Genomic DNA, 144,179 nt, shown 5'->3' on the forward strand with positions numbered 1-144,179 from the left:
GATTTGTACAAGGAAGAATGGTGCCTCGCCTCATGTTCCCAGATAAAGGGTGCAGTCATGAATGTGTCTTCTTCTAATGCTTGTTCCATGCTCACGAGGCCTGGACAAGGACAATTAGAAGCCGTTTGTTGAAATAATAGCAGATATATACACTACCCCATATCTGTCTGCACATTGATTGGGCCTGATAATACACAAAGTGGGCCCGCTCTCCCAGGTGCAGGCCGGCATGGGGAGGATTTATTAGAGGGAACGTGGGAGCTTGGGGTTGGCGCTCTCCCACTGCCCCAGTGACATCTGCGCTGCTGTCTGGTTCCTCTACAGGAAGAGAGAGTCACAGCAGGCTGTTCCTGCATCAACTCCCTTTTCACTCAATCCTACCTGCAGCCTAGGTCTGAAGTCAGGACTAACCTTAAATGAGGTATATATTCACCTCTGACTTGTCCTGTAGTGGAATCTGCCTTGTGACACTGCATCATGTTATTTGGGCTATCTTAGCAACTTTCATGGGTTTTTGGTGGATGGATGCCACGCGGGCCGCAGATTCATTTTACACCATAACCTATTACTTAAAAAAACACTAGAATGATCTATAAAGGGCACGTAAAGTGCCAGTTCTGGTTTAAATAAAGCCACTGACTTAGGGATGTTTACTACAAAGCCCTGTGTAGTTAATAACTGAATTGAAGCTGGGAACATACTACTGGTGTAATACAAATGTCTTATCCAGGGATGCCTTCATCCACTCCTTTTCTCCTTAATTGTTCATTGCACTTGCACTATCTGAAATGTCATCAGACTGATTATGATAGTTATTCTTCACATTCTTAATTGTTTCAAGAACCTGCAGGAATGTAACTGTATTCCTCCCATGCTCCCTGCCCCCTTGAAGCGCTTTGAAACACATTGTGCATAGGCGCTATACAAATAAACAATCAATCAATCACTCTATTAGCGGTATGCATTTCCTTCACTGAAGTCCTGCTGAAAACCAGCAATGGCAAATGTTTGCTTGTCTATATGTATTGGGCATTTGCCAGGCACTTCTATTAAATGTTCAGGTACTTGCACCATTTTGCAGCTGCTACCATCAGTGGATTAGATATGGTCTGGCCAATCCATGCAGGCAATATAGGGGGGTATTAGCATATCTTATAGGTCATAGCCAAAGGGGGTGGTGGGATGACTTTTGTAACTTATGTATGGAAATGTGTAGTTTTCCACTATATAATCTGTAACTTCTTGGGGCGTGACAAGCTTGTGTCATTTTGGTTCTATGGGACCTTCTGAGACCTTTGTGTGCAATAAACCTTGTTTTCACTTGCACATTGGTGCAATAGTTATTTGGACTTATTTTCTTTTTGTTATTTATTGAACATTTGTATGGCACCTATACACAAATGTTTCGAGGCGCCACAAGACAAATGGGGGGGGTAGAACAACACAAACGGTTATAATGGTCTTGTGACAATCCTACTGTGCAAGTGCTTGAGAAGCTGGTAATTGCAGGGGGCGAGAGAGTAGAGGGAGAAGTTCAGGAGTAGGGTGTCCCCAGAGAGCGGGGCAGGGAAGTGCTAGGTGGGCCAAGGTGGCAAGAACCAGGGGAAAAAGGCGGAAAGGGAGTATGAGTGCAGTAGGCAGGGAGGACCAAGTTGAGCTAATCCAGGAAAGGAAGCCTGAGGGCAAGTGCTGGCAAATGATGCAGGGGGACTGGTGGGGGTTGGTCTGGCCCCTGTATGACTCTGGAGGGACCAGTCCCCAGCCGCAAAGGCAGAGAGAGAGAGTTAGCACGGAAGGGGAGAGATGGAAGAAAGAGGAGAAAAGGAAAGTCCAGAAAGCTGTTCCAGGGGGAGGAGCCAGCCGAGCAAAAGGATCTACCTCCTACTCTCTGCTTGGAGAAACATTTGACCTGCCGAGAGGTGGAGACAAAGGGCCAAAGGACTCTGGCCGGAATGTATTTAGGAAGGGAAAGCTGGATGTAAAGGGGTGCCAGGCCCCATGCAGCATTCTGGGTGATGTAGAGGGTCTTGTATTTGATCCTTGCGGTCACCGGGAGCCAGTGGAGAGATGTTAGGGCTGGAGAGATGCAGTCCCTGGACTTAAAGCCAAGGGTTAGTCTTGAAGTCCTATTGTGGATTAGTTGGAGGGGGTGAAGGGAGGAAAGAGGCAGATTGAAGAAGAGGTTTTTGCAGTAGTCAGTCGCCTAGCCTAGAGAGAACCAGGGCTCTAGAGACGTTGAGCTTTGGGGAAGGTGGGGAAAGCTAGAATGCCCCTGATTATTTGTATTAAACAGACTTTGGGTCACGTCTTTCTTTACAAGTTTGTTGACCCCAAAGTGATCCCAGACTTTCCATGAGGGGTGACTTGCAGATGTTTACATGTGCCTTGTCAGGGACTTCTCATCGGAGGTACTTAGGAGAACGCATAGATGTAAGTGTACCTTTGTGGGAGAAAACAACCAGGAGAGTGTGTGTGTGGAGTGAGTTAATTGTGAGAGTGTGGAGTGTAAAAGACCATATGGTGATCTATTGTTTTTTTTTTATATTGAGGTGGCGAGAGGGCTCTCCTCCACTGAGAGAAAAGGTGATGCCATGGTAGTATAGTGTGATTAAAAGAGAAGAGAGAGAAAACAGGATCTCCCCCATTGCAGAGGAAAGGCAGCATGGCAAGTATAGTAGAGGTGCAGTATTTGAAGGACCTCGGCAAAAGGGAGTGTGAGGAGGGGAAATTCCCACGTAGGCAAGGGGACAGAGGAAGGGTCTACACCACTGAGTAAATAAGTGTGATTTCGTTGTGTAAGTCCATTATATGGATGACCTGGGATCGCTTTGCCCAGTACACAGGGGTGTTCAGAGATACATTCCCTCATCTCGGAGAGGAGGCTTTGAAGGGTCGAAACCATTGTGTATTTAATTGTGTTTTATTTAATTGTGGTTTATGGTGTTTAGGGAATTGTTATAGTGTGGAGTGGTGGTTGAGTTATGTGAAGAGAGGTATGGTGTAATAAGTGCATGATGTGTAGGTTGAGAAGAAAAGTGGAGAGGGAATGGCGTTGTGGGCAGTATTGGGAGGGCGGAGTAGATCAGCAGCATTGGATTGGTGTTTAGGAAGCAAAAGGTTATTATGAGTGTGTAACTAGAAGTAACCATGAGTACCATCACCCCCTCGACTACATATGTACCGCACTTCTGCAGTATTAAGAAAAGATAGTTAAGTACCATCACTGACACAAAGGGAGGGATGTATAAACCTTGTTCTGAAGAAGGATCGTATAACAAGTACGTGTTGGGCCATATATACACATATTTAGACACAAAGTATAAGGGGAGAAAGTTGAGGAGCAGGCAGAGCCTTCTGGAGCTGTGGAGGTTGTTTGAGGACTTTGAAGATGTCCCTGATCAGCCTAAGGGATGAAAAACTGTAACCCCAGCACCCTGTGTTACTCCTGCTCCTTTTGTAACACCTGCACCCTGCAATGCCCAGGCGAATTCCCCCAGCTCCGCCACCCAATGCAAGCAGCTGCAGGGTATACTATTCCCAAGTATTTGTCCCCTGAAGCCCCATGACAGAGAGCCCCCGCCACCTATGAAAACATCACGCAGCACTCATTAGTGAATGAGAGGCATAACCCATTAGTCATGTAAGTCGAGAGCAGGGCATGGAGTGACTTAGGGGTCTCATTCCAAGTATGGAGGTCTGGAAATAAGGGTGCCAGTAGCAACGTACCAACACCCTTTCTGGACCACCATGCTACGAGAATGCTGGGTGGGGCATGGATCCCCAGGTTTTCAGGTCCCTACCGGCATGCCTCTCACTGAAGCACCGGCACTGTTATTAACAGTGCCGGTGCTTCAGTATCCCCATTCCCATTGTCACCCATCTCGTACTGAGGCCCCTAGACTTAAAAGCATCGCTTCGAAGGGTAGAGGCAGAGCTTGCGCCAGTAGCGCTGGGACAGGAACAAGGGCGAAGAGTGCCAATTGGTACAAATAAATGGAGAGCAGGTGATATTTTATTTTGAATTTACAGTACAGCGATTAGGGACATACAGGTTGAGATAAAGGATGATGGCCACAATGATGAGAGGCCTCAAGCTGGGCCACAGCCTGCTGATAGTTTAGATTATGAGACCAGTAAATCAGACACAGACACAGGAGTAGCAGAGGAGGAGGAACGGGGAACAGATGAGGAGAAGGGGGAAGAGATACCACCCAAGGTAACACCAAGAGTAGAGAGTTTATGGGATCCAAGACTCAGAGCATGACCATGTTGCATGGTGATGATAAAAGGGAAGAGAGGGGGAGAACATTATCAGCCATACCGACAGGCACATGACTCCGTTGGTATATTAAGGCCGCAGATGAGCACAATACATTCCGTGGCCACACATGGATAGAAACAATTTGATGAAGGCACTGCCGTGGCTCACAGTAGGAGTAGGCAATTGGATATATGCACTTGAAAAGCAGACAGCAGGTATTACAATAGAAGTGGGAATATGAAAATCGGTTTGCTGCATTATTAGGAGACCAAGCAGACGATATTTGGAGGAAAGCAGATTTCCCAGGGGTATACATGGTTGATGATAATCTTGATAGGGAACATTTTAATGATGGTCGGGCAAAAGTATGGGCTGCCTTACAGGCAGCTTATCCCAACACATCGGATATAACTTTGATTATGCCACGCACTACAAAAGAATATAAAGACCATGTATAATATATAAACCAATTTCAGGAGATATGAAGGGCTGAGACCGGGCAACCATGGGACAAAAGCAGAGGAATATTCTACCATATGCTAAAGAACAGACTCCCAAAGGATGTACAGAAAGATTTGGACAAAGTGGTGGGGATCGAGGCTAAGGGATAGGCAGTGATTCAGGCAATTATAGTACACCATTGTAGGCGATGCCAGGAGAACGAGAAGGAGGTGGTGGATAATGCACAGCAGGCTGAAGCTAAATTAGAATAAAATAGCAAAGTTGAGTATAGAAGGAGCAGTCATTACGAGCTCGCCTGTAGGGCAGGTGGACACGAGAATGGCACTGTAGTGGAAAGAAGAACACTACAGTTATCCAAATAACAGAGGTTATCAGGGAGGCTGTTAACAAGGGAGATGGGGATTTCAAGGAGGATGAGGAAGCAGAAGAGGAGGATTTGGAGTTATGGGGCTGAGATTTGGAGGGCCGGTACCATGTTGGTCATATGGGAAAATGGGCCTCTTTGTGCAGGTAAATAGAAGTAGACAAGCATACTCGTATGATCCCTGTGCCTAACCCAGCAAACCAGTGGTCCCAATTACATATCACCAGCCTTTGGGAATAATGCCCCTGAGAACCCCGTATGGCCCAGACCCCGCGCAGGTGACCCAGCAGGAGCAACAGCAACAGTATCAGAATTGTCCCTGGACCTACTATGAAAGCAACCTCGTCTGTTGCTCCCCTATCTCCTTACTGTTGCCCCCTTCCCTCCAGCACTATCTGAAACATTGTCAGGCCTAGTACGATAGTCACTTGTTTTGTTCCTCTTCTCCCTTTCTACACCCCTCTCCCTCACCTTTTGTTTTCCTCCAGCTCTACCAGAAATGTTGTCAGGTCTAGTATGGTAGTCGCCTATCTGTTTCCATTTCCTTCCCACTCTCCCCATCCCTTCCTTATCTATGTTTTAGCACTTGCACTATCTGAAATGTCGTCAGGCCGAGTACGATAGTTAATTTCACATCCTTACTGTTCATGGCCTGTAGGAATGTCGTAGTATTTTCCCTTGTTCACTTCCTTGTCTTGAAGTGCTTTGAAACACATATAGGCGCTATATAAATAAACTATCATATCATATCATATCAGTATCAGGCATCATCACCACAACAAATGCAACCCCCCATGCCAAATGCTGCACCAGTAAATGCACACCAGCAAACACAATATTCAGTACCCCAGCTATGGGACAGAAATGCAATACCGCATAGCACAGTGATGCACCATATAGGGGCGGGTGTGGTGGGCAGCAACCCCTTCCTATTCCCAGGTTCAAACACCTATCCAGATTAGGACAGCTTACAGAGAGCCCTAACATGCCCAGTCATGTCAGTCACTGTTGACCCGGAAGAGGAACTACTGGTAGGTGTGAATATAGGTAACAAATCATTTGTTTTTATGGTTGATGCAGTGCAACAAAATCATGCATGGGGCGGGGTGCGTCCCCTTATCAGGAAAAGTAATGGACATGCAGGGGATGTCTGGGGCAATAAAATCGGTTCTGTTCAAAGAAGATGTACTCATCAAGGTAGGTACTCAAGAGGTATTAGCTCTGCTCTTGTTTCAACAGAAACACCAGTGAACTTGCTAGTCATGGACCTGCTAAGCAAGCTAAATAGTATGATTTCATTCACATAAGAAGAGGTAGAATGTTCCATGCCAGGAATTTGTTATGCTAGGGTTCTGGCAGTAACACAAGCTTTGTATAGCAACAAAGCTACATGATGAATACCCTTGCACGCAGATTTGTTCATGTATGGAGCAACAGTGTTGTTAAGTTGGGTGCCTGGCATCAGACGCAAGCCAAGGAGAGTTACGTTTGAATTTTTGTTCAGGCCAGCAGTTTCCCAAGACCATGCTCCAGGTACCGTTATCACTCTAGACATTAAAGCAGTGATGATTGGAAATGACAAGGTAGTGTTAATAGGAACTGCCTGAGGGAGATGAGTGGCGTAAAATTTTGTGTATTGATCCAACCCAGCCATTGAGATTGGTGTCAGATGGACAGCTGTTTGAAGATGTTGACAACGATGGTGAGATGATATTTGAGATTTGCATTCCATGTCAAATAATGATTCAGCATAGAAATGTATCTTACCCTATACATATCGCTAAGGCAATGCCCGCATATTTGTAAGAAGATATGTCAAGGGTACACAACACTTAATGGGGTGACAATCGCCATGATGTAGGGCACTTGAAGCGTATAGAAGTCCATATCAAGTTAAAGGAGGGCACAGTATTATCCGGATTGTGACAGAAGCCATTAGCTAGAGAAGAAGATAAGGGAATACATGAGACAATTGTGACATTATGGCAGTAGGGCATCATAGTACCTTCAGAGTCCAGTGTAACACAGTGATATATCCTCTCAAAAAACAAAAGGGTCAAGTTGGAGGATGATACAGGATTTATGTCCATTGAATAATATTGTCGAAGCTGAGTTTTCGATTGTACCGAATCCTGCCACAATCTTTTGCAATATACCCACTGAGACCACACATTTCACTGTCATTGACTTGAAAAAAGCATTCTCCTCCATTCCATTGCACCCTGATTCCCAATACCTCACTGCGTTCATTTACGGCGGATAACGATTCTAACACACCAGACCTCATCAGTGGTACTGTGAGTCCGCCAACATTTTCAACAACGTACTCAACATGGATTTGGGTAACTTTCACATACAGAGCATTGTGATTCAGTATGTAGATTATCTACTAATGTGCAGCACAACAGATGAAGTGTGTAGAGCTGATTCAGTGACACTGCTAACACTGCTTGCAAACAAAGGATACAAAGTGCATAACGATAACATACAATATTGTCAGAAGGAGGTAGTGTATTTGGGACAGATCATATCATCCTCAGGAAAACGAATAACATCAGAGAGAGCAGCTGCAGTACAAAACACACCACCGGCAAACATAGTTAAGGAAATGCAACAGTTTTTGGGCTTGTGCAACTATTGTAGGGCATGGAATTTCTACTATGCAAGCTATTCAAAGCCTCTGCTGCAGGGGCTCAAGGAAGCACAGAAAAGCAAAATAACACTCATGTGGCAGGGAAAATGATTACATGTTTCCAGGAACCCACAAAATGCCAAAAGTAATGCACCAGTAATAGCAACCCCCGATTACACAAAGGAATTTTATTTGTTTTCACATTTCATTGGTCAGGTCATGACTGCCGTGTTGACTCAGCACACATCCATGGGACACAAGCCCTTGGCATATTACAGTGGGATATTAGATTCAGTGATGCAGAGTCAATTTCCTTGTGAACAGGCACTGGCCGCTGCAGCCTTCGTGTTTGAAAGTTCCTCCACAATAACTATGGGATGCTCCATAATGTAAAGGAGCATCAGAGGCACTCTTAGCAGCTACCCCGATTACCAGCAAGAGGGTACTTGGGCCCCAAGAAAATCCCTGCCACAAGAACGGAAGACTCAACCACAGGGCAAAGTTTATATTTGTTTATATTTGTTTTTTTGAGTGCAATGGCCGCTGCAATGCCTGGGGGGGGGGGGGGGTGGAGCGGCTGTGTCACAGTGACCCATGCCGATTGCTCCTTACTTGAACGGCTCATCACTTGATCACCTGGCTGCTGCAAAGCTCGTGTAGCGGAGCAGCACGCCTGGCTGCCGTTGGCTTGGCAGTTAGTGGGAGCAGTGGCTTCTCCCTCTTCTTCCGTCTTCACTTTTCTTTATTCGCATTCCTGCTTCACTGGGGGTACACTCCAAAAGATCCTCGTCACCAATGTTAAGTTGCAATGATCCACGCTGTCATGAAAGCTTAGTTATCTTTTTTAAGATATAAAGTATGAATAAAGACCCCCAGCAATGCCAGCACAGCACTACCTGGGACAGCTATCTACAACTGCCTACAATAGAACTTCAACAGAAAGTAAACAAGTACATCATAAACAGTATACATCATATTTAGAACAGTAACACTGCTGATGACCTATTAACATTCCATCCATCAGCAGCATTGGCTTGCAAGCCACATTATAACACATCTCCCTCTGTTCATTTAGACAAAGCATCCACAACTCAAGCACACTCAACACACTCGTCTACACATTTGGCAGACCACATAAACTCACACCCTTTCCTCAACAATTTTCTCAATTCCACTATTTTACTGGCATAATTACACACACATTTCTGATAGAATTCTGTCATTCCGAGAAACGACCTCAATTGTACTTTATCCTCTGGTGATCTGACCTCCTTTATGGCATTAAATAGGCTCTCCTTCGGTCTTACACCATCTGCGGATACCTCGTGACCCAAATATTCCACCTTGGTGACACCAAACTCACACTTCTCCTCTCTCAACACAATGCCATTCTTCTCAATGATGCGCAACACTTTTTCTAATCTTTCATCGTGCTCCTCTTCTGTCCCCCCACACACCAACACAACATCCTGAAAACAAAATATTCCAGTCTTTCCCCCTATCCATGACTTTTTGAAATACCGCTGACACAAGTCCAAAAGGCATTCGTCTAAATTGAAACACCCCTTTATGTGTAATGAACACCTCAGCTCTCAAGACCTCTCTTCCAATTCCACCTGGTGGTACGCTGACACCATATCTAGTTTGGAAAATTCTCTTTCTCTTCACACTCTTGCTAGCATTTCTCCCATGTTGGGGAGTGGATGGCAGCACACTCAACACACCCGGCCCTCACCCTCTTCTAACAACCGCTATTCTATCCTTACTCCACACCGAAACTCCTACCACACGGACAGCACCACGCTTCACTGCCACAACCCTCGCGAGGTCCGAGTATAACGCCCTCACCCTCTTCTAACAACCGCTATTCTATCCTTACTCCACACCGAAACTCCTACCACACGGACAGCACCACGCTTCACTGCCACAACCCTCGCGAGGTCCGAGTATAACGACTCCCCTTTCTCTTTATTACCCCCCTTCTTTATTCTCACCATGTCCCCACAGTCAACCCTCAATTCTTTATTCCCTTCTCTTACATTCTCACGGGCAACCCACTCACCTTTTTTTTCTTCAAATCTCTTCTCACAGCTTCCACCACAAAGTCACTTTCTCTGTGCCTGCCCAACCATGGCGGGCTAACTACAGTGTTGGGCTTTCAACCTCTCATCAGCTCAAATGGACTGATACCCGTAGTAGTGTGCGGGGACATTTGCAATGCAAACAATCTATCCTGTATTGCCACCTTTTTGTCACACCCTTTTTCCACCGCCAAGCATATGCTTTCCATAATACATCTATTTATTATTTCGACACACCCATTAGATTCTGGGTGATACAGAGACGTCTTTTTATGTTTCACACCACACTTCTTAAAATATTTCTCAAAACATCCACCTGTAAATTGGAGACCGTTGTCTGTCAAAATGCTTTCTGGAATTCCCTCCCTAGAAAACACTTCCTGAATCACCCTCACCATAACTTCACCTGAGATCTCCCTCACAATACTAAACTCACACCACTGAGAAAACAAATCGATAATGACCACCACAAATTTTCCTCTTCCATACACTAAATCCACTGCACCAAGAATATCCATAGCCAACGCCTTCCATACGCCCGCAGGCACACCAACTTCTACTATGGGTTGTTTTCTCGCTTCTTCCCCCTTTCCTGTCTTGCTGCACACTTGAAATTCTAATAACCTCCTTTCAACATCTCTGTCAAAACCTGGCCACCAGTAGTCATTTCGCAAAACACCCTTAGTTTTGTTAATTCCTATGTGTCCTCCGTGGGCTAAATCTATAACCCTATTTAGTATCGATGGTGGCACCACAGCACGCTCCCATCTGAATATAACACCATCCACCACACTCAGCTCATTACTCACTTCCCAAAACTGCTTTACCTCCTGACCAACATCTGCCTTTCGTGGCCAAGTGACTGATTCCACATACGCTTTAACTAATTCCAAACTTGAGTTCTTGCTAACCTCTTCTAACCACTCCTCTTTTGTCATGATTCCATCTGTGTTCACAAACACCATTTCCATGGATTCACATTTCGTATCAATGTTATTCTTCACCCTCAATCTGGATAGACTATCAGCAAGGATATTTTCCTTGCCCGTAACCACCTCAACCTCAAAACAATGACACTGCATCCTCGTGATCCATCCAGCTATCCTCCTCGACACCTTGCCCATTCCTTTGTTCTCCAATATTTCCTTCAAAGGTTTGTGATCAGTACATAGTACAAAATGTGTGCCCCACACAAAATTTCTAAACTTTTCCATAGCCCAATAACATGCCAGACCTCCTTCTCCAAAACCGAATAGCGGATATCAGCACCCCTCAAACCCTAGAATGCATGGGCAATCACACTCTCTACACCCTCATCATCCGCCTGGGACAAGACAGCACCAAGGCCCCTTTCCGAAGCTTCTACAGTGATCCTGCTCTGCCGTCTTGTGTCAAAATGCCCAAGAGGTTGGGCCAAATCTATCTCATTCTTCAAATTCTCAAACATTTGGCAGACCTCCTCCCAGGACATGTGAGCGATGCTGCAAAATGGGTGCTGCTTGCGCACCGGAAGCATAAGCGTTCCTCTCTATTCCCTTTTTCACTCTTTTTGTCGGACCACTTTCACGTCACTGTTACTGCAGGGTGCATGCTTCTCCTTATCTTTCATTTTTCTTCTGTTTTTAGGTTCACTCACATTTAATTCCTTGACAGTTTTGCTATACATCCCAAAGAGTGTTCTACTCAACGGGAATGTTCAACACTTCGTCTAAGGTTGGCTTATCCTTAAGCCACAGCTCTTCTCGTATTCGGTCCGAACTACAGTGCGTCATAAATTGGTCCCTCAAATGTTCATCATAAGAACCCTGAAACTTGCAAGATGATGCTAACTGGCGAAGAACAGTCACATACTCTTCTACAGACTCTCCCGGCTCCTGAGTTCTCATTCGGAACATATATCGCTCCAGAATGGTGCTTGTACTGGGATTAAAGTGGGCATCCAACTTTGCAAAAGCACTTTCTATTTCATTCAAGGCATCACCCTCTCCTTCACTAACAATTGCCAGAAACATTTTGAAAATTCTCTGTCCTTCATATCCCAAGTGATGCATTAAAAGAGCAAGATTCCTATCATTGGAGAAGGAATTTCCACCTGCTGCTTTCAGGTAATGTAAAAATCCCTTTTTCCACTGTGCCCACTTAATTTTTATCTGGACAGCCATGAACATTGGTGGCCCATTCACATTTGACATAGCCATTTTGACAGTTCAATAAGCTGGTTTCTCCTTTAATATTCCTCAGAGAGTTGTATCTCTTCTGTTCAAATCACTTTCACGTCTTTTTCTTTTTGCTATCCTCACTTTCTCCTTCGCTCCCACACTTCTCAGCACTCTTCTTCTACACTCATACTCCCTTGTTCCTCCATCCGCACTCTCCCTTCCTTTCTCCGGTTCTTCCTCAATGCTGCCAGAGTGCAATCCTGGACTCAATATTGTACTGTGGGCTCTAGGTGGCAGCGTAGTACTCATTGTTTAGAACTCCTTAAATAGAGCTTCTAATTGATGCCTGCCCCTTCATTAATACGAATCTTGACTGCACCGCTATATACGGTATACGTTAATGCGTGGCTACACCGTGTATTACGGTTTGCTGTGGGCAGCGTTGGATGCGGTGTAGCTCTCTGCGCTCGTACGGATTTCGGTTTGCTGAAGAGGGGGAGAGGAGTGCGTGCACTGTATGGAGCACACGATGGGGAGGACGCGGGTGAATAAGTAAGTTACCTTTCAATGTCAGCTGCTTCAACGCCGGAGAGGCAGAGCGGTTTTCTCGCCCCAAGAAGTGCTGGGTGCTCGCGACTTGGTCGGCTGGGTGCAACATTCCTTTTGTTTATATTTGTTTTTTTGAGTGCAATGGCCGCTGCAATGCCTGGGGGGGTGGAGCGGCTGTGTCACAGTGACCCATGCCGATTGCTCCTTACTTGAACGGCTCATCACTTGATCACCTGGCTGCTGCAAAGCTTGTGTAGCGGAGCAGCACGCCTGGCTGCCGTGGGCTTGGCAGTTAGTGGGAGCAGTGGCTTCTCCCTCTTCTTCCGTCTTCACTTTTCTTTATTCGCATTCCTGCTTCACTGGGGGTACACTGCGAAAGATCCTCGTCGCCAATGTTAAGGTGCAATGATCCACGCTGTCATGAAAGCTTAGTTATATTTATTAAAATATAAAGTATGCATAAAGACCCCCAGCAATGCCAGCACAGCACTACCTGGGACAGCTATCTACAACTGAGTACAATAGAATTTAAACAGAAAGTAAACAAGTACATCATAAACAGTGTACATCATATTTAGAACAGTAACACTGCTGATGACCTATTAACATTCCATCCATCAGCAGCATTGGCTTGCAAGCCACAATATAACAATTATCAAACAAAGTGACAGGGATCATACTAGAACAGCACAGCAGTCCACAGGTTAACGTCCTCTAAACCTAGTTACACCGTTTTAAGGGCCAGAGATGTCATAGAACAAGTAACATCCCCAAAAGATCTATCAGGTATGGGTATTGCTTTACTTTACTTTACATTATTATATTTGTATAGCGCACAATGGACCCATAGGTGTGATGGCACATAACATAACAAACATAATACAAACAACAGGTAACATAAAACATAAAGCATAATAAAAGTACGACTTAAACCAGTATAGACCCACTAGGTGACTAGAAAAGCAAACCCATATTATGACCATGACTAAAGATAAAGCTAGCATATGGCATGATATTTTCCGCTAGAAGAATACTTTAAGAATTAAACTACAGTTTGTGTCCCCTCTTGGGAAGTAGTTGCACCGATCGATATAGCGGGGGAGCGAGCTAAGCCCGCACCCTACTATAACACAATCACTGTTTGGCATGGAACACCAATCGCTCAGATCAATACGACTAATAACTTTTAAATCCGAGAGTCTAACAGCACCTGGTCCTGTGTGTTGGCGCAGCCATGTTAGGACTTTGTTTCTTAATGTTTCTCTAGTCTCTTTAGCAATGGTTTTCGGAATGTTGGTGATAACAAGATTGCGATGATCCATGACAAACACATGAATGCTGGGGTCCTTAATACAAGGCATTCAGAGTTTATTTAAGTACACATTCCGCTTGACAGCTTGCTTGGGAGAAGGATTACTTTCAAGACCTCGTGTTTCACGGTATATATCTTGATTATGGTCCAATACTGGTGTTACCGTGGATATATCCACGATTAACTCCTTGACAGCAATTCTTGGATGGTTGGTTTCGCCCTTAGTGCTCAGCGGTGTCACGGCAACTGCTTGCGGGGGGCCATTGATGGAGTTAGCTTTAGATGCTTGATCATGGCTTGCTACTAATAAGTTGGCTTGACTGCCGCAATCCGATTTGTTTAGTTGTTTCATCTCGGCTGTGGGGGATTGTGTGCCGGTTTGTGTAGCCTTGCTGACTTTATGGGGACATATGGCCGCTAAAGACTCATTTAGGGTAGCCACGATGGCACAGAGATTCTGTAAATTATGACACTGCTGGAGTTCTGTTAGAATACTTTCTTTAAGATGCACAAACTGCCTAGTGGTAGCGTCATCTGCTTGGGTGGGTGGGCTCTCAAGTCCCTTTGCTAGAATAGGGTGTGAGGGTGTCATAGGGCCATAGTCACTCCTAGCAAAGTTCTTAATCACTCCCAGAAGGGTAGTCAGAGCTGGTGAGAAAGCTGTCCCAGTAGGGTGTCTTGGGCCCTTGCCAGATAAACGTTCTGGTGTGGATGGTACATCATTTTCAGAAGTGGGGGGCAGACCGGGCAGAATCCGATTGAAGTTCCTGCTGGGAGAGTTATGTGCTTTCAAATCCTTACCCATGAAGGTGGTATCTTCATGCACCCCCTGTCTCCTACATGTGTTTAAGGCTAGGACCTCAGAAACACGGTCAGTTTAGGAAAACTATATATGTAATACATAGGGTTTTGTCTGGTTATTGGATCGCCATATCTGGTGGCTCCTCCTAGGACCACCTCCAAATGTTACAATTACCAAGTTGCATATTAACAGAGAAATTATTGGCAACTGCAACAAAGTGTGCTTTAACGTGAAAGGTAGCTAAGGATTGGACAGAATGGGTCTTCTCAGCCTTGGGGCCTTGGACAGCTATCAGCCTGAGTGAACCTATTCAAGGCAATGGAATGATCACAAAGGTGCTTTGTGATCCCAATAAATTACCATTTCGATTGCCTAAGCCCAGAGAGAGTACATCTAGATTTTGACCTGTGTAGCAATTGTATCTTTCCACCTCTGATTGGATGTGAACTGCTTCCCTCCATCTGCCTCGAATGAATAGGGACTGTCTTAGGTTTCCAGGTCACGTGTGCATGGACCACGAAATGGAGCTGTCCTGCTTGAAATCTGCGCTGGAAGCCCTGTCTGAATGCCTTTAGCTGAATCAGGCTGTCAGCCTCTCCATGTATTTGAAGTGCATCTTGCCTTCCCCATTCACTTAAATGCACCCATGGCTTCCATCTTTGTTCGTATGGCCGTCCATGTTAGTCGTAATTAAGCATGTGCAAGCTGATTGAGCATATTACTGGCTTCTTGTTTCCACTTAGCAAAGGATGTACATGCATGTGTGTGTGCTCGTCCTCTATCTGCATGAGTCATAAACATTTGTTTTGTGTCTAGCAGCAATAAACTATAGTGTCTTCATAGCTTCATGTATGGGTGCATATATGCTTCCTGTCTAAATGCACCTACATCGGGATGTCAGTAGTGACATCAGAAGCTTTTCGAGGTAATAGTCAGTCAACTTATTCGATCAATATCCCCTCCATATTGTTAGTAGGATACAGTTTGAATGGCTGTCTGAGCGAATAGCATTTCTCACCTCTGCAATACATCGATGATGGTGAGGAAGGGCCAAGGAGTGATGTAAATCTCTAATTTCTCTGCCTTGGGGCTGCGAATCGGGTACAGGCTGTGATGCTGGAAATGCATTGGAGGTACAGGGTCTCCCTGTCCTTGGCCTGTAGTTCTTTTTCATTTGTGTTCTGTATTGTTTTCTGCCCAGGAGTCCATGTGCGACTCCTGGTAGTGCAGCTCTTCCTGTTTTTGGTTTGGTGTAGTGACCCATGGGATACCCTTATGGCACCCATGGGTGGGGGTGCAACCCTGTTCCCCTAGTGTATGTTTTCGGGCAACTGCGTGTGGCCGACAGAGCAGGGTATGGGCTGGTGGCAGCTCCATGCTGAATCTGACAGGTGCTTTGAGTATCCTCCTTTTTGGGATACCCAGGCCCTGCCATTGGAATCAGTTGATTCCTGATAGGAAACAAGATGGCCCTTGTGGCCTCTTGCTTTCTATTGCCTGTTACCTTGATTTCCCAAAGTCCTGGGAAGCCCTGACTCTGTCCCTTCCACCTGACTGGCTGTTGGGTGGAAGTTCCATATATGGTGTTGTTGTGAAGTCCAGGCCAGACTGGCTGGAGCCTTCCCAGTGACTGTATGTTGTGGGTACACCCTGTGGGTGGGACCTGGGTGAATGGAGTGTGTGACCAATATGCACTTCTTGTTGTGGATGTCTGGTTTCTGGTGTTTGACACAATGAGTGTGTAGAGGAGGTCCCAGATATGACCTGCACCGTTGCCCCCCATTGCGAGTTGCCAGTAAGTGTCATGATGCCTACCCCCGGGCATCCGGATCGAGTCCATCAGCCCTGGGAGCAGGCATCCAGATACTCATTAAAACCCCAACAGCCCCGGCTATAGGCGCCAGGCTCATCATAGAAATCAGTCCTGGCGCCATAGGCGCGAGGCTCATAGACTTTACTTACCTTATGCAGACCATGCTGCAAAGGAGTCCAAGCCAACGTGAGGCCTGGATGGGACTATTTTATTACAGGGACTATTTTTTACTCGGGTGTGGTTCTGGGGAACTTCTTACCTGGGACTACTTGCAGGCTATTTAAACCACGCCCGAACAGCAACCATATACCAAGAGGGGATATCGGAGGTGATTAGTGGGGAGAACGAGAACTGTTGGGGGGCCATCACTAAATTCCACGGGTGGCTAAATCCCTTTCTCCACTTGCAGGAGAATACTTCTACGAGTCCAGCAGACAAGATTAGGCGGGCCAGTCCAGACTATCATCTCTTCACTACGCATCACGTTGGTGGAGACCGCAGCTGTCCGGGTCCGATCGACGCCCCTGTGGGAACCAGGTGAGCGTAACAAAATGCAAAGCCTATCCACAAATCCCCACCTAGGCGTAATGGAGACCTGAGAAACCGACCAACTAGCCCAATTGTTAGGAGAACTTAGGGCAGAAGTGCACTCCGCACGCCAAGAAACTAATGCCCTCAGGAGAGAACTGATTGTGTCAAAGGAGCGCACTGATGACCTTGCCAGACAACTGCTGCAAAACCAAGCCGGGCAAACACCACAACCTGGACTTGGGGGGAATTCAACCCCCGTTTCATCAAGCAGCCCTGTGCAAGTGGTTCTACCAGGGAGCATTCCTTTAGCTCCACCCGAACGCTTTGCTGGGGACCCGAAAAGGTTTGCCGTGTTCTTGAACCAATGCCGCTTGCACTTTTTATGCAGACCAGGAGCTTTTCCAAACGACCAAGCCAAAGTAGCCTTTGTATTGTCATACCTTAGTGGCAGCGCAGCGGATTCGTCAATTCCATTAGTCAACCAGGATGACCCTCTTCTTCGGGATTTTCAGGGTTTTCAATTGAGCATGGAAAGATAATTCGCCAGACATTCACAGGGACAGGCCCTGGAAAACAAACTTCTATCCCTACGACAAGGAAACCAGGACCTGCTAACTTATATCGCAACCTTCAATAGGTTGGTGGTGGAAACCAGATGGCCAGAGGTAAAGCGAATTACATTATTTCATCGTGGACTTCGGGGTGAACTCAAAGATGTTTTGGCCCAAGTTGCGAACCCACCTCAGGATTGCACAGAATATATAGACTTAGTGGTCCAGCTAGACCACCGACTTCAGAATAGAAAAGCTGATCGAGCTAAGTTTGAGAATCGGGTATTGGTTAAACCCAATGTTACTCCCAAAGGAACAGATGCATCAGAACCAATGCAGATCGGGGGGGTAAAGGGACCCTTAACTCAAAAAGAAAGAGAAAGGAGACAACAGATGCAGTTGTGTCTGTACTGTGGGGCCTCAGGACATTTTCTACGGGATTGCCCTATAAAACATCCAAGAAAGTAGTTGGAATTGCTGATAGAAATCAAACAGAGCCTGATTCGGGAAACGACCACACCCGACAAGCGTAGAGGTCCGCTTGCCGAGCTTTAAGAAGGACACTCAGACCTCGCACCTAATCATACCAATGGTCCTTATTGATCCAAGGCAGCTATCACGTATGCACGCAGTTAGGGCATACATTGATAGCGGGGCCGTAGGAAACTATGTGGACCACAAATTGGCTTCTAGGATGAATCTACCTCTCTCCAAAAAGACCACTTCGGATGTTATTACCACAGTTGATGGAACTGAAATTGCCTCTGGGCCTGTAACTCATTCCACCACAGAGATGATACTGTTGGGTCAAGATGGGCATCGAGAGACTATTGTGTTTGACTTAATCAAAGCCCTGCAGTTCCAAGTAATACTGGGGATACCTTGGTTGGAAACACATAATCCTTGTATTGATTGGCGAGAGAAGAGAGTAACCTTTACGGAGTGTGCACACACCTGTTACCCGGAAAAAACCTTGAACACAAGCCTGGCCACAGTCGCTAATCCAGTCATGCATTTACCTCAGGAATATCAAGAATTCCAGGATGTTTTCCAAAAAGAACAGGCAAACACCTTACCACCTCATAGATCATATGATTGTCAAATCAACCTCATACCCGGTGGACAACCTCCATGCAGTAGGTTCTACGCCCTTACGGAACCCGAAAACCGTTACCTACGACAATGCTTGGACCAATTCCTTGCTAATGGCTTCATTCGTCCATCTAAGTCCCCCGCATCTTCAGCTTTATTCTTCGTGCCCAAAAAGGATGGTGACCTCAGAACGTGCATAGACTACCGCGCATTAAACCAGATCATGATGAAGAACCGATATCCATTGCCTCTGATTCCCGAACTACTAGACGAAGTAAAGGATGCTTGCATCTACACTAAATTAGACCTCCGAGGGGCATATCATCTGGTACGTGTAAAGAAGGGCGACGAATGGAAGACCGCTTTTCGCACCAAGTACGGATTATTCGAATATCAGGTGATGCCCTTCGGGTTGTGCAATGCAGCAGCAGCCTTCCAGTTTTTTATGAACGATGTCCTTCGTGAACTCATTGACGTCTGTGTTATCGTATACATGGACGATATTCTAGTGTACTCATCCTCAGAATCAGACCATGTTAAGCACGTTCGCGCAGTCCTTGAGAAACTACGCCAGTACAAGTTATATGCAAAATTGGAAAAATGTGTTTTTCATGCTACAGAAGTTGAATTCCTTGGATTTATCCTGACTCCAAAAGGAGTGCAAATGGACTCTCGAAAGGTGGACGCAATTCTCAAGTTGCTATCACCCAGTCCAGTTAAAGGGGTGCAAAGCATGCTTGGATTTGCTAATTTCTACCGCAGATTTATTCCTGACTTCTCATATGTTGTACACCCCATCACAGCACTTTTGCGAAAAAACAAACGCTTCTTGTGGACTGATGAGGCTGAAAAAGCCTTCCAAGAACTGAAATTGAAATTCACGTCAGCACTGTCTTAAGGCATCCACGCCCGGAGCTGCCATACATAGTTGAAACCGATGCATCCAGTTTAGCCATGGGGGCTGTCCTGTCCCAGAAGGATCCAGAAACCGGTCAACTTCATCCAGTAGCATTTTGGTCCAGAAAATTCTCGGCCCCCGAATTAAACTATGCGGTTACCGATAAAGAGTTGTTAGCCATCAAATCCGCCTTCAAGGCTTGGCAACTTTATCTTATCGGTGCCAGGCATACCATTACTGTAATCACCGATCACAGGAACTTGCAGTATTTAAAAACAGCCAAGTCCCAATCTTCGCGTCAACTTTGATGGGCCTTATTCCTTGCCGAATTCGATTTCGTGATCACTTATCGACCAGGTTGTAAGAATGGTAAGGCAGATGCTTTATCCCGAAGTGGGATGGGAGAAGCATATTCGAACCCGGAACCGGTGCCTATAATTCCTGAACAAAGAATTCTTGGGATAACTACTCTACAGACCTTAGAAGATATTCATTAAAAGATCCAACAACTTTTCGATTTAGCAGCCCTGCAGGACTTGGTTAAAAAGGGCCAAGATTATTCAGTTGTCAATGACCTACCTTACTCTCAAGGGCATCTATTTCTACCACACAAGGAACTACAAGAACAAATCATCTCCAATTACCATGAAGCTCTGATGGAAGGGCACCCAGGTATTGGAAAAACTGAAGCTAAAATTAAAAGACAATTCTGGTGGCCCACCTGGAGAAAAGATGTAAAGTAATTTGTACTGTCTTGTGGCATCTGCGCCCAGAACAAAAGTCAAAAGAAGAAACCAGCTGGTCTTTTACAACCTTTAGATATTCCACCCGCACCATGACACACTTTATCTTTAGACTTTATTGCAGATCTACCGCCATGTAATGGATTCAACACCATTCTAGTTATTGTGGATCTTTTTTCCAAGATGGCCCACTTTATTCCTTTAAAAGGATTACCTTCTGCTTCAATCTTGGCCAAGGAATTTCTCGAAAATATTGTTTGAATACATGGATTTCCTTCAGTATTGATCTCTGACCGAGGTAGTCAGTTCATTTCGCAATTTTGGCAGAAGTGTTGTCAATTGGCACAAATCGACGTAAGGTTATCAACCAGTCACCATCCCAAACCGATGGTCAGACGGAGAGTACCAACCAGACTCTTGAACAATACCTACCTTGGATGCTCCACCAAACCGAAAGTAATTGGAAGGACATTTTATGGATTTCTGAATACGCATGCAATAACTCTGTACATAGAGGAACCGGACAAAGCCCCTTTTATATCATATACGGACATCATCCTCAAACCTCAGAACTCGATTTGCCCCAGCATTTAGAAATGCCGGCAGTAAATCATCTGATTTCTACTATTACACAAGCTTTTAAAGAGCCAACAAAACATTTGAAACAAGCAAAAGAGAAATACAAGAAAAATGCTGATCAATATAGAAGTGAGACCCTACCATATCGAATCGGAGACCAAGTTTGCCTGGCTACAAGACATATACCTCTGAAAGGAACTCAGACTTTTAATCCTAGATATTTGGGACCTTACACCATTAAGGCCATTATCAACCTGGTGGCCGTCAAATTAGAATTACCCTCTAATATGCGGATTCATCCTGTCTTTCATGTTTCACTTCTAAAACCAGTTCAACCCGGGGCAAGATTAACCAAACCACCTGACCCCATCCTAATAGATGGATAACCTGAATTCGAGGTAAAAAACATCCTGGACTCTAAAATCGTTAAATCAAGACTTTTTAATTTAATCGACTGGAAGGGTTACGGACCACAAGAAAGGTCATGGGAACCTAGTGACCACGTTCATGCTCCTCGATTGGTGAAAAAATTCCATCGGGACTTCCCAGACAAGCCAGGGCCAAGGGGAAGAACAACTTTAGGAGGGGCCTTGGGGGGGGAGTGCTGTCATGATGCCTACCCCCGGGCACCCGGATCGAGTCCATCAGCCCCGGGAGCAGGCATCCAGATACTCATTAAAACCCCAACAGCCCCGGCTGGGGGCTGTTTGGATTCAGTCCTCGCGCCTTAGGCACCAGGCTCATCATAGAAATCAGTCCTGGTGCCATAGGCGCCAGGCTCATAGACTTTACTTACCCTATGCAGAACATGCTGCAAATGAGTCCAAGCCAACGTGAGGCCTGGATGGGACTATTTTATTATAGGGACTATTTTTTACTCTGGTGTGGTTCTGGGGAACTTCTTACCTGGGACTACTTTGCGGGCTATTTAAACCACACCCGAACAGCAGCCCATGCTTTGCGTTATTCTGCATCCAGCAGCGTGACGCTCACTGTGTCTGCAAGTCAGCATCCAGTCTTCTGCCACGCCCGCCTCGAATCCAGAGCTCCTAGACAAAAGAAAAAGAAAGGAGAAGAGGTTAGATCACAGACATTATTTGATTCCTTACCTGATTCCGGACCCTGCACATCTCCGAGCCTGGAAAGGACATTATTTCAGCACGCGTCGCTTCGCCAGCAGCAGCGCCGCATTATACTCACCAGTCCCCCGCATCTTTCGACTCGGCGCTACCTCCATCATTTTCTTCGTCGAAACCCAGCACCTGGGGGGAAAACAAAAGGAATAACAAGGTGAGCCGAGAAAACCGACAAAGACAATCTCTTTGCCACCAGAGGCTTACCTGCTTTACCACCGGAGGTATTATCCTTTAATTCGCTGCATCTTCCTATGCCGCACCTATAAAGGGAGAGAAAACAGCAAGTTAAACTCATGCAACTTTTACCGGACAGTGTTTGGTAATACAGACTCTTACCTGAACGCCATCAGCTGCCTCCAGGCAATATTCTTTTGGACCCAGCTGCAACCTAATGAGGGAATGGAACAAGAGTGAACATCGGACCTATTGAACTCTTTGAACTTTATAGACACTGGAGTCAATATTCCTCCGGAACTCCTCCAGTACCTTCAACCCAGTGAAGTAACTGGTATCTACGCGTCCCTGCATGCCATGCAGGATGGAGAGCTCATCATTTAAAAACATAAGGTGAGGTTACCAAGAGGGGATATCGGAGGTGATTAGTGGGGAGAACGAGAACTGTTGGGGGGCCATCACTAAAGTCCACGTGTGGCTAAATCCCTCTCTCCACTTGCAGGAGAATACTTCTACGAGTCCAGCAGACAAGATTAGGCGGGCCAGTCCAGACTGTCATCTCTTCACTACGCATCATGTTGGTGGAGACCGCAGCTGTCCGGGTCCGATCGACGCCCCTGTGGGAACCAGGTGAGCGTAACAGTAAGGTACTCGCCGTGGTACGTGACGTATGAGGAGCAAATGAAACAACAGAGAGCTGCACTGGGACTCTGCCCCTTGTACGTAAGGAGATCAATACTGGTTGAAGCAGCCATAAAGTGACAACCCTGGGCAGTACGATACCCTATCAGACCGCCATACCAGCCACTGATACAAAATGAGGAATACTTGCACACAGTCCACGAGGAGACCCCTAAAGCCTTAATGAAAGACTAATGAAAATAAACCAAGGGCCCGAGCAGCCCCGAGAACAAACAGACTTGTCTACTGAAAGCATGAATGCAAGTACTAGTATTTGCAGGGATAATGATAATGGATGCAGGGGAGAGACACTGTTAAAACGTAAGAGAATGGTGCCATAAGACAAGATGGAATCAACCGCCCTGCTGAATGTGTGTAAATAAGCTTGAAATCCTAGAGGCTAAGAAATGGAAACTGCTTGCAATGCTTAGTAGAAGAGTAGAGCGGCAAGCGCCTGCCATATATCTACCTCAATACTGCACATTATAGACATGCAACTCCATTTTGTGAAAGCAGAAATGTACCCAGGCGACCAAAGGCCTGACAGGCCGAGTTTAGAAACCCAGCAAAGACCAGAGAAGGAGCAGAATTGAAACTCAACAAAGAGAGGTTTCTGCCGGGGAGATCAAGGTCAACCAGAGAAGGGGAGGTGAGCATGAGCTCACGAGACTCCAACTACAGAGTATACCAGCCCGCCGTGAAGGTCAAGATAAGAGAGGCCCATGCAGGTGGCCAAGCGCACACAGAATTAAATGCGCAAAAGGTTGGAAACTGAAGCAGATTCACGGTGTGACCAGACAGACGCAAAGCTGTACCACCGCCTGATGTCATCCAGAACCAGGGGGTGCCATAACTTTTCCTGATAAGAGATTACAGATCTGAGGCCATACCCAGCCAACTAACTGACACACAGCCCAAAAATACTGATTAATGGAAGGGAGGAAGGGTGAATCTTGGGACACTAGGCACCTGGGTGTCTACTCTAAAGCTGCTAATTAAAATGGTGATTTATGTTTAGGGATGCAACTTGCCCAATCACAAGGGACCATGTAATCTAGGGTCCTATAGACATTGTAACCAATGAGACGTCGTTCTTGTAGTGACGTCAATCACGCGTGGTGTAGAGGGAAGGGCGTAGACACCCATGCGATAAGAGTTATCCAATCCACTTGCATTATTTCCATATACAGATATAGCACCTATACTTAAGTTATCTTTCCCAACCAATTGTATTGCATGATGATTTTTTGTAGAAGGCTGTTTGACTAATGTTCGAGGAAGTCGGGGTGAGGCAGGTGTTCGTGATGCTGCTGATTTCCATAAACTGATGTATGTATCATTAAACGGACTTCCCTTTGCCAATATACTGAGTCCTGATAATTGAACCTTGCTGGAGTATGTGAATCCTGCACTCTGTCCTCGCATGGTGCAGCTATCTTGTATTACTAGTTTTCGAGGGTGAGTACTGACCAATGGGCCCGTTAGTAATTTCCTCTCCTCGTCAACACTTGGTAGCGTGAGGATGGTTACGGCCATTGATTAGTGATAATCGATTAATATAGTTATAAGACACCGTTAAACCGATGGCACAAAGTGACTCTGGGCCTTCGGTTACATCACGAGTCCTTTCGCCATTCCGGCTGAGTAAGCTGTGAAGCTCCCCGTGGACAATGATAGTGTAAAACTCCAAAAAATCTGCAGTGGGTCTGAAGGAACCCGCCTTTCCAAGCACAACCCTTTTCATTCCCACGGGCAACGGATCGGACGAAAACCCTAAAAGCAGAAGAGAAAGGGGCGGTGATCCTGAAGCTCCAGAGAGGAAAAGAGGCGATCGGTGAGTGAAACAACGAAAACTCGTTATCCTGGCAAAGGTCTTATAGGCCTTACAGTAAGAAGGGGAAAGGTAACGGAAGGTAGCAGAGAACAAATAAAGCAGCTAGAAGCAGAGAACAACTGTAAACCAGAGGGGCCCTGAAAGTAAAACGTAAAGGATACCGGGAGGGCACCTGAGATTAAAACTGTAAGGAATACTGGGGGCACCTGAGAGAAAAACTGTAAATCAGGGGGGCACCTGAGATTAAAACTGTAAGGAATACCGGGGGGCACCCGAGAGAAAAACTGTAAATCAGGGGGCACCTGAGATTATAACTGTAAGGAATACCGGGGGGGGGCACCCGAGAGAAAACTGTAAAATTCACCTTGTTCCTGCGCTCTAAAGAGTGGTCAGAAGGAACTTGAACCCAGAGCCCACAGAGGGGGGACTTTAGGCTACAATGACGTTTAAAGAAGTCATAAAGGGGTTAGTTCAAATCCCATGACGGGGTAACAATTAGAAGGCAGGTACACGTATGACCAGCTAGTGTCTGTCTAGTCTGTGAAGCGTCAGTCCTATATGTCTTTTATGTCCTTTATATGTCAAATGTGAAATTGTTGTACTATTCATTAATTGCAATGCATTTTGGTTTTACGCGATTCCGTAATTGAGAGGGAATCGCCACTGAATTGAGAAGTGTTGAGCGAAACTGCTGGTGTAGAGCTTGGCGGAAAAGTTGGATTGGAGCTTGCGTATGTGGTGCTCGCTCATAGTAGTAAAAAGTTAAAAACTGTGTGAATATTGTTGGAGACAAAACTAAGAATGGAGGAAGTTACCCCGCTTGCACACTTATGCAAGCAGTTGGCAAAGCATGCAACAAAATTGAAGAAATATAGCCAGGAGTGGGTTAAGGGCACCGCAAATAAAATATTTATGCCGTGGTCCCAAAATGGGTCATTGTCAAAGGCTGTTTTACAGCACATGACAAGCTTCCTACTTGCCACATATAGCGGGAAGAAGCTCGAAAAACGCCTTGCTGTTCTCTAGCTTTGGAAAATGTTTGAACAAGCAAAAGAAGGAGAACCCCCCGCAGACTGGATATTAAATGTATGTACGGAGGGGGGTGAGACACCTACCGCGCCACCTGCCCCGCCGGAACCAGTTGTTGAGGAAGTAAGTCGGAGGGTCTTTGCCCACTAAGAGAGCTTAAGGCAGCCACAGGTTATAGCAACCCTGCATATGAGTCACCTGCGTGTAGCAGTGACGAGACGAAAGAGAAGGAACAGGAAATTGACTCGGCCTCCACAGTCCCATGTGGAAAAGAGAGGCGAGGTGAGGAAAGGAACACAAACGAGTGCACCTCTAGATAGGGATAGAGAGGGAAAGAAGCAGAAAGGAACCGATGAGTTAACATGTACAAAGGACGAATGGATGGGGGGGCAGATACTGTTGAAGTTAGATGGAAAAGGAAGTGATGGTGCAAGGCTGAGTGAACGGTCTGATGAGGTGCAAAGAAAGGAAAGGGAAAAAGAAGTGGACATAAGAAACAAAAGGGCAAGAAAGAAGGATAGGTTGCAGCATGAACAACTATATCGCGAAGAGCAAGGTATACCGCTAAGTTGCCCGCAGTATGCAGCCTATGAAAGTACAGGCAGAACATGCTTAGGTTAGAGGAAGAGAAGAGAGTGCACAAAACAAAGGTAAAAAAGCGAGAAGACGAGGAAAATAGAAGGACAAAGGAACGTAGAGATGAACGGATGAGGGAAGTTAATAAGGCTAGAAAGGAAGCGAAGAAGCGAAGAGAAATGGATGAGGAAGCAGAACGTAAACGCAGGCAAAGGGCGTGAGATTTAGAATATTTGCAACGGGAAGTGAAAAAACCCAATCCTGTTGTAGACTGGGAAGACATAGAAGAGTTCTTCCCTGCAAGCGATGCGGTACCAGGTACAAGCGGGACAATTATTGATGATGACTTCGACACCAGAAGCATCGGAGAAGCGATTGATAAAATAAATGATGAGATGGGACTAGAACGAATCTCCCAAGAGGGAAGGGAAGATGAGCGCTTAAAGAGCACTCAGCTATATGACACTGAGGATGTCACCCAGTAGTGGGAGTAGGGGACGTTCCCTAGATAGACTAGAAGTTGGGCAGAATGAAGTTGATGCAAGAAGCTGTGTAAACTGGGAGTATTCAGAGTCAGACTCTGATGGAGAAGCGGAGGAAGTGGCGTATGACGAAGGGAGGCAGTGCGAAAAGCAGCACCCAGGGAACCGAGAGATACGATGGTCAGATGCAAGCGGGTCCATAGATAGGACACCGAAGTCCGCTGGACAGTCCAGCCGACGTGAAGAGACATCCCACGGTGAGAGGGGGGGTGTCGGTACCTGCCTATACAGATAGGCTAAGGGCATTGCCAAGAAGAAGGTAAGGCGGGAACGCCGCCCAGGCAAGAGACCGAGGAGGGATAGAGAAGGAAAAGGAGGATTGCGCATTCCAATTCCCACTGTTAGAAAAGGGGGGAGCAAGACCGCAGTATATTCCATGGCCACACATGGACCGAGAGAATCTTAAAAATAAGCTTCCAATGCTGACCTCGGGAGCCGGAAAGTGGATACATGAGCTAGAGAAAATGACAGGGGGCGTCACTCTAGCCAAAGGGGACATTAAGGGTCTTCTAATTGCTATACTTGGTGAAAGAGCAGACAACATGTGGAAAAGGGCAGGATACCCCAGGGTAACCATAACTAACACTTCCCATGACGGAGCGCCATTTAACAACTGTAGAGCAGCAGTGTGGAAAGCGCTGCGTACGCTATATCCAGACACATCTGATATGGGAGCTATAATGACTCGAAAAATGAAGGAGTCAGAGGATCCTTTGCTTTATATCCAGAATTTTCAAGATGCGTGGGTGCTCGAAACGCATGAGTCTTGGACAAAATCTATCCCTGTATTCTACCATATATTGTGCCAAGGGTTGCCTGAACCAGTGCAGAAACAGCTCAAAAAATTGGTAGGAGTAGAAGCTAAACCATGGGCCGAAATCCAGTTGACAATTGCACATTATTGTAGATTGTTGCAAGAAAAGATCGGAAGAAAGAGGCAACACGTAAGGGAGAGGAGGCGAAGCTAGTGCAAAGGAAGCTCTCAAAGTATGCTCTCGAGGGAGCCATGCTAACAAGGCCAGCCGAATCAAGTGCACAAAGTGCAACTAACCCGCCGCAGACCAATCAGGGTAACGCAGGATATTACCCGAGAGGAAGGGAATTTGGAGGACGAGGATGGCAGAGCAATCGGGGAGGCTTTAGAGGTAACCAAGGAGGTTTTCAAAATGTGCAAGCTGGTATCCAGAGCGCACCAATGGGCAGTCCAGCTATGTCAGATGGACAGATGGCCCGACCACCGTTAGTGTGCTGGCTATGTGGAGTGACAGGACATGTGGCACGCATGTGCAGAAGCCAAGGCATGTGGCAGAACAACCAAGGGATGGGGGCAGGCATGGTGAATCAACCTGCTACCCCACAACAGGGCAATGCACAAAACTATACCGTGCAGCAGCAGGCAGCTGGCTTGCAGCAAGGTGCACAGCAAGTGGTCGAACCACTGAACATGGGGAATGTACCACAAGACAAACCCCAGCAGACCCCGCCGGAAGTGTCGCAGGGCACTAATTCAGGTGAGGGAAACCCACAGGTATACAATGGACCGTACCTATATATGAAATAGGACGGGAACTCTGATGTGTTCTATCCTATCAGTGACACCAGACCATAACAGGGAACCTAGGGTAAATGTCACCATAGGGGGAAAGAATATTCCTTCTTAGTTGACATGGGTGCAACGCGCTCGTGTATACGAGAAGGCAAGTTCTCCTTGTCCGGCGAGGCAATAGATACCCAGAGTTTTACTGGAGCTCATAGCAGATTTCCATTTACTGATGCACTCCCCGTCTCTGTAGGGGAGCGCAAAATGAATGTACCTTTATTGTATTCATGTCAGTCCCCTGTACATATCATGGGTCGGGATTTGATGACGAAGTTGAACATGACCATCTCATTCACTGAAGATGGCATAGTATGCTCGACCCCAGGAATGCATTATTCAAACGTGTGCGAAATGATCAGAGCATACTCTGGACGTGCAGCTATCAGAGCTGTACCGCTGGAGCCAGAAGTATTCGCATATGGGGCACGAGTGCTCAATGCGGGGTTGCCAGGTCTCGCAGAAAAAACGATGAGAACTCTGGATGAGTTTCTATTCAGACCAAGTATACCCATGCACGAAGAGGAGTGACACGTATTTCCCTTAATGATACACTCTGCCGCAGTGCAAGGAAAAGTGGTATTGGTTGAGGGATATGATGATGAGGACAGACCATGGTGTGCGATTGTCGCCATCGAATAAGGGTATCGAGCGACTGACGTCACCGATGACGATCAGTTCGAAGAACACCCCGACCTAGAAGAGACGCGGGTGGAAGTGAGTCTAATATTTTGGGTCAAAATGATCAGGCGGGAGGTACCGCAGAGGATGATGTTAGCTTTAGTACATCCACAATACTTTGATAACGACATGGCCCTGGTGCCGGCCAAAGTATGGACTACAGGGCCCTATGATGTAGGTCTCCTGAAGAGGTCCGGCGAAGTAAAAATTTAATTGAAACCAGGAGCAATTCTGCCACAGGCACGACAGTATCCCATGTCCAGAGAAGCGGATGAAGGGGTTGCAAAGACAATATCTGCCATGATGGAGCAGGGCATCCTTGTGATGTCAGAATCGCCATGCAACACATTGATTTATCCTGTCAAGAAATCAAAGGGAGGGTCTTGGCGTTTAATCCAGGATTTACGAGCATTGAACGACATAGTTGAAGCCGAATTCCCTCTAGTCCCTAATCCATCCACAATTTTGTGCAACATACCCACTGAGTCAAAATACTTCACAGTGATCGATTTAAAAAATGCATTTTTCTCGATTCCATTGCACTGTGACTCACAAGACCTGACGTCATTTACTTTCAGACAAATGCGCCTGAAAAGTATGAGGCTGCCACAGGGGTATTGCGAGTCTCCATCCATTTTCAACAAAGTCCTGCAAATGCAATATTGCGGTGGATAGTGTTGTTTTGCAGTATGTAGATGACATTCCAATCTGCAGCATCACTGAAGAGCAATGCCGACAGGACTCTGTCCAGCTATTGACTATATTGGCTGAGAAAGGATACAAACTAGACAAGGACAAGCTGCAGTACTGCCAACAGAAGATGTTGTACATAGGACAACTAATCTCACATGAGGGGAAAAAGGTAACCCCAGAAAGGGCCGAGGCTATCATGCACACGGCCAAGCTGCGCACTATAAAGCAAATGCAAAGCTTCTTAGGCTTGTGCAATTATGTCAGAGCATGGGTCTTTGACTACAGCTAATATACCAAGGCCCAGGCAACAAGAGAAGAAATTGAATGGAATGAATAAATGGAGAAGGGATTTACAGAACTCAAGGGGGCAATTTGTAAGGCCCCAGTTCTCGGGATGCCTAATTATGCAGAGGAATTCTATCTGTTCTCTCATACCGATGGCAGTTTTATGACAGCAGTGCTCGTGCAGCAAAACTCATTGGGATATAAACCCCTAGCATATTACAGCGGGAGTCTGGACCCGGACATGACGGGCCACTTCCCACGCGAACAAACCTAGCTGCTGCTGCGTTTGCCATTGAGAAGGTGTCATCCATTGTGGTGGGATGCTCCATGATATTATATGTTGAGCACTCGCTATTCGCCATACTAGAAAAGCCAAAGGGCACGCTGACTTCGCAAAGAGCATCAGCCTACGAGGTGATTATCTCTAATCCATCGATCAAAATAGTGCAATGCAAAACTGTGAACCCTGCTATGTTTATAGCCGAGCCAGTCACAGAGGGAGAACCTGTGCATGACAAATTATGAGGAATTCTATGACGAGATCCCCCGGGTAAAGGAAAATGCCCTGGTAGGTGATGAGATCATCTTTATTGACGAGTTTTCTAGAATAGACCAAGAACACGGGCAAAGGTAAGCAGGCTATGGCCGTGATCAAACACATGGTGAATGGAAAGTTCCGAGTACTTGTCAGTGCGTGAATATCATCTCACTATTCGGCACAGGCTGCAGAACTAGTGGCACTAATACTCGCCATTGAGAACCATGCAGACCAGGAAGTAACAGTGTACAGCGACTCTGCCTATGTGACGTCAACAGTGCACGCAGGATTAGCGCGCTGGAAGAGGAGGGGCTACCTCCGAGCACATGGCGCGGCAGTGCAACATGCAGCCTTGTTGGACAGGCTGATAAAAGCACTACAGCTCCCAGTGGGCATAGTGGTCATAAAATGCTCCGCTCATACCAGAGGGACAGATTTTGTGTCACATGGAAATCATGAAGCGGACACAGAAGCCAAACGTATGGCATCCAAAACTGAAACAATCATGGACGTGGAGGGGGCACGTACCCATGAACGAATGATGGTAGCACCAGCCACTCCAGAAGCCTATAGCAATATGGGGCAGTCTCAATTGATGGGGCTCCAGGGGGAGGCACCTCAGGAGGAGAAAAATGTATGGAAGTGTTGAGGGTGTTCTTTAAACCCCTCTGACGGATTGTGGAGGCAAGACAGCACTGGTAAACCAGTAATGCCTGTCGCACTTCTAAAAATAGCGCTAGAACAGCTTCACTACCCCATTCATATGTCAAAAGAAAATCTTGCTGCAACGGTCGTGGAAGACTGGTTTATACCGAATTTAGCCGAGCATGTTGCATTCTTTATGGTAAACTGCATTGTCTGCCAGCAATTCACTTCTGGGCACACATTAAAAGTAGTGAGAGGAGTCATCACCAGACCAAATGGACCTTTCCAGCACCTACATATTGATTATGTTGATATGATTCAGGTGTGTAATGGGTACAGGTATCTATTTGTGGTGGTGTGTCCCTTCTCCAGAGGGGTAGAAGCAGGCCCCTGTACACACCCTGACACTGCCTGTGCTGCTAAATTCCTAGTGAGGGAGGTTTTCCCTAGATGGGGGGTGTGCGAGGTAATGAGATCTGATAATGGGGGACATTTTGTAAATGCCGTATTTTAGCAGATTAGCTTGTTGCTTGGTATAAAGCACAAATTCTCGTCGGCGTATCACCCAGAGGGAAACGGGATATGTGAACGGATCAACGGCTTGCTTAAGGAAAGGATAGCCAAGTTGAATCTCACATTAAGAAAGGGATGGATGCACTGCCTACCACTGGCATTGTATGCTCTTCGGAAACAGCCAGGCTCTGACCTTCATTTAACGCTGCACGAAATAGTCACTGGGAGAAGGATGAGGACCCCTCTTAACCCCCGATACAGAGCTAGATGTGATGCCAAGTCAACTAGGGAGGTTCTGGGAGAGGAGATGAAGGCCTATCTGGATTGTCTCACATCCAGTTCCACTGTCATTTCAGGCCAGCACAAACCACAACAGACAGTGCTGATGCCGAGGCAGCTTATAGCCTATGCGCGCCTCTTGTCTTCCCTGGAGATCGCATCCTCGTTCACAAGAAAAAGATGGGACGAGCCAAGGTTTAATGACCCGCTCATCGTAGAGGACTGCACCCCATCAGCTGTCAAGCTCAAAGGCAGAAGAGTGTAACGCTCACCTGGTTCCCCCGGAGGCGCAGGTCTTGATCTGGCGAGGATACTGTCTTCAGTGTTAGGCGCAGGGTTCGTTTTGCTCCCGGACTGGGCCCCCTTCCCACCGACAGTTTAAGCTGAAGAGTGAGATGTCTGCAAGGGTAAACCAAGGTATTAGTGTTTGGAAGGTTCGGAAAGTTCCTAGCCCCTCTCGCCCTTTCTTTCCCCGTGGAACTGGGTTGATATTGCGCTTACCTTATATAGGTAAATGCCGGGCTCTCCATCCTGCGTCTTGTGCAGGGGCGCTGGATCCAGTTGCTTCACTGGATGCGAGCTCTGCCTCTTGATAGCAGAGGATTTGTTAAGAGCGAAGACGCCGTTAATGCACGAGCGTGCCTTGTAAGTATTAAAGTTCCTTTTTCATTGTTCTCTTCTCTTTCAAAAGTCTTAAGTCTGTAAAGTCTATGTCTTTCCCTTTTCAGATGCTGTGACGATGAAGATTATCCTTCTAATGGCACGTAAGTAGAAAGACTGCACTAGCGCTGGAGAGTGCTCCGTAATGTCTCTTTTGTCTTTGCAGGTGCTGAGGTGCAGTGCGAACAGATTGAAAGCGAACATAACACAGGTAAGCAGTCTTGTAACTAAGTGTTACTAACCGATGTATCTTGCCTTGCAGGTGCCGGAATGCAGCGCGAGCTGAGTTGGAACGGGCGTAACACTGGTAAGCAGAACTTGTAGTTGAATATTACTGACCGATGTTCTCTCTCTTTGCAGATGTCGGATGCCGGAAGAGAAAGGCAGAGAAAGGCGCCTTGGATGCTGACGTTGGATTAGGTAAGTAGATTCACTGCCTTTACTTTAGCCTAACCTGTGCCTTTGTTTTGCAGGAGCTGCAGAAGACTGAAGAAGACTGAAGATTGGATTCCAGCAGGTTATTTCGTGTTCACAGGATCTGGAGCTGGAGGTTTCCTGGAGCTGACACGGTGAGCGTCCTGCTGCAGATGCGGAATAACGCGAAGCACGTGAAACCAATCGGGTGTGGTTTAAATAGCCTTCTGTAGTGCTTAGGCGTCTCCTTCCACGGCCCCACCCAGGTAAGAAAAGAGTTCCAGATTTCTAGAAGAGTTCCTGTGTTCTGCTTCCAGGGAGTGGCTCCTGCTCCACCCAGACAGAAAAAGTAGTTCCAGGCAGAGAAGGATCAGGAGACCAGTTAGCTGGTAAGTAAGCAGCATGGTCTGCTACAGGTAGGTCCACCAAGCACTCTTATCTAATATGAGCCCGGCGCTTCCTGTGCCGGGACCAGTCACCATCATGAGCCTGGCGCCACTGGCGCCAGGACAAGGTCCAGAGGGTCCCTATAGGGACTGGCTGGTTCCTGGGATCAGAGTCATGGGCCTGCTTCCAAGGTCGTGGGGCAAGTCCTGACCCCTTGGAAGCAGAGATCATGACAGCACCCCCCCTCAAGGCCCCTCCCAAGGTTGACTTCTCCGGAGGTCTTGGTTTGTTAGGAAATGTCCGATGAAATTTCTTGATTAGTCGGGGTGCGTGTACATGTTCTGCAGGTTCCCAAGATCTTTCTTGGGGGCCGTAGCCTTTCCAGTCAATCAGGTAGTGTAGTTTTGATTTGGAGATCTTGGAATCCAGGATATCTTTGATTTCAAACTCAAGTTCTCCGTCAACTAGGATAGGTTCAGGAGATTTAGTCAATCGGGTTTCTGGTTAAACAGGTTTTAGTAGTGAAACATGGAAGACTGGGTGCATTTTCATGCGAGGGGGTAAATCCAACTTGACCGCTACTGGATTTATTATGGCAGTAATAGAGTATGGTCCCAGGTATCTTGGGTTAAAGGTGCGTGGTCCCTTTAGGGGTAAATATTTGGTGGATAACCAGACTTGATCTCCTATTTGGTATTGAGGGGCTTCCTTTCGATGTTGATCTGCTCCTTTCTTGTATTGTTCCTTGGCTCTTTGAAGGTGGGTAGTAGCTTCCTTGAAGGCTTGGGTGATGGTTGAATGTAGGTGGTCAACTGCTGGTGTTCCAAGATCCTGAGGTGGATCCAGGTTAGAGGTTTGAGGATGATTACCATACAAAAGAAAAAAAGGGGTCTTTCCGGTTCCAGAGTGGACTGAGTTATTGTAAGCGTACTCGGCTATCCAAATGATGTCCTTCCAAGTTCCTCCTGTCTGTTGCAGCATGCAGCGTAGGTACTGTTCCAAAGTCTGATTGGTCCTTTCGGTCTGACCATCGGTTTGTGGGTGGTGACTGGTGGAAAGCCTCACATCAATTTGAGCTAACCGACAGCAACTCCGCCAGAAGTGGGAGATGAATTGACTTCCTCTGTCTGAGATTAAAACTGAAGGAAAGCCGTGCAACCGAACGATGTTTTCAAGAAATTCTCGAGCCAGGATTGCTGCTGACGGTAACCCCTTTAGTGGGATGAAATGTGCCATTTTTGAAAATAAGTCTACGATTACCAGGATTGTATTGTATCCGGAACAGGGAGGTAAGTCGGTGATAAAGTCCATGGAAACGGTATGCCAGGGATGAGGTGGGATTTCAAGTGGTTGTAAGAGGCCTGCTGGTTTTTCCTTAGGACTCTTGTTCTGGGCGCACACTCCACAGGACATGACAAAGTTTCTGATGTCTTTTCTCCAAGATGGCCACCAAAAGTGACGCTTGACCTTTTCCGAGGTCTTGGCCATACCCGGGTGTCCTTCCATTAAGGAGTCGTGATAACAAGAGATGACTTGATTTTGTAAGCTGGTACAGGGTAGATAAAGTCGTTCCTTGAAGTATAATAAGTCGTTCTTTACTGTGAAGTCTTCCCCCTGAAGCTGCCATTTTTGTATGTCCGTTGGAGTTACAAGTTGTTTAACCTGGGTTTCAATTTCTTCAATGGATTGCATGCTGATCAAACCCAGGATTCTTTGTTCAGGAATAATAGGTACGAGCTCAGGGTTAACCATGTGTTCCTCTACTCCGATTCGAGAGAGGGCATCCGCTTTACCATTCTTATTGCCTGGTCGGTAGGTGATTATAAAATCAAATTCGGCAAAAAATAATGCCCAGCGGAGTTGTCTGGAGGATTGAGCTTTGGCTGATTTAAGATACTGTAGATTACGATGGTCAGTAATGACAGTGACTGTGTGTCGGGCTCCTAAGAGATAATGCCGCCAGGCCTTAAAGGCGGACTTAATAGCCAACAGTTCCTTATCGGTAATAGTAAATTGATTTCTGGGGCTGATAATTTGCGAGACCAAAACGCCACGGGGTGCAACTGGTTGGTTTCTGGATCTCTTTGTGAAAGCACTGCTCCCATAGCAAGGCTGGAGGCATCGTTCTCGACGATGTAAGGTAGTTCCGGGCGGGGATGTTTTAAAATCGGGGCGGAGGTAAATTTAGTCTTTAGCTCCTGAAAGGCTTGTTCTGCCTCGGTAGACCATTCAAAACGTTTGTTTTTTCTGAGGAGAGCTGTAATGGGTTGGACTACCCGAGAAAAGTCTGGAATAAACCTGCGATAGAAGTTGGCGAAGCCCAACATACTTTGAACCCCTTTTACAGATGATGGTGAGGGCCACTTGATTATTGCATCTACTTTCCTCGAGTCCATGTGAACTCCGTTAGGTGACAAAATAAATCCCAGAAATTCGACCTCAGTAACATGAAAGACACACTTCTCTAATTTTGCAAAAAGTTTGTGTTTGCGGAGCCTCTCCAGTACTGCGGTTACATGTTTTCGGTGTTCTGCCTCAGAGGACGAATAAACCAGAATGTCGTCAATGTATACAACTACACACACATCAATGAGTTCACGGAGCACGTCATTCATAAAGAACTGGAATGCGGCCGGTGCGTTACACAACCCGAAGGGCATCACTTGATACTCGAACAGTCCATACTTGGTACGAAAGGCCGTCTTCCATTCATCGCCCTCCTTTATTCGCACCAAATGGTAGGCTCCTCTGAGGTCTAACTTAGTATATATGCAGGCGTTTTTGACTTGGTCAAGTAGTTCTGGGATCAATGGCAATGGATACCTGTTCTTAATTGTAATCTGGTTCAGGGCACGGTAGTCTATACACGTTCTTAAGTCTCCCTCCTTTATTGGCACGAAGAACAGAGCTGAGGAGGCCGGGGACTTCGAAGGACGGATGAATCCGTTAGCCAGGTACTGGTCCAAATATTGCCTTAAGTGGAGATTTTCAGGTTCAGTAAGGGCATAAATCCGACTGCACGGAGGAGTGGATCCGGGAATCAGGTCTATCTGACAGTCGTATGATCTGTGGGGAGGCAAAGAATTAGCTTGGTCTTTCCGAAAGACATCTTGGAATTCCTGGTATTCAGGAGGCAGTTGCGGACTCTCAGAAACAGTTGCAGCTAGTTTGGTGGAGAGCTGAGGGTAGCAGGTAGAAGCGCATTCTGGAAACCGGATTGTCTTTGCTCGCCAATCAATTTGAGGATTGTGTTTCTCCAACCAAGGAACTCCCAAGATGACTTGAAACTGAGGGGCCTTGATCACATCAAACACGATCTTCTCTTGATGCCCATCTTGGCTTACTAACGTTACTTCCATGGTGGTGTGAGTTACGGGTCCGGAAGCTATTTCCGTCCCATCCACGGTGGTAATGACGTCTTTCACCGTCTTTGGACAAAGAGATAGATTCATCCTGGCGGCCAGCTCACAGTCCAAGTAATTCCCGATTGCGCCACTATCAATGTATGCTTTAATGGCATGCATACGATTAGGTTGTTCAGGACTCACGAGGACCATGGGCATGATGAAATGCGAGGTCAAAGAACTGGTTTTAACGCTCGGCAAGCGGACCTCTACACTTGCCGGGCGAGGTCGTTTCCCGGCTCAGAATTCTCGGTACCTTTATCAGACGCCCCTACTATCTTCTTCTTGGGCTTCACTGGACAATCTCGAAGAAAGTGCCCTGAGTTTCCGCAATAGAGGCATAATTGCAGTTGTCTCCTCCTTTCCCTCTCCTTTTGGGTTAAAGGTCCTTTTACACCCCCTATTTGCATGGGTTCCACGGAATCAGTTCCTTTCGTAGAACTTTGTGGCCTTGAAAAAGGTCGGGTTTCAAATCTGGATCGATCGGCTTTCCGATTCTGTAGTCGATGATCCAATTCTACTACCAGATCGATATATTCGGAACAGTCTTGTGGAGGATTTACCACTTGAGCCAGAACGTCTTTTAATTCCCCACGCAGACCTCTGTAAAACAGTGTGATCCTCTTATCCTCCGGCCATCCGGTTTCCACCACTAGTCTGTTAAATGATGCAATATAAGTCAGAAGATCTTGATTGCCCTGTCGTAGTGAAAGAAGTTCATTGTCCAAGGCCTGTCCCTGATAGTGCCTTGCGAACAGTTTCTCCATACTGGCTTGAAAGTCCTGGAAGTTATGGAGAATGGGGTCATCTTGAGACACTAAAGGAACAGACCAATCTGCGGCACTGCCACTGAGATAAGAGAGCACGAAGGCCACTTTAGCCTGGTCCGTTGGAAAAGCAGCGGGTCTGCACAAAAAGTGCAAGCGACATTGATTGAAGAACACAGCAAACCTTTTTGAATCACCTGAAAAACGTTCGGGCGGAGCCAAAGGTATATTTCCTGGTAGATTGATTTGTATCGGATTCGAGGAAGCTGGAGGAGCGTGGCCCCCACTTGGGGTTGGTAGAGGAGTTTGTCCAGCTTGGGCTTGCAGCAATTGTCTAGCCAAATCGTCTGTTCGCTCTTTGGAGACCACTAACTCCCTCCTTAGGGCATTTGTTTCCTGACGTGCAGCGTGTACTTCCGCCCTCAACTCCCCGAGTAATTGGGCCAACTGGTCTGTGTCTGAGGTTTCCATTGCGCCTGGGCGGGAATTTTGTGGTAAGGCTTCGCGTTCTGTAACGCTCACCTGGTTCCCCCGGAGGCGCAGGTCTTGATCTGGCGAGGATACTGTCTTCAGTGTTAGGCGCAGGGTTCGTTTTGCTCCCGGACTGGGCCCCCTTCCCACCGACAGTTTAAGCTGAAGAGTGAGATGTCTGCAAGGGTAAACCAAGGTATTAGTGTTTGGAAGGTTCGGAAAGTTCCTAGCCCCTCTCGCCCTTTCTTTCCCCGTGGAACTGGGTTGATATTGCGCTTACCTTATATAGGTAAATGCCGGGCTCTCCATCCTGCGTCTTGTGCAGGGGCGCTGGATCCAGTTGCTTCACTGGATGCGAGCTCTGCCTCTTGATAGCAGAGGATTTGCTGAGAGCGAAGACGCCGTTAATGCACAAGCCTGCCTTGTAAGTATTAAAGTTCCTTTTGCATTGTTCTCTTCTCTTTCAAAAGTCTTAAGTCTGTAAAGTTATGTCTTTCCCTTTTCAGATGCTGTGACGATGAAGATTATCCTTCTAATGGCACGTAAGTAGAAAGACTGCACTAGCGCTGGAGAGTGCTCCGTAATGTCTCTTTTGTCTTTGCAGGTGCTGAGGTGCAGCGCGAACAGATTGAAAGCGAACATAACACAGGTAAGCAGTCTTGTAACTAAGCGTTACTAACCGATGTATCTTGCCTTGCAGGTGCCGGAATGCAGCGCGAGCTGAGTTGGAACGGGCGTAACACAGGTAAGCAGAACTTGTAGTTGAATATTACTGACCGATGTTCTCTCTCTTTGCAGATGTCGGATGCCGGAAGAGAAAGGCAGAGAAAGGCGCCTTGGATGCTGCCGTTGGATTAGGTAAGTAGATTCACTGCCTTTACTTTAGCCTAACCTGTGCCTTTGTTTTGCAGGAGCTGCAGAAGACTGAAGAAGACTGAAGATTGGATTCCAGCAGGTTATTTCGTGTTCACAGGATCTGGAGCTGGAGGTTTCCTGGAGCTGACACGGTGAGCGTCCTGCTGCAGATGCAGAATAACGCGAAGCACGTGAAACCAATCGGGTGTGGTTTAAATAGCCTTCTGTAGTGCTTAGGCGTCTCCTTCCACGGCCCCACCCAGGTAAGAAAAGAGTTCCAGATTTCTAGAAGAGTTCCTGTGTTCTGCTTCCCGGGAGTGGCTCCTGCTCCACCCAGACAGAAAAAGTAGTTCCAGGCAGAGAAGGATCAGGAGACCAGTTAGCTGGTAAGTAAGCAGCATGGTCTGCTACAGGTAGGTCCACCAAGCACTCTTATCTAATATGAGCCCGGCGCTTCCTGTGCCGGGACCAGTCACCATCATGAGCCTGGCGCCACTGGCGCCAGGACAAGGTCCAGAGGGTCCCTAAAGGGACTTGCTGGTTCCTGGGATCAGAGTCATGGGCCTGCTTCCAAGGTCGTGGGGCAAGTCCTGACCCCTTGGAAGCAGGGATCATGACAAAGAGCCTGGATCTTCCTGAATGATATAAAACTCTTTATAGGAGAGAGCACTCCTACTACATCTACTGCCGAGGAGTCCACAGACAACGGTGAAGGACCGCAACACGTGCAGACAAGATCTATGGCAAGGAAGAAGGACGCATGAGCAGACAAGTTACAAGAATGAGGAAAAAAATATATAAAAGTGAGACTTTCAAAACAAGACAGTTCTTCAAACCAAGTGAAAGGTGACAAAAGGACAATTAAATGAAAATCCAATATAACCAACCAAAGAACCTTTGCGAAATTCTTGTCCACGCTGAACCTTTACTTTAGGCATAAAAAAGACAATAAGAAGCACGCAAACACCCTGTGCAGCCAAAGGTGCAGGGTAAAAGAAGAAAATCGCGTACTCATATCAACAGAAGCGCTAATCTCATGAACATTGAAAGCCACACAAAGCATTCAAAGCCTAAAACTCTGATAAGAAGTAAAAGTAAGATCAAGACTTTGTTTATGGACACATGGTTCATCCCAGCAGAAGTCTCAAGTGGGATGTGCACACATTTTCAGCTGGTAGTACTGTCCTATCATTGATTTATAGGCAGAGAAGCCAGCGTTACTGAATTTACTCAAGACCCTGCAAACAAGAAAATAATCCGACAACTACTGACTGTCATAACAGAAACTTTCATTACACTACCCGAACACAGCGTAAAAGACACAGATGCTTCCACCACAAGTAATCATTGACGAGATCCCATATACTTTGTTCTTCCGCATCATCAAAGAATGTCCAGAACTTATCGGGAGAACTACAGATACATTGACATTCATTAGAGATCCAAAAAACAATTACTTTCTCAACCAATTGTACTACAAGCTGAACCACGTGGTTGCAACTCACGCGGCAGGAAAGTGCAAAACTTGTTCGCATCAAAAGAAGGGACTGTGATTAGGACCCAGCAAACAAGAAAAATGTCCCTCTCACCTGAGGATATACGGCTGGCACACGACGTTTTATTTCGATTAGTCACAGACTATCCGGAAATGGTGGGGAGACCTGCAGATGTTGACATCATCACCTTTCTTAGGAATTTAGCCAACACCCCACACATGGGCGCACTCCTCCAAGGCATCATGCTCCAGGTGGAGCTGTCCAATTACCAGCGAGAATTCCTGAGGAGATTTCAGTGACACTAGCCGAGGGATCGAAAAAGAAAAAAAAACAACTGATCACACTGCAAGAAAAGGCCTGTGACTTTAGAGCCAAAGAACCAGAACACATGTCATTAACACCTGAAGACAGTCGTTATGCTTTTTGTGTTTTCTTTCATCTCATTGAAAACTTTCCAGAACTAGTGGGCAGACCCCGCAACATTGATGTGCCTGCCTTTCTTAATGATCCAGCAAAGAATGCCCAATTGAACAGGCTCCTTAGAGCTATTGCATCACAACTCAGAAGCAACTATGAACATACACATCTAAGAAGAGCCTTAGAAGGGGGCGTTCCAAAATAAACTTTTTCATCATCCCCAGCCGGGGACAAGGCAAGAGAACAAAAGACACAGGGCCTCATTACAACTCAGGCGTTAAGGGTTAACGTAGTTTACACCATGGTGGTAAAGTTGGCGTACTTACCGCCTGGGTCATAATGACCCCCACAGTTCTTCATGCTTCCAACATAGGACAGATCGAAAAGAGCAGAAACAAGGATAACTACATCCATTCTTATTTTTCTTGTTTTGTGTTTTCTATTTGTTCATCATTATCGCGCAGGAGAATAAATGGGTGAGAGAGAGACTGTTCATCAACTCGACCTCGAACGACCAAGTGAAAGGAACAGAGACACGAACTTCACTGCCGTGTTTACCTTTTTTAACCTTTTTCTTATTTTTTCCTACCTTTTCATAAATTCACTTTTATTTTAATTTTTATTTTTATTTTTTCAATATTTTATTTTTGCGTGATTTGTAGCAAATCCATCTTTTCATGGTGTCACTGCAAACATTGTCCTGCATATCCTCAGGGCCATGACAAGTTGAAAGAGTGCCCTGGGAATGCGGTTCCGACAACAAATGCAGGTTGAATGTGATGTGCTGAAAACGGTAGTCTAACCTTTTCCCATAGTCTAGCAAAGGAACTGTACTCCATACTCAGAGACTATCATCATCACTCGCAAGAGGGGGGACATTGAACAGCACATTTCACTTTAGTATTTGCTGAACTTTGAACAACGAGATCAGAACGATGAAAGAAAGAAATAATGGACTATGGACTTGATTGAAATGGGGGCCCAAAACAGTAACTTAGTCGTGCCACCAGCAGAAGGGCGCCTCCGGTTTCCCGGAAGGAGATGCTGTAAACTGTCTTTGAAGGCTGTCATATGTATATGCATTGTGACTATTGTAGTATTTTTATCATTAACTATTAGAACTGCATTTTTTATTGTAGCAGGAAGCGTCCCAATGTCTGTGCATCCACCAGTTAATGAACATCTGAGGCCTTCAAAAGCACCCAGACCTTATATTGTCATCCCTGTTCCAAGAAAAACTGATGATAAAGCAAACGATTTACAGTTGAATGTAATTTGCAGTAACACGCATACACTTGAAGTAATGAATGGTGAGACAGGCTGGAGACAGGGTCAGCACGGAATGAATGATAGCAGAGCATTATCCATGGCACACACGCATACACTGAGTGCACACGAACAAGGGCAAGTGTAAATGGCTACAAAACCGCAGGCCAAACCAACTGAAAGAGAGAAATCACCTGTGGAACAAGCAGCTCCAGAAAGCAGGGAGCAGCATGAGAAACCGAATCGAAGTGAAATAGCAAAATCACTCAATAGAACAGAGGAAGCAACGAAAGAACTCACTGAGAAAACACATGCAGTAGTTGAGTATGTGTTTCCACTCATACATAGAGCAAAGAAGCTACCGGAGGAGCTGAGCAAGACTGTCATGGGGCTAGACTCCAGATCCTATTAGCAGGATAATGTTGGGACTGTCTATACACATTCATATGCTTGTGAAATGAAAATGCCAACAAAGGTTAAGAAACTACAGCCTTATAAAAGGCTTCTATGCCCTCATTGCAGGAACAGAGCCTACACAACTACATCTCCCAAGCACCCCTGGGCCAGGAACTACTTAACTAGGCCCACGATGGGCGAGGCACATGCGCGCGTGCACATCAAAGACAAAGCACGGGGCTTGTGCTCTAACACGCGACCAGAGAAGACATGTTTACTGGAGCTCCAGCATCGGGGATCAGCACGAGGGGCCACACCCCGCCAATCTCCTTCACAGGCCCCTCGCCTGACTAAGATAAGTCGCGCTGCGCAAGGGGAGGCCCGTAGCAACGGGGAATTGCAGAACTTAGTGGCATTACAGAGCGGAGTGCAGAGACCGCTAGAAGCAGCAGAGGGGCACGGGCAGGGGGTTCAGCCCGGCAACTTAAATCCCCCTGCTCATTTGAAAGCTAAGTTCATGTCGGACTAAATCTCTGTTGCCATAGATATTAGCCAGGGTGCCGCGATAGCGCGCGGACTAAAGGACCACCGCCAAGAAGCTGTGCATATGCTTACCATAGTTAGCATACCTGATTAGCCATGTGGCGAACACCGCGTTCACCCTTGATTTGTGCGACTCATAAATCGCGACTAGCCACGTGCGGCAAAAAACACGAACTGTCGTCTGAGGGGGCGCATCTAACTAAAACCAAGCAATCCATGACATAGGTTCCATGCAGAGCCACGTGCGGCTAGGACCGCACAGCAAGAGCAAAAATCATTGCGTTGCATGCAACTAACACGAAGGCAGGAGACAGAAGGCTAACTCTGAAGGGGGCACTAATCTGGCGCATGGGCTGTGTGTGTTATGTGTGAATGTGAAGAAACACGTGTAGTAATTCCTGCTCTCTTTGCAGCACTGATACTGCTCCAAAACCGGACCTGAGAGTGCGCAGGCAGGAGGCCAGCACTCACCCCAGAGCTAAGTGCCTTTCTACTTCACACTGTCTTGAGTGCATGTTTGTTTGAAATGTAATGTAACTGCATTTGATTGTGTTTTCCTGTGTTCCCTTGTCCTATCCACTTCCCCTCTCCTGCACCTCTTTCCGGTGACCCTCGCAAGCTGAACCCATCCAACCAGTGATTCCCTAACCCTCTTTCCCCACTGGGGTCTCGGAGGCCTGTGTGATCTTATGCTTGCAGGCACCCAGACCACACGGGGGATGGTTGGTTCGTGCCACTCCTGGACCTGGAAGCCAGACCGCTGACAGTAGCACAAGCCCAAGTGTATCGGGTCCCCGAGTGGTACGAATCGCCTGACCATGGAGGAGCTCACTAAAGTCCTACAAGACTTGCAGGCTGAACTCGCTGCTACAAGGCAGGACTATGCAGTATTAGCAACCCAAGTGCATAGTCTGACCGCACAACAGTCCCCCCTGCCCCGTGAAAGTTCAGTTTCTACCCCAGTTCAGGTCCATGTTGCACCAGAATCTGTAGTACCTTTCGCCTCACCTGAAAGATATTCGGAGGACCTGCAGAAATTTCAGACCTTCCTAACTCAGTGCCAACTCCATTTTTTGACCAAACCAGTGGCCTTTAAGGTAGTTCAAGCGAGAACGGCCTTTGTTATATCTTACCTCACTGGGGATGCGGCAGCCTGGGCGAATCCGCTAGTACAAAGGGATGACGGGGTATTGTATGACTGGGAGGATTTCCAGTTGAAATTTGGAAGAATATTTAACCGTAAGGCGGCGACCATGTGTAAAGATCGGGAACTCCTGACCCTACGCCAAGGGGGGAAGGAGTTGGTAACCTACGTCACTCAGTTCACCCGATTGGTTGCTGAGGCAGATTGGCCTAGAGACAAGCAGATGTCCCTCTTTTACCGAGGCCTGACGGATGATCTGAAAGACCTAATAGCCCAGATAGATCCCCAGCCCTGAGACTGTCCAGCCATGATGGACTTGGCTTTACGCCTCGACCACCGACAGGCCGAACGTCGAGGAGACAAGAGGCATGGTGATCCGCGTCCAGCAGCACGATTGGATCAAATGCGTGTTCATCGGCCAGTAGGCCCTGCTGACAGAACTTCTGGGGAAGAACCCATGCAGATTGGGTCCATACCGGGGCCGCTTACGAAGGAAGAAAAGGACCGTAGACGTAAGGAGGAGCTCTGTTTGTATTGTGGTGCCACGGGACACTTCGTGAAGGAGTGCCCCATGAAACCAAAGATAGAGGGAAACGCCTCGGCTCGACAGTAGTAGGGGTAGTACTTCGAGCCAAGCAATGGAAATTACCCCAGTCATTGGATTTTTGAATAACTATGCTCCCCACGTAACAATATCAGGGATTTTAGAGTTTCTTGGCCAGGAGGTTCCAGTTACCCTTCTCTTAGATTCCGGGGCTACGGGTAATTTCATCGACATTGCTTATGCCCATAAATTAGGAGTACCCTTGTGTCAAAAACAAATCCCTGAATTGGTGAGAGCAGTTGATGGCACGGTGTTATGTTCCGGGCCTGTCACACGCTGTACGCAAGTCCTAACTCTCCAGTGTCAACAAAATCAGAGAGAAGGTATCCAGTTTGACCTGATAGCAGCCCCTCAGTTCGGTATCATACTGGGCCTGCCATGGTTTTTTAGACATGATCCACAAATCATCTGGTCTGAGGGCAAGGTGTTGCTATCTTCTGCAAAATGTCTTGAGCAGTGTTATACATCTCAACCAGTTCTAGAGCCAGTACAACCACAACCGGCCATTCATGCCCTTTGTAGCACATCCATAGAGGGGATTGACCTAAGCACCCTGCCTCCAGAATATCAGGAATACCAAGAGGTATTTAGTAAAAAAGCTGCTGAGACATTACCGCCTCATAGACCTTTTGACTGACGTATCGATCTAGAACCGGGTGCAGTATTGCCCTGTAGTCGGGTTTATGCACTTACCGAAGCTGAGATGCTACATCTAAAAAACTATATTGACAGCAATCTCAAGAATGGGTTTATTAGACATTCCAACTCACCGGTATCTTCGCCTTTGTTTTTCATACCCAAAAAAAACGGTGATCTAAAACCATGCATAGATTATCGTGGAGTAAACCGTATTACATTCAAAAACCGATATCCACTACCCCTTATTCCAGTGTTGTTGGATCAGGTAAGGCATGCCAAAGTCTATATTAAACTAGACCTACGTGGGGCTTATCACCTAGTACGAGTACGAGCCGGTGATGAATGGAAAACGGCGTTTAGGACCAAGTTCGGCTTGTACAAGTACCAGGTCATGCCCTTTGGTCTGTGTAATGCCCCCGCTGTGTTCCAACATTTTCTCGACGAGGTTTTACGCGGGTACCTAGACGTATTCGCGATAGTGTGCATAGACAACATACTCATATACTCTTAGAGCATGCATGAACATATAAAGCACGTGCGTGCTGTGTTACAACGCTTATGAGAGCATCATCTGTATGCTAAGATCGAGAAATGTGAATTCCACCAGTCAACGGTGGAATTCTTAGGGTATATCTTGACGCCTGCAGGAGTGCAAATGGATCAACGAAAGGTACAGACTGTCCTCGAATGGCCGGTTCCCAAGTCGGTCAAGGAAGTGCAAGCCTTCCTGGGATTCGCCAATTTTTATCGGCGTTTCATTAAGGATTTTTCAGACTTAGTGACACCCATTACAGCATTGCTTAAAAAAGGAAAAACCTTTCATTGGAATGAAGCCGCAGACATAGGGTTTTAAAGCTTGAAACAGGCTTTCACCTCAGCACCAGTCTTAAGACAGCCAGATCTGGCTTTACCATTTGTCGTAGAGACATACACCTCGAGTTACCCCCGTGGGGCTGTATTATCTCAACGACATCCTCAAACAGGCTTACTGCATCCAGCCGCTTTTTATTCCAGAAAGCTGCTTCCAGCAGAAGCCAACTATGCTATCGCAGACAGAGAGCTGTTGGCGGTAAAAGCTGCATTTGAAGAGTGGCAACACTACTTGTTGGGGGCCCGTCACACGGTAACAGTGATCACAGACCATCGGAACCTGCAGTTTATTAAAACGGAAAAATCCCTCAGTCCACGTCAACTGCGTTGGGCATTGTTCTTTGCCGATTTTGACTTTCTAATTACCTATCGTCCAGGTGTCAATAATCAAAAAGCAGATATTTTGTCTAGGTACCCCGAAGGGGAAGCCAAGGAAACAACAGAACCCCGCACTATAGTGCCCGCTACGCGTATTACTGGAGTAGTGGGAAGACCCAACATCTTTGAGGATGTACTCCGGGCCATGTCAGTACAAGAAATACAGGACTGGTGTTCTAGAGGGAGTCAGCATACGTTAGTGGAAGGGCTTCCATATTACACCGAGGCGCTGTACTTACCCACAGTGCAGCTGCAAAAAGAAGTCATGCAATGGTGTCATGATGCTCCCACAGCAGGTTACCCGGGTATAACCAAGACCCAGCAGAATGTAGCCCGGCATTATTGGTGGCCCACTCTGAATAACGACGTGCATCTATACATCTCCAAGTGTAGCGTCTGTGCCCGACAAAAATCCAGCCATCAAAAACCTGCAGGATTGTTACAACCTCTGCCCACACCACCGACTCCCTGGCATACAATTACCATGGATTTAATTGTGGAACTACCACCCATTCAAGGTTTCACTTCGATTCTGGTAGTAGTCGACTCGCTCACCAAAATGAGTCATTTCATCCCATGTAAGGGAACTCCCACAGCAGCAGAACTAGCAGAGCTCTTTCTACAGAATATTGTACGGTTACATGGTTTGCCGACACGCGTGGTTACGGATCGAGGTCCTCAGTTCACTTCACGGTTTTGGCAGGCCTTCTGTCAATTGATTAATATGGAAGTGAGCCTGTCATCGGGGTACCATCCAGAGACCGATGGCCAAACTGAAAATGTGAACCAGGGCCTAGAGCAATATTTACGCTGCTATACCACTACCGCTGAAACACCTTGGGTACAATATGTCTGGTTAGCAGAAATTGCCTATAACAACACAGAACATACCTCGACTAAGTGCACCCCGTTTTTCGGTGCCTATGGTTTTCATCCAAGGGTTTTGCCCACAGCTGCCAATTCCTTATTAGTAAATACCCCTACATTGATGGGACGTCACGCCCATGCCCAGCAAATCTGGACTCATATACGCAAAAACCTAGAAGTTGCAAAGGCAACCTATAAGACCAATGCCGATAAAAAGAGGCAAACAAATCCTCAATACCAACAAGGGGATAGAGTATGGTTGTCCACTCGTAATCTTAAATTAGCTGGACCACGTAAATTGCAACCCCGATTCCTGGGTCCATTCACCATTTCTGCCATAGTCAATCCAGTAGCAGTGAGATTAGATCTGCCTAGCCAAATGAAAATTCACCCTACCTTCCATGTTTCCTTGTTAAAGCCAGCCCACTCTACTACTCGTACTGAAAGACCACCGCCCATACTTGTCCAGGGTCATCTGGAATATGAGGTGCAAGCTATTTTGAATTCCCAACAATGAAAAGATGGGCTTTACTATTTCATAGATTGGGTGGGATACGGGCCAGAAGAGCGTTCCTGGGAACCAGCCCGGAATGTCCATGCTCCAAGACTAGTTAAAAGATTCCACCTGAATTATCCAGACAAGCCCAAGCCCAGGTCCTCTGTGCGGGGGGGAGTACTGTCATGGGGCAAGACTCCAGATCGTATGAGCAGGATAATGTTGGGACTGTCTATACACATTCATATGCTTGTGAAATGAAAATGCCAACAAAGGTTAAGAAACTACAGCCTTATAAAATGATTCTATGCCCTCATTGCAGGAACAGAGCCTACAAAACTACATCTCCCAAGCACCCCTGGGCCAGAAACTACTTAACTAGGCCCACGATGGGCGAGGCACTTGTGCGCGTGCACATCAAAGACAAAGCACGGGGCTTGTGCTCTAACACGCGACCAGAGAAGACGTGTTTACTGGAGCTCCGGCATCGGGATCAGCACGAGGGGCCACACCCCGCCAATCTCCTCCACAGGCCCCTCGCCTGACTAAGATAAGTCGCGCTGCGCAAGGGGAGGCCAGTAGCAACGGGGAATTGCAGAATTTAGTGGCATTACGGAGCGGAGTGCAAAGACCGCTAGAAGCAGCAGAGGGGCACGCGCAGGGGGTTCAGCCCGGCAACTTAAATCCCCCTGCTCATTTGAAAGCTAAGTTCATGTCGGACTAAATCTCTGTTGCCATAGATATTAGCCGGGGTGCCGCGATAGCGCGCGGACTAAAGGACCACCGCCAAGAAGCAGTGCATATGCTTACCATAGTTAGCATACCTGATTAGCCACGCGGCGAACACCGCGTTCACCCTTGATTTGTGCGACTCATAAGTTGCGATTAGCCACATGCGGCAGAAAGCACGAACTGTCGTCTGAGGGGGCGCATCTAACTAAAACCAAACAATCCATGACATAGGTTCCATGCGGAGCCACGTGCGGCTAGGACCACACAGCAAGAGCAAAAATCATTGCGTTGCATGCAACTAACACGAAGGCTGGAGACAGAAGGCTAACTCTGAAGGGGGCACTAATCAGGCGCATGGGTTGTGTGTGTTATGTGTGAATGTGAAGAAACACGTGTAGTAATTCCTGCTCTCTTTGCAGCACTGATACTGCTCCAAAACCGGACCTGAGAGTGCGCAGGCAGGAGGCCAGCACTCACCCCAGAGCTAAGTGCCTTTCTACTTCACACTGTCTTGAGTGCATGTTTGTTTGAAATGTAATGTAACTGCATTTGATTGTGTATTCCTGTGTTCCCTTGTCCTATCCACTTCCCCTCTCCTGCACCTCTTTCCGGTGACCCTCGCAAGCTGAACCCATCCAACCAGCGATTCCCTAACCCTCTTTCCGCACTGGGGTCTCAGAGGCCTGTGTGAGCTTACGCTTGCAGGCACCCAGACCGCACGGGGGATGGTTGGTTCGTGCCACTCCTGGGCCTGGAAGACTGACAAAGACAACCACCACAACTGTGATAGCGAGCATGCCAGCTCCAACGCCATAAGCAACTACCGAGTCTACGACACAGCCACGTGTTGGAAGGATGATAAATCACATGCAGTGGGAGGAGGTCTACAAAAGAATGCATGAGGGAAGGAAAAAAAGTGCAAAACCTCCCCCTATTACTGCAGGGCAGGAAATGCAACCTGCCCCTTCAAGGATAACGCCCGAGAGTCTGCCTGAACGAAAGAGCAGTACAGACGCATTCAGAGACATAGTGATAGCCACCCACAGAAAAAAGCTAAGGATCAAGAGAAGTCCATATGAAACCGATAACGAGTTAAACGATTACTTGGACAGCACAGCCCATCTTGGAAACAACATATGGTACCAGCACATGAAGGATGTAGGCAGTCAGAAGGAGAGTGCTTCGTCTGTGCGCTGCTGCATACAGCATGGGAAAATCCAAAATCTTTGTGGCTGTAGCGATCGATGTCCCCACAGCCCACTGTAAAGCTGTTGACATGGGTCGAAGACAGAGGAGGACCTTTGCAGATAGTACCACTTGAAACCCCGAAACTATGCCTTTGAAGCAATGGCACAAAGAAAATGGGGGAGAATCAGAGCTTTGAACGAATATATGAAGCCCCAGGCATGATGCAAGGAACCGCAGTCTTAATGGATCATTACTGGGCATGTGGATCCAAGGCATACATAAGGCTACCGAGGAACTGGGGAGGCATTTGCACACTGGTGAACGTTCAAGTTCCAGCACTAGTGATTCCAAAAAATGAACTGAATTTGGACAGTTTTCCGAAAGCGGATGCTCACCTGAGGAAAAGGAGGTCTGTGGGAATAGGATGAAGAGAGAGAATTATTTCTCCGCCAAATCAGAAGACACATTTTACGCCATTCCTTACGAACACAGGCTGTTTAGCGTAACTTCATCAGTATTTACAACAATACTCTTGCCGCATATCCAAGTTGGTGCAAACACCAAGTGGTGGCAGATAACGAGATGGGAGTTACTGCAGACCATCAACACCACAATAAAAGGATTCAAAGCAATCAAAGAAGAGCTAAGAGCAGTTAGACTGATGACCCTCCAGAACAGATATGTGCTTGACATGATCACCGCAATGGATGGAGGTGTTTGCGCAAAAATTGGAGAATCATGTTGCACATTTGTACCATCACACGATGAAGAAAATCGAACCCTCACAGAGGCCATAGACATGTTAACAACCCTGAAAAACCAGATGACCAAGGAGGCAGATGAAGAGGACGATGACAGCTGGTTTGGGAACCTATTCTCATGGGTCCCACAATGGATGGAAGATATATTCAAGTTCCTGGGAGCTTTGCTAGCAATGGTGCTGCTACGAGTCTGTGTTATCAAGATAATCATCACACAGTGCCAGAAAACAGCAAAGAGGCCATTGGGAAGAAAATTATGGTCGATGTTGAGCCAGGCTGGAAGCCCAGAGACCTGACAGATGAGGAAATAAAGGACTTTGTGAAGGCCAGTGAATTTGCACCAGAAGGAACAAAATTCACTTATCCCAAGAAACGAAGAAGGTACGAAGGCAAATTGATTTACTGCAGTCCAAATGGACGATGCCAGTTGATGACCTGGAACAAAGATGAGCATGTGAGAACAGCAGGAAGCTTGAAAGGGGTGATAAAGATATGGACACCAAAAGTGCATACTTTCATACCTTCTTGTGTAAACCCAGGAGACGATGAGCAAGAAGCTGAGGAATCAAAGAAACTGAATATAAAGGAGGAAGCTGGAGTGGTTGATGAACCGACCAGAGGGGGGAGTGTAGAGGAGGTCCCAGATATGACCTGCACCCCTGCCCCCCATTGCGAGTTGCCAGTAAGGTACTCGCCGTGGTAAGTGACGTATGAGGAGCAAATGAACCAACAGAGAGCCGCACTGGGACTCTGCCCCTTGTACGTAAGGAGATCAATACCGTTTGAAGCAGCCATAAAGCATCAACCCTAGGCTGCACGATACCCTATCAGACAGCCATACCAGCAACTGATACGAAATGAGGAATACCTGCACACAGTCCACGAGGAGACCCCTAAAGCCTTAATGGAAGGCCAATGAAAATAAACCAAGGGCCCGAGCAGCCCCGAGAACAAACAGACTTGGCTACTGAAAGCACGAATGCCAGTACTAGTAACTGCAAGGATAATGATAATGGATGCAGGGGAGAGACACTGTTAAAACGTAAGAGAATGGTGCCATAAGACAAGATGGAAGCAACTGCCCTGCTGAATGTGTGTAAATAAGCTTGAAATGCAAGAGGCTAAGAAATCGATACTGCTTGCAATGCCTAGTAGAAGAGTGGAGCGGCAAGCGCCAACCATACATCTACCTCAATACTGCACAATGTACACGTGCGACTCCATTTTTTGAAAGCAGAAATGTATCCAGGCGGCCAAAGGCCTGACAGGCCGAGTTTAGAAACCCAGCAAAGACCAGAGAAGGAGCGGAATCGAAACTCAACAAAGAGAGGTTTATGCCGGGGAGATCGAAGTCAACCAGAGAAGGGGAGGTGAGCATGAGCTCACGAGACTCAAACTGCAGAGAATACCAGCCCGCCCGTGAAGGTCAAGATAAGAGAGGCCCATGCAGGTGGCCAAGCGCACATAGAATTAAATGCACAAAAGGTTGGAAACTGAAGCAGATTTACCGTGAACCAACACGTGACCAGACAGGCGGGAAGCTGTACCACCGCCTGATCTCATCCAGAACCAGGGGGTGCCATAACTTTTCCTGATAAGAGACTACAGATACAAGGTCATACCAAGCCAACTAATTGACACACAGCCCTAAAACACTGATTGATGGAAGGGAGGAAGGGTGAATCTTGGGACACTAGGCACCTGGGTGTCTACTCTAAAGCTGCTAATTAAAATGGAGATTTATGTTTAGGGGTGTAGCTTGCCCAATCACAAGGGACTATGTAATCTAGGGTCATATAGACACTGTAACCAATGAGACATCATACTTGTAGTGACGTCAATCACGTGTGGTGTAGAGGGAAGGGCGTAGACACCCACCCGATAAGAGTTATCCAATCCATTTGCATTATTTCCATATACAGATATAGCACCTATACTTAAGTTACCTTTCCCAACCAATTGTATTGCATGATGATTTTTTTATAGAATTAGATGTCAAAGATGACGGATTTTGCCCACAAAAGAGGCTGTTTGACTTATGTTCGAGGAAGTCGGGGTGAGGCAGGTGTTTGTGATGCTGCTGATTTCCATAAGCTGATGTATGTATCATTAAACAGACTTCCCCTTGACAATTTACTGATTACTGATTATTGAACCTTGCTGGAGTATATGACTCCTGCACTCTGCCCTCGCATGGTGCAGCTATCTTGTATTACTAGTTTTCGAGGGTGAGTACTGACAAATGGGCCCGTCAGTAATTTCCTCTCCTCGTCAACAACTGAGACAGCCCTGCCCGAAACTGGTATGCATGCAGTGTGTAGTGTTGAATGGCTGGGTACTTGTCCCAATACACATTCCTTGTTTTGAGTGTCGGAGAGGGAGGAGTATGGCCTGAATGCACTGTATGCCTGATTGGCTGACTGACTACATGAATGCCCTTCTGTATGATTGGGTGCTGAGTGTGACCCAGCAGTGTAGATAAGAGACAGAATAGTATATCTGGGGACCTCTCACCACTAGAAATTGTTCAGAAGCTGAAGTTGAAACTGTGCTTACTCTCAAAGCCAAGCCTGAAGAAGAAGGTTGACTACTGTCTCCATTTGCCGAAATCCAAAAGCCGAAAGCCGTCGAGACTGATCCAAGAGAGGACTTGGTTAGGCGCCCTCTTCCCGTGCTCCGAGGGACCATCGAACACCACTAACCTTCGCCAAAGCGCCCTGGAAGTCAGACCCTCGAAAGGCTGCCGACCGGAGACTGGGCCCACCGAGAAAAACGAAGATCAGCACTGGGCATTCCGTCCACCACCATCGACCAGGGTTCGCAAGTTTGCTGTAACCGCTGGAGGCCCGTCAAAGCCGTGTTACCCAGAAGAGGGGACCGCTTGACGCCGAGCCGCCGATGACCAGAGCCGCTCGCTCCTTTGCCTAAGACTTTCAATTCACGGATGCGCTCTTCCGCACCGCAGCCCGCCTTATCCCGCTGGAGGAGGGCAGGCCGTCGACGCGCCGAGGAGCATCCGCCGGTGGGTTTCCCAACACCCAACGACCATAGAGAACCTGTGAAAGCAGGGATATGGGTTGCTTAATAGGGGCCAAGGCATGTGAAAATAGAATCCTTTGTTATGCAAAGAGGGTAAAGAAGTAGAGACAACAGAAGGCACAAAACATCAATACAGCAGTTTGAATTACAGTTCCCATGTTTCGTAGTACGGGATGTCCTTTTTGGCATCCAGAAGGTTTGTAGAATCACCTGAAAAGCCTAAAAAATGTGCTATTATTGTTGTAGTGTGTTAGTTAAGCTCTTTGTCTAAGATATTGGCGAGTGCAGAATGAAACAATTGTTCTGATACTTTACAAATCCTAGCACTGCTCAACAATGTGATGACGGATGGATCCCTGTCGGTCAGACGTGGGTAGGTTTGTGCCATGTAAAGCAGAAATGCATGAAAGAACAATCTAGGCAGGATCATCTTTTCGGTCTCGGGTTCAGTTACAAATCTAATAAAGTGCTCCTGAAAGGTTGTGTGCAGGTACGGAATCATGTTTTTAAGGCAATCCTTTTACTTTCACGATGAATACCTAGTGTGAGAAAAGATAGTGGGCCTACTCTATCTCTGTTTTTTGTTCTTACATCGCTCTAGTCATTAATCGAGTCAATCTTTGTTGTTGCGCTTCTTCTTTGTCTTGTTTATTTATTTATTTATTCATTTGTAGCAGTGCCCTGAACCTCTAGGTATCTAGGCACTAGTTACATTAGGGAAAGGGGGAAGGAAGTGCATAGGTAAAGGTAAACACGTAAAGCAGGAGGCGTAGGTTCTTCTTCATGCATCAAATGGACTTTGTACTGGCGGGAAGAGGTCTCAACTCGGCGGGGCTTGACGTCTCCAATTTAATTCCAGGATTTTTTGCCATTCAGTTTCACCACATGATCTGTGGCCTGCTCTACAGAGAAGGGGCCCTCAAACCTCAGTTTGAACCAAGGCCTAATGAAAGTTTGCAAATACACCAAATCTCCAAGATAAAGTGGTAGCTGTCTAAGCAATTCAAGGTTAGTTTCTGGTGTGCTGCCTTCCTCAATCTTCTTTGACCTCTACCGCCGGGATTGAAGCTGTCGAGATATAAGAAAGGCACTGGCCATCATTGAAGCAAGCATCTTTCAGTGCTCTAGTGTGAGGAGCAAGTGGAAGTCGCATGTGTCGCCCTGTCACCACCTTATGTGGGGTTAAATGGTGGTCAGATACAGGTTGATTGAGCAACGCAAATAGAGCTAAGGGCAGGCAATGAGCTGAAAATGTGAAGGTTATCTCGCGCTTGCTACTACTTCGGCTGCCCCATCTGATTTCATTTTCACCACTGCCATCCCAGTATGCCTTTCTCCCGTTGTCTAGTCTATTTTTGATGACCCGTCAATAAAAAGTGTTTCTTCACCTTAAGGGCATTCCCCCCACTGTAGGAATTTCATTTTATTGTTCATTGTACATAGTACAGCCATGCACATAGTCTCCTTCCTCCACTGGTTCAGCTATGAATGTCACTGGGTTTACAATTCTGCATCTCACTACCTTTGTCACTGGATTTGAGATAATTGCCTTGTATCCAGATGCTCTGTGGGTAGTCAACATGCTTTTGGGCTATTCGAGGATCGCAAAGAAGGCATGCTCCTCATAAAGTGTGGTGCTGCACCCCATTGTGAAACTCCCTGACTTTTCTACTGTGAGTGCAGCAGAAGCCAAAATCTTTTCACAAGGGTAATGTCCTCTCATCACTGGGTCTAAACATCCACTATAGTAGGACATTGGTTTGTGTCCCAAGGTTGTCTTCTGTGTGAGTACCTTGGTTAACACTACTCTGTTGGGGTGCAAGGACACATATCATTTATCCTGGTAACTGGGGATCCCTAACACTGGAGCTGTGCATATTGTTTTCTTCAGCTCCACAAATTCTTCAGTCATTTCTTGTGTCCATGATAGGTTACCATCCCCTCTCTGTGCCTCACGAAGCCTGCTTAACAGGGTTGTTGTGTATGTGCTGTAGTCGAATACCCAGACTCTGCAATAATTACAGAGGCCCAAAAGTGGTTGCATCTCTCTCACTGTCTGTGGCAACAGCGTTCTGAAGATTGCCTACGCCCTTTCTGGAGTTACCCTTCGGCCTTCCTGTGGTATCAGCTGTCGAATGTACAACACCTCCTTCTGGCAATATTGTATTTTCACCTTGACTACCTTGTAACCCTTTTCTGCTAATACAGTCAAAAAGTGTACCTAGTAATTTTGACAGTGCCCTTCAGACTTGCTGCAAATCAAAATGTTGTCTACATACTGAATGACGGTACTCTCCAATGGTATGTTCCCAAGGTCCTTTTGGAGGGCCCTATTGAGGAGAGGGGGTGATTCATATTACTCCTGTGGTAATCTTGTGTGTTTCCACTTCCTTTTTCTAAATAGACTCCTCGTGGAGTGTGTAGAAAAGAAAGCGTATTTCAATCTATTACTGTGAAAGGGGTAGCTTCTGGCAGAACACTACATAAAATTGTCACTGGATTGGGGACTAACGGTAATTCTGCCTCAACAATTTGATTCAGGGGATGTATATTTTGGATAAAACACCATGATCACCCTGTTGCCTTCTTTACCGGGTACACAGCGGAATTACACTGTGACTCTAAAGGGACTAAAATGCTTTGCTTTACTAAAGCAGCAATCGTCTCATTAATACCTTTGTCTGCCTCTCTAGATAGGGGATATTATCATGCTCTCAGTAAAATAGCCCCTGGTTTGAGCTTTATTCTGACAGCTCCTATCCCCTTTGACAGGCCCACGTCATATGTACTACTAGTCCATAGAACACTGGGTGCACGCGCCAGGTCTTCATTGAGAAATGGCAGTAGTGCCCTTTTCAGCCAAAGAATTCTCTTTGATAGTTCCCTGTAAAGTATCCTCACCCAATGGGTAGTGCTCATGGAAAACACTGTCTCACAATCCGAACAATTGTCTCGAACCAGTTCCTCATCTGTCAAGTCAGTGAGTCTGTAGCCTTCTCCAACCACTATTGCTGTCCTCGATGCACATCCTGTGTCGTCAGTCCTATGCAATACTACTCTTTCATCCTTTACTATAACCACCTCAGTTGTATTGCTATCATGTCTCCTTCCTTCTCATCTAGGGGAACCTCTGGTCTGAAAAATAACTTGTTAGGTATACATAGCAATTTGCCTTGTATGTCTGGAAGCCATGCTATCAGCACTTCCACTCCATACTGGAAGAGCTCAAGGTTGGCTGTCACCCCCTCTGTACAGTCTGGCCACAATATGCCTGAAAGATGCCCCTCACGTTCATGTAGTGAATTCCCTGGAGTTAAACATACACTTTCCTGGTCAGTGAATGTGATGGTCATATTGAGTCGGCTCATCATGTCCCTACCAATTATGTTTACTGGTGTCTGTCGGGAATATAACAATGGTATTGTCAGGTTGTGTTTTCCTATGGAGACTGGAGGTTTGTCAGTAAAAGGAACCAAATCTGTAGCCCCAGAGAATCCCTGCAAGTTCATGGCAATGCCTGACATCAGGTATCTCCCCCTCCCTAATACAGGATCACCCTTGAATCTATGAGAATAGAGAAGGTCTTGTTATCTATTGTCAAACCTATAAGTGATTCCTCGTTAGGGTCAGGCATAACGGATAGCATTGAACACATCATAGTTGTTTGTGGACTGTCCTATTGTGGATATAATGACATTCCTGTCACAATAAAAGGATTGCCCCCTACTAGAGACACTCTCCCAATTTTCATACAGGGGTCTGCATTGTGGATTCTGTGTGTGTCATGGCTACAATTTTATGCTGCATCAGTGCTCAGTGTGCTGGTTGAAGTGACTGTGCATGTTTTTGTGCTTGTGGTGCATGTGTCATTGGCTGGTATGGTTGCATTGGCATGCCTTGAGTTTGTGCCGGTTGTGGCACGTATGCCTGCGCATGTGTGTGATCTTGGGCATAATAGTTGGCTTGCTCTGTCTGATATGTTGGCTGGTGTGCCGTTTCAGCCATTCTGTTGTGTTCCGCCCCTGCACCTGCACATTTGTGCTATGTGACCTATCCTTCCACATAGCCAGCATTGTATTGGACCTCCCATTGGTCTCGGCTGTCCCCCATTAAATCCATCTCCACCATGTTGCATTCGGTATCCAAACCATCTTCCACAGGGCACTCTTCCCCATCCCTTTGGCCAGTGGTTTGCATCGCCCCTTCCTATGAACCCTCCTCCAAACCTGTTATACATGTGTCCATAATGCATATCCATTTGCTGTATTGTTTTCTCAAAATGTCTTCCTTATTTCCTCTTCTAGGCGGTAAAGAGATTTTTTCCAAGCCAAAAATCTTTAGGTTTGATATGTCCAACGTTGGGTGGTTTTCCTTTATGTGGACTGATATACGAGATTGTAGATTTGTTGTTGATTGCTCTAAAATGTTCAAATATTCTTACCTTAAATTTTCTTTTTGTGCTCCGAATGTACAATTCTTTGCACACACATTCTAGCTTGTAAATTACATATGTTGAGTTGCAGTTTATTAGTTGGTTTATTTCTTTAGTTTTACCATTCGGTAATGATATCTCTTTTTTCCCAGTACTCAACAATGGGCATAATTTACAATGTCCACATTTGTGAGTACCCTTTGTAAGTGTTTGAAAACATATTTTCCTTGCATCTGGTAATGGTTTGAGGAAACTTGGGCAGACAAGGTTTTTGATGGTTGTGGCTTTCCAGAAACAAATACTGGCTGTTTCATCCAAATGTATCCGTAGACTCGGGTCTGTAAGGAGAATATTCCAGTTTTCTGATAATATCCTTTTTAGTCTCTTGGATTCTGTGCTGTAGGTGGTTATGAATTGAGTTTTGTGTCTGGTGTTTACAAATGTTGGTTTATCAATAAGTTAAGATTCTCTAGAAACTTTTTCTGCTTTCCTTATGGCAGTTTGTATGTTGTTTTGGCCATAACCTCTTTGTCTAAATTTCAAGTAGGTCTTTCTCAGGTTGTCTTGAAAGGTGAGAGTTGTGCTGCAATTTCGTTTTATTCTAAGGATCTCTCCATATAGTATGTTTTAAACTGTGTGTCTTGGATGATGGGATTTTTGCAAAAAGGAGGCTATTTTCTGCTGACAGTTTTGTGAACAGTTTAGTTTGAATTTGCGAGTTTTCTATGAAGAATTCCAAGTACAAAAATTCAATATTGGTCGTACTAACTGATTTTGTGAAAGAAAGATTGTAGTTATTGTTGTTGAGATGAGTCACATAGATGTCCAGTTTGGTGGTATTGCCTTCCCAAATTATCAAAATGTCATTTATGAAACGACCCCAGAATTTCACATTGTTGTTGAAAACTGGATGTTTCCATGCATGTTGGAGTTCGAAAAAGCCCATGAAGAGGTTTGCATATGAGGGGGGGGGGGAATTTCGACCCCATTGCTGTGCCTTGAAGTTGTTTGTATAAACTGTTATTGAAGGTGAAAATATTATTATGAAGACAGAAGTGAGGCATTTCTAGAATCATTAGATTTTGTTGTTGAAAAGAAATGGATCTAGTTTTAAGAAAGAATGACGTGCTTTCCAAACCTTTATTGTGCTGTATGCTGGTGTAAAGTTGAACCACATCCAATGTTACAAACAGATAGTTTTCCTCCCATGGAATCTGGTTTATTTACTGAATAATATGTTTGGAGTCCTTCACAAATGAGGCTAGATTTGTTGTTAGAGGTTGAAGATGTGTTTCTATATATTGTGAGATATTTTCTGTGAGTGATCTGATTCCATTAATTATTGGTCAAAATGATGGAAAATTACTGTATGTTTAATGTACTTTGGGTAAAAAGTACTTGGGCCTCATTACAGGTCGGGCGCTCCGGAATTAACAGTGGCGGTAAACCCGCCGCCACTGTTAATTCTGGACCGCCCGATCCCGAGCCTTGCAGGCGGGAGGTGATCTTCCCGCTAGGTCTGACCTGGCGGGTTGAACAACTCCCGCCTGCAGGTGGACGTGGAAACACCAGCACCATCACGAGATGGTGCCAGTGTTTCCACTTCCCCATTCCCATTGAGTCCTCTGGGACTCAATGGGAATGGGGATTTACCGAATTCCGCCTCCGGAATTCCCAGGACACCGGGGTCGTAATGCCCTGGTATTTCCGGGAGTCACGGAGGCGGAACGGTAATACCAGTCCGGCGGTAACCAGGCAGTTTTACCGCCGCGGTTACCACTGGACTCGTAATGAGGCCCCATGACTGCTTGAATAGAGTTTTTGGTGACTAGACCATAGAATTCTTTGTCACGTAAAATACTTTGTTCATACCAGGTTTTAACCTTGTTGTTCCATTCGGATTCCAAATCTGGTAGAGAAATATGCAATAATTCTTCATAGCAGTCAACCGTGCTAAGGTATTTTAATGCTTCCTTTATGTAGTCTGTTCTGTTCATTAGAACAATTTTACCTACTTTATCAGCCGACTTAGTTATCACAGAGGTGTCCTCTGCTAGTTGTTGAATGGCAAGTTTTTCTTCTCGGGTTAGATTATTTTTTATTTTTGTCTGGTTGCTGCTCAAATAATTTTTCCTAATATTATTAATGACTGCTTTTTGAAAGATTTCTATTGCATTTCCAGGTGGAAAAATTGGTGTAAATATTGATTTCGGCTTGATACTAGTTTCTTCAGATAGGCAAGTAAGTATTCCTTGTTCCTCCAAAAATGTTTCTGTTGTGTAAATTTGGTCTTCTTCGATGTTGAGTAGATCTACTGTGTCCTCAACCATTTTTCCTATCAATATAGATGGAATCGGTGTTGGTTGTCTTTCTTTGGTTTTCAGGGTTTCCTCAAAGAATGTTTTAATTTTTAATTTTCTGCAGAATTCGTAGAGATCTAGTTGGGTCTGAAAATAGTCTCCTCTGTATGTTGGACTAAATGTAAATCCTTTGCTCAATGCTGTAATTAGTGCCGGAGTTACTGTGAAGTCTGATAAATTTATTATTAGATTCACCTTCTCTTCCCTTGTTTTTGGGCTATGGTTTCTACTCCTTGGTTTTCTTTTGTGTGTTTTGCTACCTCCTCTCTTGCCTCTAGGGTGTTTGAAAGGGAGGTACCTGGAAGGTGCTGTTGGTTTTGTGGCTATCCACAAGAAATTGTTACATTTGTTCGGGAGCTTTTCCTGTACCTTAAAACTTCTTCCAAAAAAGGACAAGATCTTGGTTCCGAACTTGGATTGGTTTCTGATGGTGGTTCTCTCATTGGCATTGATGATGAGACAATTTTGCACCTAAATAGCATGCAAAATGGCCACCGCAGTGTCAATCAGCGCGATGACGTTGAGCGTAACTACGTGACGCACAGCGTGATGACATCACAATGCTTCGTGCAAGGTATAAATAGGCCAAGCAAACAATAGCAGAGATGCCGTGAAAGCATCCGGCAGCTCTCTGCAGTGAATCAAGACCAAAAGGACGACTTTGATGACCAAATCTGGACTAAGTAATGAAAAAGGTAAGAATACTTAAATCCTCCTCAAGCAGCGCTATGCTGCCTTAAACTAAACATCACTCCAAGCCCATTTAAACTTAAAATTGTAAAAATACTAAGTACTAAAGTAAGCCTTCTCTCTCTCTCTAACATAATCCACATAACATAATTGACAAGTAGTATCAGCAAACAGTACTAACCAACTTGGACAAAATCAAGGCATTAATAATGTGTCCATGAAGGAATCAATAAGGGTGAGTCAAGAAAAAGCAAATTATTCAAAAATTCTAATTAGTTTGTACCTGTAATCAGAATAATGAATGTGACAATGTTCTATATTTTTTTCTTCTTTTCTCTCTTTTTTTCTTTTTTTTCCCACAATCATGTTATTTTGAGTAGGAATAACTCTCCTGATGAACCATTGTGATCAGCAATGGGGAAACACGTGTCGAGAGTGGGAATAACAACATTTAAGTGAGACATATTGATACTTTGTTTAAGAGAATCTTTGTTTATCAAATACTTAAGTGTGAAAATAACACTTGGATGGAAAAAAATCTAAAAATCTAAAGAAATTATTACAAAATGTATGATGTGATGGTAACATTTGGAAATGAAAAGAATTAAAGAACTTTGATACATGATATTTGACATGCAATCAAGTTCTATTTTTCCTCTTAATTAAGAATTGGATTTATAATTTGAAGACTCACCAAAAAGAAATTAACCTTTAAGGTTGGCACATTTGAGTAAACTTTATTTCTCTCATCTCAATTTACTTTCTATTCATAACTGTGTAGCAGCCACACAAGGATTTGAGACTTACTCATGCAGACAACACCAAAATGTGGAGAATACAACATTATATAGAGATCTGGCGCCAGGGAGGAGCTTCTATTGGTTGCAACATTCTTTAAACAATGAGATGATATGATATGATAAGTCATTTATAACGGGCCTGTGCCCAAGTGTTTCTAGGTGTGACAAGACAAGGAGGGTGGACAGAGGGAAGACAAAACAACAATGTTATTATGCCTTGTTACATTAAGTTCATGCAAGTGCAGGGAGGAGGAAGGGGGTGGAGTGCCGGGGGAAGGGAAACGTGCAGGTAACTCAATAAGTGCTGTTGGAAGGTGGCTCATAAGTGTAGAGAGACAGGGGACTATATGGTTGCAGATACAGACACTTAAGTGCTGGGGAAACCCAGAGGCGGTGCAAGGGCAACTGGACATGCAGGAGCCTGGGCTTGAGTTTCAGGGTGGCCAGGTCACCAGTGTGCAGAGCAGTCATGGACACCAGAAAGGCAGAGGAAGAGAGAACGTGGAAGCCAAATGGAAGGTCTTGAGTTGCTTCCGGAACTGGAGGTTCTGCTGATGTTTGAGAGAGGCAGGGAGACTTCTCCCTGTTCCAGAGGGAGGCCCCAGCATATCTACCCCCACTCTCTGCTTAGAGAAGTGTCTGACCCTCAGAGAGTTGTAGGTGGATGAGCAGAGTGCTCGAGAAGGAAGATGTTTAGGAAGAGAAAGTTGGAGGTAGTGCAGTCCCAGGTCCCAGAAAGCCTTGTGGATGATGCAAAGGGTCTTGTTCCCACAGGGAGCCAGTGGAGAGATTTCAGAGCTGGAGAGATACAATCCTTGGGCTTGAGGCAAAGGACAAGTCTTGCAGTCCTGTTCTGGATAAATTGTAAAGGTCGAAGAGTAGAGACAGGCAGATTTTGAAAGAGGCTGGTTCAATAGTCCAGCCTAGAGAGGACCAGGGCTCTGGAGACAGTGAGCTTCTGGGGGAAAGTGAGAAAAGGCAGAATACCTCTGTGGAGGTGCAGCTGATAGTGTGACTTCTTAGAGACGTCAGAGATGTGAGGAGAGAAGGAGAGGGTGGAGTCAAAGATGACACCAAGATTCTTAGCCTCACGGGAAGGAGCAGGAAGAGGGCCCTGAGTGGGAGGCCAGAGAGAGAGAGAAAAGGAGGGAGCTGGTGTCCCGATGAGGAGGATCTCAGTCTTATTGGCATTAAGGCAGAGATAATTGGTGGCACACCATTCCTGAATTGAGGCGGATCCAAAGAATAGTTCCTCTCAGGCTCACCACCATCAACAAGGTCATGCTCCACGGACTGCCCACACTGCATTTAACATTTTTAAGGCCCAAACCGCAACTCCATTCATGTGCTCCTCAAATGACATGACACTTTTCATCAATTCAAATAACGGTCCAACAAAAATGGAATCCACCACCTTCTTAGCACTTCACATCCTATTGAACAACCTCACAGATGTGAACAACAGCCCACATTGTATTGTGAGGCAACAAACTGTCCAGAAAGAAATAACCTAATACTTTGATATATGTCTCCGCTTTTGGCAACATAAACACAATAAGAAACCTAACGTAACACACTGACATCTTCCTGCCTTTCCAAGAGAAAGGGTATCCCAAGAAATCATGTGGTCCTTCTTCTATACTGCCCCATATAGGAATACATCTCAATGAGATAAATTAAGAAACCACCTTCCGCGACCTATGCTAGTGTCTTCTGCTAATACCTAGACACAGGTAACCATACATAATCATCCATGCAGCAAGCTAAACAGCATAACTCACAGGTATCTTTTTTTGTGGTCCTCATGTGGTCCTTCTTCTATACCGCCGCATATAGGAATACATCTCAATGAGATAAATTAAGAAACCACCTTCCGCGACCTATGCTTGTGTCTTCTGCTAATACCTAGACACAGGTAACCATACATAATCATCCATGCAAGAAGCTAAACAGCATAACTCACAGGTATCTTTTTTTGTGGTCCTCATGTGGTCCTTCTTCTATACCGCCGCATATAGGAATACATCTCAATGAGATAAATTAAGAAATAACCTTACGCGACCTATGCTAGCGTCTTCTGCTAATACCTAGACACAGGTAACCATACATAATCATCCATGCAGCAAGCTAAACAGCATAACTCACAGGTATCTTTTTTGTGTATTTTAATGTTTTTCATCCATAAACCAAGCTAACGCCTCAAGTACAGGTAACCTTTTTATGATATATTTTATATTTTATATAAGCTGACCATCTAAGCTGACCACCTAAACTGACTGCCTAAAGAATGGGTAACCTTCACAAGAACACAAAAACACAACATGAAGCAGAACTTCCCTTCCCCTATATCTGCCGAATTGTTGAGTCTATACTTACACTCTGTAGTCCGCTAAAGCCTCTTGGACAATGACTCTCCCACAATCTGCGACTCAGCCATCGGGTCTGCTTGGCTTTCCACAGGAAGAGGGAAAGAATTCCTCCAAGGCGGCTCATGACAACTTCTTCAATTATTCCCATGCATGGTTCTTGGGGTCTGTCCTTGCAGGTCACTGCGCAGCCCTTCTGGCATGTGGTGGGATGAGGCAGGGTTAGTGCCGAAAGGACTTAGCGACCATCCTCTGCTACCACTTGTAACGGAGTGGCAGGGCAGTTTTAGCAGCTCAACCGATTACTGGCAAGAGGCTACTTAGACCCGACAAAATCCCTTCAGCAAGAATGCAAGACTCAACCATAGGGCAAAGTTTACCGTCTTTAGTATCAAACAATGTGACAGGGATCACACTAGGGCAGCATAGGAGTACACAAGTGCTCATCCTCCAAACATGGGTACACCATTTTAATGGCCAGTGACGCCATAAAAGTTACAACCTATCAGGGAAATGGATTGGTCAGTTTAGGAAACCTATATATGTAATACAGAGGGGTTAGTCTGGTTATTGGATCGCCATATCTGGTGGCTCTTCCTAGGACCACCTCTAAATGTTACAATTACAAAGATAAAGGTAAACAAGCTATTTATTGGCCACTGCAACATTGTGTGCTTTAACATGAAAGGTAGGTAAGGATTGGACAGAACAGGTCTTCTCAGCTTTGTGACCATGGACAGCTACCAGGCTGAGTGAACCTATTCAAGGTAATGGGAATGATCATGAAGGTGCTGTGTGTTCCCAATAAATTGCTATCTCTTATTGCCTAAGCCCTGAGAGAGTACACCAAGCTTTGAACCTGTGAAATTGTATCTTTCCACCTCTGATTTGACGGGAACAGCTTCCCTCCATTTGCCTCGAATGAATAGGCACTGTCCTAGTCTTCCAGGTCACATGTGTATGGACAATGAAACAGAGCTCTTCTGCTTGTAATTATGAGGATTTTAAGCTACATTCCTTGCAAGTGTCTTATCACCTGGGTAAACTGGAAACCTTACGTCCCTGCTTGTCCTTGACTAGGATGTGCACCGTGTCTGCTCTGTTTGCCCTGTCTGTCTACCTGAATTAGGCTGTCAGCCTCTCCATGTATTCGAAGTCCATTTTACCTTCCATATTCACTTCAATGCACCTATGGCTTCCATATTTGTTCGTATGGCCGTCCATGTAAGTCACAATTCAGCATGTGCAAGCTGATGGACTGTATTCTTGGCATCTTGCTGTTTCCGCTTAGCAAAGGATATACGTGTGTGTGTGTGCTCATCCTCTATCTATCTGCATGAGTCACAAGCATTTGTTTCGTGTCTAGCAGTGATAAACTATTGTGTCTTTGTAGATTCATACATGGGTGCCTATATGCTTCATGTCTAAATGCACCTACGTGTCATGCCAGTAGTGACGTCAGCAGCTTTTTGAGGTTATAGTCAGACAACTTGTTGGATCAATGACAACTCTATCTCCTCCATATTGTCAGTAGGGTACGGTTTAAATGGCTGTCTGAGCGAATAGCATTTCTCACCTCTGCGATATATCGACGATGGTGTAGAAGGGCTCAGGAGTGATGTACATCTCTCATTTCTCTGCCTTGGGGCTGCAAATCGGGTGAGGGTCACGAGGGCCACACTTGAACCTCCATCTTCAGTAATGTTATATGTAGAACACTCATTGTTTGCAATTCTTGAACGATGCAAGTTCACATTAACTACACAAAGGGCATCTGCACATTAAGTTATCCTGTCCTGTCTGTCCATTCATATTGTGAGATGTCGTACAGTAGATCCCACCACATGTATTGCTATACCCGTTCAGCCAGGAGAGGAAGTGCATGATTATGTTCCATGTGAAGATCCTGAGGATGATTTAATTCAGGCAAGGGAGGATGCACTTGAAGAAGGGGAGGTACTGTTCATTGATGGGTCATCAACGATTGATCAGGATATGGGACAGAGGCATAAAGAGGCAGCCATGGTGTGCCTTGAAGATGGGGAGTATGAGATTCTAGTTAAAAAGCGGTTACCAACACACTATTCGGCACAGGCAGCATAATGGATTGCATTAATTGAAGCACTAGAAGCTTCACAAGGTTGCTTAGTGACCATATACTCTGACTCTGCCTACCTCCACTGTACATTCAGGGTTATCTAGATGGAAATGGAGAGGATACAGGGCCATATGGTATAGAAGGAGCCTTATTGGAAAGATTAATGTATGGTTTGTCCTGCCCTACAGTGGTAGCAATGGTTAAATATTCCACCCACACCCAAAACACAAATCCTGTTTCACTTGGCAATGATGCCGCAGACAGAGCAGCCAAAGAAGCAGCATAGTTGCAGTAACCAGATATCACTGCATATCCTTAGGTGGCAATTCAACTGTTGCAGTTAGCAAGCCATATACAGCAGTAACACTTACACAAATAAGTGAACTACCAGGATAAGAAGGACCTGTGGGTTAAAATGGGGTGCTCACTTTTATCAACTTAACTAGTGTGGAGACAAAATGTTACAGGTAAAGTAGTAATGCCATATGAGTTGCTCATGGTTGCTCTTGAGCAACTGTATTACCCAGTGCATGCTTCTAAAAAGCAATTTGCAGCTGATTTTCAGGAGGAAAGGTTTGTCCCCACCTTGCATGAATATGTCAATGAATTTTTGGCAAATTGTACTACTTGTCACTTTTACAGTACAGGACATACTATATGGACGTTCCGTGGCACATTTCCCCATCCAACTTGACCCTTCTGGGAACTCCAGATTGATTACATGGACATGTTAAACATGTGCAGTCATTTCCATTATCTTATTGTTGTGGTTTGCCCATTTTCCCGTTGGATTGAGTCTTGCCCTAGTGCGCAACTAGATGCTAAATCGGCAAGGTTTTTCCTCGCTGGGGTATATGTCAGATAATGGGAAGCAATTCTTTAATGATTTGTTGAAAGAACTTGCATCCCTACCTGGGATACAACACAAGTGGTGCTCAATATACCACCCTCAGGTCAACAGATGTTGTGGAAAAACTGAATGGCCTGTTAAAGGCAAGACTGTCTTATATCTGTACTACTTTAGGGAGAAATTGGCTGCATTGTCTCCCTCTAGTTTTGATTAGACTGAGAATGCAGCCAAGAAAGGACCATCACTTGTCCCCGCATGAGATAGTGACAGGGAGAAGAATGTATACACCTCTCACACCTACACTCACAGCATCAGATGCTCACATGGCAGCAGAAAAGGTGGGGGAGGAGTTCCAGGGGTATTTGAGAGAGTTAACCAATAGCATCAAGTTGTTATCTTAACAGATAGCTCCTAGAAAAGTAGAGATGGCTGTGACACAGTCAACAGATCCACGGAGCCTACTAGCACCACAATTGTATCCCGATGATCATGTTCATGTGCCGAACTTTGTGAGGCGGTGGAACGAAAAGCAAATTCAGGGCCCTTACACAGTTGTGTATTCAACACCATTCACAGGTTGTGTGAAGGAGCTGAAGCACAGGTTTCACTTATCTGATGCAAAACAAAAGAGGTGATGGCTGAAGGTTTGGAATTAAACCTAACCACTGGCTTGGCTCTGGGCAACCCTTCAGACCATCGTTCTTCACCCTGCCAAGCCATTACAGAAGGGGAAAGACCATATGCAAATCAGGCTTCATTCCACCCCAAAATGGGTAGTCCAGACCAAACAGCTAGGTCACATCACTTCTGCAAGAGACCACAAGCATCCCAGACATGTTTCGGCCTCACTGGGCATAATCAGTGAGGTGTAGCTTGGGTCTCTAGGCCTAGCAGGCTCAGGAACCATGTCTCGGCATACCCATCCCACTCAGGTTGACTTATGCAAAACAAAAGGGACGATGGCTGGAAGGTTTGGAATTAATCCTAACCTCTGGCATTGCTCTCGGCCACCCTCCAGACCATCATTCTTCAGTCTGCCAAGCCATTACAGAAGGGGGAAGACCATGTGCAATTTAGTCTAGGTCCCACCCCAAATGGGTAGTCCAGCCCAAAATGCTCAGTTATATCCCTTCTGCACTTATCTGACATCAGTAGGGCACCCGGTACCACTCCACCTTCTCTGGAACATCCAGATACTAGTTTAGGTCTACTTGGTCGAAGATTTTTGACATTTTTCAATTTGACCTATTTTGTTTTGTCGTTTTTTTGGTTGAAAATGCGGGTGGAGACCCTCCCGCAACCCTCCCGCAATCCCCACCATCTTATCTCCACCACCTTAACCTATTCCCTCACCCCTCCCCATATATTTATTTAATTTAGTTTGACCGAAAAAACAATACAAATAATTCAGTTAAATCAAAACGGTCAAATGTATTTCAATCAAGTATGCTAATACCAATAAAGTAGCAGTATCCTTAGCTTCATTTCTGATTACAATGCTGTAAATGATTAATGCCTATAATTTGATGAGACGTGTTGATTTGTCTGCGAGTTCTCTTTTTCTTTTTCTCCGTCTGCAGGGCCAAGACTTCAAGCATTGTGCAATATATATGCGATTTTGTACATGTTGCCATTCTCTTTTTTCTGTATTTTATCTATTTGGTTATTTTATATGGTTGGGGCATATAAAGGCAGTATGGAAATGGTACATATGTAAATAATGTGGGGATAACACGTACTAGAAGGTAAACTGAAACACAGCTAGAGTGGCTTACCTCATTCCTCCAAAACTGAACCGAAAGATCCTACCACGGTTCATTTCAAACACCAAAAATATCTCCTGCAGAGTTCCACAGGTATCAAAGCCTCTCCCCTGCTTTTCAACATCTACATGTGCCCACTGATGAAAGTCATACTAGCCACCTACAACTACGCAGACAACACACAACTGATTGTGAAGATGAACACTACCCAGGAACAAAATGATTGCCTCAACAACTACCTCACAGACATCTATAATTGGATGACAGCGAACAACCTCAAACTGAACACGACAAAAAACAGAAATAATGATCTCACCCACAGAAATCAACACAGTCAACCCACAACTGGACTGGCCGGCCCTCATGGAAACACACCTGGAGACCTCCAAGGTAGTAAATAACCTCGGAATACTCATGGACAATGAACTATCCTTGGAACCCCAAGTCAACTCAATCACCAAAAAATGCTTCTTGGTAGATATCATTAAGCAGCAACAAAGGCTTCACCAAACCGACCGACTTACTAACCCAACTCCCCTTCCTGCTCCTCCAACATAACCATTGCCCCTATGCTTGACTATGGACTAGCCACACTACACATAAACACACCAAGAATCAAGATAATGTTTGCACCATACAACTTCACTGAGATTCAGGAAGCACACCTAGAGGGAACTCCCCTACACATAGTCCATAAATCCATTACTACACAATTACCCACCAACACAATAGATAGTCATGCACCAAAAGCCATCCATGACTCTGGAATCCATTTGGATACAACTAGCGTGCAGAACCACAATCCACCCACCATAACACAACACACACACCAACACAAACACTAGCACATATGGCCACATCACACGGGTCTCCCGAACCAACTCCAACATGCAAAAACATAGATGCCAGGTCCTCCTGGTTCTGAACCTTTCCTTTCATCCTATCCCCACTAACACTCCCAGCCCCCCTCTTCTGCAGAGCAATGTGAGCGCAGCAGACTGCCCTTGGGTGGAAGCGGCATGCGGTAAAAATCAACATAACATAACAATCAATATAGGTAAGTCATTTTGGAGACCATGGATTGTGTGCACCACCCCGAGATGGACAACATGTGAGATAATCCCATGCACAATGTGGGTAGGGCGAGGTCAAAGAAGAGATGCTATGTATGCTCTCTGATACATCATGCAACGGGTACAGCCAATCTTTTCATACCTCAGGAAAAGCCACCTCTCATGGCTCAATGTTTGGTACACCTGGCCCTGTGCAGAGTATAAAGTATTTTCCAAGAGCACACAGTCCAAGCAGTCATAATGGCCAGAGATGATGAAGAGTGTGCCAAGAAGAAAGAACAAGCTTGGTGTAAAATAAGACCATTGTTGAAAATGGAAAGTGTGTTGTTTTCCAACAATAGATGGATGTCAAGAGTAGTGAACTGTGCAGCGGGGGGGTTACTGGGGTTCTGGGAGAACATAGTGGCACACGTCAATCAGAACTGGCAGGGTTTGGGAAATTGATGTGCCAAAGCTGACATTGATTGAGTTAAGTGAGAACCAAGCAAAAGTACAGATACCAGTGGATTATTCCTTTTAATTCGGAGGAAATGGCACTATAGCTGTAGGAATGAACATTCGTTGTAATAGAACATTATTCCTTCCTGATTTAACTGAAGGCACAGTGGCATTGATGGATGTGTATTGGGTGTGTGGACAATATGCATACCTCCACCTTCTGCCATCTTGGAGGGGTGTCTGTTCGCTCACTGCTTTGCGTTCAGTGGCCTTGGTAGTTTCTGATTCGCACCTGACAGTTATAAAGTGCCAGCCCCAGTAACAACTAAGCCACCGTCCCACAAGCGTGTCCACCACTCACTAAGGTCCATCATCAGAAAAGGTCCAATTACTGGTCACAGGACTCATCTGACAAACGGAAGTCGATCCCAGACCGTTTTCATTTGTTTACCAAGTCAGAAGAATATTTCACGTCCCTCCTGGTGCCAGTTCTCCAGACTGCAGCAAATGCCAAGTGGCTGCAGATCACCAGGTTGGAGATGCTTCAGTTAGAAAACTAAACGGAGCAGGGTCTTAACCCAATAAAGACTGAATTACAGACTATACGACTCATGACCCTCCAGAACAGATATGTTCTGGATTTGCTCATGGCTATGGACGGGGCGTGTGCAAGAAAATTGGCTTGTCTTGTTGAATGTCCAGCCCCCCAAATGACGCCGATATTGTTTTCTTGACCCATGCAATAGGTGCCCTTCGCAACTTGAGGATTGCCATGGAGAAGAAAGCAGGAGTAAATGCTGATGACTGGTTAGATTCAATGTTCATTGTGGGCCCTGTCGTGGTTAGAAATAGCAGTAAAGGTACGGGTTACTATTGTGGTTTTTCTGTTTGTGATTCTTTCGTCATGCCCGATGATTTTGAGATGCTGTACGAAATTCCTGCTGAAGAGTGCAATTATGATGGTGTCAATAACAACAGCGAGAGCTCCTCCACAAAACATGTTTATACCCAGACTGATAAATGGGATGGTGCTGTAAAGCCAAGAATTATTAGAGTATTGCAGGATTTCGGACACACAGGTACTTTGTCCTCCTCTCCACTTAACCCTAAGAAGTATGTAGAGCATTGGGTTGATATAGCAGGAGATGGTGGGTGTTTCTTCATGACCTGCACTCTGGAGGAATATGCCCAGAGTGGGGGAAGCTTACATCATATGTGCAGGGCATGGGTACCCAAAGATGATGACTATAGAAGCAGGGAAGCAGCTGGGTTAGTTAATGGAGTATTACTTAAAGTGGGAATGTTGAGAGGCACGTATTGCATCCAAGCCAGGCAAAAAGGTGAATGCTAAGAAAGACCTTTTAGAAGTTCAGCAGTGTGAGCAGATTGAGCTTTGCCCGGCAGGAGGTACATTTGCAGTTAGTTTTAGATATATCATATAGAAACACATAAAGAGCAACACATTTATTAACGGTGTGGTTGCAGAGGTTATATTTAGGGCAGTGTATTATAGGCCCAGTATTTAGAAGTAGTACCTGATGTTATGTCTTGCATAAGATGCAAGAAGAGAGTTGAAGTAGGTGGAGAGAGAGAAGATGGAGTCAGAAAGATGATGCTGTAAATGCTAAGTCAGCGGGTCGACATGGCAAGAATGCTGCCAAATTGGATCTCTAGTCCTAGTAAATGTTGAGCAGAAGGCTGGCCATGATGTGGAGATTCAGCTCTGTCCCAGGGCAAATCGCCTTTCTATCCCCCAAGAGAGAAGCAGAGGTCAGAGGCACCCGCACTGCACAGATAAACGCTAATTGTATCCACCTGCAGCATTCAAAGGCACTGGGAAAGGAATGTTAGATGTGGGGAGTGAAGGTAAGGATACGCCCTTTGAAGGCCAAATTTATGAGAACAGGGCACTAGCATCTGTGATGCCAACAGGCCAGGCGAACGATTTAGAGCACTACTGCCCTCGCTCAAGGAAAGGTCATTACAATGGAATTACAAGTAGACGCATAACCAAAGCAAATAAATCCCTGAAAACCAGACTCAAGAGTGGTGCCCTCGTCACATTATTACTGGGCACCTGGGATTTAAGAGAGATATGGGGAGAGCCGTGTCTGGAACGCACTGTGATTTGGGATAGGAGTAGCAGAGGTGATGCCAATAATTTTACTACGACGTCGAGGATTCAACTTGTGTCTGCTGCAGGGTCTGGTATAATGAGAAGGCCCATTGTCTTATCAAAACAGAGTTGGCCTTGTCATCCTTACTATGAACACTCCCAGGTCTGAGGAGTGCACATTACGTGATTGTTCAGACTTATTATTGTAGTGGTGTACCTGTGCCCCAATCATGTATTAGGTTTCGATAGTGATGATGTAGTGGACCACGAGTATAGTCAAATGGGCTTAGATAAGGTGTGGCCAATCGGTCCAGGGACTATAGGGTTGTATTAGCATGTCATATAGGTGGTAGCTAATGAGGGTGGTGGCAGGACTTTTGGAACCTATTTATGTAAATGTGCGGTTTTCAGCTATATGACCAGTAACTTCTCGGGCCGTGATGAGCTCTGTGCCAGTTCAGTTTTATGGGACGTCTGAGACCTTTGCATTTAATAAACCTTGTTTTCCAATGCAAATCAGTGCAGTGATTTTTTGGCCTTGGATTATTTTTATCGCACAGGTTTTGGGTCACGTCTTTCTTTACACTTTTCCTAGAGTAACAAGAGGATTGTGTTAGAGTAGTCCAGCACATAAAAACACTTCTGGTTTGTTCTCTGGGCGGTCTCCAGGTCCTATCCTCTCACTCCTACCGTCTTTTCTTTATTTACCTACAATTGTATTAGTCTTTTAGTTCTGTTCTTCTGGAGCTCTTGTTTGCCTCTTAAAATATCCAGGCCCCATCCTCCCTCATTTTCTAACCCTCAGACTGTATTCTTTTCTTATCCTTGGTCACCCCTGTTCTTCGGTTGCTCATTCCTGCGGCATCTCTTGTCCTTGTGTCAATTCCACAAGCAACAACTCCAACTCCGTCCACAGGTCCTCTGCTATTTGTTTATTTTCCCTCTGGCAACAAAGGTTTCTTACTTCTTACCCTCTTGAAGATGCATGTTCTAGCTAGTATAACCGAGGTGGCTGCAAGAAGGAGTCCTTTACCTTTGCGTCTCAAGAAACTCTAAGCCCACAACAGTGTCACCCACGTATCTCTTTGAGAGTGTTATGGATGCCTGTGTGGCTGCCACAATAAGATGGGCGCGAGTGCTCTTACGCTGCAACTGCCACAAACATGTCTTGAGTACAACAATCTGAAACCGAATGATTAGCGGCCTGCCACTGGTAAACCCCACTCATACACATTGCAAACTTCAATTACCATGGACATGTTAAGGAATGTGGTCATACGTTGTTTGGCCCAGCGCTCGGCTGCTAAATATTCTTTCTCATACGGTTGCACGGATGTCATCTTTGCTGAGGTGCTGCTGTAGAGATTTTAGCTCAATGTTCCTCAAAGATAATCCTTTGTTGTCCTTTTCTCAAGTTCAGAAGTCCTTGTTTCTGCCACAGCTCACATGATGGTAGGCAGTCAGGGAGCACAAATTGGTTTAGGAAAAACTAGACTCACCCTCATTTTGTTTAGTTCTAGGCCCGTCAACTTTTCAAAATTCTCCCGAGGATCAACCCGGGAGTTTGAGTCACACCATACGGAAATAAATCAAGGACGCATAGGAGACTGCTGTCCATCACGGGACCCTATTACCTGCAGCTTTGCCCGATGGGGGCCTGGCTGGCTTCCACATGGCATTGGGGCAGGTAACATGTTTGTCTTATTTCCAGTGGAAGAGCACAGCAAACAGATATAAAAAAGATAAATACCTTCCAAGCTTCCACGTGGTAGTGGGTGTTGGGGAAGCTAGAGGTGCAAGAGGGAGGCCATTGTAAAGATCGGGGGGGGGGTGGGGGGTGATTGTCGCCCCACAAATTGACCCAAAGCGTATCATTGGTTTGAGTAGGAGACCCATCAAATTGCAAGGAACACTTTTGAGGGGGTTCCCAACCCTTAGTGGATAGTTTCAGTCCTGTATTCTGCTTTAATACCTTTTCTGTTTGCGCTGATTACTCAATCACGGTGCCCTAAACATTTGGCCATGCTCCAATAACCTTTAGGCTTTCAACAACGCTCTTTGAACTGGCTCTTTTTTCTGAATGGTAGCTTATGAAAGCCTACATGTATCGTTGAAATGTTTTCTCTTTGTCTTGTCCTCTAGACCGACCCACCTCCCTGTTCCTGCACTGTTTGCAGCATGAGTACATTGCATTGCAGCCTAACTGCAATGTTTGCAACATCAGCGAATTGCATTGCAGTCGTGTTTACAGACTACAACTGCTTCAGGCATTAAATCCTCCTGTTATGTGTTTAAAGCTAGGAGTAGCCTCATAGCTATTCTCTTCTGATAGTGGGATGTCCTCACTATAGTCTTGAATTGGGGGCTGACGTCCCAGATCCTGGACAGCCATGGCCATTTCTGGAGGTGTACTCAGGTTTGTTCAGGAGACGGAGTCTTGTACTACTGCTCATAGTTTGCCCTTGATTAGCATGTTCAGTCTACACACGTTTTTTTGCAGCCTTGTATTTGAGCCGGTTGTGGATTTATATTTTCAACAATTTCCTTCAATTAGTACCCAGCAATGACATTCCACGGGACACACTTAACGTGGATTGGCTCGTTTCCGAGCCATACCACAGTGTAATCCTGTGGAGGCACTTACTTGCATCGCATGCTGGGTACACTCTCTTTTTTGTCTTCTTTTTTTCTGGCGACCATGGAAAGGGAGAAGCGACCACACATTGGGCCTCATTACGACCCTGGCGCTAAGTGAAAAACGATGGCGGTAAATGGTTACCGCCATCGTTTTCCGCCAGGTCCGATCATGACCCGTGACCGTTAACTACGATGCCATTAGCGGCATAGTAGTTAACGCTGCCGCTAACTGCGCTAAGGGTGCGCGCACGCGACCGCCCACACCGTACTTAGCCCATGGCGGAAAGGTACGCAAATGCCGACCCAAGCGGACATGCACCTAACGCCATCACCCAGCCCGTTAAGTACCTTACCGCCATGGTGCAAATAACGCCATCGCGAACCAACCGTAAAGGGCCATGTTAAGTGAATGCAGCTGCCACAGGTGCACAGAAACAGCACAGGTGAAGGCAATACAGACTCAGGGAAGTACAAAAAGAGCACACCCCACCCCTTCCCACACCCAGTCACACTCCACAATGATGCCAATACGACTAGCAATGTTGGGGCTGGAGGACCTGATAGCAATGCATGTGCTACAACAGCAACAACAACAACAGGCAGCACAGAGGAGACGCAGGAGGAGAAGGAGGGCAAGGCAGGCCCAGCAAGCCCCACCAGCACAGCCAGTGCCACCACGCAGGCAGCCCCCAATCCCACGCATCAGAGCCAATCCATTCAACCTCTTTGCTGAGCAGATCCACACCCTGTACCGTTTGGACCGGGACACCATCACCGCCATCGTAGACATGACACACAACGACATTGTCAGCATGATAGAAAGTCCAACCGCCATCCCCCCCCTACTGAAGGTAGTGTCTGTACTCCACTTCCTGGCCACAGGCACCTACCAGCACACAGTGGGGCACCTGCATGGCATTTCACAACCATTATTCTCACGAACACTCATCCAAGTGCTCGATGCCCTCCTCAAGTACACAGACGACCACATCTCATTACCACGGACTGCCCACGAGATTGCAAACACCAAAGTGGGTTTCCATGCACTAGCCGGCATACCCGGTTGCATTGGTGCCATCGACTGCACCCATGTGGAATTGGTGGTTCCACGTGCCATGGAGGTACCGTACCGCAACCAGAAACAGTTCCACTCAATCAACGTGCAAATGGTCTGTGACTCCAACAAGATCATCACACATTGTTGTGCCCGATTCCCCGGATCAACCCATGATTCTATGGTCCTGAGGAACTCCACAATACCACGCTACATGGAGCGACATGCAGGGCCAAGATCCTGGCTACTCGATGAGTCCAATGTCATGGAAGTGGGCAGGTGAATGACGTACCGATGCATACTCCACCTGGCTGAGAGGGGGGGGGTGATGCATACTCCACCTGGCTGAGAGGGGGGGGGTGATGCATACTCCACCTGGCTGTGAGTAACACAGAGAACGGAGACAGAGGATGGGCACTCACAATGCACACAACCCCTCTGCATACATTGGGTGATGGCATGCAAAACAGGCCATGGGAGCCATGAGCATATACTGGTTGCATTGTGTGAATCAATTAGTGCATGTAGAAGTGAGCCAAAGTAACAGTTGGATGCGAGCCATGGTGGAACATCATGTTCCTGATCAGACAACATGACTGACACATACATTCTCGCCTACATACAGGTGATGCAGGCTATCCCCTGAAGAGGTGGCTCCTTACACCAGTCCGGAACCCGCAGAACCAGCACGAGCAGGACTTCAACCGTGCAAATACACATACTCGTGTGGTCATAGAGCAGACATTCGGCCTATTGAAGGCACGGTTCCGAAGCCTCAGCAGGTCTGGTGGGGCACTCCTGTATGGCCATGAGAAGGTGGCAAAGATCGTCATGGCATGTGTCATGCTACACAATATGTGCGTCAGACGGAATGTGCCCCTGCCCCCTGACGCAGAACTGCAACCATCTGACGATGAGGATGAGGAGGGTGCAGATGGGGCGGCACCCCATGGAGGAGGCGATGCACAGGAGGGGCGTGCAATGCGCCAAAGTATCATCGACCACTGCTTCTAGCACACACGGCTGGTGTTTATCACATGGAGACTGCACTTGGGGCACTGTGTGTCTCTGGGACATGCACACTGTGGACTGTACACCAATAAAGCACACATACGCAATGAAAATGTCCACACATTAGTTTTTTTGAAAGAAAAAAGTGTATTGAAACTATGAAATGTCGTGTCACACCCCCTCCCACCTCCCCCCTGCACACCCCAACACACCCCCTCCCACCTCGCCCCTGCACACCCCAACACACCCCCTCCCACCTCCCCCCTGCACACCCCAACACACCCCCTCCCACCTCCCCCTTGCACACCCCAACACACCCCCTCCCACTTCCCCCCTGCACACCCCAACACACCCCCTCTAGGTGTCAACAGATGCCTGTGACAGTGGCCACAGGCTGTTACAAGCCCCCTCTCCCGGCCCCCGGGGCACCCCTGGCTGTGGAGCGCAGGTTACGTCCGGAACGTCGCACGGGGCTGCTCTGTGCAGAACTGGCAGTGGAGGATGTCCCTGGCTGCCCCTGTGCATGCACGTCCTGTAGGGTGTGGGTGAGCTCAGTGAGCGCACGACGCAAGCCGGCAAGTTCAGCACAGATGTCCCTGGACATGGCCTGCATGGCATCCCTCAGGGTGGCAGTGCTCTGTGCTACTTTGGCCCTTAGGGTCTCCGTGGCCTGTTCAATGGTAGACCTAGCCCCCACACATTCCGCGGCATGCTCATTCAGCATCGTGGACAGTTGATGCTGCCGTTCTGTGATGTCCTCGAGGGACTGCTGGCCCTGCTGGCCCATGGCCAGTGCTGGTGGAGTGATGGAGGGGCTGCTCCCCTCCTGTGGAGTGTGGACAGGGCATGGGGTGGAAGGCCACTGCTCTACCTCTGTGTGCCCCTGTGTGTGATCCTCATGGGGGCTGGCGTCTGAGAAACAGGGGGAATGTAGTAGGTTAGTGGGGCTTCTGACCTCGTGCTCCATGTCTGAGTCTGAACATGCAGCTGTTGCAGCTGTCTCACCGATGTTGCTGCTGGCCGCTGACCCCGTGCCTTCTGTGGCAGGCAATGTCGGTGGAGGTGGAGCAGCTGCTGCTGGCCTGCTGCCTACAGGGGTGCTTGCCGGTGGGACGTCCGGTATGCTTGCAGTGGGACCTGCTTGTAGTGGGGTCTGCCTCACTGCAGCTGAGGTTGAGGGTGCAGGGACGTTATTGATGGCCTTCTTGGCTCTCTTCGGCGCAGGGGTGTCCTGGTCCTCTGGGTGTGAATCTGTGCCTGTGGTGGAGCAAAGGAGGGAGGGCGTTATTGATGGGTCTGCGGACTTTGGAATGACAATGATTGACATTATTCTGGTCAGTAGATGAGGCAGATTTCAGGCAGTGCCATGCAGGTTGTCTCCTTTTAGTGTGGAATGTGGATGCAGGTATGCGGGTGCCAGCAGTGTATACAGGGTGGTGCTCGCATGTGGCTATGGGCAGTGTTGATATGTGTTGCATTTACACTCTAGGGCAACCTTGTGCTACACATGATTGGACTGCAGTGATTATGGCATGTCTTGTTTGAGGCACCTACCTTCATCACCTGATGTCGGAGCTCCCCTTTCCATCCCTCCGACGCCTTCAATGGATTCCATGCCAATCGTGGTTGCACAGATCTCCTCCCACGGTTGGAGTTTTAGGGGGGATTCCGACCCTCCACCGGTACCCAGGGCAAGGTTGCGGTTTGCAGAGATGACGGCTCTGACCCGTATGCGAAGGTCATCCCAGCGCTTCCTGCACTGCTGTGGGGTGCGGGGTACGGTCCCCACCGCGCTGACGCGCTCAGCCACCAGGGCCCAGATGGCCTTCTTCTTCCCTATCGCTGTCCTGGTCATTTCCGGGGAGAAAACGACACCTGCGTTGTCTTGCAGGGTCTCCGCAAGCATGCAGAGTTCCTCCCGGCTGAATCTCTCCTGGCGCTGGCGGTCACATGCCTTTTTCACAGCTTTAGGCATTTTCGGGTACTTGGATGGGTGGGTGATTGGTTGGGACAGGTGTCAGTGTTGGGTCTGGTGTTGTTCGGTAAGATGGCAATGGATTGTGTTTTTAAAGATGGCCGATGGGCTGTTTCCCGTTCCGGCGCGATGACGCTATTTCCGGTTCTGCTTTTTACGGCCGCCGCAAATTACGGTGGCCGCTACTTACGGTGGCCGCTACTTACGGTGGCGGAAGTGCACCTTGCTCGCTTTACGATGCCGGTAGGGGCCTTTCCTGCCATGGCGTTAATTGCATTACCGCCATGGCGTAATGCTTGTGCGCGATGGGTCGTAATGTGGCGCTCTTTACGCCATCGGCCCACGGCGTAAACGCTCATTACGCCATGGCGGTAATGACGGACGATTACCGCCTGGGTCGTAATGAGGCCCAAAGGGCCTCATTACGACCCTGGCGCTAAGTGAAAAACGATGGCGGTAAATGGTTACCGCCATCATTTTCCGCCAGGTCCGATCATGACCCGTGACCGTTAACTACGATGCCATTAGCGGCATCGTAGTTAACGCTGCCGCTAACTGCGCTAAGGGTGCGCGCACGCGACCGCCCACACCGTACTTAGCGCCATGGCGGAAAGGTACGCAAATGCCGACCCAAGCGGACATGCACCTAACGCCATCACCCAGCCCGTTAAGTACCTTACCGCCATGGTGCAAATAACGCCATCGCGAACCACCCGTAAAGGGCCATGTTAAGTGAATGCAGCTGCCACAGGTGCACAGAAACAGCACAGGTGAAGGCAATACAGACTCAGGGAAGTACAAAAAGAGCACACCCCACCCCTTCCCACACCCAGTCACACTCCACAATGATGCCTATACGACTAGCAATGTTGGGGCTGGAGGACCTGATAGCAATGCATGTGCTACAACAGCAACAACAACAACAGGCAGCACAGAGGAGACGCAGGAGGAGAAGGAGGGCAAGGCAGGCCCAGCAAGCCCCACCAGCACAGCCATTGCCACCACGCAGGCAGCCCCCAATCCCACGCATCAGAGCCAATCCATTCAACCTCACTGCTGAGCAGATCCACACCCTGTACCGTTTGGACCAGGACACCATCACCGCCATCGTAGACATGACACACAACGACATCGTCAGCATGATAGAAAGTCCAACCGCCATCCCCCCCCTACTGAAGGTAGTATCTGTACTCCACTTCCTGGCCACAGGCACCTACCAGCACACAGTGGGGCACCTGCATGGCATTTCACAACCATTATTCTCACGAACACTCATCCAAGTGCTCGATGCCCTCCTCAAGCACACAGACGACCACATCTCATTACCACGGACTGCCCAGGAGATTGCAAACACCGAAGTGGGTTTCCATGCACTAGCCGGCATACCCGGTGGCATTGGTGCCATCGACTGCACCCATGTGGAATTGGTGGTTCCACGTGCCATGGAGGTACCGTACCGCAACCGGAAACAGTTCCACTCAATCAACGTGCAAATGGTCTGTGACTCCAACAAGATCATCACACATTGTTGTGCCCGATTCCCCGGATCAACCCATGATTCTATGGTCCTGAGGAACTCCAAAATACCACGCTACATGGAGCGACATGCAGGGCCAAGATCCTGGCTACTCGGTGAGTCCAATGTCATGGAAGTGGGCAGGTGAAGGACGTACCGATGCATACTCCACCTGGCTGAGAGGGGGGGGGGTGATGCATACTCCACCTGGCTGAGAGGGGGAGGGGTGATGCATACTCCACCTGGCTGAGAGGGGGGGGGTGATGCATACTCCACCTGGCTGTGAGTAACACAGAGAACGGAGACAGAGGATGGGCACTCACAATGCACACAACCCCTCTGCATACATTGGGTGATGGCATGCAAAACAGGCCATGGGAGCCATGAGCATATACTGGTTGCATTGTGTGAATCAATTAGTGCATGTAGAAGTGAGCCAAAGTAACAGTTGGATGCGAGCCATGGTGGAACATCATGTTCCTGATCAGACAACATGACTGACACATACATTCTCGCCTACATACAGGTGATGCAGGCTATCCCCTGAAGAGGTGGCTCCTTACACCAGTCCGGAACCCGCAGAACCAGCACGAGGAGGACTTCAACCGTGCCCATACACGTACTCGTGTGGTTATAGAGCAGACATTCGGCCTATTGAAGGCACGGTTCCGAAGCCTCAGCAGGTCTGGTGGGGCACTCCTGTATGGCCATGAGAAGGTGGCAAAGATCGTCATGGCATGTGTCATGCTACACAATATGTGCGTCAGACGGAATGTGCCCCTGCCCCCTGACGCAGAACTGCAACCACCTGACGATGAGGATGAGGAGGGTGCAGATGGGGCGGCACCCCATGGAGGAGGCGATGCACAGGAGGGGCGTGCAATGCGCCAAAGTATCATCGACCACTGCTTCTAGCACACACGGCTGGTGTTTATCACATGGAGACTGCACTTGGGGCACTGTGTGTCTCTGGGACATGCACACTGTGGACTGTACACCAATAAAGCACACATACGCAATGAAAATGTCCACACATTAGTTTTTTTGAAAGAAAAAAGTGTGATGAAACTATGAAATGTCGTGTCACACCCCCTCCCACCTCCCCCTGCACACCCCAACACACCCCCTCCCACCTCCCTCCTGCACAGCCCAACACACCCCCTCCCACCTCCCCCTGCACACCCCAACACACCCCCTCCCACCTCCCCCCTGCACACCCCAACACACCCCCTCCCACCTCCCCCCTGCACACCCCAACACACCCCCTCCCACCTCCCCCCTGCACACCCCAACACACCCCCTCTAGGTGTCAACAGATGCCTGTGACAGTGGCCACAGGCTGTTACAAGCCCCCTCTCCCGGCCCCCGGGGCACCCCTGGCTGTGGAGCGCACGTTACGTCCGGAACGTCGCACGGGGCTGCTCTGTGCAGAACTGGCAGTGGAGGATGTCCCTGGCTGCCCCTGTGCATGCACGTCCTGTAGGGTGTGGGTGAGCTCAGTGAGCGCACGACGCAAGCCGGCAAGTTCAGCACAGATGTCCCTGGACATGGCCTGCATGGCATCCCTCAGGGTGGCAGTGCTCTGTGCTACTTCGGCCCTTAGGGTCTCCGTGGCCTGTTCAATGGTAGACCTAGCCCCCACACATTCCGCGGCATGCTCATTCAGCATCGTGGACAGTTGATGCTGCCGTTCTGTGATGTCCTCGAGGGACTGCTGGCCCTGCTGGCCCATGGCCAGTGCTGGTGGAGTGATGGAGGGGCTGCTCCCCTCCTGTGGAGTGTGGACAGGGCATGGGGTGGAAGGCCACTCCTCTACCTCTGTGTGCCCCTGTGTGTGATCCTCATGGGGGCTGGCGTCTGAGAAACAGGGGGAATGTAGTAGGTCAGTGGGGCTTCTGACCTCGTGCTCCATGTCTGAGTCTGAACATGCAGCTGTTGCAGCTGTCTCACCGATGTTGCTGCTGGCCGCTGACCCCGTGCCTTCTGTGGCAGGCAATGTCGGTGGAGGTGGAGCAGCTGCTGCTGGCCTGCTGCCTACAGGGGTGCTTGCCGGTGGGACGTCCGGTATGCTTGCAGTGGGACCTGCTTGTAGTGGGGTCTGCCTCACTGCAGCTGAGGTTGAGGGTGCAGGGACGTTATTGATGGCCTTCTGGCTCTCTTCGGCGCAGGGGTGTCCTGGTCCTCTGGGTGTGAATCTGTGCGTGTGGTGGAGCAAAGGAGGGAGGGCGTTATTGATGGGTCTGCGGACTTTGGAATGACAATGATTGACATTATTCTGGTCGGTAGATGAGGCAGATTTCAGGCAGTGCCATGCAGGTTGTCTCCTTTTAGTGTGGAATGTGGATGCAGGTATGCGGGTGCCAGCAGTGTATACAGGGTGGTGCTCGCATGTGGCTATGGGCAGTGTTGATATGTGTTGCATTTACACTCTAGGGCAACCTTGTGCTACACATGATTGGACTGCAGTGACTATGGCATGTCTTGTTTGAGGCACCTACCTTCATCGCCTGATGTCGGAGCTCCCCTTTCCATCCCTCCGACGCCTTCAATGGATTCCATGCCAATCGTGGTTGCACAGATCTCCTCCCACGGTTGGAGTTTTAGGGGGGATTCCGACCCTCCACCGGTACCCAGGGCAAGGTTGCGGTTTGCAGAGATGACGGCTCTGACCCGTATGCGTAGGTCATCCCAGCGCTTCCTGCACTGCTGTGGGGTGCGGGGTACGGTCCCCACCGCGCTGACGCGCTCAGCCACCAGGGCCCAGATGGCCTTCTTCTTCCCTATCGCTGTCCTGGTCATTTCCGGGGAGAAAACGACACCTGCGTTGTCTTGCAGGGTCTCCGCAAGCATGCAGAGTTCCTCCCGGCTGAATCTCTCCTGGCGCTGGCGGTCACATGCCTTTTTCACAGCTTTAGGCATTTTCGGGTACTTGGATGGGTGGGTGATTGGTTGGGACAGGTGTCAGGGTTGGGTCTGGTGTTGTTCGGTAGGATGGCAATGGATTGTGTTTTTAAAGATGGCTGATGGGCTGTTTCCCGTTCCGGAGCGATGACGCTATTTCCGGTTCTGCTTTTTACGGCCGCCGCAAATTACGGTGGCCGCTACTTACGGTGGCCGCTACTTACGGTGGCCGCTACTTACGGTGGCGGAAGTGCACCTTGCTCGCTTTACGATGCCGGTAGGGGCCTTTTCCGCCATGGCGTTAATTGCATTACCGCCATGGCGTAATGCTCGTGCGCGATGGGTCGTAATGTGGCGCTCTTTACGCCATCGGCCCACGGCGTAAACGCTCATTACGCCATGGCGGTAATGACGGACGATTACCGCCTGGGTGGTAATGAGGCCCATTGTCCCTTCCCCCTTTTACAAGGTGGACAGTTTCCTCCCATTCGTTAGTACGGAGCAAGTTGGCCCAAAATGGTGCCCTGTTGCTCCATACTAATGACATAGTATGCGCGTTCTAGTGTTCTTAGAACTAACGCGTACAGCGGCGACACCTTTTTAAATGTCAAAAGTATTCTGGGACTGCAAACTCAGGACAACTAGTATCCCGAGACTGCAGACCCCGGAATACAAATGGCAATAATAACCACATTGCGAGCGTGGCATTACCGCCTTAAGGTAATGCCCCCGGGGCCACAGTTAAGGCCCTTGCATCTGATATCAGGCCCCGGGGGCATTACCTTAGGCGGTAATGGCCCACCGGCACAGCAGTTATTGCCATATTACTTCTTTTTTCTTATCAATTCTATAGTCAAAATGGGGATCACTCGTGTGCTTGTTAAAAAACATGCCTGCTTGACTTCACCAGTTGCCTTGTCGGTTTAACATGGATTTCAATTAAAACCCGGGGCAGCACATATCCCACTGAGATCACAAACCTCTCCTGACACAGAGTTGATAGCCAATCTCCAATGGAATTAGTTACCCAATGCCATCCCAAAGGAAGTGACCTATGTCAGGATTTTCGTTAATCACTGAAACTACTTCTGCCTCTCTTGACAGCTTTGTTTGTGAGCAAGTGTATTAAATGCTGCAGAAAAATCAAGTAGTATCAACATAGCCCTTGTACCTTCATCAAGGATGACGATCTTAGGTTGATAGTTAGGCTACTACCTGTTGCACCTTTTCTCCGGAAGAAGAGTGGATAGGGGTCCTAACACTTTGGCCTTCTAGATGCTTTTGGGCCCTTGTTATGGGTGCCATTTCATGATCAGTGCTAAGATGGGCTGGTGTCTGGTGTGACACCGTACTAAAGGTGCCTTAATCACATAGATCTGTAGTTGGTATCTTCAACTGGGTGTTATGGATGCCCTATACAGTTATTTGGGCATGGTTTGCCTGTGAACAATCTCATTGATGAGTCTAGGTAAGTACTCAGCCCTTATGGCGTTGCAGCTTTTGCTCAGTTTGGTCAGACCAGGGTCTGCTCTGAGGTTTGTCGGAACACAAGATTTTCTTATGTCCAACATTTCTTGTTCAATTTTCAGGCTAGGAGCTGGCTGGTTGGAGGTGATCTATGTAGCATGATTGGGTAGTAAAATCGACGAGTTGAAGGATAAAGGTAAAACAGCTATGCTCCTCCTCCTTGCCGCCCATTTGTCAAGTGAAGATATAGCATGGGTACAATCCTCCCTAGCTAACTGTACGATGAAAGTGTTCTCTCCTGTAGCCGCAGCGGACCCAATTCACATCACTTGTGTTGTCCCACAAGGCTCATATGTCTCCCCGACAATGCACAATATCTTTACTAAGCCACTCTTTGACAAACTCGACAGATTTGGGGTAACGTATACTAATTACACGGACGACCCGCAGATCCTCATACCACTATCGGGCAACTTTGTTGAAGACACAGCTTTAGTAAACAAGATTTACCTCCTCATTCAGGCATCGATTGTAAGAGGATTCAATTAAACACTACAGCTAAATCAATGCCTAGTCTATAATACTGAATGAAAACCCTTATTGATATATCTTTATGTCCAGTTCATGCGTTCTGGATGACTACCCCTATATAACACCCCTCTCTTGGAATCCCCCTGACCCCACTGAGCCAAGAAGTAGTTCTGTTTTGCAAGTTAAAAGGTTTATTTGATAATTTAAACAAGAGATGTATATATCACACCTTATAATAAATTAATAATTGAATAGCACACTTAATCTGATATGATAAAGATTAACAACGGAGAATCTGGCACTAACACGCTTCTCTATAATCAATAAGGAGTTGACATGAAATGGATAAGGTAGCACACAGGTGAATAGGAACAAAAGAAGAAGGTGGTACAAAATGCTTTATAGAGTTCAAATGGATGCAAGGTTGAATGAATGAAATGCAGTATAGAAATACTCAATATGATTTCAACAAAACAACGTAATCACTTTTCTCTGGCAATCCCCTCCCCCCCTTGATGCAAGGTAAGGAAATGGAAGGAAAACACACAATTCTCAGAAATGCAATCAAATGTGATTCAGTTCACCCCAGCAAGCTTAGACTACAGAAGTTTGAAAACACAGGCCCAAATTGCTTTGATATGTGCTGGCAATGAATTAAAAAATATGCTAAAATGCTTTTAATTCCCTTTCAGAGGTTCAGGGTGAGTGGTATCTAGTTAATATTAGTCCCGGCTCACACTAGCAATGATGCAGGGATAGTTAGCAGGTTAAACGAATTTCTGGCAAATGGAAGGCAAGCAGCAGCAGTTTTTACATGTGAAGAAATTTGCAAATCGCGGTAAAATTCGCGGATGCGTGTTCCGCGATTGCGGTAAAACTATAAGGGGTAGGAATGTGGTTCTTGGTGCGATTCAAAGCTAAGATTCTAAGCTTTCAAATGAAAGTTACTGCAAGTCTCTAACCCAAACGGTTACAGAGTTATGACCGATTTAATAGAGGTCGTTTTTGGTTTTGCAAATTTTAAAAGCTCAAAATGACAAGTGGCAGATTTTGCAGCTAAAATGACAGGTGACAGATTTGGAATGACAGGTGACAGTTAGGAGGCAGTTCTACTTAGATTAAATAGATTGGATTATATTATTTTAACTAAGAGATGTGTTTTGAGTTTTGCTGAGTACTCACAAGAGATTTTGAACCGGAAAGCGACTTGGTCACGGACTTCAGTCTGGTCAGGTCTTCCCGGGTTCTGCTCACAGCGCCTGGCCTCTGGAACTGCTCACAGCATCGGGGTCAGCACTCTGGATACAATGGCCTGGTCTCTGCTAGGCACCGGTTCTCTGGGTCGGGTCCTGCCTTCTCTTTGGATATTTCTGTCACCGGGTTCTTGCAAAAGTTCTTGGCAAAATTCAGACGGCTCGCCCGGCTGTCTGAAGAGTTCAGTTGCAAAAATATTTTGAGGCCTGCTGACAAATACTCTTGCTGGCAGTGGCCTTTTTGGTTAAGGTTCTGAAGTCTCTGTTTATCTTGGAGTCTAAGTGTTGGCTCTTTGAAGATTGATGGAGGTAAGTATGGATTTTTCCGGCAGAGCGTCCCGCTGCAGATGGAATTGAAGGTCCCTATCTGTCCTGTCTGTCTGCTTTTATGTGTTTAGAATGTGGGTGTGTTCTAGCATCACTGACCCTACCTCTCTCTCAGCTTCTAATTGGTCAAACTTCCATTTATCATTTGATTGGCGAAGCTAAGTTGTGTCAGAGTGATGTCATTTTATGGCTTGCAGATAGGACACTCCTCTGTCAGATTGCACATATTCTATATTTGATAACAAAAGACATATTTCACAGTTACTTGAAATTACATATACATGGTGTGGCTGAATTTAGCCATGTCTCTGTCCAAATCTGCTGTTTCTAAGAGCTTGCATTCAGAAATGGCACATAATTGACTTTTTAACTGATTTTTCAATTTCTGACATTGACCCAACTTTACATACATGTGCGCAGGGAGTATGGACATTAACTGATGAAGTTTCAGATTTTTAACATGCATACATTTAGAGTAATATCCACTTTTCCGCTAAAACCCCCCTGAACATACCACCGGTTCTAAAAACCTCTTAAACTGTGGGCAGAAAAATCACAAGAATTATGGTATCATTTATAACATTTTCACATGTCCGCTCTATGAATGATCCATCTTTTTAAAGTTATGTTCTGGCTCCAAAGGGGTGTGGTTTCCTCTCAGCACAAGGTAGAAATACTGGTTTATCCAGTTCTGCCAAGCCAGCTTGCTCTCACAGGCAGTGCCCCTCCCAGCTTCTGCCAAGAGGAAGCTACATTTTACGACTGCTGTAATAAAACCTTTGCCTGAGTCAAGACAGGCTTTGTTCAGAGCTCCTGTAGAGCACAGGTAATTCAATTATCAGATAGATGGCATATCCCTAGTGTTGCCAGCAAAAGGCAGATAGCCTGGGAACACAGTTGTGACTCAAGTTTCACTCCTGATGGGGGTAGCTGTCAAGCAAATCAAGTTCCTTAAACCAGACTTTCAGCTAACTGTCATGTTTTTTTTTTTTGCTTTTTAAATTAACTTGCAATTTTACACATGCAGCTAGAATGCTGATTCTAAGTGCAAAACTATGACATTTCAACAGTTACAAAGGCATGTGACACCAAACATAGGTCACTCATTTAATCTAAACATTTTCGATTTTAGTGTCTTTAAATCCAGTGCAACTTAAACTGCTGCAATCCACAGCTCAGCCAGTCTTGTTATAAACCTTCAAGTCACTTCAGAATATCACTTTACATTGTATCCACCTCTCAGTAAGTCTTTCTTTGGCTTGCTTTGGGTTCATTCAGTTTTACACAAAAAAGTAAAATCTGGTGTGGTTTTAAAATGCCGGCTTTTGGATAGTGGTGAGTACTGGTACTGCACCCATTTTTGAGATTTAAGAAATGAATTCCCCACCATTCTAGGTTGCATTTGGCAATCAGCATTGCCATTCCCAATGGTTTCAGACTACTGTGCGGGTAGTCCAATGGTGGTTTTAAAGAGCTTTGAAGCTAACCGGCGCTACTGTTTTTCCTTTGGCAACCCATTTCCCTCATGGCAACCCGGCCTTTCATTCTCGCACTGGTGGGTGGCAAGTGAGGCAACCATTTTGGTGTGCGCACAAACTGCGCAGCTTTCCTGGATTTCGGCGCACATGTGGGTTTTCCGCCATCTTGAATTTTCTAAGCCCACAGCACCAAATGTTGTAGCATGATAGCTTAAACGTGGGTCAGGACACCCAACAAGCCCCCCCACGCGACTGCACTTTGAATTTGAGTCGATGGGGAGTCGCGTGCCCAAGGGTTTTGACCCACGCACCGGTCTGTCCGCATAATCTTCTTCCTCTTCTGTAGATGGCACAGTTCAGCATCTTCTTCTCCATCCGGTACTGATCGATCGGTTCTCCTCGCCAGTCCTGATGGGAGTATTGGGCGGTCCACTGGGCCCATTGGATCTTCGTTCCCGGTCTCCGGATCATCCTCCTTGGCCAGTCTCAAGGTCTTCTTTCTCCTAGGACGACAAAGGAAGAGCGGCAATACCTACTCATAGACGTTTTTCCACCACTGTTGAGATGGTGGGACAGCATATGCATTTCATCATGACGAAACATTACATTCTTATTTTGATAAAAAACAGTATAACTAAGAGACAGTTTCATGCAAATCACAATATTTTAGAGACTAGATGTGGTATATTTTATGATTGGAACGGAATTAGTCTGAGACAGTACCCGCTAGGATTCCAGAGGATTCCTCCAGTTGTTGCAGAGCGTGCCTGGGATGGCAACATTTCAACTGGTTTATGTGGACCCACTTGTCTTCCCCCGCTGCCAAAGGACCTTTGGGGATGTGGATTTTGTAGGCCACAGGGGAGATCTTGTCGATGATCTCAAATGGTCCCTTCCATGTAGGCAAAAATTTGCGCTGCTTGGCCTGGTTCCTTTGGAAGTTGTATAGATAGACCCGGTCTCCCACCTGATATTCCTTCCTGGAAGTCTTCAGGTCATAGTGGGTCTTCATGCTATCAGCCGATCTTTCTAGATTCCGCTGAGCGTAAGCAAAAGCATGTTGGAGGTGTTTCCTTAAATTCTCTACATACTCATGAGTAGTGGAGGCATTTATCAGTGTCTGCTCTTGGGTCCTGTAGAGCAAATGCTGAGGAAGCACCATCTTGCGCCCAGTCATCAACTCAAATGGTGACATTTTGGTTGCAGATGAAGGGGTAGATCTGATAGCCATTAGGACCAGAGGTAATCGGATATCCCAACTTGGCCCAGAATCTGCCACAAACTTCTTTAACATGCTCACAATTGTCCGGTTATATCTCTCTACTGCCCCAGAAGAAGCTGGTCTATAAGCAATATGCAGCTTTCTCTTCACCCCCAGTATCTCCCACATCTTTGTCATTACTTCACTGGTGAAGTGGCTACCTCTGTCTGACTCAATCCTTTGAGGTAGACCAAAACGGGAAAAGATGTGGTTAATCATCAAGGCAGCTGCCGTTTCTGCCTTGCAGTTTGGGGCTGGGAGACATTCCACCCACTTGGTGAACAAGCATGTCACAGTCAACATGTACTGATTCCCCCTAGCCGAGCGAATCACAGGGCCTACAAAGTCGATTTGTAAATCTGACCATGGCAGGGTCATCCCCCTCTTTTGTAAAGGCGCCCGGTGCGTGAGGGATGATGGCTGAAATTGTGCACACACAAGACACCCCTTCAAGTATTGGTCGAGGTCCTGCCCCATGTGTGGCCAGTATGCAACCTCTCTTAAGATTTCCAATGTTGTGTGAAACCCCCTGTGACCGGCAGTGGCCGCATCATGGGCGTGACTTAACATCAGGCTTCGGAATGAGGTAGGAACCACCCACTGATCGTGGCCAGCTTTGGATTTCCTTACCAGCAAACCGTCTTGGATTCGGAACATTTTTGGACATTTCATCAACACTCTTAGGTCCTCTTTCCCAATGTAATCGGTATCCGTCAGGGGAAAGTTCTCAGGGTCCTCAAGGTGCTGGTAAAATTTACCAATTATTGGATCCCCCTTCTGAGCAGTACTCAAATCAGCATCAGGGGTCTCCTTACTCCATTGTGCAATTGAAAGGTCATTGTGAGCATTTGTCTGGGACCTAGTGATGGCAGTGACCTGGATTTCCCCCAACAGGGACTCAATCTCAATTAGATCCCCTTGGATGGCTCCGGTTTTGGCCAGCTGATCGGCTAAGTCATTTCCAGTTTTGTCTGGTCCCTCTACTTTGGAATGACCCTTGATCTTTCTCCAGTAGATGGTCATCCCATTCGATGTGACCAGATCATCAATGTTTTGGATCAACTTCCCATGTTTCAAGGGTTTGTTGTTAGCACATAACATGCCTCTGGTTTTCCAATTAACCAGGTGCTCCACGAACCCGTTCCGTACATAATCCGAATCTGTGATTATGACCAGTTCGCGGAGTTGATGCTGGACAGCAGTGAGGATGGCCTGATGCACAGCCATCAATTCTGCCACCTGACTACTTCGGGGACCAATTTTGTATCCAGCGGAGGGTTCTGGGGACTCATTCACCCATGCATTCCCTACGCCAGCCACCAGTTCTTTCTCCCCGTTGTTGTCAACATGGTAAGAGCATCCATCCACATAGACAGTGGGCATTCCCTCACACTTGTCCTCTTCAAAGACTTTGTGTGGGGAATTAAGGTATGCCTCCGTGTTGTCCTTGATTTTTAGACTTTCGTCCTCGAGACAGTTTTCTCTGGCACAATCATGCAAGTCAGCCAGACCTTGCGCGAGTGGACTCTTCTTGTTTTGGCCATATCTGACCTCCACAGGAAAGCCTTGCATTGACAGAATCCAGGAAGTAATTCGGGAATTACTTACATTTCCGGCCCGGATTCTGTCACTTTGGAGATATTGCAGAGGCTGGTGTGGAGTCTCCACTATGATGTGTTCCCCCTGGATAAACGGGCGGTAATTCTTCAATGCCCACACCGTTGCCAGGAGTGCCTTCTCACAATCGTTGAATTTTTCCTCCACAGAGGATAAAGTTTTGCTCGCATAGGAGATTACTTTATTGACCTTGTCATGCTTTTGGTATAATACTGCCGTCAAGCACGTATTAGAAAACCCTGTCTCCAGGAAGAACTCCTTGTTTCTGACAGGGTAAGCTAGGCAAGGCGCTTGTGAGAGGCTTCTCTTGAGTTGTTTTACTGCCTCGGCTTGTTCTGGACCCCATTCCCACTTGACCCCCCCCTTCAGGAGATGAATCAGGGGTTTGGTGATCTCTGCGTAGCCCTCAATGAACTTTCTGCTGTAATTAGTCAGTCCAAGGAGGCTCCTTAGTTCTCGCAGAGTTGTGGGGTCTTTCAGTTTCTGAAGTGCTTCCACTTTCTTTTCCTGGGGACAGAGACCCTGAGGAGTAATCTCATGCCCCAAGAAATTAACACGGGTTCTACACCACTGTGCTTTCTGAAAGGAAAAATTTGCTCCGGCGGCCCTCAACTGTGTCAGAACATAACGGATCTCCGCTATGTGTTCCTCAACAGTTGAGCTTTTGATGAGGACATCATCTACATAAGCCAGGTTACCCCTTGCACCCAAGTCGGGCATGGCCTTGTGTAGAAAAATGTTGAATTCATTGCCGGAGTTGAGGTATCCGAAGGGAGTCCGGGTCCAGGTGTACTGCTGGCCCCCAAAGGTAAAAGCCAGTTTGTATTGGTCCTCCCTGCTGACAGGCACAGTCCAGTATCCATTGGTCAGGTCTATTGCAGTGAATACCTGTGACCCCTGGATCTGGGCCAGCCCTTGGTCAATGTAGGGCAGAGGCCATCGGGAAGTATGGACCCGTTTGTTGAGCTCCCTGAGGTCGGCGCAGAGTCTCCACTGGCCGTTCGGCTTCAATATTCCCAGCACCGGATTATTGAAGGTGCTGTGGACTGGACGGATTATTCCCCGGGACTCAAGGTTCTTAATTATTTCAGTAAGGGACTCCATTGATGCGAGAGGCAAGCGATATTGCTTCACAAACACTGGAGTCATGCCATGGTCCGTTGGGATTGTTGTTGTGTGGATGTCAGTGCGACCACAGTCATATGAGTCTACCGCAAAGAGATCTTGGAAATCCAAGAAAACTTGTTTCAACTTTTGCTTTTGTTCCAGAGTCACACAGGCGTCAGCTAGGTTGACTCTCTCTTCCACCATCTGCCTGAAGCCTGGAAAGACTTCTGGTTTGGCTATCTCCGCGGCCTCCTCCAGCTGGGTGGAGAAGTCCCTGGTCAGAGTGCTGATTTGGACCGGAGGCTTCAGGTGGGAAAGGCAGCCCTCATGTACCTGGAAAATCACCTCATCCCTCCTGAAGTCACACGTCACATCTTCCTTACCATAGGGGCAGGAAGTGTACACCAGGAAGTTCCCCCCATGCCGGGTAAAAATCCTGTCTGGTGTTGTATTGTCATCACTGTCACTGTCAACGCAGTCCTGGGGGATTGGCCCTAACAGTTCATTTACAAGATCAATGGAGAAATGTCGGTCATCAACCGCCATTCCAATAATGGTGCCTGCGGCTAGAGTAATACTCTTTAAGTCGCTGTTATCCACCTCTATTGGAATGGTGTCATGTTCTATGTTGACTAATGGAGTTGGGTTTACCCCCAACCCTTGCTGTTGGAGAGAAGCATTTAGATGTATGTAAGCATCAGGGTTTTTCAACTCTTGTCCCCTTTTAACTTTCACTTCCAGGGAGAATTGTCGGGTCCTTTCTGGGATGGTGACTTCCTCTTTAACCTGAATTTCAACTGCATTAGGTAGCAATTGAGCTGACCTAAATGCTTTTTCTGGATCATCAAAGCCCATGGGATTATCCGCTAATCGGGACCAAGCTTTGAAGTTTATTAGGTCCAAACTAATGGCAAAGCGATTGAGAATGTCACTGCCTAAGTAAAAGGTGGCAGGGACGTCTCGCACGACCCAACAATTATGGACTATGCTCTTGTTGCCAATGGAGATTTTGAGCATACACCTGCTTGGCAGGAGATGTTTGGAATTAGGTGCTTCCAGGTCCATTTCCCATTTGTCTATCAGTTTGAAGGTGGGAACGGCTGGATCTTTTGGGAGTTGGCGAAACATGGCTTCGCTGATGAAGCTCTTCCCGTTGTTCACACACACTCGAGCGAGAACAGAGTCCTTCCCATCATTTAACTGAACAGGGATGAACAGCTGCTCTCCATTTTGCTGAATATCAGCCAGGCTTTGAGCTGATTTCACATCTTTCTGGACTATAGGAGTGGGAGTTTCTGATTGTGGATTAGTATAGAATCTCAGAGTGTTTCCTTCCAGCGTGGAGTACCACTTTAGACTGGAAGGAAGGTTGATTTTCAGAAATAGAGAGGACCCTGCATCACCAGTTTGTTGTCCTACTGCTATTACTGTCACGTCTGGAATTTGGTTGTTCTGGATGTGAAATTCTACTTGGTCAGATTTTTGTTCAACCATGTGGCATGTGCCGTTTAAACTAACATGGTTGACACTCTGTTTTAATTTTATGGGTCGGCTAGTCTGAGTCCAGAGGACCTTGTTTACGCAATCTATTAGGGGTGACAACCTTCTCAGGAGGTCATTCCCGAGTAAACAAGGGGTGCCCTCTGGGGTCACAACTATGACCGGGTGTTTCAACTTGTGTCGCCCGATCTTAATGTCCAAATCTGCCGTCCCCTCGACAGGAATTTCCTTCCCGTCAAAGTTCTGGAGTTGTCCAGGAACAGAGGTGAGAGGAATTTGGTAATTCTCTCCCCTTCCTGCATTCAGTTCATCAAAGGCCCTTCTGGACAGAAGGGTAGCTTGAGATCCAGTGTCCACCAGTGCCGAGATTGTACCCTGCCCCTGTACTTGTACCGGGGCATAATATCTTCCCTCCTTCTCCTCAAGGGGGCACAGATAATGTACATTTTTGGACAACTGGTGGGCTAATTTTCTGGTTTTGGACATCGCGAGAGAAGAATTTTGGGCAGAATTCTGTGGAGAGCCTTGGGAATCTGAAAGAAAAATTTGGCAACTGGAGATCAGAGCCATTGTGGGTTCCCCTGGCTCCGGTTCTGGGCCGCCCCCCCCCCTTTTTGGAGGCAGTCACCAGGATGGGGTCGAACCAGGGGATTTTCTTGCTGTTGGTTCTGGGATGAGATGGCGGGCGGCGGTAGCTCAGTCTCCACATCTCCCCAGTCTGGATTTGCATCCATAGGGACCCATTTTTCTTTGGGAGGAGTTCCCCCCTCTCTGAAGGAGAAGATCCTTTTCCCAGGATCCTCTGAGGATCCCTCTCCCTCAAATTGGAAGATCTGTACCTCCTCCTCAAACTGAGTCTGTTTGGGTCTTTTGTTTCTCCTACCCCCCCTCTGCTCCTTAGGAGGCAGACTTTCAGGGACAAGAGATTTTGTTTCCGGTTCCTGGGTTTCCAGGGGCTGTTTACAAGTGAGGAAGGAAGCTTCCTCCAAGGCTTTACACCCCCCTTCCCTTTGTGCCTCCTCCCTGGGAACCGGTGAGTTATCAGGGTGCTGCCCCCGTCATTGTTCTGGAGCACCAGGTCCAGAGTTGGGTGCGTTCTGCGCCGGCACGCCCATCTGAGGGTTCTGCTGAGCCCTCAGTATGTGACCCAGATCCCGCGCCATGTTTTGAACCTGGCGCTCTAACTGGGAAACCCGCTCAGGCTGATACGGGGCCCTGTTTTCTCCCCTGGGCTGATCCCGGGAAGGGTAGCTGTCCCTCCTCTGGTAATACCCCGGGTTGGGAAGATTTGGGTACCCCTCCACCCTTGGCCTCCCCTCTCCCGGATTCAGTGGTCTGGGCTCAGGGAATTGGGGAAAGAAGGATGGATGGTTTTGGGGCTGAAAGTCGGGTGGATATCTGGGGAAAAAGTTCTGCCCAGGGTTTGGTAAATTTCTGCCCTCCTGTGGGAAGTTTGGAGGGAAGTTCCCTGGGTTAGGTGCTTGGCTGGATCCCCCCCCTTGGGCTGGAGGAGTCCACACATAACCCAGGATGGGTCGATTTCCCTTGTAACGGGGACTTACATAATCAGGAGAGCGAGGGACCCCATTTGTGGGGCTGCCTCCTTGGCTCCCGGTCTGTGACTGACCCGAGGACCTCCTGGGCCTAGCATTATTAGGTGCAGGTAGGTTTTTAGGCCCCCCCATCTCCAAATCCAAAACGGGGGTGACCTTTACCTCTGCCACCTTGGCAGCAGCAGGGGTGCTGTTGGCTTTGGGGTTTTTCTGGGCATTACTTTTGCTATCTATCGGTTTCTGCACCTCATAGATCCGGGTGGCCTGTTCAATGACCCAATCTAAGGATCTTTTCTCGTGAAAATCCCTCACGAGCTGGGTCATGATGTATTTGGGCAAGGCATGGAAAAACGTATTTATGAACTCTCTACTATCTGTGCGCACCCTTCTTGTGGTCTGTGCAAAAGCACGCTTTAACTCCTGCACAAATTCTTGTGGGGCCTGATCCTCCCCACATTGCAAATTGTAGGCTGCCTTGCGAGCCTCTTGAGGATTTCTGTGAACAGAAAAATGTTTCAGGATGGCCGCCTTATATGTGGACCATCTTAAATGATTTTGGTCCTCCAGCCCCGCAAAGAAACTGGAGTATTCCGGGGAGAATGTCCACTTTACATATTGAATACAGCTTTGGCTGTCCTTCAAATGGAAAGTCTCCATCATTTGTTCAAACAACTCTAAGTGCTCCAAAACAGAATACTTAGCGTTCTTATGGTAAGGCGTGATGACGCTCCTGATCGCCTTAATCTGCTTTAAGGGGTCCTTAAGCAAGGCCCTTTTTGCCTTATTGGCCTTTTTGGTTCGGGTAACCCTTGTCCATTCATCCTCGGACTCAGAGGCACTGCTCCCAGAGGTTCCCGTCTGATCTTCCAGGTTTTCCCGGATTCTGCGAGCCTGGGAATGGCTGGCAGAATGTGGGGACCTGGTCTCCTGTGTCCTGCGCAGTTCAGAGGAGTCTTCAGATTCCTCCTTGCTGCCAGGATTTGATGGGTACCCCCTCCACTGACCTAACTGGGCAGAGGTTTTCAGGATGCCCTTAATGGGCCTACTCTCCTGGGGTTCCCCACTGAACTGTACTGTACTTGGGTGCCCATACCCGGATGCCCACCCCTCCATTCCTGAGTGGTACTGGCCTATGAGCCCTATACTTTTAGCTGGATAGTAATCTGCCATCCCTGTGGCCCTGTGCTCATGTGCACCAGGGGACATGGGGGTGGCAGAGTCCAGGGACTGAGAGGTATGAGGGCCTCTGGTACTAGGGCTCCTGAGGTTATGCTCCGGAGTTTCCATTTCCCAGCGAACCTCATCTCTATCCGCCCCTGCTCCCTGTTGCAATGCAAGAGCCTGCATTTGTGCCTTCAGTTCCTCTGTTAAGGCCTTACTCGACTCTATCAGTTTCTCCTGCATCGCTACCTGTTGCTGGAGCCTATCATTGTGTTGACAGAGGGCCTCATTCTCCCTCTGTGCTTCCTGGTTGGTCCTGGAGAACTGGGCCAGTCTTTGCTGCAGGAGGTTTACCTCCTGGGCAATGTCCCTATTGGCCTGCTCCTTTCTTGCTAGAGCATCTTCCACCCTTCTGGTGTGCTCTACCAAGTTTTGGTTTTCTTTTTGGAGATCACCCAGCCCCTGGAGGGCCAGGTGATTTTCTTCTTCAATTTCCTTTTTTAAGTGGCAGACTTCCTGGCCTATGGCGTCTCTTTCCTGACTAAGAGCCTGCATTTGTGCCGCCAGGTCGTCCCTTTGCCGTTGAAGGGCACCAGCTTTTTGGCGCTCCTCATCAAACTCTGCCTGGGTATCCAGGTCTTTCAGAATCAGTTTATTGCTCTCCTCTTTCTCTCTGTCTAGTTGGATTTGCAGGGTGGCTACCTGCTCTGTGCATGCCCTGTTGAAATTGATCTGTTGCTCCAGCTTTTTCTGGTTCTGCAGTAAGGAGTCCAAACTGTCTTGGTGCTCCTTCTGCAGGGCCAGAAATCGGGTATCCTGGTCTGTCTTTTCCTGTTGTAGGATGCCCATATCCTCTTTTATTTTAATGATATATTGCCTACTATCATTTTCTGCCTCCTGGCTCCTCTGCAGCCTCTGCTCAGAAGAGTCCAGATCAGATTGGGCCTTCTGTAATGCCATCTGTTGCCTATTTGCCAGATTTTGGCTTTCAGCACATCTATCCTGCATGTCTCCCATATATAGGTACAGGTATGCTGCTATCCTGGCAATCTTATTGTGTTCCTCTTTGGCTTTAGGAGCCATATATAGTTCACTCAGGGCCACATGTAAGGGACCCTGATCTCTATATATATCTGACCCTGTTTCAGTGACCTGTTGTGTGATGGCCTGCAACCACACATCCTGGCCCTGTTCGGTCCATTCACCTCTCACAAATAGCTTATGCAAGAGGTGCTCTCTGGCTATTTTCATGTCTACTAAGGTCGTCATTCTAGAGATTGGTCTCTGTCCTGACTTACAGAAGTTTGTATTTTATTTTTGCAGAACAGAACTTTTCTTGGAGTGTCCCTTTTGAGGAATGCTTCACAGCGTAATGCAGCGTGGTGATCCGACCGGATGTATGTATGACGTCAGTTCGCACACTGTATTAAGCTGCACAAATGGTAAATCTAACCCAACGTCTCGGCTCGAGCCCCCAATTTGTAAGAGGATTCAATTCAACACTACAGCTAAGTCAACGCCTAGTCTATAATACTGAATGAAAACCCTTATTGATATATCTTTATGTCCAGTTCATGCGTTCTGGATGACTACCCCTATATAACACCCCTCTCTTGGAATCCCCCTGACCCCACTGAGCCAAGAAGTAGTTCTGTTTTGCAAGTTAAAAGGTTTATTTGATAATTTAAACAAGAGATGTATATATCACACCTTATAATAAATTAATAATTGAATAGCACACTTAATCTGATATGATAAAGATTAACAACGGAGAATCTGGCACTAACACGCTTCTCTATAATCAATAAGGAGTTGACATGAAATGGATAAGGTAGCACACAGGTGAATAGGAACAAAAGAAGAAGGTGGTACAAAATGCTTTATAGAGTTCAAATGGATGCAAGGTTGAATGAATGAAATGCAGTATAGAAATACTCAATATGATTTCAACAAAACAATGTAATCACTTTTCTCTGGCAATCCCCTCCCCCCCTTGATGCAAGGTAAGGAAATGGAAGGAAAACACACAGTTCTCAGAAATGCAATCAAATGTGATTCAGTTCACCCCAGCAAGCTTAGACTACAGAAGTTTGAAAACACAGGCCCAAATTGCTTTGATATGTGCTGGCAATGAATTAAAAAATATGCTAAAATGCTTTTAATTCCCTTTCAGAGGTTCAGGGTGAGTGGTATCTAGTTAATATTAGTCCCGGCTCACACTAGCAATGATGCAGGGATAGTTAGCAGGTTAAACAAATTTCTGGCAAATGGAAGGCAAGCAGCAGTTTTTACATGTGAAGAAATTTGCAAATCGCGGTAAAATTCGCGGATGCGTGTTCCGCGATTGCAGTAAAACTATAAGGGGTAGGAATGTGGTTCTTGGTGCGATTCAAAGCTAAGATTCTAAGCTTTCAAATGAAAGTTACTGCAAGTCTCTAACCCAAACGGTTACAGAGTTATGACCGATTTAATAGAGGTCGTTTTTGGTTTTGCAAATTTTAAAAGCTCAAAATGACAAGTGGCAGATTTTGCAGCTAAAATGACAGGTGACAGATTTGGAATGACAGGTGACAGTTAGGAGCCAGTTCTACTTAGATTAAATAGATTGGATTATATTATTTTAACTAAGAGATGTGTTTTGAGTTTTGCTGAGTACTCACAAGAGATTTTGAACCGGAAAGCGACTTGGTCACGGACTTCAGTCTGGTCAGGTCTTCCCGGGTTCTGCTCACAGCGCCTGGCCTCTGGAACTGCTCACAGCATCGGGGTCAGCACTCTGGATACAATGGCCTGGTCTCTGCTAGGCACCGGTTCTCTGGGTCGGGTCCTGCCTTCTCTTTGGATATTTCTGTCACCGGGTTCTTGCAAAAGTTCTTGGCAAAATTCAGACGGCTCGCCCGGCTGTCTGAAGAGTTTGGTTGCAAAAATATTTTGAGGCATGCTGACAAATACTCTTGCTGGCAGTGGCCTTTTTGGTTAAGGTTCTGAAGTCTCTGTTTATCTTGGAGTCTAAGTGTTGGCTCTTTGAAGATTGATGGAGGTAAGTATGGATTTTTCCGGCAGAGCGTCCCGCTGCAGATGGAATTGAAGGTCCCTATCTGTCCTGTCTGTCTGCTTTTATGTGTTTAGAATGTGGGTGTGTTCTAGCATCACTGACCCTACCTCTCTCTCAGCTTCTAATTGGTCAAACTTCCATTTATAATTTGATTGGCGAAGTTAAGTTGTGTCAGAGTGATGTCATTTTATGGCTTGCAGATAGGACACTCCTCTGTCAGATTGCACATATTCTATATTTGATAACAAAAGACATATTTCACAGTTACACAGTTGCTTGAAATTACATATACATGGTGTGGCTGAATTTAGCCATGTCTCTGTCCAAATCTGCTGTTTCTAAGAGCTTGCATTCAGAAATGGCACATAATTGACTTTTTAACTGATTTTTCAATTTCTGACATTGACCCAACTTTACATACATGTGCGCAGGGAGTATGGACATTAACTGATGAAGTTTCAGATTTTTAACATGCATACATTTAGAGTAATATCCACTTTTCCGCTAAAACCCCCCTGAACATACCACCGGTTCTAAAAACCTCTTAAACTGTGGGCAGAAAAATCACAAGAATTATGGTATCATTTATAACATTTTCACATGTCCGCTCTATGAATGATCCATCTTTTTAAAGTTATGTTCTGGCTCCAAAGGGGTGTGGTTTCCTCTCAGCACAAGGTAGAAATACTGGTTTATCCAGTTCTGCCAAGCCAGCTTGCTCTCACAGGCAGTGCCCCTCCCAGCTTCTGCCAAGAGGAAGCTACATTTTACGACTGCTGTAATAAAACCTTTGCCTGAGTCAAGACAGGCTTTGTTCAGAGCTCCTGTAGAGCACAGGTAATTCAATTATCAGATAGATGGCATATCCTTAGTGTTGCCAGCAAAAGGCAGATAGCCTGGGAACACAGTTGTGACTCAAGTTTCACTCCTGATGGGGGTAGCTGTCAAGCAAATCAAGTTCCTTAAACCAGACTTTCAGCTAACTGTCATGTTTTTTTTTTTTTTGCTTTTTAAATTAACTTGCAATTTTACACATGCAGCTAGAATGCTGATTCTAAGTGCAAAACTATGACATTTCAACAGTTACAAAGGCATGTGACACCAAACATAGGTCACTCATTTAATCTAAACATTTTCGATTTTAGTGTCTTTAAATCCAGTGCAACTTAAACTGCTGCAATCCACAGCTCAGCCAGTCTTGTTATAAACCTTCAAGTCACTTCAGAATATCACTTTACATTGTATCCACCTCTCAGTAAGTCTTTCTTTGGCTTGCTTTGGGTTCATTCAGTTTTACACAAAAAAGTAAAATCTGGTGTGGTTTTAAAATGCCGGCTTTTGGATAGTGGTGAGTACTGGTACTGCACCCATTTTTGAGATTTAAGAAATGAATTCCCCACCATTCTAGGTTGCATTTGGCAATCAGCATTGCCATTCCCAATGGTTTCAGACTACTGTGCGGGTAGTCCAATGGTGGTTTTAAAGCGCTTTGAAGCTAACCGGCGCTACTGTTTTTCCTTTGGCAACCCATTTCCCTCATGGCAACCCGGCCTTTCATTCTCGCACTGGTGGGTGGCAAGTGAGGCAACCATTTTGGTGTGCGCACAAACTGCGCAGCTTTCCTGGATTTCGGCGCACATGTGGGTTTTCCGCCATCTTGAATTTTCTAAGCCCATAGCACCAAATGTTGTAGCATGATAGCTTAAACGTGGGTCAGGACACCCAACACGATGGCCTCCCACGGCCTCTGCCTAAATGACGACAAAACAGACAAACTGATCTTGGGCTCCGACTCCAACCTTAAAACACATAGCCCCAACTATCTCGCTTTCAACATGGATGGCAAGATGGCAATATAATTAAGGTGGCAACTGAGGTAAAAACACTAGGTTTCTATCTTGATTCCATCTTATCTCTCAAAAAACAAGTTAACACCCTGGCTTCCTCTACAGCGTACACCTGCAAATTAATCAGGACCTGTAGACCCTACCTCTCCAAAACCAACTGCATCACACTAGCTAACGCATTAGTAATGTTGAAGCTGGACTATTGTAACGCCCTTTATGCAGGCACCAATAAAACTATCATAAACAAAATGCAAATACTGCAAAACAATGCTCTTAGAGCAGCCCTGGACATCGCTCGTAGAGCGCATATTTCCAATATCAGGAAAGACCACCAATGGTTAAAAATCAGCGACAGAGTTCTTCTCAAGACGTTATCTCTCACCCACAAAGGACTTAACAACACAGCACCTCCTTACATCTCAGCTAGACTCACCAGAAAATCCTCCAGTCACCACACTAGAGCCGCCATCCATTTCCTTCTAGAAACTCCCAGATTTAGGCGAACAAAAGAGGGCGGAGCAAGCTTCCCTGTTAGAGCCGCCCATCCCTAGAATGCACTGCCTATTGCATTGAGACCTAATCTACCCTACTCTAGATTTAGATGCAAGTTGAAAAGTTGGCTCTGGACCAACAACAACTAATCTGAACCCTTGCACTAGCCCCTGGATCACTGCACATAACTGCCATGATACTTCTGAAATCTGGATCACAGACCATCTCACTGCCCTCTGTGGGCTGTGAGACTCCTTCACCCTGTACTTTTTGTATATATGTACTCTAAATATGATAATATGACATGTATTGCATTAGCTGTTTGTATTGACATGTACTGCATTGTATTGACGTGTATTGTATGGTTTATAGTGAAAAGACCGAAAAAGAAATATCGAAAAAAAGGTTGAACCAAAAAATCTTGAAAAAAAAAATCAAATTTTTTTTTCAATACGTTTTTTTTTTCGAAATGGGGGGGTTCCCCCCAACCCCTTTTTTCATTTTTTTTATTATACCCCTTTTTTTACTTACCTGACCCCAAAAATACATATAAATAAATAAATAAAAAATGCGATTTTTTTCGAGATTTTTTTTCTCGATATTTTTGTCATTTGATATTTTTTTCACCCTTTTGACTGACCACCGTTTCGTATCCACTGTATGTAACCTAAATCTAAGTAATCTTGTACCCGCTGGGCCCGGCTACCCCTGGGTTTGGAGTGCATTATCAAATAATAAACATAAACATAAACTTAAGGCAATTATTGTCATCGCAGTGGGCGGCCGAGATAACCCGGTACATTTAGCTTTGACTACAAGATAGTTTCTGTAAAGATCATGGCCAGTTTGATGCACTTAACCTTGGGGGATTTTGCTCTTTTAACATCATGAACATTTCTTCTGCATTTATTTCTGCAACTTCTATTTAGCTTCTATAGCCCTTGGTCCTGAAAATTACTTGTTGTTATGTTACGTTAGTATGTTCCGTACTGTACAAAATCACCACCATCGTATTGCCTAGGGTTATCCTTTGAGACCTTGTCTGCTGGAAGAAAGAAAATGAGAGAGGGGACGACGAGAGGATGGGAAAGCAGGAAGAAGAGGCTACAACACAGGATGTGAGAGGCGCAGCGTGGGTTATTATGTTTTGTGATAGCATGGATGTGTGTCAGTTATGTTGGGTAAGGAAATGTGTGGATATGTTCTGATGCTCTAAAGAATTGTGATAGTTGGGTTGTGTTTCCATGGCTGATTTGGAGAATTGTAAGCTAGTAGACAATGTAATGTTGGATGCATAAAGGGCTCGAGTCCGTGCTCAGGAAGCCCGGGAAGTAACCATTCTTATGCTTCAATAATGATTCGGAACAATTTGCGACTTTATCTTAGCCCATACTTTACCGTAGTTCACTTTTCCTTTCTGAATTTTTGTTTTGAAAATCTTTGAAATGCCTTTTTCCATTTTTTATAATGGAGCTATAACATTGAATGCTGGTGCAGGTATATTTTCATTGTTGATGAGTGTATCTGATGTGACTTATCATCCCATTGTGCATGAGGTGAGCATTTCCAAAATATAATCGGTTCCATGTCTTAAAATCGCTGCAAAAATGGCTGTTTACACAAACATTGAGGTGTTCTGACAAAGGTTCTAATCCATTGCAGTCGGCTATTTCCTGAAGCCACCCAAGCAAAATGTCAGGATATGCTGGTGCCGGGGGTAGTGGGAGAATCTGCAAGAACACATTCAGTGGGCAGTAGCTCAGAATGCTGGCAGAGGAGGCCATCAACCATGGGCTGGGTGCTGGCAGGTTGCCTTTAACGCTCTTTAAGAGTTTGCCAGTAATAGCAACAATGCCTTCCTCCCTTTGACATAGGACTTACAAAAGGATAATAGGAAGTGTGGAACATGGATTGTGAGCAGAGGTGGTTGGAGACACTGCCACTGTAAATAACACCATATGTGTAATGACAACGGACCTATCACTGTATGACAGTATGGCTACAGGACAGGTCATTGTACAAAGGGGGCAACAACAGCACAAACCACTCTGTGCCGTGAAGACAGTAACGTGTGTGCTCGGAAATGACTGCAGTGCCATGTTCGCTGACCAGGTTTCTTTTGCATGTTGTATGGCAGTGTCCGCACCCAAACCCTCGAGGTCCATCCGTAGCTCACACGGCACGGTGGTTCCCCGGGCGGAGGCCCATAGATTGTGCTTGTGCACAGCACGCTTCATACCTAATCACACTCACCGACCACAAGTCAGAGCCCAGAGGATAGGTTACAAATCAATACAGAGGCAGCCCACACTTAACTTAAGCACCCAGGTACAGGCAACTCCAAATGGTACACAACGATCACAGACAAACCATGCACTGCGCAGGAGCCTGCACTGCACCAGTGACAAAAAAAAAAACAAAAAACGCAGGCACATCCACTACAGTTTTTATTTGCGTCTTCTCTTAACACAAGATCTACGCAGTGCCTGACTGTACTTCCTTCCCGGAGCTTCCTACAGGAATGAAAGCACTGGCAAACCGTATTCTCAGGTCGACACTGTTAAGTGGGAGCAGGGCTTTAAGTAGGGTAAGAATTGATGGGGGGCCGCATTTGGGGGCGTGGCTTGCGTGATGGGCATGGCCTAAAAAGTACACACACCATAGTAAGGTACGCAAACAAATATATAAATGCATGCAAACATTTATACATTTGTATGCCTACCTTACTATGGTTTGTGTACTATGTAAGCCATATTTTATAAACATAGAAATATGTTACATATTTCTATGTTTATAAAAGATGACTTGAAAAGTACACAAACCACAGTAAGCTACGCACACAAATATATCACATTTATATATTTGTGTGCATGCCTGTTGGTTTACGTACTTTTCAAGCCATCTTTTTTAAACATTTCTATGTTTATAAAAGATGGCTTGAAAAGTACACAATTCAATCCATCTTGTTGGTCGGCAAACCTTTATGAGAGATGACTTTAATTGTGTACTTTTCAAGACATCTTTTATAAACATAGAAATTAGCACGAGTCCCCAGGTTCGCTGAGGGTCAAAGATGCCTTGGTGACCTTGGGAGGGGTCGGGGGAAACAAAAAGACAGTACATTCCTTGTGTGACCCCTAGCACGATGGGTCACAGGAGGAAGTTACAGTGACTGACAGAAGTGCCAGCCTGCCACTGCTGTGGCTGGCTGGCATTTCTGCCAGCTTGCCTGACTCAGGAATGGTGGGCGCATCTCCCATCAAGGCTGTGGTGGGATAATGTTTCCCACCAAGTTTGTGGTGAGACTGGGGGCCCCGGCAGTGCCTCGACTTAGCCCCACCTTTTGGAGACTCCCGGGACCAAGCCCCGGCTGGCCCCATCCCACTTAAAGTACTGGGTGGGAGTATAGCTCTGCATTGTCTTGTCACACATCAGGTCTAGTCTAGAATAGTTGGAACTGCTAACATGTACAATGCAAAAGCAATTGTTGGAGGCTGATCATTCACCTCACATGGCACTAATAACTACAGATAGGGTGGGTCCACATATGTTCACCTGTTAGTACCCACTCACTTTTCACAATGAGCACAAGCTGCAACATACAAGGATGTCACATCATCAGGCTTTCTCACGTGCAACACAGTTATTATTCACCAAAGAGATTAAGCTGTCACAGAGAGTGGCAAGAAGCATTGGACAACTGTTGTGTACTGTTTTCTGGTTGTGCCACTGCAAAGTTGTGCTGCGTAAGAAACACATACACACACAACACATCACGTTTTGCTAAAGATTTACCAGAGCACTAGGAGAGCCACTTGAGAATCATGTGTGGAAATCCGTGCAGTGTCAACACACATACATGTGTACGGCACTCGCGCGCACACATACAGCAGCACATTCAGCATGTGATGGGATAGAGCAATCACACAATGTATGTATGCATACAAACAAAGAAACTCTTTGCTTTGTACCAATGTGATGCTACCAAATGACCCCAATCCCCTTATTTCACTCACATGTCTTAATTCAGAAGCCAGAGGAAGAGCATAGTCTGCTAATATTATGGTTGAATGTGGATTGTGGCAGGGGCCTGGAGATGGCTGCGCTGGCGCACTGGCACCAAGATCTGGCGTTTATATTGGCGCCTGGGTCATCAGCGTAAATGCCGCCAGAACACTACAAGACCCAACCAGCCTTGCGCTCGATTCATGCCCCAAGTACCTCCTGCAAGCATCTCAAGCCTCGCTTTGAGACGTCTTCCCATTTAGGCCACACCCTCCCGAAACTCGCTGCTCCTAAACCGTCTCTTACGGTAGCAGCACTTGCTTCTTGTCCTGTTATTTTTTGATTCGTTGGATATCCCGGTACTTCTGACTTCTGCCTACCCCTTTTGACTTCGACTACGGATTACGATTCTGTGCCTCTACATTCCCCGGTATCTGGACACGTGGAGTGATTGCTCTATGCACACATTCCTGCCCTCATATTACCGACAATCCATAATCAGCTGGGACTTGCACCCATTCCTCGCTCACAATTACCCTTGGACACCTGTTGCCCGCGCCTCGGTTTTCAGGACGCTTCGCTGTTTCAGTTAGAGTTGCGGTTTCTTCCCTTTTCACTACTACTTTGGACTAAGCTGATAAAGAAGAAGAAAAGTAAAGACGCTCTGCTGTTTCCCTTCTGGATTTGTATTGCATATCCCTTAGCCGTGCCCTCGTTCCGTTCGGGTCAGGGTCCTCTCTGTGAGACATTGCAACTGTAAGGACGCTCTGCTGTTGCTTCTGTGCCTACTGTGGAATTTCCATCTTACCTCCAGTTGCGTCCTCGTCCCGCCCGGATCAGGGATTGTTACACATCAAAAACATCATCTGCATTTCTTCTGAAACTCCTACCAGACTTCCCTTGGAACTCAGCTTGTGTTATAACACAAATAGGTAAACAACCCATCTGGGGACATACACAGGTAAGCCATGGGAAATTTCAGGGGTGGGAGATTGGCATATGTGCCAGACAACAATGTGTAACAGTTGCCTTGTTTTTCTCCCTTTTAGCTCTGCTGTTCGTCCCGACTTTTTGCCTGAGCCCTCTGTTAGGGAGAATTCTCTGTTTAGGCTGAATTTCCTAACCTAGTGAGTCCCCAAGCAGCTTTGCTGGATTTCTGGAGTTTGTTTTTTTCCATCCTGCCAAGAGTGAGACTCTTTTTCTCCCACTCTTGGACGTGAATGTGTGTAATTCCTTTGAATGTCAATGTGTTCTATGGGCTATGGGGTCTTTTACTCCATAGGGTCTCATATGTTTTTCTATGTGTGTTACACCGCACCCTCCGTGCCGTAGCACTGGGGCATCCTAGCGGACCTCCATCATAGACTCCATACCCGGGGACTGACTACTCTCTCCCCGGGCATGTAAAGTCACCATTGGCTTTACTAGACCTAAATTTACTAACAGAACTAGTACACACCATCCTATTGTGGACTTACTAGTAGGGGTCATTCGATTACTCCTGGGTCTGTTATTTGAGGGGGCACTGTCCCGTCCCCCCTCTTCGAGTTTTGGCTGATGGCAGTGGAAACTACTTGTTATATTCGACCCCGAGTATAACCCTATGGGATTCTTCCCATTGTTGGAGATTAATACTTTTTCTCGTTAATCTCTAACATACCACCGGTTTACTTATCTTAAATAAGTTTATCGGGTGGTATTTTCTGCCAGAACTCGGTTTTTAAAATGGCGTCTGTGTTCGTCTCTGTGACTCCTAAACCAAAGGTTGAGCCCTTTGTTCCACTTTTGGCAGGCTTTTGTACGGAGACCCTCCAAAGTGGTGCCATTCTGTCTGGGTTACCACAGGGGTGTGGGAGGGGGTATAGGCACCCTGGACTGAGTTGCCTTGCCAACTTCAGTCGCACTCTGGTGTGATTGGCCCAAGTGGTGAGCCACCCCGCTCACCACTTAGCGTGTTTTGATTGACAGCTAGGCTGAATGAATGGGGGTTTTCTGCATAAAAGCAGGGCTTTTGGGACTGGATCTTCAGAAGTCACCACAGGACCTAAGAATCCGACGAGGGTAAAGCTGAGCCGACCTGCAACGACGACACCTCCGGTGGAGCCCTGCTGAACCGACTCACCACTTCCCGACGACAGAGGAGATCTCCCTGCCGGAGAGTCTCTTCCCCTGACTGGTGGGAACAACCAGTCCCCTTTGCTTTTTCTTTGCTCCAGGACGCAGTGGTCGAATTGCCCGTGCAGAGCACCCCGGCAACCGGATAGCCACTACCCCTGTACCGTGACCAAAAGGTGGTGCCTTGTGACGGAGCACTCCGCAGCTGGTCTCTTCCCTGGTGGTGCAACGATCTTCCACTTTTCTTCGACGATGAGATCATCTCTTCTCTTGGCAAAGACCCGACGTGCATCCACCACCAGGAACAACTGCCCCCTCCGGAGCTGTCTCTCCACAAACAAGGTACCGTGTCCGCCTGGCTTCCCTTTCTGCCGGATAGAGTGAGGTGTCTTAATCCTCGAGTCTCCATTGGGTCGCCTTCAAGCTTTCTTTAACTTTCTGTTCTGAACTGGTCCAAACTTTCCATAACAATTTGCGATACAGACTCGAAGCGTATTTCCACTGAGACACTTCTTGGGACATATCGCCTTGCCTCTCTCCGAGTGGGCCTGGCCTCTGAACTTTGTGATCTGCAGTAGACCCTGCCTTACTTGCCTTGCATTTGTCCGTAAAGTATTGGTACCGAGTTGATTTCATAACCTGCCTTATTTTTCTCTGCCGTCCTAACGAATACTAGAGTGCCATCTAGGTTAAAGCATACACCTCTGTCTGCAAATAAGTGATGCCGGTGAACCTAGACTTGTCAAACTATTGTTAGGAGGATTGATCTTTTTCTTCGTATACTAATTGTGGTTGAAGTTGTTTGCCGTATTAGTGCCAGAGTGTTTTCCATAGATGTGCTGTTATAAATAAATACCTTTATATCTTTACACTGAAGCCTTGTTCCGTGTTTGCTTGTTCTACTGTGTAAATTGCCCTATCTTGTATACTCCACATACTGCCTAACTCTTCTTGAGAGAAGTCTGACTGCTCAGCCACAGCTACCAAGTGAATCTGGTGGTACAGACTGCTACCAAGTGGGTTTACTGCCAAACACCTGTAGTCCTAAATCTTTTGCAGTGGTTCCAGAGGGAACTGCACAAGTTTCCGCCTAACACCCTCGGCCTGACAGGTTATACTATCCTGCAGGCGGTGCTCTCAGGAAGAAAGCCTAAAATCTTCAGAGGCAATACGTGAGAATACTCACTCAGACCCTAGGCGGATTCTGTGGAGCACGACATATGCCCCTGCCCACTGCTCTCCAACCTTTATACTAACTTGCTTAATGAGGTACTACAGACAGCAATGACTGACATTCCAATGGCGACGGGCGTCAGATACCCCATGGTGGGATATGCCGATGACACACTGCTGCTTGTGAGAACTTCAAATAAACATCAAGCTTGGATAGCTGCATAATCTCATTATATGAGCAAAAGGGACATGAATCCACTGAAATCAATGATGCTGAACCTCAGAGATAAGATTCTTGCTCCATTCTTTCTTTGATGTTCTTCTCCTGCTCTCCTTCATCCCCACCCTTGCCACTTCTTCAAGGTTCAGGTCATGACCCTGTCTTCTAGAAGAAATCCAATAGTTAAGCTGTCAGACTTATATGGAATCAGTGCTCACACATAGATGGATACAGTTCAAAGGTAACACATCCCAACACGAGAGCAGACAAGATGGGTTCCCAGGCACCAAAATTTGTTTTCTTGACTAAACTCGAGGCAGTATGTAGGCGCAATTCTCAAAAAACACGATTTTACGGCATTTCAGCTGAACCCGCTTTTGCAAAATTCCAGCCGAACCCACTTTTAGGGGCAAAGATGTACAGTTGATAACTTCTTATGTTTTGGTTGAGGTTTCCTCCTGGAAAGTATGAGCCGGGTCTGTGACACTGGAAAGAGCCGCATTAACCTGAGGGACCAAGTAATAGCAATACCACTCCTCCCCCAAATGAATGAACGGTTACAGGTAAAAGGTAGTGAACACATTGTGCGAAGGGCAACAAATACCAAGACATCCTGTGCTAGAGCACACATATTACTCCTCTCAAGTTATACAGATCCTCAAGCAAGCAGGGGTCAATTATTGCAATCTTAGCTGGAGAATTCACAAACACCACAAGACTCGCGACAGCTCCTAGAAAGCAAAACAAACCGCAACCTTGCGGGAATTGGACTGCATAATGACAGGGACAGGAGAAGGGCCTATTTATGTACTTTCATATAACTTTATTCTATTCACCCGCTTTTTTTTGTAAGCTTAGCGCATATACTCTTTGATGGAACGTAAACTGTTCTATATGGTTAATGAGGTCCAGTGGGGGTTGGTTGAGCTACATTGTTGGATCTAGGGTTGGGCAGATTGTCTGCACCCCCACCAACCCCCGTTACAGAGGAAGTGGGTGGTATAATGCATTGACAATCAGCTACCTGTGGTAAGGGGATCCCAGGGGGAATTTGCCCAATCAGGGAAGCATGGGGTAGGCTAGGTTCTCAAACTTTTCTGACGATCAGGAGGTGGGAACTTTCCAAACTCCTTTTTGGCACATTTCTGTGAATACAGGATGCTTGCTCACCGGGTGGGCTTCTGCTTGAGTGAATTTGCAGGGTAAAATCTGGCCTATGGTGGAGGATTTAGAAACAAAATCCGCCTCGTACACCTCTGCCTCTGACTTTTCTCCCATCCTTACTCATGACATGGACATGCTTGGGGGGATTAGTACACCGGGGGTCCTAATACAATGCCAGTGAGAGAACCTACACAGGGAGGCTGTATTTACATCTTGATAAATGGAAAACACTGATAAACATCTGGAGGAGCCTGCCCGCTGCATGTCAATTATTGAGTTGAGCACCCAGAAGCTCAAATATAAAAACATTAATTATTATAGTGGTTTGGTGTACCCCCCTAAAAGAGGTAAGATACTTCAGGGAGATTCCCACAACAGGCATGTTCAAAAATTCACAAAAGCAAAATGTAATATTTTACAGACAATAACAATCAATCATATATTTTAAGTATGAAAAAAGAACATACAGTCTGAAAATGCACCTTTGATGGTTTAGAAGGCTGTACATATGCTTTATTTAATTGATTTTTTATAATGGCGGATTCTGAGTTTGGTTTCTAAGCATGGATGCAGGATTTAAACCTCTGTTGCTATGCGTGGTCTTGCTTCCAAAACGCAGCGCGTTGCCCCTGTGCTATCCTTTGAGACTGAAGGCATGCCTAAGATCAAAGGTATACGGCCGCCTGAAAATCCTCTTCTTTTGGAATCCATGAATATTGGGAAGGAGTTTGAAACTTGTCCCGGGGCATGTTACAAAGCTCAGAACATCAGATTATCAATTGTCCCTCATTGATGGAAATCCAATACACTGATAAATTGAAAAGATCAAAAGATCTTGCACTCATCAACTCAAAGTCTGCAGTGAATGATAGTATGGATATTTCAAAATTCATCACACTGAATCCACTTTACATTCTGCTTATTGCAGAGTCCAAGCCATGTGACAATTCCACCCTGATTATCTGGGAATTGGTCTTATTCAATGAAAAACATGTGTCTTGGTAATACTAATGATAGTTGAGGGGGTGCGTGTGTTATATGCTTCAGACATAAGGGTTAAATAACTAGCTTGCAAAGTCATACAGAATCGTGTATTGCTGGTATGAACTTGTGACATTACCCCGTAACACCAATTATTTTCTTTTATAATTTTTCCTACCTGAATGTGACTATCCTTTTACCACCCAATTAGCAGCTAGACTCCTGTAAGAGTTTCAGAATGTAATAGTTTTGAGGATCTTGAAACAACATGTGGATACATCTGAACCCCCCCAATCCCCTGACCAGGTACCGGCTGGAAGGCATAGGGGACCCATCCTTATATCACCAGGTAGCTGTGCCTAAGTACAGGGCTGTGTGAGCCTTACGCATAATCTTCTGTGTTGAGGACTCCCTTAAAACACACCTTTCTATATTTTTTAGCTGCTTAGATTTTATATGCGTGGAATCCTAATACTGACAGAACAAGCAGACCAAAGAAACAGGTATTGCTTGGAGGAAGTTGCAGATATCCCTAGCTCTGCCTCCTCTTGCCTACCTAATGTCTTTTTTTACTACCACCTTTGAAGTGTACAAAGAGGACACAGGAATTGTCTTCAGACTCCCTTCCCACTCCCTACTCTCCTACTCTCCAACATTGACTCAAGCTGCCTACAGTAAATACAGAACTGGATGATTGATAACAGTCTCTGCAGAAATGTCTCAGATACTGACATAGATGTTGGTGTCTCTGTTCCACTTACTTTACTATTGGTCTGGCCATCTGTAGGGCTGCAAATCTTTCCATCTCCCATCACGGACCTGGGTGTTGTTATTTTTTAATGTTGTCGCAATTTTAATTCTTTAAATTTAGGTGTACACTTCCAAACCTGAACACAATGCAGAGAGTATAGGTAACTTTCGACGTGATCATTTCTCGCTTAGACCACTGCAACAGCTTTGTTTAGGCGTTCCTAAACATTTAGCACATCAATAGCAGCTGCTCTCAAATAGGGCAGCTAGATTGGTCCTTGGTCTGAAACCCTCTGACACCATTATACACACTCTGATTGCCTTGCAATGGTTGCCTGTACCAGCTCAAATTGAATTCAAAACCTGTGCGTCTTGCACAGAGCTGTCTGGGGATCTGGCCTGGTTACCTCATCTCCAAGGCTAAGATCATTGCCCCACTGACATCTTTGAGGTCCTCCTCTGCCAGACAGTTTGTCAATGCACCTTTCAGATAAAATACAGGATGCAAACATCCAGGATACTCTGCCTCCCTCACCTGCCTCCCTCAACTGGAAGTTTCTCTCCCAGGAGTTCAGATCAGGGGAAAATCACTCTCGATTCAGAAAAATACTTCTTATTTGAATACTGTTTTGCATATGCTCGATGCACTTCGCACTTATCTGATATTAATCTCCCTTGAACATTTTATCACTCTCAATCCAGAAGAGTTGAGAGTAATCAAATGTTCATCCTTCCTCTCGTGTTAGTTCTAGGGGGCACAGCAGAGTGACATTGGTGCAGTCAGCACCTCATAAATCACAAATTAAATAAAAAATAAATACATTACAACATCTTTTGACACACTTTCAAATCCAATGCAGCATTCAGTAAATAGATCAGTCATATCGATAGGCTGTGCACTTCTTTTGATAATTGGCTCAGTAAGTGCTTAGATGAGGTACTGCACAAACTGGCACAAGGAAGAGAAATAACCACTTTACTCTGGAGAGGAGAAAGCCAAAAAGAGGGGGAAAACAATTGGTGAATGCCTGGACAGGAAAAGCCAGACGATTAACTCAGGAAAAACAGAGATTGTGATGTAGGAGGATGTACACTGATGTTCTTGTCTGGATCTCTTGCCTTCTCAACTGGGGACATGCCCTTCACCTTCACCCATGGTCACACATACTGGCTGTTCTATCAACAGAAATATGACCGTGGCGCTGCCGCAAGAAGGAGCACATAGAGACGCTAGCTAAAGATGAGGAACTGACCATCAAGCCTGATAAGATCAAGCGGACAAGGGCGGTGCAATTGTAGTCATGGACAAGAAGGACTATGTAAAGGAGTGTCTCAAACTCCTTAATGAAGAAACCACCTATTGGACAGTGATCCAATACATAAAATTAAGTCACTGATTGAGAGAATCATTGAAGAAGCTTTGGATCACGATTGGATCAACGACTAAACAAGTGAATTTCTCACAAACAACCACCCCATTACCCCTGTCATTTATGGTCTACCCAAGATCCCCATAAACCCCACCAACCCTCCACTGAGACCTATAGTGGCCGGTTCTGACAGCATCTTTGAACCACTGTCAATCTATGCTGACAGATCACTACAACCACTAGTCCAAAATATCTCTACATATCTCAGGGACACGACTTGAACTGCATTAAAGACTTCACAGCTCTTAGTACTGAGTGTATTCTATTTCGTATGGACGGGTGTAGTCTATATGCATCCATACCACATAAGTAAGGCATCAACCCAGAAGAATGGTTACTCACCAATTAATCTGCTAAAAGGGGCAATTCAAACTTAGTCTTGAAACTTTTTGTTTGATCTTATACTCTTCAATAGCTACTTCAGGTTCCAAGGCAAATATTATCTGCAAGTCACTGGAACATCTGTGGGCTCCTCCATGGCTCCAGCATATGCAAATACATTTATGTATAGATTTCAGCATCTGCACGTTTTGCACCATCCTGAATGGTCCTCCAGGATACTAAAGTGGAAACGCTACATAGATGATATTTTCGGCATCTGGTGTGGCACCCGTGAGGAACTTGTTTCCTTCTTTAATTATCTAAAGACAACCAAATCACCACTACTGTATACCATAAACCAACTGACGTGAATAATTTGCTGAACTTCACGAGTTTCCACCTGAAATCCATGCTAAGGAGCCTTCCATTCAGTCAAATTCATAGACTTAAACGTATCTTTTCAGATCCCGCAGGATTAGATACAGAATGCTCGAAACTACTGGACAAGTTTGGGTCAAGGGGGTACCCTGAAACAGTTCTCCATGAAGCCAAACAAAGATCAGTATTGATCAGTAAAGACCATCTCTTAACCCCAAGAGAGAAAGTTAAAGACACACCTTTACTTTACATATCAAAATGCACTTGACAAAACTTTCAAGTGGGAAAAACTATCAGAAAATACTGGAACATATTGCAGAATGATCCTATTCTACACTAATTATTTCCCAAAGGACCCATGATGGCATTCAGACGGGGTCGTAACCTCAGAGATACGCATGTTAGAGCTGAGAGACCTCCTAAAGACAAACAAATGCTGTTGAAAACAAGGAAGACTGGGACATTCCCCTACCTATGTTGCACACATTGCAACAATGCGGTGAAAGGAGAAACAATCTCACATCCGCGGTCAGGGAAGAAAACTAAATTTAGGGACTACGCAACCGGCATGTCCACAGGAGTGGACCATGCAGGTTGCGTCAAATGCCCTTGCGGTAAACTCTATGTTGGCCAAACTACGAGACCAGTTAAAGAAAGACTGACTCAGCATAAATCCAACATCAGATGCAAGAATACAATATCACTGCTAACGAGACACTTCACAGAAAATAACCAGACTGTGGCTCAATTCAAATTGCAGGTCCTCGAAGTAGTTAAAAAACCCTATGGGGGAGGTAACTATCAAGCAATGTTATCCCGTAGAGAAAAGTAGTGGATACATTACCTTGATACATTGATCCCGAGAGGACTCAATACAGAATTTTCCCCCAAATGTTTTGTGTAAAGTACATTTAGGGCAACAATGCATGCGTGAACAACTTGCATCCCCAAACCTCATAGGCTTTGGGCACGCTTCCTAACCATCTCTCCAGTGATGATCAAAAGATATGTATGGTTGTGAGCTCCCGGTATCATCTTTAGACTGATGTCTTCCCATTAAGGGGACTCCTTGAATTTATTGCATTATGTTTGGAACAGATGGGACCACTTACTTTATTACCTGCACTCCAGGCTCTGCAGAGCTCGGTAGCAATCATTGACTAATGTCCAATGTTACATTTTGAGATACATATCTATAATTGCATTATTGTACACAAAGTTTATTCTTGACATTCTGTTTTCTATCGCAGCCTGGCAATGATTATGTATCTTTTCCCAGTATGGACCTCTATGTAAATTCTAAGCCACGACTAACACGTAATGGTTTCCTCACAGGATGACTGGTTCTTCTTTAGTACCCAACAATCTATGGAGTACCAGCACCTTAATCAAATGCAAATTTGGTCTTCCTCCAATGTTTAGCCTTCACGTATAATCTGTCCTATTCTGTTCTGTACATTTACCATCCTTACTAATACATACCCACATTAGAATACCTATTTGTCAGTTTTCTCTAGGCATTTGTATGCACTCTATTGAGTTCCCCATTACTTGTATTCATTCTAATATGGATGCCGCTGTCTACAGGTATGAAGCGGCCCATAACCGCTTCTCCATGTAGTCCATCGTCTATTTCTACTGACTACGAGGGCTCCGATATACTGAAAGTTAGGGTTGCGCGTCGTGAGCTCGGCATCTTCCCCATAGCAACTGTCTCCAGCAGCAGCCGACACGGCAGGGTACCAGACGAAGCCCACCGCGCCGGAAAGACTGTCCATGTCCATGTCATCTCGGATTGCGCAAGCACTAGAGTGAGACTTTGTGACTGCGCCGCCTTTTACAACATAATTATGCTGCTCTTAAGCCCATTAATTTGCTCCTTACACACATTCTCATTCTATCTCCAGTTCACAGATCTTTGGTTCATCCAGCTTCAATAGCCACTCCACGGCTCTCACGTGCTTACCATAAAGATTAGGCGTTGTGCCTTCTTTACTTCCTCAAGGGTGAGTTTCGCATAATTATTACTTTGACCATATTGCCAGATCCTCAGCCCTTACATGAGCTAACACTAGACACTTGATTACAGAGCGCTTGGATACTAACCATCTATATATGAATCGCTGCAAGTAACCATTACCGTATGGGCACCCTCTGCCACGGACATTTCGTGATTTGACTACATAAACCGCAGATGGGTGTTTTTAGTTTAAGTTAGGAAACTTCGGTGAGTCCAATATACTTTTTGCTGCTTTATTGACTAAACTAATCCTACATAATAGGTTCTCTTCAAATTGGGAGGGGACCCTATATCCGAACATTTCCAAGTAATTTACAAAGTATCACAGAGGATGAGCCGGATAATCAGGTAGGAGAATATCCGCAGGACCCCGTCCCTTTGTTTACCATAACTGTGTTTTTCAGTGGCTTAGAATATATTTACACATAAGGAGAAAGTGATCTCCAATTTGTCCGAAATTGCATACAGTAATGTCTTTCATTGGCTCTACACACAATATGCTTACAGAGCTTTTTTTCTCACCTTTATTTTTCTATCTATAGTTCAAAATTTCTTTTTTGGCTCATGAAGAAGAGAGCAATCTCGAAACGCTTCGACCACCCACTTTGAACTTAACCTTGTTACTATTTGTGTTCTTTGATTAAATCATTGACGATTTGTAGAAAATGCACAAAGCATTGTTTGCTTTCAATTTCTTGTAGATAATTAATACAAAAAATGTCATGTGAATTGTAAACTGAATAACTGTTTAACCGTCTAGTGACAGGATTTGAAGGTCTGCAGGGGACGGTAGGGTTCTGTCTTGAATACTCTTTTTTCTGTGATTGTATGTTATGGTGGTTCTGTGCCAGGGCCATTTTACCTCCCAAGTACCTTGAATACGACAAAGTGTTATCTTAAACTTTAATTACATATACTCTACTTCCAGAGTGCACCGTCAATCCTCTTTCACAGTACCTCATGGTATGCTCCCAAGAGGTGCAGAATGCAGCAGCTCGCCTCCCCCTTAGGCTGAAACATTTGGATCGTATTAAGCCTGCAACGGTCCACTGCACTGGATACCTGTTGCACGCACAATTGAGTCCAAGGCAAAGTTCATGACGCACAGAGCCTTATGCAACTGCAGACTTTCCTTTCTCCAATGTGAATTCTGGAAATACCCAACTACACGGTTTTTAAGATCCAGAAAGGGGCTTTCTATTTAAATACACCGATTTGGAAAAGCGTGCCAGGATGTATGCGCTTTCACTTTGTGCACAGCCACAAGGTAAGTAGGGGGTGCGGGTGTGGTGACGGTGGGGGCGTGGGTGTGGGGTGGGGGCCAAGTCAGAAATGTTCAGTGGAGAAAAGACCAAAGGTTATTTCGGAAAAATAATCTTCAGTCTTTTCTCCCTTGAATATTTTGGATCTCTGGCTTTCAACCCCGACCCTGGAACCACTGACCCAGCACCACGCCACTCCACAATAGAGTACAGAAACTCTTGAAAACCTATATTTTCTCCAATTGACCATATCCTTTCCAGTGGAAACAAAGGGGTGGCGTCCTACCTCATACATTTTTGTTACTTTACATATACATTTTCTGTAAAGATTACAACATTTTGCATGCTTAGTATGTGTAGAACTGTGTGATTTAGCTCGTTTTCATAATTGAGAGGGGATAAAAACACATATTGAGTGAGCTTTAGCTTTTTATTTAGCAAATATCAAAAAGGTGCGGGCTCAATTCTGCATTAGGTTTTTATTTCCCTGTTCAAGTAATTCCTATATCAGGGAAACAACAGGATATGCATGTCATTAACAATCATATTATAAAGAAAAGGAAAATGAAAAAGCACAGGTATATTCAAACCACTAGTAAATGAACATTGGCATTAAAATATAAACACACACGTGCTAGACAGTTATAGAACAGTGAAAACTGTAAAGATTGACCAACGACTAGGTCACTCAGTGCACCTCAGAAATATCAAGAAGGATGTACTAGTGACGACGCTTTGAACTAGATTTCTACAGTTTGAACATTACTGTTACTACATTACCTATTGGTTGCCCTATAAAACATTAAGGGGCCGATTCATGGAACAAACGTGCGCCGAAAGTCTTGGCGCAAGCAGGCGCAAGCATGAAAAAACAGGCGCACGCGCATGCGTGCGATTCATGGAAGTCCCTGCGTGTGTTTTCCTTGGGATGTGTGCCAAACCCGAGCATGGCGCACACGGGTGCACACGTCATTGCAACAGCTCAAACGCCATGCGCGGTGCGCACAGGGAAAGCACACAATGTCCGCGCACACACCAAAAAGGGGGCGGGACACGGGACGTAACGAGCGGAATGGGGAACAACGCGTGAAAAAGAAGGCGTAACTGCGGAAGTACTGATGGGAAGAACACGGAACGCCCACACGCACGCGAACCACATGTATTCATGGAATCGAATAGGGCAAACCCGCGCATGGGCAAAGACACGCACAGGGCTAAACGCGTCCGCCACACGAAGGCAGGCGGTAGCGTCCCTGCGCATTACAAAAGTGTGCGCAAACAAAAAGCACGTATATACAGCTGTGATGAATGTCCCATACTGTGGCCTCCTAGGATAAATGACGTGCACGCAACACACAGGCACCCCGTAAAAAGAAGAAAATAGACAAGCGTCCCCCAGTAGCCCACGTGCGTGCAAAAATGACACACGTAGTACGGTGTGGCAGCCAGGATCCCATAAAAAATGTACGCGATCAACAGGCAGGCCAGTATGGCTGTAAACAAAAGGGATACCCGACAAACACGGACACCCGCTGAGTGAAAAATAGCGTATGTGTGTATTTCAGGGGTGCACGGGAGGTTTCACATGCGATTGGCCCTGTGCGAGTGGGGTATGTGTATTACTGGGGTTCGCGGGAAGTTTTACATGCAAAAGGGCCCTGTACGAGTGGGGTACGTGTATTACTGGGGTGCGTGGGAAGTTTCACACGCGATTGGCCCTGTGTGAGTGAGGTACGTGTATTCCTGGGGTTCGCGGGAAGTTTCATGCGCGATTCGCCCTGTGCGAGTGGGGTACGTGTATTACTGGGGTTCCCGGGTAGTTTCACACGCGATTGGCCCTGGGTGACCAGGATACCACTCACCGTCTGCCTTGTGTGTAGAAGAACACGTAGCCAACACCCATCCGCTGTGAAGTAATAGCGTGTGAACCCCAACGGCTGGAAAAGAAACGCCCACACCCCACGAAAAGCACGTACAGAGCAATGGAAAGCCACGTGGGATGTTCAACCCGTGCCAGGGCAACGCCCGTGCGCGATACGTCACAGACGCGCTTACGCGCTAAGGGCCTTTGGTCCAATGAAATTGTGTATGTGTGCTGACGCGCCTTCGCGCTAAAGGCCTTTCCTCGGATTTCACACTGACGTGCACTTTTTTCACATGCCAATTCACTCCGTATCAAGCTGGCCACGCGTACACACACGGAAGACCATGCTCCTGCCCTGAAGGCCATTTTTCTACCCCCCACCTGCCATCTGCTGCTGGCTGACTGCCTGCTGCCCACATGCCCTGCTATTTGGTGACTGCACGTCAGCCAGGGTTCCAGTTGCTGTGTCCACCCCTGCTGGAACAGAAGACTCCCGACTGGGATACCATCGCTCCACAGCCCAGCCCCAGGACCCAGTTGCCCACCCACGGCTGCCTCGGGGGTCGCCACGTCGGGGCAAACACCATCTGAGACCACTGGCGACCCACAGCCAGAGAGGCAGAGGGCCACCAGCTTCAGTGTGAAGGAAGTTGGTGTCCTTATGATGCCCTCTTCGGAACATCACACGTCAACAAGGAAGGACGGGAGAGGATCTGGGACGACGTAGTGGTTGCCATCAACGCGGAGGGAGTGGCAACCCGCCGTGACATCAAGCACGTCAAGAAGTGCTGGAAGGACTTCAGGTTCAGGACCCGCCACAAGGCTCGGCGCCTCGCGGAGGGGGGGCCGGGTCAGCATGAGTGACATCCAGATGAGGGTCCTGGAACATGTATGCCCAGCGCTCCATGCCAAGATCCTTCAGAGGAAGACCCGTCTGGAGTTGAGCAGCAAATGGCCAAGCATTGGTGTGCGAGACAGGGCATGCTGCAGTATGCTGGTAGTCTGATACTTGCCTGTATGTGTGACATGGGCCATGTATGGATGAGTGTGTGTAGGGACATCATGGTCATGCATGTGAGACCAGTAATGTGCGAACCACATGGTTGGTGCATGAGTTCCAATGCAACATGGGGAGCTGTATGGCAAATGAACACATGAAAGCATGCCAGTGTCTGTTCTTGCACATGGTGGGGGTGTGAGGGATGGGTGCTGCTGTCATGTACATGTATGGTGCACATGTGTGTGTGTGTCTGAGAAGTGTGTCTGTGACTTTGATACGCCATGGATTCATGACACATGTCCGTGATGATGTGTAGATTCACTCATGCAGTGCGGTCACCGTTGTATGCACTGTGTCAATCCACTGTGTCTGTACAAGGCATGATGCATGACCCTCCGGTGATATATGTGCATGGGATCAGTGTGAGCCAGGATGCATGTGAGTTTGAAGGCAACATTTTGATTAAAGAGGCCCTTGTACATGGATGCTGATTTTCATTGCGGGCACCATGCCTGTTTATGCATGTGTGTTGCATGCATTCACCCATGTGTTGTGGAGGCACAGGATGGAAGTGACTTAGACACTGCCACTCATGTGTTATTGCTTCCTGTCTAGGGGAATATTGTACTGTACCCTGATGCTTGTGTTCTATGTCTCCCTCTACGCAGCGTCAAGTGAAGAAGAGGGCGGAGACGGTGCTGTGGAGCCAAGCGGCGGGGATGCCTCCACTGGGCGGCACTGCAAGGCCCAGCCACCCTCCCAGGACTTGCCATCATCCTGGAGATAGAGTGCTGGTGCCGCCTCTGCCACTACGGCTGTGGCGGAAGGGCTGGGTGAGCCCCTACAGGGGCTTGCAATGGCGGAAGACGGCACAGAGACATCCAGGTTAGTGGTCTCCACAGAGGAGGAGGAGCCAGCTACTGAGCCGTACATGGGGCCTGGTAGGGGTAGTACCACTGGTGCAAGTGGTGCAGTCCAGGGCCAGGGTCAGAAGGCAGCACAGGTCACCGCGGAGGGGCCTGTGCATGTCCCTGTCCTTGACCCTGTGACTGAACCACCATGCACTAGCAGGGAGGCCCCGTCCCAGGCCCGTCTGCAGATAGGGGAGAGTGCCATGTCATCTGCCTCTCCACTACCTGTGGATGAGGGGTCCCATGAACGTATGGGCTCCGTCCTTATTGGTGTCGCGTTGCGCACGCATGACATTCGTGATGACGTGCGTTCTTCTTGGGCAGAGAACGCACGCCATCACGAAAAGCAGCGTCGCGACGTGGCACTGTTGGGTGGGTTCCTACATGTGACGCGCACTCTGGCGGACTTCTCCGCCTCTGTGGAGAATATGCACCAGTCGTTCTCCACACCGTCTTCCGGCCCAGATTCCACCAGGGCCGCCTGTGGACCTGGCCTGACCAACACAGCCAGATTGGTGGAGATCCCATCCCTGCCACAGTCGGGAGTCGGCGGTCCAGCCGGGGTGGACACCACAACTGGAGACCAGCTGAAGGAGGATGTGCAGGCATCATCGGACAGGGCACATGGACAGCAGCAGCAGGCTCTAGGTGGGAGCAATGATGGCTCGGGCCATCAACATCGGAGGGGCAGGCATCGGCCAGAGGACAGGAGGACCCAGGACTGGAAGTGTCTTCCGTGTGCCAGTGGTTAGGCCATGCTATAGATGCGGAGCGGCATCGGGCAGAAGAGGCACGGCTCACAATGGTCAGGGCGGAGAACTCCATGCGTAGGGCTCTGAGGCGGGCCGAGTGCCTCAAGGCAATTCGCAGGGACCTGTAGGTCCACATGTCATCGTCCCTCCCAACCCTCGGGCCATGGAAGTGGACTGCCTCTGGGACATCGAGCAGGAGTTCGATGATGCCCTGGCCCGGGAAATCGGGAAGTGAGTCGTCGGACTAGCCCGCTGCCATTGTAAATAGTTTTTAGAGTTAGGTTTCCTTTTCCTTTTCCTTTTATTTGTGGTCAATGGACAATGCCACACACATTTGTATATAGTTTTATTTTTATGTAGTTTCTTAGGTAGGTTTCATTTGTTTGGTTGGGCTCATGGACCCTTTACATAGTTGGACAATGGATTGATTTGATTTATTTTTTGGATTTTGCACATGGATTCATGGATTTTTCTTTTGGACAATGGATTGTGAATAGTTTGATCAAGGATTAATTAGAATTTTTTTTTTCATCATGGACGTGGAGTAATGGATTTTTTTTGGAACAATGTATTGTAAATAGTTGGACTATGGAATAATTTGATTTTTTTTTTTCATTATGAACATGAAGAAATTGATTTTTTTTTTAACCTTTCCTTTGGATTTGCGTTGGTGAAGGGAGAATTTGGACAGTTTTTCTTTCACATTTTTTTGGATTGGTTATAATTTTCTTTCACTCATCTTTTGCACACGCTTTTCATTTCATGTTTGCTATTTTTGTATGATTTCATTTCTTTTATTTATGTTTGTACATAATACATATTCATATTTTATTTCCATGTGTGGGATTCGCTCATTGGGTTGATGCATGTGAAAATGTGTGTTTACACAATCAATGCCAACTAGTGTATCTGTGTGACGGACATGTGTTGATGTACATAGTTGACTTTAGGTTTGTGTCTTGAGATAGGCATGTCAGTGTGGGGTGGATTGGGAAATCATTGCGTCTCAAATATGGGGTGGCATGATGTGGTTTTTTGGTGTAGAAGTGGCCCATGATTGTGCTTCTTTATTTTGTGTAGGGGGGCATGAGTGGGGGCCTGCTGGCAGGTGCCTGCCACTGCTGTGGGTGAGGGTGCAGGGGGACATGAGTGGGACATGAGTGGGGGCCTGCTGGCAGGTGCCCCTCACTGCTGGGTGGTGGGGGTCCTGGGGGACATGAGTGGGGGCCTGCTGGCAGGTGCCTGTCACTGCTGGGGGGTGGGGGTGCAGGGGGACATGAGTGGGACATGAGTGGGGGCCTGCTGGCAGGTGCCCCTCACTGCTGGGGGGTGGGGGTGCTGGGGGACATGTGTGGGACATGAGTGGGGGCCTGCTGGCAGGTGCCCCTCACTGCTGGGGCTGGGGGTGCTGGGGGACATGAGTGGGGGCCTGCTGGCAGGTGCCCCTCGCCTCTGGGGGGTGGGGGTGCAGGGGGACATGAGTGGGGGCCTGCTGGCAGGTGCCCCGCACTGCTGGGGGGTGGAGGTGCAGAGGGACATGAGTGGGGGCCTGCTGGCAGGTGCCCGTCACTGCCTGGGGATGGAGGTGCAGTGGGACATGAGTTGGTGATCACTAGTGGAAGGGGACAGGTGCTGGCTGGGGGCATGGCCAGGGGTGCAGGGTAGTCCCCTGTGTTGTAGGTTGCATGCAGGGGCCGTGGATGGGGTGGAGGGCACACCTGGGAGGACACACACTGCCAATTCACGTGTGGGACTCCCCGTGCACCCCACTAGATACACGTACCCCGCTCTGACAGTGGAATCGCGTGTATAACTTCCCACGAATCCCAGTAATACACGTACCCCACTCGCACAGGGCCCTTTCGCGTGTAAAACTTCCCGCGAACCCCAGTAATACACGTACCCCACTCGCACAGGGCCCTTTCGCATGTGAAAATTCCCGCGAACCCCAGTAATACACGTACCCCACTCGCACAGGGCCAATTCCGTGTAAAACTTCCTGCGAACCCCAGTAATACACGTAGCCCACTCGCACAGGGCCCTTTCGCGTGTAAAACTTCCTGCGAACCCCAGTAATACACGTACCCCACTCGCACAGGGCCCTTTCGCGTGTCGAACTTCCTGCGAACCCCAGTAATACACGTACCCCACTCGCACAGGGCCCTTTCGCGTGTAAAACTTCCCGCGAATCCCAGTAATACACGTACCCCAGTCGCACAGGGCCAATCGCGTGTTAAACTTCCCATGAACCCCAGCAATACACTTACCCCTCTCGCACAGGGCCAATCGCGTGTAAAACTTCCCGCGAACCCCAGTAATACATGTACCCCACTCGCACAGAGCCCTTTCGCGTGTAAAACTTCCCGCGAACCCCAGTAATACACATACCCCACTCGCACAGGGCCTTTTCGTGTGTAAAACTTCCCGCGAACCCCAGTAATACACGTACCCCACTCGCAGAGCGCCAATCGCGTGAGAAACTTTCCGCGAACCCCAGTAATAAACGTACCCCACTTGCACAGAGCCAATCGCGAGTAAAACTTCCCGTGAACCACAGTAATACACGTACCCCACTCGCAGAGGGCCCTTTCGCCTGTAAAACTTCCCGCGAACCCCAGTAATACACGTACCCCACTCGCACAGGGCCAATCGCGTGTAAAACTTCCCGCGAACCCCAGTAATACACGTACCTCACTCGCACAGGGCCAATCCCATGTGAAACTTCCTGTGAACCCCAGTAATACACGTACCCCACTTGCACAGGGCCCTTCGCGTGCAAAACTTTCAAAGAACCCCAGTAATGCACATACCCCACTCGCACAGGGCCCTTCGTGTGTAAACCTTTCTGCGAACCCCAGTAATACACATACCCACTCGCACAGGGCCAGTCATGTGTAAAACTTTCCGCGAACCCCAGTAATACACATACCCCACTCGCACAGGGCCCTTCGCGTGTGAAACTTCCCGCAAACCTCATTAATACATGTACCCCACTCGCACAGGGCCAAACGTGGGTAAAACTTCCTGCACACCCCAGTAATACACGTACCCCACTCGCACAGGGCCCTTCGCGTGTAAAACTTCCAGCGAACCCCAGTAATACACGTTCCCCACTCGCACAGGGCCAATCGCGTGTGAAACTTCACGCGCACCCAAGTAATACGTGTTCCCCGCTTGCCGTGTGCTGTGTGGCGCCCATGTATACTGGTACAGGGTTAGTGCAGCCCTTTGCGCTGGATTTGGGATTTTGATGGCTTTTCCCTGCGCTAGGGGTGTTCTTGGGGGCGTAACTGGCGCTGCTGCAGGGTCGCTGCGCCACTGTGCGCTACGGCTGGTTTTGGTAGCTAAAATCCATGAATACGCTGTGCACGGAAATGGATTTTAGCGCACGCGGCTGGCGCAGACAATCGCACGCGCACACTGTGCGCCAGTCGCGTGCGCCACTTGTGTGCTAAATTCTATGAATTATCCCCTAAAAGTATGAATGTGCTGTACATAGAGGCCAACCTCTACAGTTTTCACTGTTCTATAACTGTCTAGCACGTGTGTGTTTATATTTTAATGTCAAAGTTCATTTACTAGTGGTTTGAATATACCTGTGCTTTTTCCTTTTCTTTTTCTTAATAATATGATTGTTAATGACATGCAGATCCTGTTGTTTCCCTGATATAGGAATCACTTGAACAGGGAAATAAAAACCTAATGTGGAATTGAACCCACGCCTTTTTGATATTGGCAAAATAAAAAAGCTAAAGCTCACTCAACATGTGTTTTTTGCTCCCTTCTCAATTAATCAAAACGAGCTAAATCACACAGTTCTACAGATACTAATCATGCAAAATGTTGTAATCTTCAGTCCTCCCAAAACCCTTGAGCAGTCCCTTCCGTTACCCATATATTTTTCAGTTGCACAAGTTCCATGGCTGTTGGCATTTGTTTGTTTTCTGAGGTAGCATCAACGGGCCACTTGTGAGGTGTAAGTCATGTTTTAAAAAATCACAAATAACAGAACACAGATGTTTGTGAGATCCTTTGGTTTTTTAAAGCTATTGGGCTTCATTACAGGTATGCCAGTAGTGGAATAAAATGGTGGTTCAGGGTTCTCCACCATTTCTACCTGTATTTTGATTAAAATGGGAGAGAATAGGTCCAGCAAACTCAGTAAATCCTCAAATCACCATAGATGGCCAATGAAACTCAACTCTTAATTTGTTGGATTTGGCACAGTAAATCCCGGAATCCCCAAGGATGGCCAATGAAACTCAATAATGGGGAATAAACCCACCTCCCGTTAACTCCTAATTTGTTGGGTTTGGTGAAGTAAATCCCAGAATGCCCAATGAAACTCAAAAATGGGGAATAGACCCACCTCCCTGGAACTCCTAATTGGTTGGTTTTGGGACAGAAAATCCCACAATCCCCAGGAATGGTCAATGAAACTCAATAATGGGGAAATACGTACCTCCCCATAAAGCTTACATTCTTGGATTTGGCACAGTAAATCCCAGAATCCCCAAGGATGGCCAATGGAACTCAATAATGGCTAATTACCCCACCTCCACATTACTTCTAATTTATTAGATTTGGTACAGTAAATGCCAGAAATCCCAAGGATGACCAAGGAAACTCAATAATGGGGAATCAACCCACCTCCCCATAACTTCTAATTTGTTGGATTTGGTGTAGTAATTCCCAGAATCCCGAAGGATGGTCAATGCATCTCAATAATGGGGAATACACCCACCTCCCTACAACTCATAATTTGTTAGATTTGGTACAGTAAATCCCAGAAACCCCAAGGATGGCCAATTAAACTAAATAATGAGGAATCAACACACCTCCCCATAACTCCTAATTTGTTGGATTTGCTGCAGTAAATCCCAGAATCCTCAAGGATGGCCAATGAAACTCAATAATGGGAAATCGACCCACCTCTAATAACTCCTAATTTGTTGGATTTGGTGCAGTAAATCCCAGAATCCCGAGGGATGGCCACTAAACTCAATAATGGGGAATAAACTCACCTCCCTACAACTCTTAATTTGTTAGATCTGGTACAGTAAATCCCAGAAACCCCAAGAATGGCCAATGAAACTCCATAATGGGGAATCAACCCATCTCCCCAGAACTCATAATTTGTTAGATTTGGTGCAGAATATCCCGGAATCCCCAAGTATGGTCAATGAATCTCAATAATGGGGAATACACCCACCTCCCTAACAACTCATAATTTGTTGGATTTGGTAGAGTAAATCCCAGAAACCCCAAGTATCGCCAATGAAACTAAATAATGGGGAATCAACACACCTCCCGAGAACTCCTAATTTGTTGGATTTGCTGCAGTAAATCCCAGAATCCCCAGGGGTGATATGATAAGGTATTTGTAATGATAAGGTATTTGTAACGCGCCTATACACAAGTGTTTCAAGGCGCGACGAGGCAGGGAGGGAGGGAAACAAGGGGAAGACAGACAAACGATCCTACTAGGCCAGGTGTCATTCAGATCGTGCAAGTGCAGAGGTAAGGGGAAAAGGAGAAAGTGCAGGGGGAGGAGGTGGGGGGGGAAAGTGCAGTACAAGGTAAGTAGCGTAATAAAATAATAAATAATTAATAATAAATAAAAGGGCCAGCTGGTGGCAAGTGCGAAGTAAGTGCAGAGCACGTGCTGGGAAGGGGGCTGTAGGGATGCAGTGACAGTCCCACAGTGCAGGAGGAGCCAGGGAGGCAGTGCAAGTGGAGAGTGGCTGGGCCCTGGACCGAGGTCACAGAGTGGCCCAGATGCAGGTTTAGTGCAGACTTCAGTGGGGAGTTTAGCAGGTTTAGCAAGGGAGAGGGAGAGAGAAGGCAGAAGCGAAGAGGAAGGTTTTGAGGTGCTTCCGGAACCGGAGATGGTTCTCCTCAAGTTTCTGGGAGGCAGGAAGGCTGTTCCAGAGGGAGGCCCCTGCTGCGGAGAGAGATCTACCCCCAGCTCGTTGCTTCGAGAAGCGGCTGACCATGAGGGAGTTGGAGACGGATGAGCGAAGGGCTCGTGAAGGCCAATGAAACTCGGTAATGGGGAATAAATCCACCTCCCCACAACTCATCATTTGTTAGATTTGGTGAAGCAAATCTCAGAATCCCCAAGGATGGTCAGTTAAATTCAATAATGGGTAATAAACCTACCTCCCTACAACTCATAATTTGTTAGATTTGGTACAGTAAATCCCAGAAACCCCAAGAATGGCCAATGAAACTAAATAATGTGGAATCCACACATCTCCCCAAAACTCCTAATTTGTTGTATTTGCTCCAGTAAATCCCAGAATCCCCAAGGATGGCCAATGAAACTCAATAATGGGGAATCAACCCACCTCCCCAGAACTCCTAATTTGTTTGATTTGGTGAAGTATATCCCAGAATCTCCAAGGATGTCCAATGAAACTCAATAATGGGGAATCAACCCACTTCCCCAGAACTCATAATTTGTTAGATTTGGTGCAGAATATCCCGGAATCCCCAAGTATGGTCAATGAATCCCAATAATGGGAAAATCGACCCACCTCTAAGAACTCCTAATTTGTTGGATTTGGTGCAGTAAATCCCAGAATCCCCAAGGATGGTCAGTTAAACTCAATAATGGGTAATACACCCACCTCCCTACAACTCCTAATTTGTTAGATTTGGTACAGTAAATCCCAGAATCCCCAGGGATGGCCAATGAAACTCAATAATGGGGAATTGACCCACCTCCCCAGAACTCCTAATTTGTGGGATAGGTGCATCCTGTAATCTCCAAGGAAGTTCAATGGCACTCCATAATGGAGAATACCACCACCTCCCTATGACTAATAATGGAATCAGACAAAAACACAGATATTAAAAATCTGAATGGGAGATTTGGCCGAGATGTCTGACCAAATCCCCATTCAGTTGCGGTGGCTGCAGGGATATCCCCCGCACCTTTGCTCACGTTATTGTGAGTGGGGTTTGCGGGGGTGGGTCCTGAAAAAAAAAAGGAAAGTACCCTGTGGCGCCCGTTCCGGATCAGTGAAGTGAAAGGGAACAGGCGTCGCATGGACAAAGCCAGTTGGCAGCAAGTCAAGTAGGGGGTCGGTTTTGGGTGTGGATGTGGGTGGGAGCGGGGGCCAAGTCAGAATTGTTCAGGGGAGAAAAGGCCAAAGGTTATTTTGGAAGAATAATCTTCAGTCTTTTCTCCCTCGAACATTTCCGTCTCTGGCTTTCAACCCAGCTCACTAATAATGTGGTGAACTTACTGCTAAAACCAGCCACAGTAACGATATTGGAGTTTAGTGGAATGAGCGCTGGTAATTCCACCAAATTCGCAATTAGGATTTGCTGTGTTTTTTTTTTAAATACACTTTTAATTGTATACCAGTGGCAGAAGTCAAATAACATTTACTTGCTACCGATGGCTAGCATACTAAAATATGGCCTTGCCAGTGATCACTCAGAGCTGATCTGAAATGATGTTAATAGGAACTGCATGTGCTGAAGAGCACAGTCACTATCACCAACCCCTGAATCTATCACCACCACGGCAAGCAGCTAATCCAGGCTCTTACACTGAGCAATGAGGTCTAAGACCCTCTAATTGGCCAGCTTTTTCATTTCTTTAGAGTTTAAACATGATAATTCGAGCATTACAGATCTCTTCTAGAATGAAATCCAATTATGCGGCTGCTTGAAGGGGTTCGACCGGCAGGATGATCGGTCCGAGGGCCCAAGAACCTGCGTCTGGAGGATAAAATGCCAACAGTAATTCTACGTCCCAGGCCTATTGTTCGGCTCAAGAAATGCATTGCCTTCGAGCCTCCAGAAATCAATCCTTCCTCCCTCCCTCCCAGCAGCTAAAACGGACCATTGGAAGCACACAATGCTATTTAATGAGGTCACAAATCCATCTCTCCTCTGCCATCATGAAGGTTTGTACTAGAAAACGAATCACAATCAGTTGAGAAAGTAACACACTCGAACATTGCAACCCAGGAAGTGTACGACCTCCAACATGTAGCTATTTAAAAGAGAGAGAGAGAGAGAGAAAGAGAGAGAGAGCGAGAGAGAGAGAGAGAGAGAGAGAGAGAGAGAGTGTGTGTGTGTATACCGGTACCTGTGTGTTCAAATGTGCATGTTTTTGTGTACATATATGGACTGTTGTGTGTGTGGTGGGGGCCAGATACACAAGTTGGATTTGCATATGAAAATACATTCGACCTCAAAACATCTGGTTAAGAGAACGCAAAAACCACAAATGACAATTTATGCAAAGGACATTTGCATGGCTATCCAGCTTTTGAGTCCCCCGCGCGGGTGACAATAACCGATTTGGTTTTCAGTGGGTGAAAGTTCTTTGACGTGTATAGGCGTGTGAGGGGCTTGGTGCTTGAGTAACATTAGGGATGGCGTTGGGGCCTTTCAACTTTTTCAACGGAAAGGAGCCTCAGGGTGCCCCTCAGCAACTGCTTCCATGTCATCAGTCATTAGTCTTAAAACGCAGCAATAAATTCCGTTCTATATTATTTTCGTTCTGGAGTTTTAAATGTGCATTTTGCTAAGGGTGACCATATAAAAAAATAAAAATAAATGGGACAGGCCATAGACATAGAAGTAGGACTACGATAAAACGGGAGTCCTACTTCTATGTCGCTGGCCTGTTGTGGAGGGGGTGTGCTCACAGGCGCACTCCTCTCATTGGAGGAAAGCGCCAGGGAGGAGAGGGGGGAGGAAATGGGGCATGAAAATCATTCACAAACCCATTTATGTACGAACCCATTTATGTGTAGGAAGAGTCGCTCCAGGACCCGATTTCGGGATTTCAAAATCAGGTCCCGGCAAAAACCGGGACCGTAGCCAGCCAGCCAATAACCGGACAGGGGTGGAAAATGAAAAAACTCCCGGGACCCTGGAATGGAGGGTGATTTCCCCGGACTGTCCCGGGAAAACCGTGACACCTGGTCGCCCTCATTTTGCTGCACTCGCCTTGCAAGCTTCATTTATTGGAGCCCTTCAGGCAGTCACTTAGAAGTAGCGGCCTGAAGGGCTCCAGTAAATGAAGCTTGTAATGCGAGTGCCACAAAGCACACTTTTAAAACATAGAAATGTACCTGGGGTTAATATCTGCCAATTATCACTAGATGGCCAGCTTCCAGGGAGCGTATACACTAAATGCCTACTAAAAAGCTATACATTGTTCTTTGTCAAACAGGGGCTGATGAGGAGATACTGGTGTTAAAACGCAAGGAGGTGATTATCAGTGGACATTGAGTGTTTCAGCTCCCCGCTGACTGGCAGTCTCTTGATAATCCTTCGCTATAAACTGCTGAAGGTATTTATTGTCTCCCACTGGTGCCTCGTACTGTTGTCTGCTTCTTTTTTTAATTTATTTTTATTGCGATTTAGTTTAAGAAAAACATTTTACACATTGTGTCAGTATTCATCAAATGTTCTAGTTTGGTTTCCATTGTTTATACATAAATAAAAATGTACATTCACAACCTAAGTCTTTCCAAGTCTTTCCATCTATACATCATTACTCTTGGTGTTCACAGTACCCTTTAAATACTCCTCCTGAATCACAGAGTCTCTTTTAGCATTAGTTTATCCAAAAGATTGACTCCTGCAAACACCATGCAGGGATTCCATCCTTGTAGGAACTCACACCACCGATCTTCTTCTGTCTTGGCCTTAAGGTCTTCAAGGAATTTAGACATCAGATGTAGACAGACTTCTTTTAGCACTGTACATTCAATTAACAGGTGCTTGACTGTCTCTAAGTGTCGCTGTATATTGCAGCTTCTACATATACCGTTGTTTGTACCTCTTGTTCCTTTACTATGTCGATATTCATTAGTTGGGTAGGCATTTAGCCATATCCGCAGTAGTTGGTCACGATGGTGCTTGCTTGGACATTTTGTTAGGTATTCAGGTAGCGTGTCTCTTAGTCGATGATCTTGGGCTGTGTTTTGCAGTGATGTATGTTCTTATTTAGTTTCTGGCATGTTTATCCAATCTTCTCATTTCAACTTTTCCTTGACTTTCTCGGGATTCAATAGTAATTCTTCAAGTGAGGAATTGAGCTGCTCGAGATGTTAGATCCTTTTTTACGTTCCAGATGTTTAATGTTACTGTGCCTGTGCCTTTGTCTATCCCAAGGGTCGAGAGGATTCTATAGCCAACAACTGTGTCCGCCAACATGATCTTTCTTAGTAAGGCCAGCGATTTCCATCTTATTATTGCATGCAAGGACTGCAAGCCTAACTCTGCCCTTATTGCAACTACAGGAAGAATTTTGGGCAGCTTTAGGACGTGTTTCCAAAATTTGCCCTTCAGCCCCCACCATATCTTACATGACACGTTCAGACCTGCTTCCCCTCCATAGGTTAGAATGGCTGAAACTTTCTGTGTGTAGAATTAGCGCAGTGGTGACATTGAAAACTTTCCAAATCTTGAGTTTAGTATTGCTCCTTGACAGGCAAGTTTCTTCACTTTTGTAAATAGCTTGGTTTGCCAACTCTGTTCCGCTATTGACATGTTGAATTTTGCTCCCAAATAGTGGATCACATTCGTCTGTTCAAGTTTGTCTTTACCGATTTTCCAGTTGAATTTCTTAATGCCTTTAGTTAGTTTCCCTCCAATGTGCATGATCATTGACTTGCTGGTGTTTGTAACAAGACCGTTCGAGACCATGGGCATCATTACGAGGCAGGAGGTAAAAAACTGTTTTTATCAGCATGGAGCAAATACTGTGTCCGTGTAGGAAAGAGGCCGCTAACAGTGGCCCATTACGAGTTTGCGTGCACGAGCGTAGCGGCGTGCCGGTAACAACATTACTGGCATGCCGCTAAAGTCCCAAAAAAGCCCCTTAGCAGCTTCATAAAAAGCTCAGACAGCATTACCGCTGCCGTCCACCTATAAATAACGGGCCCGGCATCATAGGATATGGCATTAGCGGTGACCGCTAATAGCGGCTACCGCTAATAGCAGAACCGGAAGTAACGTCATCGCGCCGGAACGGGAAAGGGTGCGGCCATCTTTAAAAACACAATCCATTGCCATCCTCAATGCACAGGACCTGGAGCCTCATTCCGACAGATGAAACACATCTACTCCACCAGCATCCTGCCAAAGGCAATGAAGAAAGGGGCATCACAGCAGTTCTCAGAGGACAAGCTCACAATGCTAGCAGACACACTGGCTGAAAATGCTGAGGTGGTCTTCGCAAATAACTTCAAGAGAGCAGCCCAGCTCAAGAAAAAAGAGATCTGAGAACTAGTAGCCCATAAAGTGAGCGCAATTGGGAACACCCCCCGCACAGTGAAGGACGTGCGTACACGTTGGGACGACCTGTGCCTCAGAGTGCGGAACATCATGTCGGCCAACAGGAGCCAGGGCCTGGCTGCTGGCAGTGGCCCTAGCTCTCCAATTATACTCAGCCGCTGGGAGGAAACCTGCGCCAGCACTATCGGCATTGAGTCGATTGAAGGAGTGGGCGAGATGGAACATGGCGCCGCGTCATCGACAGATGGAGGTGAGTGTCCTAAGAAAACAGTGTAATGCAAAGTATGATGATAGTCCACCAATGTGACTGTGCCATGAGGCAATGCATGGCCCAGTACAAACACATGGACAAATCTCTTCATAGATGCTGTCCTCAGCACTGACACATCCACATGCATGCAGCATGCCAATGCCATACCTGAGAAACATCCCACAAACATGGAAACGGCCTTTGTCACACTGCACACAGTCCACAACAAGAAAACATGTCACACAGCATACACCACCTCAAACATGTGTTAACCTGATGTATGCCTGCATTCTCGCCCCATATAGCAAAACTCCAATACCTAATCATCTCTAATGTGTAGAACAGCAATAATACCAATGTATGCATGATGCATGTAGAATCATCACTGATGCCGTCCCTCTCTCGGTCCCCCACAGGCTCAGATACTGACAGCGAGGCCCGGGACTCAGCGGCGCAGGCAACAACTCCTAGGAAGAAGGCCAGGGGAAGGGAACAAGGCAACAGGCCTTCTACATCAAAAGGCCCAAGCAAACCACAACTGCCACAGAAGGGGAAGGCACCACAGGATTCCACGTCACTGGTGCGGCTAAGGGCCACTGCCACAGCAACTGTGCCCACAACTGCTGTGCCCACTGCAAAGGAGCCAGTGGCTGATGGTGTCCTTTCAGCTACCAACAGCTCTGTCGTGGAGGCGGCAGCCACGGCTCCCCAGAGTGATGAGGATGTACAGAGCCAAGGCCAGGTGTGTGTCCCTGTGGAGGATGAGTCATCAGACTTACCTGGCACACCCACCCCCCCATCACCCCACATCACACCATTCAGCACCACTAATGACAGCATACAGGAGCAGTCTGGAGGGGGACCAGGGCAAGGGAGCTGGAACTCCACAGTGGAGTAAAATAATCTGGGGCACTTGCCACATGCAGCATCCACCTCCACTGGTGTCCGGGATGGGGTGCAGCACATGGCACACACAGAGTAACGCCAGGAGGAGCTGACAGGGCTTGTCAGACAGTTTGTATCGGATGATGCCCAGACAAGACAGGAGGGCCGGGACAACACAGCATCTTTGAGACAGGCCATTGAGGTGAGCACAACTCGCATATGCGAGGAGTTGTCTTTAGTAAGGCAGCTCCTTTCCCGCATAGCGGATGCCTTGGAGGCAGAGCGTTGTGCCCCAAGACTGGAGCAAGCAGGCACGGCCTCCTCCTCGAGCTCCACTTAGACCAGCCCCCTTTGCTGTTCTGCTCGCACCTTGCGGCACTCAGACATGCCGCCACCAGATGCGGAAAGTGGGAAAAAGCAGCAGGGGCAGCCTGATTATGGCAATTGATGCTGCAACCTGCATGTGCGGGGGAGTTGTGGGGGGAGGGGGAGGAGGGAGAGGGTGTGTGGGGGTTGTTGTGGGGGAAGACGGAGGGGGAAAAGGGGGAGTTGGGGAGTTGTGGGGGAAGGGGGAGGGGGGCGAGGGTGTGTGGGGGAGTTGTGGGGGGAAGGGGAGGGTGTGTGGGAGAGTTGTGGGGGAGGGGGAGGAGGGAAAGGGTGTTTGGGGGAGTTGTGGGGGAGGGAGAGAGGGTGTTTGGGGGAGTTGTGGGGGGAGGGGGAGTGTTAGAGGTGGAGGGTATGAGCGCTTTTTACTTTTTACAGTTTAATACACCTGTTGTGTACCTGAAAAAAATACTTGAGTGGACATTCCTTATTGTGTATGTGTCATTTATTGGTTTACAGTGCATAGTGTCCATGTACTACCACACCCAGTGCCCTCAGTCCCACTTTCATGGCACCCTCTGCACCCATGTGTCTCAGAAATATTGGCCAATCAAAGACTGGCGCACAGCACGTCCCTCCTGTGCATCGCCACCGTGATGATGTGCGCCCACATCATCTTCTTCATCATCACCTGGTGGTTGCTGTTCAATGTCAGGGGCAGGAGCATGTTTCGTCCGATGAACATGTTGTGCGGCATGACACATGCCATGATGATCTTGGCCACCTTCTCATGCCTGTAGGGGAGTGTCCCACCCGACCGGCTGAGACAGCGAAAACGTGCTTCAACAGAACAAAGGTCTCCTCGATGACCACACGGGTACGGGCATGGGCACGGTTGTAGTCCTCTTCGTGCCTGTTCTGCGGGTTCCAGACAGGGGTGAGGAGCCACGTCTTCAAGGGATAGCCACTATCACCTGCATGGGTGCAAAATAAGGTATGTGTCAGTCAAATCATGATGGACAGCTGTACTTGGCACACATATTTGCAGATATTTGTGGTACACATGCACATGTCCCTGATGTCCCTGGTTGTATGCACCCATTTTGCCTTGTCACAATGTGTGCCGTGCCATGGTCTTATGGTGTGGATTGCGTCTTCAAGATGATACACAGTGTACATAGCCTTGATGTTGCTCATGCACTGTGAACGCATACCGCTGTGTTTTTTTTTCTTATATGTGATGTGTAGTGTTCAGTATGATTTACTTACTGGCAGCAGTGGCAGTAGTCTCTGCATTATTTGGCATTCAGCGCTTATTATTCCCATGGTGACATGCTGTGCTACTGTGGTGGTGGCCCTGTGACAAGCGGTGTATTCCCTTGGTGGTTTTGATTTGTGTACTCTCATGGTGCTTGTCCTGTGTAGTGATTTGCTGCAGACATTTACATTGTGCATGCTCACAGCATGTTGCTGGATTGTGTTACGGAGGGTGAGGACTGATGATGGGTGGTGGACATGTTGTGGGATCTGGGGTGGTAGGAAGTTCAGCATGTTGTGCTTGGTGTGCAGCTTCCATCATTACTATGGGGATTGGTTGTCATGTTCAGTTTGGGATGCTTTGGGACACAGTGTTTTGGGATGTGGACATTGTGCAGTCACCGCAACAATGACACCATGGTGGTGTGAGCATCTCTCCCCCCCATTACACTGCCATGTGCCTGTCGGGCAATTTACCAAGCAGACAGGCACATCATCATGCATGTCGCTCCATGTAGCGTGGTAGCGTGGAGTTGCGCACGACCATTGATTCATGAGTTGATCCGGGAAATCGGGCACAACAATGTGTGATGATCTTGCTGGAGTCACATACCATCTGTACATTGATGGAGTGATATAGCTCACGGTTGCGGTACACCACCTCCGTTCCATGCGGGACCACCAATTCCACATGGGTGCAGTCAAGTGAACCAATATAATTTGGCATGCCTGCCAGTGCATGGAAGCCAACTTTCGTGTCAAAGATCTCCTGGGGAGTCCATGGTAGGGATATGTAGTTCCTTGAGTGCGTCAGGAGGGCATCCAGCACTTGGTTCAGCATTCGAGAAAATAAGGGTTGTGATATGCCATGCATCTGCCCCACTGCATGCTGGTAGGCGCCTGTGGCCAGGAAGTGGAGCACAGACACTACCTTCAGTAGAGGTGGGATGGCTGTGCGTATTTCAATCAGGCTGACAGTGTTGTTGTGTATCATGTCCACAATGGTAGTGATGGTGTCCCGGTCCAGACGGTACAGGGTGTGGATCTGCTCAGGGGTTAGGTTGAATGGACTGGCTCTGATGCGAGAGATTGGGGTCTGCCTGCGTGGTACCATTGGCTGCACCAGTGGGGCTTGCTGGGCCTGTCTCACCCTCCTTCTCCTCCTGTGTCTCCTCTGGTGCCTGTTGTTGCTGTTGCTGGTGTAGCAATGCAAGCATGTCCTACAGCCCCAGTATTGCTACTACAAATGGAATCATTTTGGTGTGGAAAGGGGTGTGGTGTGTGAGTGTGCTCCTTTTGTGCTGGGCCAGACTCCATTGCCTCCACCTGTGCTGATTGTGTGCACCTGTGGCAGTTGGGAACACTGCACATAGCTTTTTGCGGGTGGTCCAAGATGTCGGTATTGCCGGCATCCCGGTATCCCTTATTACTGCCTTCATGATGCCGGTATTTGCATGTCTGCCTGGCTTGTGATGTCCTCCTGTTAGCGGCATCCTGGTATTGCCGGACCGAAGGGCTGCGTGCCCGCATGCATGCCTTTAGGGGGGAGCACGGTATCAGCAGTGCCGCTAAGACCGGGTTCTTGAGTCGGAACAGCCCGGAGTGGTATGCGGTGCCGGTAATCCCTTACTGGCATCGTTTTTCCATTACCTCCATCCTTGTAATGAGGCCCCAAGTCATTTTGCATTTCCTCTAATAGATGTTGCAGGCCAATTTGGGTTTGATTCACTAGGACCAAGTCATCAGCGTAAGTTAACAAGAATATTTGTTCATTGTTGATTTTGGGAGGGAGGTGCTTCGTTAATTTTAGCACACCAGGGAGATCTGCGATATACAGCTTAAAGAGGGTAGCTGCCAAAGGGCAGCCTTGCTTCACTCCTCGTTTGGTCTGAATTGCTGCCGATAAAGCTCCTTCGGTATTTAATCTTACACGTGTATTGGTGTTTTGATGAAGGGCTTTTATTGGTTGCAGAATCTCCTATGGGCAGTTCCAGGTCTGAAGTTTCTTCCACAGCTTTTGTCTGTTCACTCCAGCAAACGCCTGTTTTAGGTCAATAAAGGCTAGCTAGAGTTTGCCTTGACTTCTTTGTGCATCCGGCTTCCGCAGTGAAAGAATAAACAAGTTGAGGTCCATGATCTTAGCTCTTTCTGACCACTTAGTCAGCTTAACTTGTAATATAGAAGCAAAAAGTTTCCCAATCACATCGAGTAGGGCTATTGGCCAGTATTTGCCCGAATCTTCTCTCAAGCCCTTTTTAAAGATCAGAATGATGATACTCGATATCCATGATCTTGGTACGGGTACGGAGTGATGTTTCTCGATGTCCTTGAGTATCATTATGATTAGGCTTGCCCATGCAGCAGGGTCTTCTTTTCAGGATCAAGTTAGTTAGCCCGTCGGACCCGACTGCACATGAGTTTTGGAGTTTTGTTACCATCGTTTCAATGTCACCAAGTTCTATATTTAGGTCCCACTGCTGGTTTGTGTTTATGGTGTCATCTAGTTTTTTCTCCATCGAGCTTGCAAAGACCCCAGAATAGTGATCTACTCATCGTGCTTCGGTCATACTGCTGCTCTGGCGGTTCTGCTGGTTTAGGGTTAAGTTATTTATTATGCTCAACATGTCTCTTGTAGTCGCACTGACCGTTGCTTTCAGCATTACCTCTCCTTTTTCTTGGTCTCGTTGGGTCCTAAAGTTGATCAACCAAGATTTATATTGTTGCTTCTTTATGTTGACTAGGCGCAATATGTCTGTCTTGTTGCAATCACCCTCCATTTTTTTAGCTCTTTTACCTTACGTCTATGTTGCCTTCTTCTTTCCACTAGTCGTTTGCTGTACTGATGTCTCACTTTTAGGAAGGGCAGCTTTAGTCCTGTTTTGACGACTTTGCAGGCATTGAGTAGGGGCATGAAAGCGGTGTTAGTTGCCCCTCTACTAATTTGATCGATGTTGTTGTTTGCTAAGGAATGAACATCGGCTTTCCTTAACTTCAATCTGTTGCCTCCTTGATTCAGCTCCAGTGTTTGACCATTAGGCACCAATCTCCCTACACAGGTTGTCACCCATGTCACTCTCAATATTTCATGGTCACTTGCCCTCTGTGGTAATATCTCAAATCTCCAGATTTTAGGTAGATGGTTCTTGGAAATCCAGACGTAATCTATTATTGAGTTTGGAGTCCCATTGGACCAGGTGTGTTTCCCAGGGATATAACCCTGTGTTTGCCCGTTTAGCATGGTTAGGTTCTGCACCTCAGCTAGATACAGCCATTTAGATGTATTCATATCATCTACTTCCATTGCCTCTAGTAGTGGTGTGCCAAGTTTGTCCAGGCATCTAATGTTGAAGTCTCTACATACAGGGTGCAGTGGGTTCTGCACTAGTTTGTGGGCATGTTTGATTATTGTGGTTATCGCAGTTAGCAATTTGTTTGTGTTTGTTTTCGCTGGGTTCCAATACACGTGTATCAGCATCATATATACTTTTGTGGCATCTCTTTGTTCTTTGAGTTATATCCAGGCCCACTGTATACACGAGTTTGGACTCCCAGATGTAATTACTTTTAAGTCTGTGGCTGTTCTAAAAAGGGTAATAAGCCCTGTCTAGGGCCATCTATTGGTCCCTTTTTTAGCTGGATTGAATAGGATTTTGTAGCCATCGCAAGCTGGAATTTCCTGTAGCCGGGATTCCTGTAGGCACATTATGTTAGCTGTTCCCAGGTTGGCTTCTGAATGGTTGAACAAATGTGTAAATCCTCTGGTGTTCCAAGAAATTAAGTAGTCATTTGATTCCTCCCGAGTTTTTGTTGGCTAAGCTTCTTTTGAGTAATTCATGCCTGCAATGGCTGCAGCAATCCAGGATCAATCGTTGTCACTTTGTTGCATTCCATTGGTCGTAGTCTTAGCTAAGACAACCTGTTTACTCATTTCTAGGTTGTTGAATGTCACTTTGAAAGATTATTGTCTGTGTTGGTTGTGTTTGTAAGAGGATTCAATTCAACACTACAGCTAAGTCAATGCCTAGTCTGGGATACTGAATGGAAACCCTTATTGATATATCTTTACGTCCAGTTTATGCGTTCTGGATGACTACCCCTATATAGCACCCCTCTCTTGGAATCCCCCTGACCCCACTGAGCCAAGAAGTAGTTCTGTTTTGCAAGTTAAAAGGTTTATTTGAGAATTTAAACAATTTATATATATATATATCACACATCACACTTTATAATAAATTAATAATTGAATATCACACTTAATCTGAGCAGTAATCAATAATGGATAGTCTGGCACTAGCACACTTCTTTATAATCAATGATGAGTGGTTATAGGATGGATACGATAGCAACAATACTTTTATGGTTTCAAATGGATGCAATGTGGAATTAAATGCAGTACAGAAAATAATTTGATAGGATTTCAGCAAAAGACAATGTAATCACTTTCTTGGACAATTCACCCCCCCTTTTATGCACTGTAAGGAGATGAAGATGACACAGTTCTTAGGAATGCAATCAAATAGAATTCAGTTCAATTCCCCCCCAGCAGCTTATACAACAGATAGGAGTTTTGAAACACAGACCCAAGTGCTTTGAATATGGTGACAATGCAGTGAGAAATATGCTAAAAATGCTTTTAATTCCCTTCAGGAGGTTCAGTGTGAGTGGTATATAGTTAATATTAGTCCAGGCTCACTCTAGCAATGATTCAGGGATGGTTCTTAAGAGGCAAACACATTTTTAGCAAGGAAAGAGATGACTGGAAATGGAAATGGAAATCTGAGATTCTAAGCTGTCAGAGGAAAGTTAAACCAAGTTCCTAGCCCAAACGGTTCCAGAGATACGGACGATTAAATAAAGTTAGTTTTTCGGATTTGAAATTTTAAAAGTTCAAAGCGACAGGTTACAGCTTGCAGCTAGAAAATGACAAGTGACAGCTTTGCAAATGACAGGTGACAGTTAGGAGGCAGTTCTGGTTAGATTAAAATAGATTGAATTATATTATTTTAACTAAGAGATTGGTTCTGCACAGTTCTGCTAGGTACTCACAACATATTTAGAAATAGGCCTCGCCACGGATCTGATCAACAGGTTTTCTTCACTCGCCACGGACGGTTTCTGTGCACAGCGTCTGGGTCAGCTCTACTCTGCTGGTCTGGGTCTCTGGTTCTGATCAGGTCTGTGGGTCCGGATACAGCGGTCTCCGGTTCAGCTGGTCCCTCTCTGGATACAACACTGCTCCCTGGAAAATGGCAAGAGTTCTTGCAAAGAATTCAAACAGCTCGCCTGGCTGTGAATAGTGGCAAAGATTTGAGGCCTGCTAAAGTGGGATTTAGCTTGTAGTTGACCTCTCTGCTACAAATTCTGAAGTAAAGTCTTGGTTTCTGAAGGTGGATAGATTGGAGTCTCTATGTTGGCTCTCTGGAGGTTGATGGAGGTAAAGTATGGATTTTCCCGGCAGAGCATCCCGCAGCAGATGGAATAGAATGTCCCTATCTGTCCTGACTGTCTGCTTTTATGTGTTTTGAAAGTGGGTGGAGAGGCTAGCTTTCTAGGCCCTACCCCTCTCCACTTGTCATTGGCCACTTCCTCCTCTTCCCCTTGATTGGGGGAATTAAATGAAGTGTCATCATGATGAGGTCTGTTTATGATACAGAGAACCCACCCCTGTCAACTTTACACACAATCTATATTTGACCTAAAGACATATTTCATAGATACACAGTGGTTTGAAATTACATGCACCCATCACATTTACTGATGGTAGCCCCTGTTCCAATTCTGCTCTTCCTGGGGGCTTGCATTCAGAAATGGCAACCTTTGGTGCTTTTTAGTGGGTTTTGCAACATCGGATTTTTCTCCAGATTTATACACATGTACATGGCCTGTCCATACATACTCCAGTAAATTACCATGTCTCTAGCTTAAACACAGAGTCTGTAGTATACATAAATAGCAGGGTTTTGCCCCAGAACATCACACAAATTGGAGTTTGGGCTTGAATCGAAGGTACATTTTTTAAATGAAGGCTCTCAAAGTTATACATCCTGTCATTTGATTACAAAGAGTTATCAGTGTTTCTGTAAAATATATATTTTGCTTTCAAATCAGTTCTCAGAGTGTTGGAGTCCGCCTCCAAGACTTGGGTGGGTCAGTGATCACATGTGTCTTCTGGCAGGCAGGCCTTTGTTGACAGGAAACAGTCAAAATCAACATATTCTATTCAAGTGCAATAGCCTATTGTGTGGTCTCCAGGAGGTTGAGGTCAGCAGACCAGGGGGTCACTTTGCATTTGGTTATAATGACCATGTGATATCCTGGGCTGTGGTGTGAATCTCTTGAGGTGAGAGGGTTTCCCAGGCTTCTGGCCTCTGGGAACAGCAGGTGGCTAATTTTTAATTAAAATGCAGCCTTTGAAGTCAGCTGAGTCAAATCCCTTTGTCAGCAACTGCACTTAGTTCTCCTGTCAGAGTTTAGACCGCTAGCGCCGCCTTGAGGATTTTGTTGGCACTGCATCCATTTTTGGGATCTTTCTTGGATTAATGCATTCCAAACAGGAATGGTTCTTACATGGTAGTAAATAATCCTTGCTTAACATTGTTTTGATGGGGCTCCTTACAGTAAAATGGTTATGTGGAACCCCACAAAAGGGTTGAATCTTTAAAGTGGTCCGGTGAGCCACGATTTAAGCAACTTTTTGACATCAGTAACAGTGGATTTTGTTAACAAAGATCTTTCTTTACACTGGTGGGTGGCAAGTGAGGTAACCATTTTGGTGTGCGCACAAACTGCGTGGTTCTCCTGGATTCTGGCGCACTTGTGGGCTTTTTGGCCATCTTGGATTTTCTAAGACCACAGCACCAAATGTTGCAGCGTGATAGCTCAAACGTGGGTCAGGACACCCAACAAATCCCCCCATGTGACTGCCCTTTGAATTTGAGTCGATGGGGAGTCGGGTGCACAAGGGTTTTGACCCACGCACTGGTCTGTCCGCATAATCTTCTTCCAATTCTGCAAATGGCACAGTTCAGTATCTTTTCCTCCATCCGGTACTGATCGATCGGTTCTACTCGTCGGTCCTGATGGGAATATTGGGCGGTACCCTGGGCCCCTCGCGTCTCTGCTCCCGGTCTCCGGATCGTCCTCCCAGGCCAGTCTCAAGGTTTTCTTTCTCCTAGGACGACAAAGGAAGAGCGGCAATACCTATTTATGGACATTTCTCCCCCACCATTGATATAGTGGGGTGGCATATATATTTTAGAACTCAACAGATATGAACATGCACATTTTT

The sequence above is a fragment of the Ambystoma mexicanum genome, chromosome 2q (genome assembly GCF_040938575.1).
Source record: "Ambystoma mexicanum isolate Mex_15411 chromosome 2q, UKY_AmexF1_1, whole genome shotgun sequence".
NCBI lineage: Eukaryota > Metazoa > Chordata > Amphibia > Caudata > Ambystomatidae > Ambystoma > Ambystoma mexicanum.